The sequence below is a fragment of the Bos javanicus genome, chromosome 13, assembly GCF_032452875.1.
Source record: "Bos javanicus breed banteng chromosome 13, ARS-OSU_banteng_1.0, whole genome shotgun sequence".
NCBI classification, from domain to species: domain Eukaryota; kingdom Metazoa; phylum Chordata; class Mammalia; order Artiodactyla; family Bovidae; genus Bos; species Bos javanicus.
In genome coordinates, this window is record NC_083880.1 from 58,920,519 (window position 1) to 59,063,690 (window position 143,172).

The 143,172-nt window shown below is 49.5% G+C and overlaps 1 protein-coding gene across 1 annotated transcript; it reads left to right on the plus strand.

Annotated features, from left to right (window-relative positions):
- Positions 1-6,740: 6,740 nt before the first annotated feature.
- BMP7 (bone morphogenetic protein 7) lies at positions 6,741-93,598 on the plus strand. The gene is made up of 7 exons (XM_061437073.1): positions 6,741-7,657; positions 40,200-40,392; positions 64,223-64,371; positions 82,462-82,659; positions 87,814-87,890; positions 89,742-89,852; positions 91,566-93,598. Exons 1-7 carry the CDS (start codon positions 7,240-7,242, stop codon positions 91,713-91,715), a joined length of 1,296 nt encoding a protein of 431 aa, XP_061293057.1. The 5' UTR covers positions 6,741-7,239; the 3' UTR covers positions 91,716-93,598.
- Positions 93,599-143,172: the final 49,574 nt, after the last annotated feature.

Below are 143,172 nucleotides of genomic sequence, written 5' to 3' on the forward strand. Positions count from 1 at the left end.
GATGCCTCTGATTGGCTGACACTTGATCACATGCCAATGCTCTGGCTGCAAAGCAGGCTGGGACAGTGCATCTCGGGATGTTCAGCTCCTATTTGGGGGTGGGGGGAATGGAGGGCAGGGTCTGCTTCCCAAGATGGGAAATTTCCAAACCTAAGAAAGGGTTCAGATAGAGCTGGAAGGAGGGTGATGCTTAGAAGACCAATATTCTTGCTCCTAAAGAAAGAATTCTGGGTTTTGAAGTTTCTAGGTGATTTTTGACCCAGGGTGAGGGGGAGGGTGAATTTATCAGGAAAGCAGTTGGAGAGGGAGCTGAACTCTGCCTGGGAGTGAGGAAGTGGCAGGTCCTATCTTTTCTGCCTCTTCCTGGAACAGTGGATTAAAGGAATCTGCTTAGAAATGCCCTAGCCATGGTGCTCCTTTGGCTTGGGGTTAGGGGAAGGCTGCTTTAGTCCTCCCAAACAAGCAGAGCCTTTTATAAGGCCAGAGGCAAGCAGCCTTCCGAATTTGACTGGTAGAGGGGGTTTTCTTTGGTCTCACAATTCAAAAACAAATGCAAGTCTTTGCCAACAGATGCTCATCCAGAGTGGTCACATGCAAACCTGAATTCCCAGCTTATCTTTAAAATTAGAACTACCTGGTATAATTGGAATCAAATTCCCAGAAGGTATTAGCCATGGTTCACTCTGGTTCCCACCCCTCCCCTGTTGTATCTGGGTCTGGGGTTCCTTACTAGCTGTCATCATGTCTATGTTCATGGTCCCCTTTAGTGGAATTAAGGGGAAAGCTAGTTTGTAACTTCAGACATTCGGGGTCCTTGAACCAGCAGCATCGCACCCCTCTGGGTACTGGGTCAAAGTGCAGAATCTCAGGCCCCAGTGAGACCAGCTGTGTGGGAATCTGCATTTTGACAGCTCCCCAGGGATGTGTGCACAGTGGCAATGGAGAAGTGTCACTTTAGAATCAAGCAGAGGAGAAAAGATCTCCTCCCAGACCATTAAACCACTAGAAGGTGAGGAGCCTGGGCTGTGTAGATGGATGTGGTTTTGAGTGAGTTGAGTGACTTTGGGCAAGGCACTCTCAGAGTCCCGGTCTCCTTCCTGTAGTCTGAGAAGTAGAATATAACCCCTCTGTGTCAGAGGGTGACATGGGCTAAGGCAGTGCAGGGCTTAGCAGGTGCCCAGTGGAATAGAAAGCTCTGGACTAGTCGGAGCTCTTAGTCATGTCTGGGAGGGAGAAAGGGCTCCCTCTAAAGCTGAACTGAGACTAGTTAGTTCTCAAAACCCATTCAGATCGCCTCCCAATCAAGGAAGAAATCACAGTCAAGCTAGTGATAAAACCACATCTTGCCATTAGTTGTTTGGGAGACGCTGGAAATCTCACCTTGGGCATCAGCTTTTTCTGGAGGGGTATGTGTGTGTGTGTCTTTCTGATGTTCATGTTTTCCATTTGGAGCGGTGGCTACTGCCACATGTATTTAACACTGATAGAAACTGTTTAGTATCTTACTTCTCTGTTTAAAAAATTGCGCAGAGAAAGTCCCAGCGTGAGCAGGCATGTGTCTCCATCTCCAGCGCAATGAGAGCCGTGCATGGAAAGCAACATTGAATTACAGGTGTGCTAAAATCATTTCCTCTCTAACGTAGATCTCTTTGCACACAAGGATTTTAAAGCCCATGTATGAGGAGGCTTTGGCCCCCTATTCCCTACTGGGCTCTGAGGCCCAGGTCACCAGGCCTTGGCCAGGTGGGTGGACAGAGGGGGCGGCCCCAGGTTCCGTTGGCTGTTCTGGGGCCCCAGGGAGCCCCCAGGCCTGCTGTGCTTCCTCCAGGGCAGATGGTAGCAGAGTCCTGCCCTTGAGGATGAGGTCCCGACCTCCCACTGAATGTGTGTGTCAGCGGGATTCTTTTCTTCTTTTTATTGCTTTAGAGACATATGCTGACTTGGTCAAAATCACTTCTGCAAGATGTGACTGATGATGTATGAAATGAAAACTCCTTACCCAGAGCCGGGGGGCCGGTGAGCGAGTGTGTGGACACTCAGCCGGGGCTGGCCAGACACAATAACACCCCTCAGATTTCCAGGCCATCTTTCATCCCATGTGGAGCAGACCGGGGAGATCGGGTTACAGGCCCAGGAGCCCCGAGCTGGGTGCCCCGGCTTGGGGGAACCTCAACTGGGGGTGGGTGGCTGGGGGCTGTCTGCTGGGGAAATGAGATAGGCCCCAGGGAAGTTCCTGGGCCCTGGATGGCATGGGGGAAGCGGCTGGAGGACAATGAGAGGATTGGAATGCACGAATTACCCTTTCATCTCTGCTCCACTCTCCCCTTCTGCCCTGTTCTCTCGGCTGGTCCTCTCGGCTTGTTCTCACCCCTGCTCTGGATCCGCTCCTAGTCAGGATACATTTGCTTTCAGTGCTTCGCCAAAAAGCAGACCCTCCTGAAAAGTTGTGTTGTTATTTTTAAGCTTAGGAGGCTTTCCTGTTAACATAGTTTCCTTTTCATCCAGATGGTAACTAACATCTATCAAATGCTTTCTCTGTGCCCCAGCCACCTTGTGAAGTCAGCTACATGAATTGAATTAACTTCTGAATCCTCCCAGTAACCCTAGAAGACAGGCGGTCTTAGTTCTCCCCCCTTATATAGATGTGGGGACTAAGGCACAGAGATGGCAAATCCCTGGTATGGGGCTGCAAGTGGCAGGGTGGAGGTGTGAAACCAGACTGCCAGCTCCCCTACCCAAGACTTTCTCCAAACAATCCTGAAGCCTTTGCTGGTTGCCTCGGCTTTCAAACTGGCATCTCATGTACTCCTAGTCAGATATTCTTGTTTGCGTGGCGTGCATTCGTTCATTCATTGAGCAATCCAGCAGGCATTCACTGGGGGCCTGGTGCAGTCTTAAGGACTCCTTTAAGGGAGGAAGCAGGAAAGATAAAGAGCCACCTCCCACTACTCCCAGCATGGATCACTGGAAATAGATGGCTAAATAGGAGGTGGGGGGAATTCAGAGGAAATCTGGTCTTTTCTGGGTCTCAGGTATGAAAAGCATATTGTCTCTGTTTTGGATGAGAAGAGATGGCATCCAGAGCAAGGGCGGGGTGAGGGCTCTGAGAGATGTCACAGCCTGGTGCCTGCACACTCAGCCCTGGGTCCACCGTTACCCTTTAGGTAACGGTGATGCCTACTGCTGTTCATTCAACAGATACTTACTGAGCGCTTGCCGTGTGCCAGGCTCAGTGGGATTGTCGTTGTTGTTGTTCAGAAGCTAAGTCGTATGTGACTCTGTGACCCCATGGACTGCTGCACACCAGGATTCCCTGTCCTTCACTAACTCCTGGAGTTTGCTCAGATTGATGTCCATTGAATGGGTGACGCTATCTAACCATCTCTGCCTCCCTCTTCTCCTCCTGCCTTCAGTCTTTCCCAGCATCAGGGTTGTTTCCAATAAGTCGGCCCTTCGCATCAGGTGGCCAAAGAATCAGAGCTTTGGCTTCAGCATCAGTCCTTCCAATGAATATTCAGGACTGATTTCCTTTAGGATTGACTTGTTTGATCTCCTTGCAGTCCAAAAGACTCTCAGGAGTCTTCTCCAGCACCACAGTTCAAAAGCACCAATTCTTCGGTGCTCAGCCTTTTTTATGGTCAAACTCTCACATCCGTACATGACTACTGGAAAAACCATAGCTTTGACTAGATGGACTTTTGTCGACCCAGTGATGTCTCTGCTTTTTAATATGCTGTCTAGGTTTGTCATAGCTTTCAAGGGGCAAGCGTCTTTTAATTTAATGGTTGCAGTCACCGTCTGCAGAGATTTTGGAGTCCAAGAAAGCAAAATCTGTCACTGCTTCCACTTTCCCCCCATCTATTTGCCTTGCTTCAGGGCCTCAGGGCCTTTCCTTGGGGGACAGGGTAGATGCTGCCCAATCAGTTGTTTTCCGATTTAGACTCTTGGCACCAATACCTGGGGTCCCCACCCCTAGCCTCACTTGCTTGTTAGAATCCCTCACCCCAAAAAGATTTGTCAGCAGATTTAAAGCAGAGAGAGCTGCTGCAAAGGACTAGTATTTCAGCTTTTAGAAGAAAACAACCTCCTTTATCTCAGCTGGTATTGGAGGTGGCACAGCCGCTGCAGTGTCTTTGTCCCTGGAAGGCCAGCTCCAGGTTAAGCAGGGGGGACAGGCAGCCCTGGGGAGACAGAGACTGCTGGCCGCTCCTCTCTGCAGGATCTGTGCTGTGCTTCCTGCTCCTCCCGGGGAAAGCCCTCTCTTTCTCATCTTTCCAGGACTCAGGTCAAAGGCATCTCCCCTGGGAGATCCCCTTCCCACCTGCCTCCACCTCTCCCTACTTGTTCACTCCTGCCACTTATCACAGGCCACTGTGAGCTGGGCCGCACATGCTCCAAGTGGACACTGGACCAGCCAGTGTTGCTCCAACTGTATTGGCTGGTCCCTGTGTTGTTTCTCACCCTCCACTGTGCCCATCTAGGACACTCCCCCAGACCCTCCCACATGCCCTGTGGGAGCATGCTGTGTCCTGCCTGAGAGAATCCATGGCCGAGCACTGCTTCCTCTCCCACCCCCAAACCACATGTAAGGTTCCTGCTTTGTCTCCCCTGGCCTGGAAGGTGGTGGAGGCCACCGTGTGAGCTTGCTGTCTCCTGCCCCCACCAGCGCAGCACTGTGCTGGCACTGGGATGGGCCTCATAACTCACAGGGCCCAGCACGAAATGAAATCAGGGCCCCTTTGTTCATGTATCATGAAGAGCTGCAATATGGCAACGGGAGAGCTTTAAGCCAAGTGTGAGACCCTTCCTACCAGGTCACATGCCCATGAAGCCCACCCTGCCTGACTCCCAGGAAGTACTCAACAAACATTTGTTGAAAAAACAAGTCGATGGACAAAAGCAGGTGGAGGGGGTTTTCATAGCACCTTACTAACAGGACAGAGGCACAGCCCTGGGCCAGGGGGCCCAGGACCTATTCCATCTCGCAGCCTGGGGCCTGCGTAACAAGGCCAGGATGCCCCTTGAATGGCTAGGACCTGCAGCCTTGTGTTTCTCTTCTCCTTACCTGGACTCTGCCTTGCCTACCTCCACCCATGTGGCCCCTCACACTGCCATCTTGTCCAAAAGCCCCCAAAGGGGGCTGCATGGCAGAACCACCTCTCCTTCAGAAAACTCAGAAGATCAGGTTCCTTTTGATCAGCCCTGGAGCTTTCTGCCTCTCTGAAGTGAGGCTTAGCCAGACCCCTCCCCTCAAAGGAAACCATTGTCCCCAAACTTAGCCCTTTACCTTTCATCCCAGACTCCCTGTGGTCACCCTTCACCTAGCCCACCATCTGGGAACCACTGATTTGTGGGTTTGCCCTGGTCACTCAGATGGTAAAGAATCTAACTGCAATGCGGGAGACCCAGGTTCGATCCCTGGGTTGGGAAGATCCCCTGGAGAAGGGAATGGCTACCCACTCCAGTATTCTTGCCTGGAGAATCCCATGGACAGAGAAGCCTGGTGGGCTACAGTCCACGGGGTCACAAAGATTCCGACACAACTCAGAGACTGACACACTCTTTGGGGCAGGAAAGGAAGGAGGTGAGATTGAACTTGACCCATGGTGCTGCCATTCTGGGTCAAGTGTGATTTTGCTCCTGGTTTTACAGGTGAAGAAACTGAGGCTCCAAAGAGCAGTAGTTCACTCAAGGTCCCACCACAGTTCTGACTTGTGTGGGGTGCCAGTATGCCGTGCTCAGTGTGAGCTGGGCCCCAAGTGGGCAACTCAGTGTCATCTGTGGAATGAATGAATGAGGGGAGAGAAGAAAGAAGGCCAGGAGCATGTAACAAGGTCTATGGCTCAGAGGTGAACTGCATGCAAGGCCAGTGGGCCAGGCTATCTAGTCTCAGAGGTGGGGAGGAATTCTCTAGCCCACAAAATTTCAGTCACTCAACAATCATGACTGTGTAGCAACAGTGGCTTCCAGGCCCTGGATTCAAGGGCATCTGAGAGAGCACGGGCCTGGGCCCCCAGGAAGCTCCCTGGCTAGAGGGGAGACAGGACAATAAAAACAGGACAAATAACTCGAACAGTCATTCCAGACAGGGGAGGGAGGAGGAGTTAAAGAAAACAGGTGTGTGGGGATGAGGAGGGGAAGGAACCTTATCTGCGCTGGTCTGGGAGGAAGTGGCACCTGAGTGGCACCTGGAGATGGAGGGCTGGCCAGATGGCTGGGGTGGGGACAGAGACAAGTAAGGAAGAGAGTTCAGGCAGAAAGACTGGCAAGTACAAAGGCAAACCGGCAACAAGTTCAGGGAGGGATGTGCGTGTCTGGAGTAAATGGAAGGGGCAAGTAGGGTGAAGGGCTCGAGTGCCACCTCCTCCAGGAAGCCTTCCTTATCACCGAGCTTCCTCCGATCTCCTCCAGCTTGTTCCACCGCAGCGCGAATCCCACGGGTCCCGCTCAGGCCTCCTACCCTGTCCGGACAGCGAGTCCGGAGAAGGCAGGGCCGGCTCGTATTCCCCTCTCCGCATCCCCGCGGCGCCCAGCCGGGCGCTGGGCACCCAGCGCGCACTCAGTAAATATTTGTAGAGCGCACTAGAAGGAATGAATGAACCCATTGGGCGCCGCTGGGGGGAGGGCGGGGCCGAGGGCAGGTGGGAGGCCGCGGGCGCGGGAGGGGCCCTTGGAAGCCCGTCCTCCTCCCCCTCCTCCTCCTCCTCCCAGGCCCCAGCGCGTACCACTCTAAGGCTCCTGAGGCGGCCTCTCGTCGCGGGGCTGGGTGAGCGACCTGAGGCCCCTGCTCTGAGCGCCGGAGTTAGGAAGAGGGTGGGTCCCTGCCGCTCGAGAGCAAGAGCACGAGAGGAGCCAGAGGAAGGAGCGCCCGCTCGCCAGCCGCCTCGCCGCCTCCCCGGCACTCGCTCTCCCGGCTCCTGGGTTTGCTGGCTGCTCCTCCCACCCGCGCCCGCCTCCTCGCTCGCTCTCTCGCTCGCTCGAGCCGGCTTTCCAGCCCCGCGGTGCGCCCGGGCGAGTGCGGGGCGAGGGGCCCCGGGGCCAGCGCCGAGCCGGGGGCGGGGGTCCAGGCAGAGCGCAGCGGGTCGGGGAGGGGCCATGTCCGGCGCGGGCGCAGCGGGACCCATCTGCAGCAAGTGACCGAGCGGCGTGGACGGCCGCCTGCCCCCCTCTGCCACCTGGGGCGGCGCGGGGCCCCGGTGCCGGGTGCCCGGAGCCCGGGTCGCGCGTAGAGCCGGCGCGATGCACATGCGCTCGCTGCGCGCCGCGGCGCCGCACAGCTTCGTGGCGCTCTGGGCGCCGCTGTTCCTGCTGCGCTCCGCCCTGGCCGACTTCAGCCTGGACAACGAGGTGCACTCGAGCTTCATCCACCGGCGCCTCCGCAGTCAGGAGCGCCGAGAGATGCAGCGCGAGATCCTCTCCATCTTGGGCTTGCCCCATCGCCCGCGCCCCCACCTCCAGGGCAAGCACAACTCGGCGCCCATGTTCATGCTGGACCTGTACAATGCCATGGCGGTGGAGGAGGGCGGCGGGCCCGACGGCCAGGGCTTTTCCTACCCCTACAAGGCCGTCTTCAGTACCCAAGGCCCCCCTCTGGCCAGCCTGCAAGATAGCCACTTCCTCACCGACGCCGACATGGTCATGAGCTTCGTCAATCTCGGTGAGTGGAGGCGGGAGGGAGGGGGTGCGCCTCTGGGTCAGGAGTCGCTTTGGGACAGGGAGGGGGCCGCTTCTTAACATCCAGCCCGCCCATCTCTCCACTCTTGGTCGTTAGCAAAACTGCAGCGCTTGGCCAAGGGTCTCCCACCCCCCTGCCTTAGTGGACCCCTAGCCGCGCGCCCCGCAGGTAGGGCGAGCCGGGCTCAACTGGCCTGTGGGAGTTTGGGGGGAGTGAGGACCGGTCTGAAGCCCTCTCCGGGTTAAATCGGTGGCCGCACCTCTGGGGCAGGAGGCGCCGGGCGGGCCGCGGCTCAGTTCAAAGCGCGGGGCTCGGTCATGTGAGCTGTGCCCGGCCGGCTCGGCCCGCGCTACCTGGATTTAAAGGGCCCTGCTCCGCGAAGCTGCCTTCCCGCCCTTTCTGAGCCCCTCTCTGCTCTGCCCGTCCCTGGCATCTCGGGCGTTGCCTCCCATCCCGGCGCTGGCTAGCCCTACCTGTCTCCTCCCGGTGCGCCCGCCATAGCGTGCAGCGCGCCCCGGGCGCCGCGGGGGCCCCGTTCCTGACCGCTGGGCGCCCCCCTCGCTCTCAGCTCACCTGGCTGGAGCTGGGGAAGAAACATGGCCATTGCGAGCTTTCTATTTTAAATATTTAATGATAGGTCCCGGACCAGCAGAATCCGTTTTCAGCGTTTATCACGTGTGGCGCGCAAACCATGGCTTTCGGCTAATGGGTGGCAAGGGATCTCCCAGCAGACGCCACCGGGGTAGGCTAGGGGACCCGGCTTCTGACCAGAGCCCCGACGACCCCGGGGACCCCGAGGCTGGCGCTGCGGCGGGGGCGCGGTGCTCCCCTTCCATCTGTGCACGCACACTCACCAGGCTTGCTCAAACTAACCCCCGACTGTGCGCTGTAGGGCTGATGATCAAATATTTGGTTTCTGAGATAACACGCCCCGATAGCGCTGTTTCCTGAGCCGCTTTCATTCTACATGTGTAACTTGCTGCGAAAATACGTACGAAGTCAAGACAGCAAACTCACGCCCACCGGCGCTGTGTCAACAGGGAAATAATTGTCCTAAAGCCCCTCGCGGGGCACCCGGGGCGTGGATGGAGGGCGGCGGGAAGCGCGGATCAACCTTAGCGCTTCTTGCACCAGATAAGGTCCCTGGAGTTCCCCGGACGCCATTGTCTGTCCTTAATAATAGCCCCAAATCAAATAGTGAAACGAGTTTCAACGAGAGCAAGGGGTGGGAGGTTTAGATGCCAAAATGACTTCAAGAAAGTTTAAATTATACTAGGCAGCTTGTTAGAATGAGGCAACCCCATATGTCCTGATTTAGAACAATCTCCAAGATGTATGGGGTGGAAAAAAGCAAGGTGCAGATCAGTGAGGTTACATACATGTGGTATGTCATCCTTTCCCACTGGGAAAGACACCATGGACTGGAAATAGATTTCACTGGGGTTTGGGGTGGGGGGGGGTGGCAAGGCAGAACTGGGTTGGGGCCTTAGGGATTGGGAGTTAAGGCCAGATTTTTTCATTGTCTGCACTTCTGTCTGTGTGACTTTTTCCCCCCTCAACGTGTATTTGTGACCTATACCAGAAACTAAAGAAAAATCCCAAATACGTACATATAAATACATCAGTTAAAGCAGAGTTCTGCAGCCATCCTGAAGCCAGGGCTTAACCAGGGCCCTTTCTCAGGCTGGGGATTTATGGTATCTTTTCTGTTCTGTTGGGTACCAGCGACTCTCAGTGAAGGCAGCAGGTCCCGGTGGTGGCCTTCAGAGCCTGGCTGAGGTCATTCGAAAGGTATTTGTAAGCCCTGGCTTCTGTGGAGGGCTCTGCAAACCCAGAGCTTTGGAAAGGACCCTACGATTTACGGACCAGCAGCCTGGCCAGACCCGGGCTCCCGGCATGCCAAAAAAGGACCAGGTTGCCAACTGGGCACCTCTGGGAAACTTGGGGCAGGGTTGTTTGCTCCCCCATGGCAGTGGGGAGCAAGCTGGAACTTGTTTGGGAAGGCCACAGCTGGGTGGTTTTCCTTCTCTGGCTGTACACACACCTTTCAACCCGTTAGCCACATTTCTTTCATCTTGAAAGGACAAAGACCGGCTTGTCTGAGCCTCTTAATCAGTCGGGCTGGCTTTGGGCTTTGTGGGACAGTCCTGACTTTCTCAGGTCTTGCTTTCTGGAACATCACTCCAAATTAGATGGCAGAGTGGCTTTTAACAGAGTGCCCTGACCTTGTTTTCTTTCTTTCTCGGCCCCTAAAACTCGAGGTAATTAGTTGGGTGAAGACCTGGACCGTATTTGGGCAAGACGCTTCCTGTAGATGTTTCTATGGTTGCCCTTTAATTTCTGCTCCGCAGCGTATGGGAACTAACCTCCGATCTCTTCTGTTCTGTAGGGGTTCCGAGATTTTGCTCAGGAGGGGCTGGGGGTAGCAGTGGGGTTGGAGGGAGGCATGTAGGAGACTTGCCTGGAGGCTGAGAGAAAACACACGGTTTTTCCTTGGATTGCAGTTCATATTGACTTGTAACATACAAAGTTTTCTAAAGGAGTGTGTTTAGTCTCACACTTTACCTAAAAGTGAGAAAATGTCATTTATTCATATGCAGCTACCTCTTGTTATCATGCAGGGGACCCAAGGGGTCCGTTGGGGATTGTCGACAGAGACCTTGAAGGCAGACTGACCTCCACCACCCGATCCTTGCCCCAAAGCCCCCTCCTCCTTCCACCACCCTCTTCTCCATCACTACATACCCCTGCTGTCCTGCAGTGCTTGGGGGACTTCAGCCTGAATTCTGAAGGCTTTTGCAGACCTGGTACATTTCTTCTTCCCTCTGTCTGCAGCCAGACTGGTTTTTGTTCCTGCAAGTCATTCTCCTCAGAATTCAAGCTTTTTGCCAGGCTGGAGTGGGATCTAAACTAGAGAGGGAACTAGAGGAGGATTTATGACAAAACCAGGTGCTGAGAATGAGGACCTCAGACCGCACCTTGTGACAAAGACCAGCCTGTACAATAAAGCCCATGTAACGCTAGCTAAACTGCCAGGCGGAGACTCGCATCTTCCCAGCCTGGGCCTCTTAAGTTCAATGGCGAGATTTGTAAACTGGTTTGGATTAACAAGCCCCCAACTCCTCTGTGTAGACTTAATTTTGGAATTCAAAACAGGCTACCCGCTCTTAAATTGTCCCCAGGCAATGTGAGTTCTGCAAACCGAATCTGGCTATAGCTGCCCCCCACCCTCTTTCTTTGGAGAAATTCAGCAGCTCTTTCTGGAATCTTCTAAAGAAACCCGTGGCACTGGGGGTGTGTGGTACATGTCTGTCTCTGGTCCAGGTTATGAAGGAACAAAATTTGTTTCATCTTTGAAGTTAAGGTTAAAAAAAAAAAAAAAGGAAGTTGGAAACCTGTCCTTGTTGGGCTCAGGGTCTAGAAGTGGCTTTTGTTAATGTAGCCGAGGCACAGGGAGGAGGCACAGGGAGAAGGCCGTTCCGTTTTACTTTTATTTTATACCATCTGGTGATCCTTTTTGTTGACAAGTGTTTGGCATTAAGATCTCTCCTTTTGCCCCTTCAGAACAGGCCCTACCACTGTAGAGTATTAGAAAAAGATTCAGTTACAGTTTAAAAATTTCCTTCAGGGAGTGCTTGCCGAGGGAGCACGGGCTGCAGGCACTCGCAGCTGTAACCTGGCTTGTGTTAAAATTTGGAAAGGGCTGTCCCGCATTCCAGCGCTCAAGCGCCGGCCTTCACTGGTGAGCAGCCAGAGGTTAATATAGATGTCACCCAGCCTTCCCTCCTTCTCTCTTTCTTTCTCTCTTTTCTGCAGAGCGCCTTCGCTATAGGAGCGCACCAACAGCTGTGTTTTCAGTAACCCTTTCAACATCAGTTCTTTTAAACCTCATTTTCCTGCTTATATAAATCAAAGATCTTCTCCCCCACCCTCCTCCCAAGGATATATGTGACCCAGATTTGAACTTTTTGGATCGTCTTTGTAGTTCCCCTCTGGAATCAGAGCAGGTTAAGGCCAAGCCCTGGATGCCAGCTCGCGTGGCTGTTTGTGGGTTTGATTCCAGAGTGGTTGATTCCAGAGTTGTCACTCGGTTGCAGGGTGGCCCTTGAAGGGGGTGAGAGAGGAGACCTGGAGAAGCAGAGAGGGGTTCTCTGCGTGCACAGAGAGAGGAAACAGCTTCTGAGATGCAGCTCCTGTGAGCTCTGGGTCGGGGCCTTCCATCGCGTCGCTGCCTGTCAAGCCTCTGCCGAGATAAACACAGCTGGCCCGCGATCCCTTGACCACCGGCGTGCCTGCGATGTGAGCGAATATCACATGTCTGCTGAACTTGGAGAGAGTGATGACTTCATTCCAGGGAGAGCCTCATCTAAATTGATTGATCACCCGTATCGCTTTAATATCATCCCCCCCCCCATTGGGTAAGGTCATATTTGGCCCATTGCGAGAATCAGAGTGTCCTAACACTCTCCCCGTCTCCACCCTTCCCCAGCCTGCCCGCCCATTTAACCAGCTGCACATTTTGAATGGAGAGCCCTCTGGACCAGGCGGCTGACCCCGTTCATTTTTTGGTGACCACCTCTTCATACCTTGCTGGGGGCTGTCGGCATGGCTGGTTTGTGGCGGGGGATGCTGGAGTGCTTTGCTTTAATTCGCTCTGGCAGTGTCACCGGGGTTAGGGCACAGGCAGGGATGTGTGGGACCTGTCATGTTATTGTCAGAAGGAATGCGAGGATTAGCCTTTAAAACGTGGCGGTGGGAGAACACTGCAGCTGTGTACACTTATTATAGAAGATTTAAGTCCCACTGGTAAAATCAATATCTTGAATTGCTTGACCCTCTGCTTTTAATTAGTTTCAATCAAATGCGCCGGTGTCATTTTGCCTCCTCTCGCCTTCCTGGGGTGAGGAAATACCAATATTTACATAGAAACTGTTAATTTGTGGTGCAAAGGAGAATGCATTTAGCTTTGCACACCCAAATTGCTCCGACAATGTGAAGGATACCAGATCAGCATGGCGGTGAGCGGCGATGTCACCTGAGTGAGGCACCGCCACATTAGGGATGTTTGCTGCCTGGCTCCAGGATGTGCTCACAGGTGCCTGGACCCACAAGCGCAGTGTGTGAAGGTGCAAGTCTTTCAAGAAACTAGCCGAGGCTGACTCTGCAAGCCAGACCTGCCGCGATTCATCCCCGCCCCCGTCATCTAAAATCTTTTCTCTGCCTTCCTGGTTGTTTTGAGTCTGTTCTCCCAGCCTGCTGGGTCCTTTGTACCGGGCGGCTCAAGGCACAGTACTTTATTTATTCCAGAGCTTCAGAGGCTTTTCTTTCCAATTCCTGAAACAGTTTATAGAGGAAGGGGGGTGCTTTCGCTGCAAATGATCCCATGTACAACCACAGCTATTATGTGAACCATTCAGTATTAGTTGTGTGTTCAGCTGCAGTTGAGTTCTGGGTTTTGCAGCAAATGGCATTTGACAAATATTATTTGACAAAAAATGTGACTCGATATTTCTTAATGTGGAACAGATACTTCCCAGTTAACCTTCTGTGGGGAAAAGTTGCCCAAACCTGACGTGAAATGCAATGTGGATGAATACCAGGGCTGCCTCTGTGTTTTACCCCCCCCCCCAAAGTGGAGTGTTTATGATTTGGGGGGATATTAGCAGTGCATGAAGCTTGACACTTACTTATGTGAAACTCAGAGTAGCATGTGCGATGCTGTCCTTTCAACATTTGTGTCGGGAGGCATTGCTGGGAGCCGAGAAAAGCCTTAGCTGATCCGAGTGGAGTGGATTGAATTAATGACAACTCTGAGAGCACCAGTTTTAGGGTAATTGCTTTATTGTTTTGGAGCCAGGGTGCTTATAATCTGGTTCCTGTACAAACATGTTTAACGTGTGTTAATGCATTTGCAAACCAGAGCCTCTCAGCACAACCCTGCTTTTCATTAATTGATGTCGGTAGCATGGTACAGTATTTCAAAGAGCTGGCCAAGTATAAACTGTGTTTCCAATTTCCTTCCTTTCCTGTGTTTGGAATGCCAATGTTAATTTGTTCCCATGCAGGAGCAGGGGCTGCCAACTGCGGCTTTCTATAAAGGGCTTCACGGTGAAGGCTTCCAGCCCTCACTGATGCTTGGGGCTGCCTGGCCAAGTTTCCTGACACTTTGCAGCTAATTCTGGGTGATATATGGAGTGGGGGGTTGGGGGGCTTCACTGCCGTGTAGCGGAAGTTCCTGGTGACAGCAGAGGGTGTGACTTGGCGGCAGAGAACGGCAGGGCATCCACACTGATTCTCTTTAGACACGGCTTAAACCCCTGTGTCTGTTTCCACTATGGTTGCATTTTAGCTGTGTGACCTTGAGCAAGTTACTTAATGTCTCTGCGTTTGTTTCTTCATTTTAGAAAGCTGGATAGGCATCTCCTCCTCCACAGACCCTCATAAAGACAAAATCAAATCTCGTGTGGGTAGAGTCTGGTACACAGTAGGTGCACAATAAATGGTGAACCTTGTTTCTGTTTTGGTGGCCAGATCACCATTCACGTTGGTATAATAGTCCAAATTTCAGTTTTTAAGTACTTGATCTTAAAATACCAAGATTAAACCACCCATGTTGTTTTAGGGATATGAAGAAAATGGCCCTAAAGATGTACATCTTTGTGTACATCCATATACCCCTCACACATTCATTTTCTTCTTTAGAGATCAGTGAAATTTGAGCACACCAAACTTATCTGAGGATAGGTGGAGTCTAATGCTGGGGCTTCCCAGGCGGTTCAGTGGTAAAGAATCCAACTGCCAATGCAGGAGACCCTGGTTTGATCCCTGGGTTGGAAAGATCCCTGGGAGAAGGAAATGGCAACTCACTCCAGTATTCTTGCCTGTGAAATCCCATGGACAGAGGAACCTGGCGGGCTACAGTCCATGAGGTTACAAAGAGCCGGACACGACTGAGTGACTGAGCACACACGCAGAGCCTAATGCTGACTTGCTCTCGATTTTAGCATTGATGGCTATTTAAAAATTTTCTTCCTCGGGCACCTGAAACTTGAATGAGGGCTGCACAGGAACTGTCTGTACTGTCCTCGCAACGTTCCTGTAAATCGAAAATTATTCCAAAATAAAAACTTTTTTATTTCAAAAACTCACATTACTGACATATTTCTTCCCATCCCTTCCTGGAAAGCGGTCAAAGTACAAATTGTCTTTTCCTTAGAGGGAGTGACAAGCCCAGAGCATTCATTAACAGACCGGTACAACTTCCCCACTTTTTATGGGAGCAGGTGCAAGGCTGCCCCCCACCCCCGCCCCACTGCATTCCCCCAGCTAGGGTTGGGATAACAAATCCCTGAGTGGATTCAGTGTGTTTGGAAGCCTCTGGAGATCAGTGGACGGCAAGGGTCTCCAGGGCCTGAGATGCAGGGTGGGTTTTCTCACCCAAGTTTTCCCATAAATTCTCTTCAGGTCCTTTTACACCATTTGAAAACTCTTGACTTAGCGAGTATTAAGGTTCCCCACATCTTTGAGGTCACGTGTTATTCTTTCACTTCTTTACTTCCCCAGAGTAGCTTTCAAGTTTCAATCTTCTGTTGTCTGGCTTAATTAAATTTGGCTGTGAATAAAAACTTGCAGTGTTTCCAAAATTGCAGACTTGCACGTTTTTAAACATTGAAGTTAGGCCTGTACCATCTTGTAATGCCAGCCTCTCTCCTTCTTTCACATAGTTTGGAGGAAAAAAAGAACCCAAGCACTTAGCATGGCCATCCACCTAGAATGGTCCCTGCGCTCGTCTGCCCAGTGGTTTAACCACGCACTCAAAGGCAGGCAGGTTATTCTGTAGTTTCGATGACTTGTGTTCTGGCCTTCAATAAAGGAGTCTCCTCTTGGCTGCTTTCTCAGGCATTCTTCCTAGCCTACTCTTGCCCTGCCCTGCAGAATTCTTACGGCACAGAAAGCGTTCAGACATTGGCAGTTTGTGTGCATGAAAGACGTAGAGCTGTTCTAAGGCAGTGTCTTCTGAATGTGTGTGTTTTTTTTTTCATATTTATTTATTTGGCTGTGCTGGGTCTTAGGGCAGCATGTGGGATCTAATTCTCTGACCAGGGATCAAATCCAGGCCTCCTGCATTGCGAGTGCAGAGTCTTACCCACTGGACCACCAGGGAAGTCCCCCTGAGTGTTTTTTAATACTGAATCCCTACTAATAAATCTTTGAGTACTCACCCAAAGAAGAAATAGATCATATAATTACTCCTGTTTTAGGTTTGTACTTTATAAAACAAAGACTAAAAGAGAAATCTAAGTAGGAGGCACTAAAGATAAAAAAATACAAAATTCTGATGTTCACTAATACACATTTTAACTAATGCATCATTAGTAATTAGTGCAAAGATTGCAAGTTTAATTCATTAGCCAGACAAATGTAATTTTTGCTACCATTAAAATTTTCAACATGATGGAGTTTGGTCTTTCAAAACTTGCAGTTCAGCAGTTTGGAGGCAGCGAGCTAAAGGTCTGGTCCTAAATTTTGATTATTTTGATCCTTGGTCTAGTCAGCATCAAGAGTTCACAAAGAACCCCACGAATCTTGGTAGTTTGAAATCACAGGGCCTTGTTATTCTCTTGTTATGGGTGCGTTGTGGGTTGGCAGGGTGCTCTGCACTTCGGCCAGGAGGGAGGGTGCTCAGGACTCCAGGCTGATAGAGCTGCCACCCTCTTGAATGCCACCCTCTTGAATGTCACCAGTTACAGTACCAAAGGTAAAGACAGCATGGCTTGTCCATGGGCTTTTCCTCATTCCAGCTGGAAGCAACATGGGTGCTTCTGCCCACTTTTCATTGGTCAGAGCCTGTCACATGGCCAGACCTGACCCAAAGTGGCAGGAGATGACAGTCTCACCCCAAGCTTGGAAAGAGACAACTGGGAAATGGCACTCATGATGAGCACACTGTTGTAAGCGAAGGTGCTCTCACCAGATGAAATTATGGGAACGGAGCAGGTGAACTGTTGGCCGCCTTACTGTAATAAGGTCTGTATTTTTCAATCTCATCCACTTAGTTATGCAGAGATATTTTGAATCCCCATCTTCCCTGACGTTCATCAGTTCTTGAAACTTAGTTGAGAGTATGCTGTTTCCCGCCCTGTGTCCCACTGCATCCCTCTTGCCTACCCTAAATCCTTGCACCCCATTTTGGAGAACAGTGTTTCTGGAAGTGTCCCAATCACTGAAGTATTCACGTGGTTGGACAAGAATAACCGCTTCTCTCCCTTCCCTTGTAAAATGACTCGCCTCTTTAGGACCTGTCTTTCAGCAAAAGCACGCTTCAGCTGCCCTCGGGTTCACTAGCCAGAGAATCAAGGAGCCTGACGCTCATCTTGGCTCAAGAGGTTCTTGCCCTCCTGGCTGGTGTTTGTCCCGGCTATGCAGGTGACTGCCTTATCAAGAGGTCCAGCTTTTCCTTCAGAGGCACCTCCTTGTCCAGGCAGGGTCTCCAGGCAGGGTCTTGCAAAGCTGAATCTAGAAACTAAATGTCAGAGACTCCTTCATTATCTAAATGCATCGCTGAAATAAATCATAGTGATAACGTGGGAGGGTTGAGATCTTTCTGTAGCACTAATGGATTTATAACAGCCTCCCTTATCTGGTTCCACTCTCTCTGGTTCTGCATAACAAGTCGTATCATTCCCATTTTAAGGAGGAAGAGGCTAAAGGGCCCCGAATTTACAGAGCTAGGAAGTGGTGAGGTTGGCCTTTGAATCCAGCTCTTGCTGAATGTAAACCTATTCACGCTTTCCTCTGGGGGCCCAGTGGAGGTGTGTGAAGGGTGGAGATGGAGCACGAGGGCAGTGGTGATGAGACCACCAGAACAGCCTCTCAGCCCTTGACCTTGCCTTTGTGGCTCTGTGCTCTGAAGAGGAAGATAAAGATAAGCAACTCACACCTTCCCCTTCACTCTCCACCCTGCTGTGGAAACTCCCCTCTGTTCTGTCTCTGTGCATTAAGAATTATTGACAGGGTCCAGGGCCCTGAGTGCCTATGTACTGGGGTTCCTATGTACACCCCACACCCCACTGATGGGAAAATTCCAGAGGCAGCTAGGGACTGATATTTTAATAGCAATACCTCAAGACACTGTATGGAAAGGAGGAGTAGTTTTTACCACATGTATGGAAATAAATATTGCATACTGATTGTAATAACATCAAATCACCATCAGTCTAAATATCCATGAGTGGGGGACTGGAGAAATAAATTTGTGATAAATTTATTTATACGTGTGTAATGAAACAGAAGGGAAATGCAAGAACTTCTTTTTTTATGTATCAACTTAGACTCAAAACAGAGTGTCAAGAGAAAGAAGGCCAGTTGTATAGGAGGATGTTTAGGGTGTAAGCATTCCTCATGGTGTCACAATAGACACACACAAGATCACCAGATAATACCGTCTATCGTTGGGCGAATACATATTATGGAAACATGGCCACAGAACTCACACCAGCTGCCTTTAGGGAGGCAGGAAAGGGATGGGATTGGGGAGAAATTTCAAATAAACTTCAACTATTCTGGTTGTTTCCATTATTTTAATAATAAGACTGGACTCCCCCTGCCAAAAAAAAGAAAAGTAATATTGGACTTCCCTGGTGTCCAGTGGTTAAGAATCCACCTGCCAATGCAGGGGACATGGGTTCGATCCCAGGTCTGGGAAGATTCTACATGCTGCAGGGCAACTAAGCCCATGCTCCACAACTACTGAGCCAGCACTCCAGGGCCCACGTGCCATAACTACTGAGCCCACAAGCCACAACCATGCCTTCACACTGTAGAGTCTGTGCTCTGCAGCAGGAGAAGCTGCCACCATGAGAAGCCCATACACCTCAGCTAGAGAGTAACCCCTGCTCCCCACAACTAGAGAAAGACTGTGCCCAGCCACAAAGACCCAATGTGGCCAAAAATAAGTAAATGAATAATTTTTAGAAGCAAATTTTTTTTAATGTGTTTTAATAATAAGAAACCATTGGGAAGTGCAGTGTGGTATTCTGGGTTGGATCTTGGAACAGAACAAGGACAATAATGGAAAAACTGATGCAATCTGAAAAAAATTGGGAATCTAGTTAATAGTAATCCATCCATGTTAAATTCTTAGGTTTGACAAGTGTCCCACAGTTATGGAAGATGTGAATCTTGAGGGAAGCTGATTGAGTATACACGAGAACTTTATACTGTCTTTGCAAGTTTTCTATAAATCTAAAGTTTTTCTAAAACAAGAACTTTACGGGGGGCGGAGGGGGGGGGGAGGAAGCAACCGTGATATTGACTCCTGCTAATTCTTAGTTGTTTGAAGGCAGGAGGAGAAGGGGGCAACAGAGGATGAGATGGTTGGATGGCATCACAGACTCAGTGACATGAATTTGAGCAAACTCCGGGAGAAAGTGGAGTTTCGGGGAAGGACAGGGAAGCCTGGTGTGCTGCAGTCCATGGGGTTGCAAAGAGTTGGAGACAGCTTAGCGACTGAACAGCAAGTTTTTAGTTGTGGGTACCTAGATATTAGTTACGTTTTCCTCTGCATTCGGGGCTTCCTTGGTGGTTCAGACGGTAAAGAATCTGCCTGCAATACAGGAGACATGGGTTCGATCCATGGATCAGGAAAATCCCCTGGAGAAGGGGATACTGACAACCCACTCCAGTATTCTTGCCTGGATAATTCCATGGACAGAGGAGCTTGGCGGGCTACAGTCCATGGTTTCGCAGAGTCAGGCACAACTTAGTGACTAAACCAGCACCACCCTCTGCATTCTTCTCTGTGATTACATTTCTCCAAGCCCCAGTGAACCAGAAAGCTCTCCCACTGGATACAGAAAAGTCCTCGCTGGCAGCTCAGCCCTGAGGTGGCTCTTGGCGGTGTGGACCTGGGGAGCTGTCTTAGAGTGTGCTCAGGATATCACGCCCGGAAGACCAACAACTCATCAATCCACAGAGCCATTAACTCAACGGGGCCTCAGCCAGCAAATGAAAGCCCCACGTGGCAGTGTCCTGAGACCTCTAAAACTCTCTCTGCCTCCCTTCAAGAGATGCCCTGTGTAAAGCAGTCCTCTGTTTATAAGCAAGAAAGGGAGCGGGTGGGTGGGTCGTATCAGGTCTTTCAATTTTCTTCTTGGTCCTGAACTTTGTGAAATGCGCCCCCCGCGCTCCCCCCGCATCTTCCCTTCTCAGGTTCCTTTTTCTGACTGACTTGACCTAACATTTGACGAGGGAGAAGCCCTTAAAAATGGCAGTGGGGGCCTCAGAACCTTCCAGGGCTAGTAAATGTTTATAGGGTGGAGGCACTGGTTGGTCATTTCCTTTAGGAGGAAACAATAAATGAAGCTACTTGCCTTATACCTACTTACCCCTGAGCTCTTAATTGTCTTAATATACTGGTCGGGGGATGGGGAAAGGGGATCCAGAAATCTCTGGGTCTCATGTGCCTCAAACACCCTAGGAACTTGGAAGCAGCCTTTTCAGGTAGCTTTAGAGCTGAGTTTCCAGCCTCGGCACTGCTGATGTTTTCAGCTCACTCTTCTCTGTTGTGGGGGAGAGCGTCCTGTGTGCTGTAGTAGAATGTTGAGAAGCATCGCTGAGCCCTACACACGAGCTGCCAGAAGTTGTGACAAACAGCATGTTTCCAGACATCTATCAGAGGTGCCCTGCAGGGAATGGCCCCCGATTGAGAACCACTGGTTTAGGCTTGATGTCGTTGTTTCAGTCGCTAAGTCATGTCTGGCTCTTTTGCGACCCTCTGGACTGTAGCCCACCAGGCTCCTCTGTCCTTGGGATTTCCCAGGCAAGTATACTGGAGTGGGTTGCCATTTCCTCCTCCAGGAGATCTTCCTGACCCAGGGATCGAACCTTTGTCTCCTGCATTGGCAGGCAGATTCTTTACCACTGAACCAACCAGGGAAGCCCTGGTTAAGGGTACCTTTCCTCAAACTTGGAAATTGACTTGAGAACTTTTGCTTCAAACCCATCTGCCCATGGTGATGAGTTGGGGCAAGACTGATGGATCATTTTCCAGTTGAAAGGAAGACAGATTGCAATCAAAATGTGAGCCCTGTCCTGGGATCCCAGCTCTGCCTGGATTTGAAACACCCTGGAGACGAAAAGGAGGTCAGATCTCTAAAGTCTCCTGGGAGCCAAAATATTTTTACAGCACCTTCTGCCCAGTGATACTAAAAAATGATTGAACACACACTTAGAACTGGTCTCTTTGTTTCCTTCCCCAAACTTTGCTCTGGAGGAAACAGGGCAAAACTCTCTTGAAGCTTCCCTGGTGGCTCAGATGGGTAAGGAATCTGCCTTACCATCTGCCTTACCAGTACCAGAGACCTGGGTTCCATCCCTGGGTTGGGAAGATCCCCTGCAGGAGGGCATGGCAACCCACTTCAGTATTCTTGCCTGGAGAATCCCATGGACAGAGGAGCCTGACAGACTACAGTCCATGGGGTCGCAAAGAGTCAGACATGACTGAGTGACTTTCACTATTCACTACTCTCTCTTGTTTCCCTCCAGCAGGTAACTTGCCAGGGGCAAGGGGGTGCTGGAGCACAGAAGCAGCAGTTTCTATTTCTCAAGGCAGCTCAGAGCTGTAGTAAATAAAGCAGGGAAACCCGCTAATTTTTGTGCAGGCTGTGAGCAAAAATGACTTGCTCATTTTTTAAAAAAGAGTGGTAAAAGAAGAATATTCCATGATGTGGAAATGAGATGAAATTCAGGCTCCAGTATCTATAAAGCTTAATTGGGACTCTTTTTGTTTGTGTCTTGTCTGTGGCTGTTTTCATACTCCATCCACGGAGTTGACTGGTTGCTACAGAGATGGCACGGTCTCCAAAGCCTAGAATATTTTTTATCTGGCCCGTTATAGAAGTTTACTGACTCCTGCTTTAGAACATCAATAACGCTCTTCCTGGGGAAAGGTAAATAGTAAAAAAGGAAAAACCGAGTTTTATCTGCCTCCTTTGTTTTCTGTGGACATCCAGTGACGCACAGATACGCTTTCTCTTCCAGGATGTTGGAGGGGCTCCTCTGAGTTTGAACAAACTCTTAGTTAAACAGATTTGAGCACTTTCTGGCATCTCTCATGTGGGGTGTGCATGCATATATGCTTCAGTCGTGTCTGACTCTTTGCAACCCTATAGACTGTAGCTTGCCAGGCTCCTCTGTCCATGGGATTCTCCAGGCAATAATACTGGAGTGGGTTGCCATGCCCTCCCCCAGGGGAATCTTCCTGGCCGAGGAATTGAACTCATCTCTTACATCTCCTGCGCTGGCAGGCAGGTTCTTTACCACTAGCGCCACCTGGGAAGCCCCTCGTGTGGGGCAGGCATCATGAATTCCCATCAAGGAGATCAAGTAGACTGCACAGCTTTTCCTAAATTTACTTTATCCCAGCAGCCCCCTCCCCATCCTCTTTTTTTTTTTTTTTTTTAATCTCCTAAAACATCTCAGGTGGTAGCTAAGACTGGCTCTGGGGTCAGACATGAGTTAAATCCCACCTCTGCTACTTGTTAGCTCTGTGACCTTGGGCAGGTTACTAGACTCTAGGTCCCCATTTCCTCCTCTGAATTCGTGTTGGCGCCTGCCTCCTGGGCTGCTGGGAGGATCTGTCCCCTCCAAGGTTGGGGGGGCGGTGGCGGTGGACAGCTGAGCACAGTGCCCACAGGGCAGCAGGCGCCCCATATGTAACATTAGCAGCTGGTAGTGATGCTGTTACTTGCCCGGCCAAAACTTGGACCGCTCTGGAGCTGGCCGGCCCATGCAGGTCCTCCTGCTCCTCTGCCTGGCATGTGGGGCGGTGGGATGCACCGCTGCCTCCTTCTGAGGGTGGGAGCTGTGTAGATACATATCCCACCTGCTGAGCGCTGTGGGACCCAGGGTCAGGTGGTCCTCCCCTTGGCTGGATGCCCTGTGGTGAAGTGCAAAGCTGGTCTCTGTTGACTGAGCACGAGGCAAACCAGGAATCTGCCCTTCTTATTACAGATCCTGTTACACTAGAAAGTTGCTTCTTGCTGATGGTAATCTGTGTTTATCGATGCGGAGTTTGAAGGAAACACCCGATGGTCAGGACTAGCTGGATGGTAAGCCCTCCAGCTTACGACACAAACATGACTATGGACTGGCCTATTTTTAAAAATGAATAATAAGGCTTTTATAGTAAAATTATACCTTTTTTGCTGAACTCTGTCCATGTCGGACTTAGTGGCATTTCCTGTGTGTGTGTGCTAAGTTGCTTTAGTCGTGTCTGACTCTTTGTAACCCCATGGACTGTAGCCCGCCAGGCTCCTTTGTCCATGGAATTCTCCAGGCAGGAATACTGGAGTGGGTTCCCGTTTTCTCCTCCAGGGGATCTTCCCAACCCAGTGATCAAACCCACATCTCTTATGCGTCCTACACTGGCAGGCGAGTTCTTTACTACTAGCTCCACCTGGGAAGCCCAGCATTTCCTTGTCTCACCTCGTTTTTTGGGGTGATTGACATTTCTCCACCTGAAGTGAGGACCTACCCATATACCGGTCACTCATCAAATAGCACGATTTCCACATTTATTCTTATGTGTGAGGAAACCGGAGCTTGGGGGTGGCAAGTCACTTGCTCAGCTTTGGGGACAGCAGGTCTGCCTGGCTTGGAGTCCCAGGGAAATGTGTGTGACCTCATGCGATTGACTGAAGCACTCAGATGCTCCAGGCCCCAGCTTCTGTCTTAGTTGCCTTGGGCTCCCAGAACAGAACAGCGCTGCCTGGGGAGCTGAAGCATCACATTCTTATTTCTCACAGTTTTGGAGGTCCAAGATCAGGGTGCCTGCTTGGCTGGGTTCTCTTCTGTCTCTGGCTTGTAGACGGCTGCCCTCTGGCTGTATCCTCCCAAGACGGAGAGAGAGCTCAGGCCTCTTCCTTTTTCTATAAGGGCTGTTGTGAGGATCTGGGAAGAGAGCTGAGCACGGTGCCCACATGGCAGCAGGTGCCCCACACGTAACATTAGCGGCTGGTAGTGATGCCACTTGCCTGTCTTCCCAGCCCTTCATGACCTCGGCTAAACCTCATCATGTCCCAAAGACCCCACCTCCTAATACTCTTCTGTTGAAGGTTGGGGCTCCACATATGAATTTAGGGGGGCCCAGAGCTTCCTGTATGGTGCTAGTGGTAAAGAATCTTCCCGCCAATGCAGGAAATACAGGAGACCCAGGTTCAATCCCTGGGTTGGGAAGATCCTCTGGAGGAGGAAACAGCAACCCACTCCAGTATTCTTGCCTGGAAGATTCCATGGACAGAGGAGCCCTGGTGAGCTACATACAGTCCATGGGGTCACAAAGAGTTGGACACAACTGAACATGTATGCACGCAAGCCAATTTAGTTCATAGCAGTTTATCTCGTACATGGGTGGCTTAGGGCCCAGGGCAGCCAGGATTAAATGGGATGAAAGCAATGATCTCTCAGTAAATGGGGGCTGCTCCTGGGACTGCCTTTGGAGCCCAGACTGGCTGCAGAGTCTCTTCATGGTCCTTCTGTGATGGCCTGTTGTCCTGATTTGTCCTCATTGCGGATGCCTGTCAGTTCCTCTCCAGGTCCAACTTAGTCCTCACACTGAAGACTCTGCATTTTCCTAAGTGGGCTTCCCTGGTGGCTCTGTGATAAAGAATCCGCCTACCAGTGCAGGAGATGTGGGTTCAGTCCCTGGGTTGGGAAGATCCCCTGGAGGAGGAAATGGCAACCCACTCTAGTATTCTTGCTTGAAAACTCCCATGGACTTAGGAGCCTGGTGGGCTACAGTCCATGGATCCCAAAGAGTTGGACAGGACTGAGCGACTGAGTACATTCACCTAAGTAGTTTTACACTTGAAAAACTATATTTATATTATTTATTCATCTCCCATTATAGATTTTGACGAGGCCTAGATGTTTTGGAAGTGTGGTGCTGCATTTGCCCTTTTGTATGGGCTAGGCTAAAGGTAGTGGGTCAGACAGAAATTGGGCAGAGTGAAAATTACCCTTGGAATTCCTTAGGAAGATGCCACTTTGGAGACAGACACACTCTGTATGTTAAGTCCCTACTGCTGGATTTTCTTCCAGCGTTGGGATAGATTGTGCTTCTTCCATGACACATGCGATGACACAAGTAGCTTTAGTGTAGTGCCGTATTGTACCAACACACTTATTTGTAAACACTAGCACCACTCGCACCACTTTCATGAATAGGAAGTACTGCAAGATATATGCCTCCCAAACGCTACTCCTTGCTTCTGTGGACAGGAATGATGTCTCTTTTAGGACTTGTTCTAAGTCACAATACACCTGCCTAACAGTGGCTTCGGCTCCAAAAGCATATTAGTATCTCCCATAACAGCAAGTCTTCAGTGACATGATTCCAAGTTTGGGGTAGCAGCTCAGTGATATCATCCAGGAATCCATGAACTTTCCTCCTTGCCTTCACCATCCTCAGATACCTTATGGCTAACCTCACAGTTACAAGATGGCTGCTGCAGCCCCAGACATCACATCTTCATATACTCCCACATTCAAGGCAAGAGAAAGGGGAAGGGCCCAAAGAGCTCTCCTTGCTTGCCTGTCTCCTGGCTTTCCCTAGAAGGTGTCTCTTTAAGTCCCCTGGCCCAAACTGGTTCACAAGGCCTGATCTTGCTGCAAGGAAGGATGGAAAGGTATGAAAGTGGCTTCTGGCCCACACAGTAAGAGGGAAAGTGTGGGGATGGAAAGTGTGTTGGAAGTGGTCATTGGGTAACCACATTCAAATATTAATAATCTAAGTTGTTTGTCTCTCCCTCTTTGTTTTTTCTATGTGATGTATAGTTAGATTTACACAGGTTATTTGCACATGATTTGACTAAACTCTGCACTATGCCCAAAAAAATTAGAACCCTAAACTGGTTGCTTCCCAAGTGGCGCAGTGGTCAGAAATCTGCCTGCCAATGCAGGAGACTCAAGAGATAGGGATTCAGTCCCTGGGTCAGGAAGATCCCCTGGAGAAAGAAATGGCAGCCAGTCCAGTATTTTTGCCTCAAAAATTCCATGGACAGAGGAACCTGGCAGGCTACAGTCCAGAGGGTCGCAAAGAGTCAGACACAACTGCGCACATGCTCAATATATTGCTTCCATATTTAACAAATTAGTTGCAAAGTCTCCATATAATACTGTGCCACAGTGAATATATACAGAAAGTGGATTGCATGTTGGCATTAATTCAACCAGACCCTCTGTAGCCTCTGGAGAGACTTCAGTTTCTCTTTAAACTCAAACCTGTAAGTAGGTACACATCTTACCCTGATTTTGAAGACTCCGTGGGATTCTGGCCAACAGTCAGTTGTTTGCTGAAAACTACTTTATCACCATCTCCTTAGACTTGTAGCAAAGGTCTTAAAAGTGATCTGAGATGGTCAGCATCATGTCCCCTTGAAGGAAGCAGAGGCCAGGTAGGGTTTGGACTGAGTTCTGCTTGTGGGATAGGAGGCTCCTATCTCCCTCTGGGAAGAGGATGAGCAGATCAAGAGACTTAAGACACTTTAAGAATCTGTGTCATTGTTTATGAGCCGAGGGTAGAGAGCTGCTCGGACCCAAGGCCTGCCCATCCTGGTCGAAACCCTGTTTGTATCCTGAAAGCCTGTAAGAACTTTTTCCCATAAGTGGGTTCCGGGCACATGAGTTACTTCTGCTTGTTTCCAAGAGAGATGGACACGAGAGGCTTCTGGTTGGAAGAGATGATCAGGGGGAAAGGATGTAGAGGTATTTTCAGAAATTGTTTCTGGGCAGAGTGTGTGTTTGCTGTGAATAACATTATATGTAACAGAATTCTTTGGTTGCAGACAAAAAATGTATCTTCAAACTAGTTTAAGGAGAGTAAAAAGAAAATCAATGCATGCCTAAGACTTGGGATGACTGATGCTGAAGGTGAAGCACCAATACTTTGACAATCTGATGCAAAAAGCTGACTCACTAGAAAAGACCTTGATGCTGGAAAAGATTGAGGGCAGGACGAGAAGGGGGAGACAGAGGATGAGATGGTTGGATAACATCACTGAGGCAATGAACATGAGTTTGATCAAGCTCCAGGAGACAGTGAAGGACACGGCAACCCACTCCAGTCCCATGGGAAGCACACCAGGGAAGCCTGGTGTGCTGCAGTCCATGGGGCTGCAAAGAGTCAGACTTCATGGCTGAACAACAACAAGACTTTGGAAAGGACATAACAGCAACAGGTCCTTAGAGAGCCCAAGGGTTATTCACTCTATGTCTATCATCTCTGCCTCACTATATTCCTCTGGCACCCTGCCTATTGGGAGAAAGATGCCACCCACACCAACTTGTATTTATGGCTCTCTGGCTAGTCACATATTTGCCTTACCAGCTTCCCTAGTGGGTTGGAATGGCCATGAGATGCTGGTCTAACCAGTGAGATATAAGAGGAAATCTGCTGGGAGTAGAAAGGGGTGGGAGGTGGTTTTGAAAAATATTTTGCTTCCTGGTGAGTGACAGATAAACAAAGAGAACACTCTATCCTTTTCTTACCTTGAATGTGGTCCTGTGAAGATGGGATGTTTGGAGCCGTGGCAGCCGTCTTGTGACCCTTAGGAAACAAGCCTAAGGACTAAATGTCAACATGCAGACAATGGCAGGGCAAAAAGATAGAAGAAACTTGAGTTCCTGAGGACTCAATTGAGCTACTGCACCCAACTAAAGTTCCTGGTTAGGGACTCTTAGACAGCTTGAATTACATGTTCACTCATGAATCAGTTGGGTCTAGGAGGTAGACCATGCTACATAAATAAGGTTTCTGAGAGTTAGCCTTTGTGGCTAGACTGGGGAGTTGGAGGCCTGTATACTATCCAATTATTGCTAAGTTAGTCATAATAATAGTAATAATCTTAGTAGCTAACAGTTGTCAAGGGTGCTAAGCACCCGTTATCCTCTTGGCCTTTATTGCTTATTTAATTCCCATATGAGCCATTTCAGGTGGTCTCCCCTATGTTGGAGACTAGAAAACTGAGCACAGAGAAGCATCAGCTGGCCCAGAAAGTGTATTTGAATTTGGGAATCCAGTTACTTAATCTTGATCCCGAGCTGCACCTCAGGCTTCAAGGATGGGTTTAGAACAAGTGAATAAAGCTTTGCTGTCATAGGGTCATAGGTCAGGGCAGTAGATGCCACACAAGCTTTTCCCAATTGTTTACTTTAGGTAAAATCTTCCATTTCTTTGATTATTGATGCTTCTGAAACCAAGAAGTCTTAAAACTGATAAAGGTGGGGGCTTCCATGGTGGTCCAGTGGCTGAGACTCCATGCTTCCAATGCAGGGTTAGGAACCTAGATTCAATCCCTGGTCAGGAAACTAGATTCCACATGCTGGAACTAAGAGTTCAAATGCCGTAACTAAAGATTCTAAGCTGCAACTGAGACCTGGCATAGCCAAATAAAAAAAAAACAATAAAAATGTTAGTATCTTTTCCCCAAAGAGTTGGTATTAAATTAATCACACCTCCTAAAATAGGGGAACTATGGTGACAAATACTTCTTGAGTAGAACTGGAGATGGATATAGCCAGCTGATAGATATTATTAACAAAATTTTGTTGAAGTGTAACGTGTACAGAAGTGCACAAATCTAGAGGAGTTAGGAATTTTCACAAAGTGAGACACTTTCAGACACTCAGGTATCTGAGTACTAGTGCCCAGATGCAAGAAACAGAACGTGACTAGCTGCCAGGAGCCCTGTGGCACCCTCACTCACGGGCAGCTGGCTGTCCCATCCACTAATGCCATAGACCAGTTTTGCCTGTTTTAAATCTTTATCCATTTGATTGCACAGTAGTCAATCAGTCTTGTCTGACTTTTTGTGATCCCATAGACTGTAGCCCGCCAGGCTCCCGTGTCCATGGGACTGGAGTGGGTTGCCATTCCCTTCTCCGGGGGATCTTCCTGACCCAGGGATCGAACCCATATCTCCTGCATTGCAGGCAGATTCTTTACCCTCTGAGCCACCAGGGAAGCCCTTTCGTACTTCTTAAATCCTACTAATCATTTCCAATGAGTTGGAAAGATGACCCCTATTCAGACCTGATTCATGTAAACTGGACACTCACATTGGAAATCTGTTTGCAGTTACAGTCACCAGAGGACTTACACTGTAATTTCAGAACCATTGTTTGGTTTGATCTCTGATTCTCCCTCCCTTACCAGAAATAGTTTCAAGGGACAGCAATGCAGTTTTCAGGGTGTTTTGATAGTTCAGCTTGGGAAGGCAAGTTCAGTTTGTTAAAATGTGAGCATGAAATGAATGAGGGTCTTTTTTTTTTTTTTTAAGATTTTTTAAAAATGTGAACCATTTTTAAAGTCGTTATTGAATTTGTTACAATATCATTTCTGTTTTTTATGTTTTGGTTTTCTGGCCATGAGGCATGTGGGAGCTTAGCTCCCTAACCAGGGATTGAACCCATAATCCTTACACGGGAAGGTGAAGTCTTAACCACTGGATCACCAGGGAAGTCCTCTGAATGAGGGTTTTGGTTTGCTGGTTTCTGCCAGACTCCACCTGCCGGGCCCTGGACTGGCTTCTGCGCGTCTCTTGATTATCCTATTTGCAGAAATGGAAGCTGATGCCTCTGTAATGAGAGTTTTGCTCCAAGTATGTGGGGTTTTAGAGAAGACTCTTATTTTGAAAGGGAGATGGGCGCTCAGCATGAAGGAAACGCGGAACAATCTCTTCCTTAGCTGCACCTGCGCTGCTCGGGCCTAATGAGTTTAGGTTGATGGAACCCAGACCTCAGGAAGGATTATAAATTCTCATTTGATTTGATTTGCCTCTAAAATACCTTAAACCAGCTGTGCCTGCCCAGCTGACCCAGGAGTCTCTGCCTGCTTTGGGGGAAGGTCTGGGCAGGCACCCTCCTGTCCTGGGGGAGGGGGGCGCGGGCTCCCGTGGTGCCTCTCCCGCCCCAGCCACTCCTGGGGCCTGCTCTAGTCTGGCATGTGTCCCTGCTATGTCCCATGATTGCTGGCCTCTGTCTCCTCGAATTCTCACTACGGCCCCATAACTGGGGGCCTCTTTGTGTCCCCATCTTATCGAAGGGGAAGCTAAGCCTCACGAAGATGGGTTCGCAGGTCCCAAGTCACTGCTGGCAGAACCCAAGTCAACCCAAGCTGTCAGGCCCCATCTCAGCCCAAACTCTGCTGCTTCTCCAGCTGAGCAAGGCCGCGAGGGGCTTTTCTACCCCACTAAGGGAGCCCAGCTTCCCTGATGGCTTAGTGGTAAAGAGTCTGCCTGGCAGGGCAGGAGACGCAGGAGACACGGGTTCGATCCCTGGGTCGGAAAGATACCCTGGAGAAGGAAACAGTAACCCACTCCACTGTTCTTGTCTGGAAAATCGCATAGACAGAGGATTGGCAGCATGAGTGTCTCCTGAGAGCCTGTTAGAAATGCAGGTTCTTGGGCCCCACCCCAGATCTCCCATCTTAGAAAGACTGGGAGTCGGTCCAGTGGTCTGTGTTTTAACAAGCTCCCCGGCGATTCTGGAACACACTGAAGCTTGAGGATCCGTGGTCTGTTTTAATCCTATGCCAACCTAGTGAAGTCAGGGTTTGTCTCCTCATCCTCGCATTTGACAGACAAAGAGTAACTTGCCCAAGGGCCCCATGGGTGACGGAGCCTGAATTCAAACCCCATCCTGGCTCCATGTTCAAGCCTCATATGCCCTGTGCCCTCTCCCAGGTCTTACTCTAGAAATTAAAAGCTAGAAGACAGTTAACAAACAGGTCAACAGGCCAATCAATCACGAATGCAGAGCATTCCTAGGAAGGAGAATTCCTAGGAAGGAAATGAACAGGATGGGAGGGGAGGAGGTGTTCAGGGAGGGTAAATGGCCCACACAGTGGAGGGGAGGGGATCTTGGTGCCGTGTCCCTGCCCCCGCGCCCCTGAACTTGGTGGGTCTGATGATTATCCAGCCTCAAGTCACTCACCAAGGGACAAGCTCCCAGGTGGCCCTGTGACTGGGGCAGGCGTCATCGTGCCAGTTTTTATAGACAGAACTGAGAGCCTGGGACCCATCTGTGTGCACTCCAGGCCTCTCCCACAGCTCTGGAATTAAGTTCCCCTGTGCTGCTACTGCTGCTAAGTCACTTTAGTCATGTCTGACTCTGTGCGACCTCATAGATGGCAGCCCACCAGGCTCCCCTGTCCCTGGGATTCTCCAGGCAAGAACACTGGAGTGGGTTGCCATTTCCTTCTCCAATGCATGAAAATGAAGAGTGTGTCTATGGGATTCTCCAGGCAAGAATACTGGAGTGGGTTGCCATGCCCTTCTCCAGGGGATCTTCCTGACCCAGTAATGGAACCCTCATCTCTTTCATCTTCTGCATTGCAGGCGGATTCTTTACTGCTGAGCCACAGGGGAAGCCCAAGCTCTCCCTCAGTTCAGTTCAGTTCAGTCGCTTAGTCCTGTCCGACCCTTTGCGACCCCATCCATGCAATTTCTCACCCTGGGAACTTTCTGAGGAGCAACCTCTGGTGTATCTCTGAGAACATGTATTTGACCCTTATTAGCGATAAGCTCTATATCATCATGTCACCATCAGAAGCCAGCCCACTGATGCTGCAGAGCCATGCTGTCCAATTGAAAGTTCCACCATGGTTGAATTTTTCTGTAAGTTCCACCATCATTGAGCTTTTCTGTATCTGCTGTCCAGTATGGGTGCCCCTGGGCACATGGGGCTGTTTCAATTTAAACCAATTACTCTGAAAGAAATATAAACACTGCCACACCAGCCACATTGCAAGTGCCCAGTATATACATGTAGTTGGTGGCTACCATACTGGACAGTGAAGGTGTAAAATTAAAGTTTCGGTTGAACCACATATAGGTCAAAATCGATAGAAAGTTCCCAACTCTTTATGGTATAACCTAATAGAAGTGAAGATTTCCCTGGTGGCTCAGAGGGTAAAGACTGCCTGCAGTGGGGGAGACCTGGGTTCAGTCCCCTGGTTAGGAAGATCCCCTGGAGAAGGAAATGGCAACTCACTCCAGTATTCTTGCCTGGAGAATTCCATGGACAGAGGAGCCTGGCGGGCTACAGTCCATGGGGTTGCAAAGAGGTGGACATGACTGAGTGATTGACACATACATACACACAACAGAAGTGAAATGGGACTTCAGAACAATTAAATCCATTCCTTTATTACAGAGGGAAGAACTGAGGCCCACTGAGCCTGAGGTTCCACCTAGACAGATGAGAGCCCAGTTGGGACTGAAACCAAGATTTCATGAGGCTTATGTGTCTGTTAGCTCCAGGATTCTCAACTCTATCTGGTTGACAGTCGGGGCTGGACCATCCCCTGTAGTTCAGAGGATGTTTAGCAATGTCCCTGGCCACTACCTGTCCCTGGCCACTACCTACCAGATGCCAGTAGCACACACTCCCTAAATTGTTACAGGGGATGAGTAGGGGGAAGAATGCAGGCATTCATTGCCCAATAGCCCTCAAGGAGGGTAAGGGCAGGACAAAATTGCCCCAGGCTGAGAATCTCTAGTTTAGTCGAAATAGTAACTAGTTTCCATTCTTTCCCTTCATTTTCATTAGCCAAGGATGGAGAGGGAGTGGGGACCTAGAGATCCCTGGGGGTGGGTTCCCCCCTGGGGAGATGGGGTACTCATGGGGGAAGGCTGTCTGCCTTAGTTTATGGTAGAAAAGTTGATAGAAGCTTATAGCCCTTTTTTTTTCTGCAGCTCTAGCAGCGTCTGGGGCTTTTTAGGCAAACAACTGGCTTCAGCCCTAGAGATAATTAAACCCATCTTTTCTCCTTCTCCCCACCCCATCCCCTAAACCCTTTGGTCCATTCAATTCACAATGATAACATTGTTCGAGCAACACTGCACACATGTTGACACCGGAGTGTTTAATCTTGCGGTACAGTAATTCCCTGCCCCACCCCCACCCCACATCTGTGCAGCTGCCACGCTTATGACAAAAAGCCTGGCCGCCAGTGGGCTCGCCTCCGCGCCCCCCGTCCTGGGATGCAGCCCCCGACATCTAACAAGGAGGCAGTGTCTCTGAAGACCCTCTCGGAGCGCCCGGCGCTGGGGCTCCAGGTGGTCCTATTGGCAGCCAAAGCATTTGGTGGAAAGTTCGAGAGTTGAAGAGGCGGTTCAGGGGAGACAATGCTGCTTGTGTGCCCTCTGCCAGGCGGAGCCCACCCCCTGATTTGGGGGGCTGGGGAAGGATGATGGGGAGACGAGGAAATGCTACCCTACCTTCAAGCTGCCAGCCTCCCTTGGGGTGACTCTGGCACGAGCGAAATTTACAAAGAGGGACCTGAGCAGGATGCAGTCTTCACTCTGAATTTAGCTTTTAAGGAGATCACTGTTGTGATCATGTCATGTGTGTTGAGAGCTTGAAGTATACTTTAGGGAGGTCTTTTTTCTTAATTTTAATTTTTTGGTCATACTGTGCAGCATGAAGGATCTGAGTTCCCCAACCAAAGATCGAACCTGCGCCCCCTGCAATGGAAGCATGGATTCTTAACCACTGGACTGCCAGGGGAGTCCTAGGGGTGTGTTTTTTTTTTTTTATCGTCTCCCCGGCTAAGAGGTTGGCAGTGGTTCCTGGCATGAGGGAAGAGAGTGTGGCTGAGTGGCGAAGTATTCAGACCAGCTGTGTGGCTATAGACAAGCAACTTTACCACTCTGAGCCTCAGTGACCTCATCTGTAAAATGGACACAATGCATGTGCTTACTTCTATAAGAATTTGAGGAAATGTGTATGTGTAACATGTGATGTTGCATTCAGGCCAGTGGGAGGGCTTTGAGACTGGTGACCATCTACCTCCCATCATTAAGATGGCTACTATCAGAACAGATCATTAGAAAATAAGTGTTGGTGAGAGAACATGGAAAAATTAGGACACTTTCGTGCTGTTGGTGCCTGCGAGAGTGCTCAATCACTGAGTCATGTCCTACTCTGCGATGTGTAGACTGTAGCCCACTAGGCTGCTCCATCCATGGGATTCCTCAGGCAAGAATACTGGAGTGGGTTGCCATTTCCTCCTCTGGGGGGAATCTTCCTGACCCATGGATGGAACCGATGTCTCCTACATCTCCTGTGTTGCAGATGGTTTCTTTACTGCTGAGCCACGGGGGAAGCCCTGCATTTTTACCACAATTAAAAATAAAAATTAAAAAATGATGGCTCTTACCTAGGTTGGGGTTTGAGTGGGTGTCAGAGTTACAATCCAAGTGAGCTTTTATCAGTTTCTCTCCTCTAGCTCTCTCCTCTAGTCTCTCTCCTCTCTCTCAACAGGGCTCTCTCCCTCATATTGGGCAATCAAGAAGTTCTTGTAGAATGAGTACACTGGGGGGTAAGGAGACATTGAAATATTTTCGTGGCAGGGTTTATCATTTTAGACTTTTACACGATATTGCTTTTCACTATGTTTAGGACCGTCTCCTCTCTTCTTCTGTAAGGGCAGCAGAGTGTATTAACGCTCATGTTATTAAGAGAGCATTTTCCTGTAATGTCGTTGCTATGCCTGTTCACTTCTCTAGAACTCCCGATTTATGGTATGCCTCTGGCGGCTTTTTCAAGCTCCTTAATCTTGCCATGTAAATCTTGGAATGAATGAAGAGCCATCATCGAATTTCACATCCTTGAAGCTGCAGGGCCGTAGATCACTAGGTGACAGCAGCCTTGGTAACATCAGCTCCAGTGAATTCTGGCGTGTGCCAGAATCTTCCGAATGGATCATATCCCCCTAGGACAGGAAGGAGATGGGGTTGAAAGCTCCAGAGTGAAATCGGCTTGGCGGGTGGGGATACTGGGCCAGGGGATCCTCAGCAGTCAGGGGTCTTTGAAAACTCAGCTCTAGTTTCTGGTTATATTGTGGACTTTGGTTGGTTCTGCTGGTTCTCAGAGCCTCTTGAAAGGGATTCAAGGGTCTGCCCCTGGCCCATAACTGGAGCTGTGTGGTCCAGACTGAGCTCCTGAGCGAGGAAGACTTCTGATGCTGGACTTACAGTTTTTACTTGGAAAGTGTTCCTTTGCTTGTATAGTTCTGGGTCCCCTCTCATAGATTAGCAGCATCTTAGGGAACAGTGAAAGGATCGCATAGTCTGGAAAGTTAACTAAGCTTTTTCTAAAAACCATAAAGTTTTTGGAAGGAGCAGCTGGGCCATTAACATGATTACTACTGTTTATCAAGTTTTCCTAGCCCTGGCCAGGAGAGCTGCTCGAGGAGGGAGTGGAGGCAGCCTTGTATGGGCGGACCGTCCCCCCTCCCCGCTCCACGATGCAAATGTCTCTCGTGTGCAGCTGGCCACAGTCTTGCTCTTTTTGCCTTTTCTGCATGGCTGTCTTGACCATGACCATTGCCTGGTGTCTCTGAGCAGCTGATGACCAAATCCCGTGAATGGTCACCCTGCCCCTGTTATCTGAGTCTGGCCACAGGCTGGTTGTCTTATCTTGCCTGTCTCTAGTCTTGCTTCTTCCCCTGGACTGAGTTCTTCTCATAGCTGTGTTCTCCATTTCTCATGCCGCAGTGGTCCGAGGCCACTACATCTTTCTCTTGTGTGTGCCTTTCTCCCACAAAATGTGATCCATAAATGCAATTCAATAGTCCCCAGTTGAACTCTCAAAACTCCAGTCAACTTTCCCGCTTGGATTTCCTGCAGGTCACCTCGAGTTTAACCTGTCTGCCTCCACATGTGCTTTCTTCCTTCCTGCTTCATCTGTGGGGTTCTTCCTCCCGGTTACATCCACTGCTGGCATCACTGCACTCCAGGCAGTCCAGGCTAACACGCGGGGACCCTTCTCCATGCCCCTTTCTTCAAAATGCTTACCTTTGACCAATCTTTGATTTCTGTGCATTCCCAGCCCTGCTTCAAGGTGTTTACCCCATAGAACTGTGTTCACCAAAAAGCAAGAATGTCTATCATGGCCCCAGTTGTGATGGTCCCAAGGTGGAAACTACCCAGATGCCTATCGAAAAGTCAGCTGTGGCCTGTCCATTCAGTGACATCCAGTACAGCAGCTGAATGAGTGACTTGCTGCTCCACGTAGCCACAAAGAGGGTGGGGGGCACACATGGTTGATCGAAGGACGTGGACTCTGGTGGGGAAACCCCAAGTGGGAAAAGTGAGTCTGTGTTGTCGGGTGTTTGCATGGCGGTCACCTTTGGGGACAAGTGAGGGTCTGGTATTAGGGAGGGGCCCTGCAGGGGTGTCTTTGGCGCTAGTCATGAATGTGCTGTGTTGTGCTCTGGGGGCGTTTGTGTTGAGAAAATTCAAAGAACTTCATGAACACTTAGGGTCTGTGTGCTTTACTGCATGTATGCTATTTTAAAAAATTGTTGACTAAGACTAGCCAAGAATTACACGAAGATTAATATATTGAATCCAGTAGACTAATGGAGCCCTACTAGGCGTCAGGCTGTGCGGGACAGTGGAGGTTCAGGATCGAGACAGTCACTGCCCCTGGCCCCAGAGCTGGTCAGGGGGTCAGCTTGTACTTGTACATTATCCGCTCTGAAGAAAGCAGCTTTCACAGTGGATGGCCACCTGGACACCCCCACTGTTACCTGGACATGTTTCTTGCCCATCCATTTCCAGCTGTGTATATAATTGGTCAGGTTTTGCAGACAAGGAGATCCAACCAGTCCATTCTGAAGGAGATCAGCCCTGGGATTTCTTTGGAAGGAATGATGCTAAAGCTGAAACTCCAGTACTTTGGCCACCTCATGCGAAGAGTTGACTCATTGGAAAAGACTCTGATGCTGGGAGGGATTGGGGGCAGGAGGAGAAGGGGACGACAGAGGATGAGATGGCTGGATGGCATCACTGACTCGATGGACATGAGTCTGAGTGAACTTCGGGAGTTGGTGATGGACAGGGAGGCCTGGCGTGCTGCGATACATGGGGTCGCAAAGAGTCGGACACGACTGAGCGACTGATCTGATCTGATCTGCGGGTGGCTCAGATGGTAAAGAATCTGCCTGCAATGCAGGAGACCCTGGTTAGATCCCTGGGTCAGGAAGATCCTCTGGAGGAGAAAATGGCAACCCACTCCAGTATTCTTGCCTGGAGAATCCCATGGACAGAGGAGTCTGGAGGCTATAGCCCATGCGGTCGCGAAGAGTCGGGCATGACTGAGTGGCTAACGCTATACTATATATAATTGGGCTCGGTTGTTTTGCTCAGAACTGCCTTGGTTGCAAAGGACAGCCACCTGACTCTAATTAATTTACCAGAGTCTTATTGGAAGGATCTCCATGGGACTCACAAATTAGAAGGACTGAAACCTTGAACTTCAGGAAGTGTGGGGACCACTAGGCCAGGGGATTGAACCTGGAAGGCATACCCCTCAATTCTGAGCTCTGTCCTCCCCATCCAGAATCTTCTTTCTCACAGATCAGCTTTCTCTGTGAGGCAGTGTCAATGAGCGTCTGCCCAGGACATTGCATCCTTAGGGTTCAAGGCAGAGAAAACAAACAGGACTCTTTCCCACCAGGTACCAGTAAATAAAAGAAATCCTGTGTTTGGCCCAGTGAAGGGCTCATTCTCTCCCATCCCCCAACTCTGGAGAAGGGGGTCATGGGACAAGATGGCGGCTCCCTTGGGACCATGTGGCTTGATTGGAAGAACCATGAAGAGGCTCTCCAAGAGAAAGAGATGGTATGGATGTGGCACCTTCCGGTAACATCACAGTGAGCTGTGTCCCGGCACGAAATGATCCTCTAGGGAGCAGGAGAAATACTGTATCTTCTATATTTTTTCTCACACGTATAAGGACGTCTACACATTCTATCCCTTCTTCAGCAGATCTTCCTGACCCAGGAATCAAACCGGGGTTTCCTGCATTGCAGGCGGATTCTTTACCTACTGAGCTATGAGGGAAGCCCCATAAGGATGTATAGTATCTGTTTATCTTTGTGTATTATTATGTATTGATGATGCGTGGTGTGCTTGGTCGCTCAGTTGTGTCTGACTCTTTGTGACCCCAGGGACTGTAGCCTGCCAGGCTCCTCTGTCCATGGGATTCTTCAGGCAAGAGTACTGGAGCAGGTTGCCATTTTCTCCTCCAGGGGATCTTCCCGACCCAGGGATCAAACCCAGGTCTATTCTATTCTGAATACTTGCACTTAGGTACCCTGTAAATGTTGCTGCCCTCTGCAAGTCAGCAATGTGAACTGCATTTGTTTATCGTAATCCACGTGTGCAGAGGACACTAATTTAGCAAGGGGCACACTTGTATGTTTTGTGTGACTATAATGGGAGGATGCTGAGAGGAGGCACCCCAGATGCTGAGAGGTGGCACCCCAGGTACTAAGAGGAGGAACCCCAGGTGCTGAGAGGAGGCACCCCAGATGCTGAGAGGTGGCACCCGAGGTACTGAGAGGAGGAACCCCAGATGCTGAGAGGTGGCACCCCAGGTACTGAGAGGAGGAACCCCAGATGCTGAGAGGAGGAACCCCAGATGCTGAGAGGAGGAACCCCAGATGCTGAGAGGTGGCACCCCAGATACTGAGAGGAGGAACCCCAGATGCTGAGAGGAGGAACCCCAGATGCTGAGAGGTGACACCCCAGATGCTGAGAGGAGGCACCCCAGATGCTGAGAGGAGGCACCCCAGATGCTGAGAGGTGGCACCCCAGGTGCTGAGAGGAGGAACCCCAGACGTGGAGAGGAGGCAAGACACTCCTGACTGATGCTTGGGGATCAGGTTTGACCTGAATGTGGGGCAGAGGTCTTGGCTGACGTGGCAGAAGGTCAAGAGAGGAGACACCCAGCTGAGGGGCCTCCTGTTGTTCTACCCTTTATTGACACCCTCCAGCTCAGAATTTCCCCTCCCAGGGCCAATTTTGGGGTAATTATTTCAGGCTTTTATCAAAGAAGGACAGTAGAATTAATTGGCTTTGGGGACCGTCATGAGGCTGGTTACTGTCAGGATGGTTTTTCCATAATCCACTTTCTTTGGACTCATCTTTCTCAGGGATTTGGATCCTTTTAATCCTTTGAAAGTGAAAGTTTTATGTTCATGGGTGTGAGCTCTCTCAGTCAGTGGTGTTTTGGAATACAAGGGGCTGTGGGAGGAAAAAAACTGGATTCCTAGGTTCTGGGTCTCCTTAGGTAGCTTTTCTTAATGAACTCAGGGACATATCAACTCTGGACATTTATTTTAACTCAAGTCTTGGGTCATCAACTACAGTGATTTAACAACAGAGTGTAAAGACACAATTTTCTCCCTAAAAGTTTCTCCCTCCCTAATAGTTTAGTGGTGACTGTTAAACTGTCTTGATCCCTGAGGTTGAAATTGTGTAGATTTCACACTGTGGAGTGGTTTCTATATAAAATGGAAAGCTTGAGAAGGTAAGATTTGGGATTTGGTTTGAACTTTGAATTAGTCACTGCTCTTCTTTTAAGAAATGACTATTCTGACTTTGATACATCACCAGATTCTCTGGGTTTCAGGAAGAACAGAATAATGTCATGGTTCATGCCTCTCATTGTCTTAAAATAATTAATGAAAGAAATTCACTTAGAAAGTCATCCCAAGGATCCTAAAGAAGTTTAGTTGGACAATTTATTCAAAAGAAGTCTTATAACCCTGATATCTTAACTGTCTTAGCAGTTAAAATACGTTTTATTTTGCACATAAAAAAAGTTGTATATACACCTGCTGCAGCAAACCGTATTTGTGATTATATGTCTAAGTTTTCTTTCTTCATTGCCTGTGATTTAAGTGATTGTACCTGTGTTAATATCATGCTTATTCAAACATTTCTTTTCCATTTGATCTATTGTAATTTTTTTCAAATAATGCTATCGTAGCTGAACTATGTAAATACTTGCATGCACAGTTTATTTCTCTTATGTGATTGTTTCTCTTGAGAGGCTCTGTAACTATGACAAATGCAGTTATTTTCCATTTGGCTGGCTCTGCCCTAAACGCCACCTCCTGTGATCTTCCCTATGAGAAAAGGCCAGTGTTAACCCTGGAGGAAGGGGCACACACACTGGTCAAGTAACTTGGCTAAGACCTCAACTGGCACAACTTACTTAGTCTCAGGCCGCCTGGCTCCTGGGAGTATAAAGGTTAAGAGTGTGGGTTTCAGAGTTCAGCCACTCACCTAATTTGTGATCTTGGGCAAGTTACCTGGCCTCCTTGAGCCTCAGTTTCCTCATCTGTAAAATGGGGCTAGATCCTGCCTCCATGTTCTATCACGTGATGGCCAAGAGTGCTCAGTGTGAGACCCATCACAGAGCACACGATGGGCAAACATACATTTTTGTACTTCTGGGTTCCTTAGCTGTCTTCATTTGTAAACTGGGGGTCCACACCCCCACTCTCAGCTTGGCCTGGCCCGGAACAGGCAGTCATCACCAGGGGTTGCCAGTTATGGGCAGGTCTCTAGCAAGCATAGGCATGATGCTCGGACTCTGAGCTGGAGAGTGAAACCCAGTTACTAATGAGCTCTTGGTACCCATGTGTGTTTCCTTCCCTTCCCAGTGGAACATGACAAAGAGTTCTTCCACCCGCGCTACCACCACCGGGAGTTCCGGTTTGATCTCTCCAAGATCCCAGAAGGGGAGGCCGTGACTGCAGCTGAGTTCCGCATTTACAAGGACTACATCCGGGAACACTTCCACAATGAGACATTCCGGATCAGTGTCTACCAGGTGTTGCAAGAGCACCTGGGCAGGTGGGTACCATCCCGGGGCCTGGGCGGGGTCCTGAGCTCCTCCTGAGAGGAGGCAGCAGCAGAGGATGAGGCACGGTTTGTCGTGGCTACTTCCCATGTTATTGTTATTCAGTCACTCAGTCGTGTCTGACTCTTTGCGACTCCATGGCCTGCAGCACGTCAGGCTTCTCTGTCCTTTACTATCTCTTGGAGATTGCTCAGACTCATATCCGTTGAGTCCATGATGCCATCCAATCATCTTGTCCTCTCTTGCCCCCTTCTCCTCCTGCCCTTGATCTTTCCCACCATCAAGGTCTTTTCTAATGCTTCAGCTCTTCACATCAGGTGGCCAAAGTATTAGAGCTTCAGCATCAGTTCTTCCAAGGGATATTCAGGATTGATTTCCTTTTGGATTGACTGAGGGAGCACCAACCACATGCCAGGCTGTTTATCTTTTTTAGAGAAAGTGTATGGTGTAGGTTGGGCATCCCTGGTGGCTCAGTGGTAAAGAATCCACCTGCCAATGCAGGAGATGTGGGTTCAGTCCCTGGGTCAGGAAGATCCCCTGGAGAAGGAAATGGCAACCCACTCCCGTGTTCTTTCCTGGGAAATCCCATGGACAGAGGAGTCTGGTGGGCTAGAGTCCATGGGATTACAAAGAATCAGACACAACTTAGTGCCTAAACAACAACAATGGTATATGTCACCATTTCTTAAAACTATCACCATCAGCAGGTTGGGTTAGGAATAGGGACAGCCAGGGGAGCCTGCGGTTGTGTGGCCCCCTATGGATATTTATGGGTCGTCTGTCTGGGTCAGTGTGTCTTTAGGGGGATGAAGAAGAGGAAGAAGCATTTTTGACAGTCTGCCTATCTCCCACGCATCACTGAAACCCAACACGTGATGTAAGGCCACCAATGAAAGTGGCTGTTTGTAATGAAATGTTTAGGGGATAAAAATCCACAAATGAAAAATAAACAGGCAGAGAACTCTTAGCCTTCCAAGAATCTTGAGGTCAGGAACCGGAAGCTTCTGTTGAAAGACTTTAATTTCTTGAGACCTTTTAGTTTTGTTTCAAAGACCTCCAAGGGGTGAGAAGGTTAAGAGAATGAGCTGGAACATTTCCCTAACAGGGACATTCTGAAGTCCGGAGGTGGATGCGACCTAGGTCGTGCTACCCAGTGGCTGAGTGTTTGGACATCTTGGGATGTCAGACCTTCCCCTCCCTACCACTCATCGTAATTAATGGAAGGAAGACAGTGTGGGTGCCTCCTTTCTGCTGGACTGTCCTGGCCTCTTCAGTGGGAAAGGGAACCTGTTAGCACATTTGGCTTGGCAAGCCCTGTCACTTGGGGGGTCATCTTAAATACTAGAAAACCAAGTTTTTCTTGAGTGTTTCCAGTGTTTTGCCTTAGTTAACTGTCTCTGCCCGCAGTTTCTTGAGTTCTTTCAAATCAGCAAGTATATTTGTGCATTTAAATATTTTTACAAATGGTGTCTCATCATGCAGTGTCTCCTGCACCTACATCTGTTGCTAAACCTTGATGATCTTGACAGTGAACCTTGTCAATCCTTTCACATCACTACCCGGGGGTATCCTTGTTCTTCTCATCACCATGCATCTCCCATCGTGCGGGCTGTGCTGGAGGGTATTTAGCCAATTGTCTGTGTGCACACGCTGAGCTCTCAATTTTTATGAATTATAAACAGCATGGGCTGTGTGGCCAACACTTGTCTATCAGTTCTAGAAACAGAATTGTGGGGTCGAGGGCCCACACGTCAGTAACTCTGATAGATTTGGCTGAACAGTTCTCTTTGGAGGTTCTGTCAGTTTATACTCCCACCAGCCACATAGAGGAAGCCTGTGGCCCTTATGGGCTCCAGAACATGGTCTTATCAAACCGTTCTGATCTTTGTTACTCTGTCTGATGGGTGACAAATGGCAGCTCAGTGTGGACTATATCTGCATTTTAGGGTCCCCACTTGTCTGCACTTTCCTATACTGTCCCCCTGCTGGAGAGGATGACAGACCCTTCCGGCGGGGAGAGACTGTGGGTGTGGTTCTGGGCAGGCAGCGACAGCCTTGTCATTCACCTTGAAATCTTGCTGAAGGCCCTCAGAAGCCCCAGTTAACCCTGGAAGGCTGGACCCTGGCTCCCAGACCCAATTACAACAAGAAGCATTGAGTTCTTTCCCCAAGGGTGACATATGTCTGCTCTATGCTCTCACAAAGCTCCTGGGGCTCTTGAACAAGAGCATATGTTTGACTGTTTTTTTTTAGTGAAGGCTGATGTACTGGGGGCCAGGCAGGTACCCAGAGGCTATTGGTTAATGGCACTTGATCAGTCCACTTGTACAAACTTTGAGCCCAGCTCACGCTCTGGGCTTTCTGGCAGGCTCCCCAAACCTGCCTCAGAAACCTCCATCAAGAGGTTTAACCTCAGGAATGTGGCTGCCCCAACTGGGTTTGGCTGAGCAGGACTGAGATGGTTGATTGGTGTCGCCTGGGTGGCTCTTCCTCCAAGATCTCCAGGCAGGAATGTTCTCCCCCTCCCTGGCCGGGTCGTTGGGGTCAGCTGGGATGCTGCTGATGTGGGTGGAGCTTGTTTCAGGACTGGAGCGTCCTCAGGCACTGCCCCTGATGTGAGGAGCACCCCAACTAGCACCCCAAGCACCTGCGGGGCTTTCTCCCTCCCGTCCATGTGCTGGGAAGAGCAGCAGAGACTCAGTGATGGCAAGAGGGGGCTGGTGGGCACGAGCTTCCCCCACAGGACACAGAGGCCACTGCATTTGGAGAGATCCATGGGAGTCCAGCCATTCACTTATTCAACCACCTCTGTTAAACCACTGGGACAAACCAGCCCAGCTCATGGGGGCAGGGACCTTGTCTCAAAGCTGGGCAATTTTTTATTTTCAATTTTTTTTTTTGATGTGGGTGATTTTTTTTTTAAGTCTTTATTGAACTTGTTACAATATTGCTTCTGTTTTATGCTTTGTTTTGTTTTGGCTATGAGTCATGTGGGATCTTAACTCCCAGAGCAGGGACTGAACTGTCACCCTCTGCGTTGGAAGGCGAAGTCTTAGCCACTGGACCACCAGGGAAGTTCCCATGGGGCATTTTTAAATGCCCTCCCAAAGCGCCACACATGGGGTGGCTGGGAACAATAGAAATGTGCTCTCTCACAGAGCTGGGGGCCGGAAGTCTGAAATCCGGGTGGCAGCAGGGCTGTGCTCCCTCTAACATCTGCAGGAATGGATCCTTCCTTTCTCTTCCAGCTTCTGGAAGAGGCTGGCCCTTGACTGCATCCCTGGCTCTCAGCTGCACTGCTCTGGTCTCTGCCTCTGTTGTCACACGGCTGTGCGTGCTCTCTGCATGCCTCTCCTCCTCTGATAAAGAGACCAGTCATCTTGGCTTAGGGGCTGCCCTGCTCCAGCACGACTTCATTACTTACCTAATTACATTTGTAAAGACCCTAATTCCAAAGAAGGTCCCAATCAGAGGTCCCCGCGGTAGGACTGGAGTGTATGTTTGTAGGAGATGCAGTTCCATCCATAATAGGGTGAAGAAGATGGGCAATCAACAACTTAGCAATAAGTAGACCCACTGGCCTGATAAGGCGATTGGTGTTCCTAGACGGCTTGTTGAGCTGGGGATGTTTGAATGACTAGAAGGATCTGAAATGGGGTGAGGAGACGGTGTCTCAGGGAACTGTAGGGGCCACTGTCTTGAGGTAGAGACAAGCAAGCGTGGGTTGTTGGAAGGACACAAGGGAGGCAGTGATGCCAGGGTGGGGCGGGCCGCCAGGTCCTCGCTTAGATGAAACACCAGCCTCTGGCTTCCGCAGTGGTTGCCAGCAGCTCCTCGTCTTTCTGCCTGTGTCAGCCTGCGGTCTTCGTGGGCACCTGGTTCCGTCGTAGTTTGAAGTGGCCACCTCCTCACCCCTGCCTGAGATCCATGGGGTGAATCCAGAGGCCCAGGAAAGAGAGAAGGCCTGAGTCACTGTGGTTGGAAGAGGAATGGGCAGGACAGCTGTCAGTGGCTCTGTGGCCAGCGTGGCAGGTTGTCTTGATGAGCAGCTTAGCCATAGGCCATCTCTGGGGGTGCTCAGCCCAGCTCTGCGTTCCTGCCTCAGGGGCCTTTGGGCTTTGCTGGGAAACCGAGTTCCCCATCAACAGGCGTTTGAGCACCTGCTGTGTGTTGGGTAGTGGTGGATGTGACCGGACCCCAGTCCCTGCCCCTCGAGGAGGTGACATTCAGACAGAGGAGGTGACATAGGATGATACGGCAGGTGCAAAGCATAATGTAGAGCAGGGAGTGGACAGAGGCAGCCAGTGGGCAGGAGAGGCTACTTGCCTTAGACTTCCAAACTTCTTATCCATAGTACTTGAAAGAAAGAAGCAAGGCCCTCATTCTCCAAAAGTTAAAAGGTTAAACAATTTTTTCAAAAAATTATTCTTTTTTTCTGGGTGGGTTTTGTTTTTGAATCCAGAATCAAAACGATCCTATGACATAAATTCCTCAGCTAGGACAGTCCAGCTCTTTAAAGTGTAGATTTGGGGACTTCCCTGGCAGTCCAGTGGTTAAGACTGTGCTTCCACACAGTCTGTGCTTCCACACCCACTGTGCAGCGTGGGTTCCAGCCCTGATTGGGGAACTAAGATCCTGCATGCTGCAAGGCATGGCCAAACAAAGAAAAAAAAACAACCAGAGTATAGATTCAAATCCCGACACTCTGTACCAGTGTGGCCTTGGGAAGTAGTAACCCCTCAGAGGCTCAGCCTCCTCCTCTGTACAGTGGGGATAATAACTGAACCTACCTCCCAGGCTTGTGGTGAGGATAAAGGGAGTTGACAAATTTACTTTGAACATAGTAAGTGCTCAGTGAAGGTTTAGCAGATATTAGAAGCATCACCATGACTCTCAGCATCATCACCATCCTCACCACCATCACCATCCTCACCACCATCACCACTACCATCCTCACCTTCATCGCTGGGAATGCAGAGACCTGCTTCGGAAAATGAAGGACTCTGGGTTTTGGGGGTGGGACTGCCTTTACCATCTATGCTAAATCCCTTAATTCTGCAGTATCTGATGGGGATATAGGCCTGAGCTTGCTTGGAAGTGGAGCCCTAGTTTGCATTTCCCCAACCTGGGTCATGCATCCTCTTCAAGCTGAAGGCCTTTGGCTGATCTGACCCTGAGAGAAGCCCTGTTCCCACCCCCGCCGCCTCGCCGTGTAGCTGTCTGCTCCCTCTGCTAAGGGAGTTGTGGCCTCCCCGACACCGACCGCCCAGCTGTGCGGAGCTTGGAGCTGGGACATCTGGCGAGGCTCTGCCTGAGCTCCAGGAAAGCCCTCGGGGTGCTGGGGATTAGCCGGCTTTGGGTCGGCCTCAGCGTCTCTCCCCCTGTGGCAGCCACTTTCCACAGAGTCCTCTTGATCTCTTGGAATCCAGATTAAATTCCGATAATGAGCCGAGCTGGAGGCCTTCCATGGCCCTCGGGCTCAGCTTGCAGCTGGAGAAGCGTGTTGGGGCCGCCCTTGGCCTGCTGTGGGGGAAGTGGGGGCTGAGAAGCAGGTCTGGGGAAGGTGGCCTTGGCTTCAGTGGCCTTGCTGGGGAAGAGGTGTGGCGGGAGGTGCTAAGGGATTAGAGTCTTGCCCTCCTTTTCTGAACGCTGGACCAGGGGCTGGGCAGTGGGGCTCGGCTTTCAGGAGCTGGTGCCACTACTGTCCCTTTTGGCTCTAGCTTTGGTTCCAACTCAGGGTGAAGGTGTTGGTCCCGAAAGCTCATGGGTTTCATTTGTGGAACTTGGACATTTTCCAGCCTCCCCCTTCCCCTCCCCTCTCCTTGTGGGTCCACGCTTTGTCCCTGCAGATCTGCCCCACCTGTAGGAGATGCAGCTGGTCAGTGAGACACCCTGGTGGCAGCCGGCCAGCAGAACCCCCTCGTGGGGACTCCGTCACTGCCAAAGTCAAGATGAAGCTGGCAGCAGGATAAAAAATGTCCCTCTGTGTGTCTCAGGGACTTTGGCTGCCGGGAGGGTGACCTCAGAGGGACACGGTGAAAATGCAGGTTCCAAGTCAGATGGCTGGAGTACAGCCTGAGCTTCTGTGTGTCTGACAAGCTCCCGGGGAAGCGATGCACAGAACTGGGAGGGGAACTGCTGGGGGAGAGGACGTCCCACTATGGGGAGCAGGGGGCAGGGGGTGTTGTGGGCACAGCACTGCAGTCTCCATGCCCTGGGGCAGCCCTAGGGGAGTGGGTCATCAGACCCTTCGCAAGTCTGTCGTGTCAGGACTTGGTAATGAGACTGCTCGTTATCTTCTTATCTGACTTCAGTCACTGTGAGCAGTGGACAGAGGGACATGGTCGCGTTGCAGGGCACTTCACGTTCATTGAGGACCTTGGAGATGACCCTGCAGAGACTTGATATCCCCATTTCCCAGGTGTAGCGACTGGCTTAGAGAGGGGAGGTTATTTACCTGAGACCCCACAGTTCCAACAGGGCAGAGCTGGGACTCAGCCTCAGGTCTCTTGGATTCCAGGGCTTGAGTTCTTGGTCACAGCAGCACCTTGGAGGAAAGAGGCTCAAACAGGGTGACTCCCAGTTCCTGGCTGTGGTCCTGACCCTTGGCTGTTCATTAGAATCACCTGCATAACCAGGCCTCCCAGGCGGCTCAATGGTAAAGAATCCGCCTGCCAATGCAGGAGACGCAGGTTCAATCCCTGGGTGAGGAAGATCCCCTGGAGGAGGAAATGGCAACTCAATCCAGTATTTTTGCCTGGAAAATTCCATGAACAGAGGAGCCCTGTCCAAGGGGTCGCAAAGTATGTACATACTCAGTACACGACTGAGGTTTGGGGTACGGCTGGGCATCAGGATTTTTTAAACTCCCAGGTGATTCACTGTGTAGCCTAAACTGAGAACAGTTGTCTGAGCTCTCTCTTCTCCCTCCTCTGTGGGCCATCACACATGCCCAGGAGAGCAAGGGGGAGAGATTTCCTCTAGCCCAGGCCCCTGGACTCCTCTTGGCTCGGTCTCTCAGAGAAGACTGTCTCCTTCCCAGAGGACTGAGCCCGAGTGTGGACCAGGCCCTGACTGACTGACTGCTCCATGGCACAGGGGCAGGGGCAGGCTGAATGGAGAGGTCCTGCTGGGCGCTGCTTGTAGAGGTTTCCGGGAGCTCCTGAAGTATTCTTGCTCCCACAGAGGGCCTACGTGCCTGGTTCTGCGTCTCCTGGCTTTCACCTCGCACCACAGTACCTCCGCCCCAGGGTGTGAGCTCTGGTTTTGAGCTGTTTTCTTGGGAGTTGCTGGTTCAGCTTCCCAGAGGGCAAAGAGGGAGCACTGGCTGTCCAGGCATGGCTGAAATGTCCTAGAAAGTCAGGGGACAGCAGCCTGGTCCAGGGCACCCAGGCACTCCTGGCCACCTTCCTCTAGGGCCTCCTCCGAATCCCAGCTCAGAGCAGCTTCAGCAGGACTCAGGGGCCCTTGGGGTCTACTCACGTGCCCAGAGGGATTGCACTGGAAAAAAAACCTGCATCCAGCAGTTCCCCCACTGAGTGGAACAAGCTGTGTCGGGCTCAAGCTGTGCTGGTCAAGTCGCAGCTGGCCTGCCTTGCTCTGCAGCCCGGGACCACTTGTCTGTTGGCCCCCTGTCCTGTGGACCAGGGCCAGTGTGGGCCTTGGTGCCTTTTAAAGCCTTTGTGCCTTCCATTTCCTTTTGTAACTCATCCCCAAACTGGCTTTACAGGGCAAGACACAAGTCAGTGGTGGCAAATTCTCTGCGTCGAGTGCTTCCAAGTTGCCCTCTCTAAGTCTTCACGACATCCTCAGGATGTCTTATTTTCCCATTTTGTGGATGGGGTCACTGGGGCACAGAGAGGTCAGATGACCTTCCCGAGGCCACACACTAAAGGTGGAATTCAAAACCAGGCATCAAGTAAAATTTCAAATGCTGGGTCCACCCCCGTCCCCCAACCCCCTCCACCCCCCTCAGAATTCTGATGTAACAAGTCTGAGTATGCCCAGAGTGGACTTGTTCCTTGTTCTTTCCTGCTTCTTTGAGGATCTGAGGGACCTTGTGGGAGTCCTATCATCCATTCAGTGCGGGTGGAGACTCCTGCCCTGCCTCCTCTCCCAGGACAATGCTTTACTGGTGTCGGATTCCCCAGAGTGAGCAGGTGGCAGCTGAGACACCTTTCTGGGAGAGAAGATTCTAAATAGAGATGCTGAGGAGACTTTATAAGGAGTTGCTTCTCTGCCCTGTTCCTGTCACTGCATGGATTGAATGCTTAATGAATGCAAAGGTCAAGGTGATCAAGTGTCCCATGAGGCAGCCCCTTGCAGACCCACCTCATAGAAAGGGCCACTTCTTTACATCTTGTTCGTTTGGCTGATGTCTTCCGAATTCGCAATGTAATCTGCACGCTCCGGTTTGGGTAACACCTCTGCGAACTGAGGGAAGAGGTGTCTGTCTTTGCCCGACGGTGACGATGACAAAGCTGACTGCTCAGGGCACGCAGTGTGCTGTCACTGTCCTTCCCAAGCCCCCGAGGGGGGTACCACCATTCACCCCATTTTGCAGGCAAGGGAACTGAGGCACAGTAGCGGGTTAGGGGTTAAGGAAAGGACGTTTGTATCTGTCCCCGATCATATCTGTTTTTCCTCCTTGGCTGGTGGATACACACATCCCTTTCTCTTCATGGCAATCCTAGGAATTGGGTAATGGGAGGGAAACATTTTCTGCACAAGGGAACTGAGGTTGAGAAGACAGAAGAGCTGCCCTGCTTGTCTCAGAAATGCTGTGTGGACAGTCAGTAAAGACCAAGGGCTTGGGATCCACATGGACTCAAGTGGCTCGTGAGCCCCCATGAGCCTCATCAGCGAAGATCTGAGTGGGAGTGTGGAGACCATCATGGTGACCCAGAAGCAGAGCCAGGGACGAACTCTCCATGAGGACAGGCGTCTGGTGCGCTTTGCTCACTGTTCCATCTTGTGTGCCTGGAACCTGGCATACAGTAGGTGCTCAGCGAGACACATAAGCATGAATGGAGCTAGAGGGATCTAGCCTCCTAGCCGTGGGCTTCCTGAATGGACTGACGGTAGCAGCGTCTTTCACGAGGAGTCTTAGCACCAGACGTAGCGGCTGGCACAAGGCTATGTGAAACAGGTACCTGCTGGTGCCCCTCTCTCACTTCCCGAGCATCCAGCCTTGGGCCCGTCCATCCTCGCAAACCTTCCAATGTGTTCTCTCTTCCAGAACTGAAACCCGAGAACACCTCTCTTGCAATCTTTCTTCAGCATCTGAGCCCAATTTCCAAAAAGTGAAAATTGCCCATAATTATAATACTTTTCGATCCCAGGGAAGTTTCCCTCTGATGATTATAATTATATTATTTTGAGTTTGTGTGCCAGTGGGTACCCAAGGGTGGGTTGGTTCTTGTTTGCAAGTAGGGGACATGTCAGCCTGTATGCCCTGGCCCCGGGTTCCCTATGCTGGAATGAATTTTGGAAGAATGGGCTTCAGTATTGGGGACTGGCTGTATAACTTGATCCCGGTGCTTTAATTCCAAAAGCACTTCATACTTGGACCTCTGCTCGTCCATAGGAGTCTGTTTTTCCAAATGTATTAACATCTGTGTTTCATATCAGGGCCTGTAATTGCTTTAGCCTTTTTGGCAGGAGACAGAGAGAATTAATATTTTTCAATTTGGTCATGAGCAGTCATCTGTAGCTGGGAAGAAAAGTGCCTGTTCAGATGTGAACTCAGTAAGGATGGGAAATGCAGGCTCACCAGGAAGGGGATGTTTTAAAGGAGTCAACCATGACTAAGGAAGCCCTTGGTTATTTCAAGTTCAGGGTGGAAGTTGGCACTTGGGTAAATGCTCAGCATGCTTCCAAACATTGGCTCCTCCTTTGTCTTCCAATTGCCAGCCTGCAACAGCACCATTTTCTTCTTTTCCCTCGATAGTGCCCAGGTCTTTGGGCATTTGGGGGCAATTGGAGGAGTGGATCTTCCCTGGTGGTCCAGTGGTTAAGACTTTGCCCTCCACTGCAGGGGTATGGTTCGATCCCTGGTCAGGGAGCTAAGATCCCCCATATGTACGCATGTGTGCTAAGTTGCTTCAGTCATGTGTGACTCTTTGTGACCCGGGGGACTGTAGCCTGACAGGCTCCTTTGTCCTGAATTTCCCAGTCAAGAATACTGGAGTGGGTTGCCATGTCCTCCTTCAGGGGATCTTCCCCATCCAAGGACTGATCCTGTGTCTTCTTGTCTCTCCTGCACTGGCAGATGGATTCTTTACCATTGAGCCACCTGGGAAGCCCAATGACATTCATGAGTTTGGTGCATTTGCTATATTTAAGGAACCAATGTTGACGCATTATTATTATGAACTGAAGTCAATAATTGACCCAGGTTTTCTTGTTTTTTTCTCAGTGTCCTTCTTCCGCTCTACGACATCACATGACATTTGGTCGTCACGTCTCCTTGGGCACCTCTTGCCTGTGGGTTTCTTATACCTTGCTTTTTCCTGGTGACAATGACAATCAACCAGCTTTAGACAGAGCACTTAGTGATAATCCTCTGCTACTGTTGCTCATCTGTCTCAACCTGACCTCAGCCAACTCGACACCCGCATCCTCCAAATCTGCACGCAGGTAGTCAAGATTGCCAGGTCCTCAGCCTGTGGCCTCTGGGGCCTTCGACCATTGCACCCCTGGTGCCTGACACACATCCTGTAGTTCCTCTTCTTGAGTGAAAACTAGATGGTGAGAGCCTTTAAGGGGGTAGGACTTTAAATTTTGGGGGCTCTTCCTCAGAGCCTAGTTAGGGACTTTTAAAGATGACACTTGGGTCCGAAAGCAGATGTCTCATTTCCCCTTAATGCTGTGGGTGAGGGATTTGGGCTCAACCTTTGGCTCCAGGGTTGGGTCCACAGGCCAGGGGAATAGGGGTGCGGGGTGGTTTGTGAGTCAGGTTTTCAGGTGGGACAAGCATTCGAAGGAACAGCTCCCAGAGAAGCCAGTCCTTGTTGAAGGAAGAAGAATGGAGTGTCTCCTTGGAGAGCGTCTTCCAGCAGAGCCCCTGGAGAACGTCTCCCAGCGTTACACATGCAGGGTGGGCTTCCCTCACAGCTCAGCTGGTAAAGAATCTACCTGCCATGCAGGAGACCCCGGTGCAATTCCTGGGTTGGGAAAATCTCCTGGAGAAGGGAAAGGCTACCTACTCCAGTATTCTTGGGCTTCCCCTTGTAGCTCAGCTGGTAAAGAATCTGTCTGCAATGTGGGAGACCTGGGTTCGATCCCTGGGTTGGGAAGATACCCTGGAGAAGGGAAAGGCTACCCACTGCAGTATTCTGGCCTGGAGAATTTCATGGACTGTACAGTCCATGGGGTCACAAAGAGTCGGACATGACTGAGTGACTTTCACACGTGCAGGGCTCGCGGCACATTCCTCCTTCTTCCTAGGAGAAGAATCCATGAGGTCTGTAGTCTTGATTCCTGTAAGAGGGACCACCCACCAGCTTCCCCTTCATCCCTGGGTCTTCTCTCCAAGGTCCCACGCCCACAGGCGCCCCCTATAGATCATCACGGGGATGGAGTCCCTGGCTGCCCAGGATGGGCACTCCTGCTGTGTTGACCTCGCCAGCTGTGACCTGGGACAAGGCCTCCTCCCTGTGATGGCTGGCTGGAGCCGCAGTGTAGATGCTTCTGCTTGGCACCGCCCTCTCCTGCCCCGGGGCTTTCTCTGACCCCCGGATGCAGGCAACCCACTGCAGAGTCAAGCCCCCGGAGCATCCTTCCATCGCAGGTGGGCAACGGCAAGTGGATGTTGACTCCAGCCTCCTCATGCCCCAGGAAGTACCACGCAGAGCTGTGTTCAGACAGCGTCCGGGGGCGCCTGGCAGATGTGAGCCCCAGATGCCCACAGCTTCATGTTTTGACCTCTTTCCATCCCTGCCTTACTTCCCACCCCCTTCCTGGTGGTTCCTGGGGTCACTTCTCAGACAAACCACTTGCATTCAAGCCTTTGACTCAGGATCTTCTCCTGAAAGAAAGAAAGTGAAGTCACTCAGTCGTGTCTGACTCTTTGTGACCCCACAGATTATAGCCTACCAGGCTCCTCTGTCCATGGGATTTTCCAGACAAGCATACTGGAGTGGGTTGCCATTTCCTTCTCCAGGGGATCTTCCTGACCAGGGATCGAACCCGGATCTCCACCATTGCAGGCAGACACTTTACCGTTTATCTTCTCCTAGGGGAGGGACAAAATATAACAGAGGACAAGTGTGCCCACCTGGTAGGGCTGGCAGGGGTACAGTGGCATAAGGCACATGTGATGCCTGGCACAGGGGTGTGTCCTCAGCCTGCCCGCTCCCTGTCACCTCTCAGCACCCCTCCCTGCTCTGCATCGCGATCTGGTCTTTGTTTTTGAAAACCTGGACTGTGGTCCTCACAACACTTGCTCTGTCTGCAAACTCCATTGCTGAGTTCATTTCCTTTTTCCCAGCTTCACTTAACTTTTTTTGCGTCTGGGTTTGGAATCTTAAAACAGCCTGTGGTTCTTTTTTTGGGGGGGGAAAAAATAGGTAGGAAAGATGACCCAACATGAGTGTGTTTGTTTATTCCTTGAGTGTGTGCGTGAAGGAGGCTGAATTTACCTTGTGCTATTTCGGGCTGGAGCTGGAGGCTGGAGGAAATGGAGCAACTGGGGAAAGTCTCGAAAGATGAGTCTCCCATGCTCGGCGTCTCGCCCACCCGCCCCCGGTTGCCAGACGCAGGCAGCTGCCTGGCGCGTGGGATTTCCCGTCTCAGAGCTCCACAACATGCCCCACAAGGCCTGGTTGTTCTGGGAGCACCCAGGGGCCTTTATGTCTCACCTCTGAGCTCTGAAATACCCAGCATGGCTCACTTCTCAGTGTTTGGTTTCTGTAGGGACCATACCCAGGGTGAACAGAATTCCAGACCACCAGTTTTCTGGGAATTCTGTGGCCCAAACCCTGGAATCTTAAGTAAGCAGGAACAAGAGTTGGGTCCCAAAGTAAACTGGAGGTTGACTTTCTTTCTAGTCGAGGTCCCCTGCCTGTCTATGTCCTCTGGGTTTCTCCTGACAACATGCAGATCAAGGAGCTAACCTTGACCGAGGGCTGAGGACACAGAAGTGGAGGAGGTGAAGCCTAGGCGGCCAGGCAGCCTCCAACTGGGATGGGCTGGGGGTGATTTGGCCACCCTGTGACTACCCAGGCAGGCCCTGTGCAAGGTGGGGGATGTGGAGGTGCCTGGGCACGGACCAGCCTGTGTTACCAGGCAGCCTGGTGCCCCTGAGCTGGAAGAAGACTCCCAGTGGGTATGGAGTGGATGGTGGCCCGAGGCCCAGGGAGGTGGAAGTAAATCCGTCTCTGGAGGCACCTGTGTGGGTGTGCGCTCAGTTGCTCAGTCGTGTCTGACTCTTTGCGACCCCACAGACTGTAGCCCACCAGGCTCCTCTGTCCATGGAATTTCCGACACAAGAATACTGGAGTGAGTTGCCATTTCCTCCTTCAGGGGATCTTCCCGACCCAGGAATCAAACCCATGCCTCCTTCACTGCAGGCAGATTCTTTACCGCTTTGCCACCAGAGAAGCCCAGAGGCACTTGAATCGTTAGAAAGAACACTCACTCTTCCTTTTTTTGAGTAACATAAAACTACAGAAAGTGACACCAGAAAACCTCCTTGCCTGAAACGAAACTCCAGTTAGCAGCACCTTCATTCAAAGCTCTTTGAAACCTACTGTGTGCTGTGTTGGTTGCTAGATCCTGGGACTCCAACAGAGGTAAGCAAAGCAGGACTGGTTCCTGCCACCGAGGAGCTTACAGTGTGTTGGGGTGAGAGGAAAACCTGAGAACCATACAAGCACATTTCAGCTCCAACCTGAGTGCCGCAAAGGAGAGGCCGTGAGGCTGGAAGAGGGTGCGCCCATCAGGCAGGGGCTTCCCTGGGGGGTTGCAGGGTGTCCAGGTGTGACAGGGGGAAAAAGGACAGGGAACAGTGTTCCAGGCAGTGGGAACAGCATGGACCATGGCCTGGAGTGGGCGGAATCTGGCCCAGATGAAAGCTTGAAAGGAGGCTGGGGTGGCTGGAGCCCTGGGGGGCAGACAGAAGAACAGTGGGGTGGCAAGAGGTGTTGGAGAGGGAGGGGGACCAGACCCCCCCAGAGCCTATAGGAAGGGTGATAAAATGCCCCCCTGTGCCCACCTGGAGTTAACAGTGCCTCCTTTTTCTCCCCAGTGTTTCCCAGTTTGGACCAGCAGTTACAGCCTCTCCTTTTTTTATGAAACACTGGGGAATTTGGCTTTCTTATTCTAAGAGCTAATAAAGGGCTTAGAGCAGGGCGGTGATCTGTTCAGAATGGAGGTTCTGAAGGCCCAGCAGGGCTGCTGGGGAGGGAAGCAGGGAGGGGCCAGAAGGGTGGAAAGAAGATGCTGAGCTTCCTCTAGGTGGCTGCTCTCCCTCCACCTGTGAAAGGGACAACAGGACTTGCCTCTTAGGTATCATGGGGTTCAATGGGCCATTTCCATGCCAGGCCTGTTCTAAGACTGCTGCCTCTCAGAGGGGTAGAACGATGTGGTTGTGAGTGAGCCCTGCTGTATCCTGGAGCCTTGAGCCTTCAGCTCCATGCAGGCATCTCAACTGAACTCAGTTAATGCATCCTTAGAATAGTGCTCATTGCTATCTCCACTTTACAAACAGAAGAGCCTTCCCAAGATCACTCTGCTGTGATTTGATTTCAACTTTCCTAGGACCCAAAGCCTTACTTCACAATTCTACATCCCTGACCTCCTCAGAGTATGATCTACCCTGGGGAGAATCTTGAGCTCCACTTAGACCTCCTGGCTGTTTTCTCCAGCTGGTAGCTGCATCCCATTTTTAGTTCCAGTCCTCATCGCTCTCCACTGCCGGCCCCCATGATCTGCATGTGTACATAAGTTCAGAGCCTCTGTAATCACTCTTCATGGCCAGAGGAGACAGTGCTTTGCAGCAGGATCTCTCAGTTCAGTCACTCAGTCATGTCCAACTCTTTGCCACCCCATGGACTGTAGTGTGCCAGGCTTCCCTGTCCATCACCAAATCCCAGAGCTTTTTCAAACTCATGTTCATTGAGTTGATGATGCCATCCAACCATCTCATCCTCTGTCATCCCCTTCTCCTCCCACCTTCAATCTTTCCCAGCATCAGGGTCTTTTCCAATGACTCAGTTCTTCCCATCAGGTCGCCAAAGTATTGGAGTTTCAGCTTCAGCATCAGTCCTTCCAATGAATGTTCAGGACTGGTTTCCTTTAGGATGGACTGGTTTGATCTCCTTGCAGTCCAAGGGACTCTCAAGAGTCTCCTCCAACACCACAGTTCAAAACCATCAATTCTTCAGTGCTCAGCTTTCTTTATAGTCCAAAGAACTATATATAGTTTCTTTATAGTCCAAAGAACTATATATAGTTTCTTTATAGTCCAGGATCTCTCAGAACCTCTCAAGAGCTGATGTGCATCGTGAAATCTCTTAGTGCCTTCTGGTGCTTGTTCTTGGTGCTTTCTGGTCTTATTTGAATACAGAACTTTGTGGTCTTCAACCTGTTCATTTTCCTCTCTTAATACTTTATTTGTAGGAGACTGTTTCTGAGAGTTTGGCAAACTGCAACCCTTCCTCTTGCACACGGGGCAACGGAGACCCAGACCTTAATGGCTGCTGATCTGTGTCCTGACTTTGATAACATAGGCCTCTTGGGCTCTGGGAAGGAGTGTCCTTGACCCTCCTGTGAATGCCCTGGTAGGTGGATGGGGAAGGGAAGAGAGGAGGGAGACAGAGACAGATAGACAGACAGTCCTGGGGGTGGCGAAGCTGTGGGCTGGTGACTCGTGCTCTGGCTGTGGGAGGATATTGTGCTTTAGTGTGTGTATTTTTCCACCTTTCTCCCCCAAATGACTTAATTTTAGGCTTCCTGGATAGGCGCAGCCTTAAGAAAAAAAAATGTTTAAAAAAAGCCTTAGACCTCCCTGACTTCATCTTCCCGTCCTGGGGTCACCAGGGACTGTCTGGGTGACTTGGAAGAGAGATGGGGCATTCCCTGAAGCCCAGTGGGGTGCTGGGATCTGGGCTGGGTCCTCCCCTGCCCAGAGGGGCACTCCCAGGACCGAGAGCCTCAGGGCAGCCACGCCCCACTTCCTCTGTGGGCTCCTTTGATCTCCTTCCGCGCTTCCCTGCAGGGCTGATGTTTGCCGGCAGACTCCAGGTGCATGGTGGCGGGGCTGCTGCCTTCCCAGCCTGACTCATCCTTAGCAGCGCCATCGCCTGCTCCCCCTCCGTGACATCGAATTAGTCTGGGAAAGCTCTGGCCTCTCCATCGCTTACTGCCTTCTGAGGAGTGTTCACGAGGCCCAGAAACCATTTACAACATGTAGGGTTTTAAAAGTAAAATGTCCAGCCCTGCAGTTTCCCAAAGAGCCATAGGGTGAGGGTGAGGGTCAGAGCAGGGCTGAGGGAGAGTCTGTGTGCTGTGCTTAGTGCTCAGCCATGTCTGACTCTTTGTGAACCCTATGGACTGTAGCCTGCCAGGCTCCTCTGTCCTTGGGGTTCTCCAGACAAGAATACTGGAGTGGGGATCTTCCCAACCCAAGGATCAAAGCTGAGTTTCCTGCATCGGCAGGTGGATTCTTTACCACTGAGCCACCTGGGAAGCCCTATGGAGAGTCTACCCAAAGCCAATTATTTCCATTCCCTGCTTAAAACTTGCCAGCCGCCCAGCTCTCCCAGCATCGGAACCTTCCCGTGGCTGGAGGCTGCCCTGCAGGTTCGTGCCACCACCCGCCCCTGTGCTCACCGAGCTCCCACAGCCCCTCCACGGTTGCCTCTCTCATGAGATTTTGCACATTCTGTTCCCTCTGTTGGAACACGCTTCCTTCCCTGAGCTTCATCAGCCCTGCTCACCTTTCTGGCCTCCCTCAGGAGACACTTTTCAAGGAATGACCTCCTTGGACAGCCTCACCCCTCGAATCTGATGCTTTCCTTTGTCTTGCTCACCCTGAGGGTCCTTCCTCAGGGTTTACTTGTCCTCAGGTGAGATGCACTCACAGCCCCTGGACCATAGCTCTCGCTCCTCCCTGCAGAGCCCAGGGGCCAGAGGAATCCTCAGGCTTCCCATCCTGCCAGTTTCAGGCTTGTGTTCCCAGGAGCTAAGTGTGTGCAAAGTGTTAATGATTTCTCCGAGGCCCTGGGTGGAGTGGTTGGCATCTTGCATCCTGCGTGGGGCTCTACTGCTCCAGGAATGGGTCGTGGGCAAAGGCCCTCCTTGAGATCACAGTCTCTAAATAGTCTCTAAGGAACCACAGGGCAGGAAAAAAAAAAAAAAGGCAGGGAAGGGGCGGAAAGAAAAGGACTTTCCACCTTCCCACGCTGGAGATTTTAAAATATCCACTTTTCTGTCATAGTAGGACTTTCCAGAGGGAGGTGGGTTGAGATGCTGGAAACTGGGTCAGGTGACGGCATGGGCTTCCTCCTGCTTCCCGCTGTGGGTTAGATTTCAGGTACTCTCCTGGGTGTCCCTGGGAGGGGGAGCCTGCAAGCCCCAGCAGTACTCTGACCCCAGTGAAAAGTGAGTGTTAGGTATGCAGTTGTTTCAGACTCTTTACCACCCCAGGGACCATAGCCCACGAGGCTCCTCTGTCCATGGAATTCTCCAGGCAAGAATACTGGAGTGGATTGCCATTCTCTTCTCCAGGGGATCTTCCTGACCCGGGAATCGAACTCAGATCTCCTGTATGACAGTCAGACTCTTTGCCATCTGAGCCACCAGGGAAGCCCACTCTGTCCCCAGGCCGGCGGTTAAATATTGACAGCCCTTCCCGCCACAGAGTTGGGATCACTGGTGGTTTGTGTCTCACACAGAGCAAGGATTTGGGGGAGCCTGGGTTTCGGGAGGGGAGAAATCTGCTTTTGGGGTCTTCTGGTGTTTCTTTCATTGGTAGGTTAAATTAGTTCACCAGCCCGGCTGCCCCTATGAGCCTGGAGGAGTGGGCAGAACTGTCCCCACACCAAAGAGGAGGTGAAGCCAGGCCAGCCACCGTGCCGGGGTTTGCTCCACTGGCCCAGTAAAACATGGAAATACGCAAACTCGTACTGTCTCACTTCTTTGAGAAACAGATGGTGCTTGGTGACTTGAGCCAACGTTGATGTGTGTGTAGCGGAGAGAAACACCCTTCAGAAGGAACTGTTGCTGCAGCTCCGGAGTATTTGTGTTTAGGTTCCCCACGTGTAGGTGTGCCAGCTTAGAAAAAGTTGTTAGCATCGTGACACTGTGCTCTATATTTTGAACTTAGGTTGGCTTTATTCACTTTTTAAAATATGGCTTCACTGAGATATAATTCATATACCATCATCCAGTCAACCTTGTAAAACATATTATTCATTAGTTTTTAGTATATTCAGAGTTGTGCTGTTTAAGGGGCTTCCCTGGTGGTTCAGTAGTAAAGAATTCGCCTGCCAATGCAGGAGACACAGGTGATGCTAGTTCGATCCCTGGGTCAGGAAGATTCCCTGGAGTAGGAAATGGCAACCCACTCCAGTGTTCTTGCCTGGAGAATTCTTGGACAGAGGAACCTGGGGGGCTACAGCCCATGAGGTTGCAAAGAGCTGGACAGGACTTAGTGACTAAACAACAACAGCAGTGGCTAATGATGTTGACCCTCTGTCTGTGTGTTCCCTGGCCATTTGTGTATCTTTAAAGAAATGTCTATTCAAATTGGCCTTCTCCACCTTTGGAATCATGCTAGCTTTACAATATAGCTTCTCAATTTGCCTCTTGTGTTTTCTTGACCAGTTTTTATAAGAAGCAATTTTCTCTTAATAATTTGGTGAATTTGGTAAAAATACAGTATCAAAGCATCTGGGTGTGGATTGGGGAAGGTGTTTTACTCCTATCTCAATTCACTAGTACATATTTAGTAACTTGACTCAAATTTTCTATTTCTTTTTTCTTAACCAATGTTAGCATATTGTATTTTCCCAGAAATTTGCAAATTACACATCCTGTTTATGACACCTTCTTACTTAATACCATATATCCCCGTTGTCAACAAGTACATGCTTTGATGGAGCTGTGAAGCAGTGGGGTGTGCTCTCTGTTTTCACTCGTCTGTCCCTCTCAGTAGATTAAGGTTAGTTGTCATTTTTCTGTTCTGAAAGTGTGACTGTTGTTTGGGTTCTATCTCTGTGGTGAACAAGCCACCCACAACGCGGTGGCTAGAACAACAATGTTTAATTGCTCAGGAATTTGGGCAGGGCTCAGCCGGGCAGTTTTTCTACTATTGGTAGCGTCTGTTGTAGTCCCCAGTGAAGCTGGGAGCTCGGCTGGGGCCGGAACACCCTAGATGCACCTCCCATGAGGGCTGATTTGGTTTCTGTCTCTTTCTCCCCTCATAGACCCTCCTCCTCCACAGCTGCTGCCCTGTTCCCCTTCCGTGCCTTCTCTGCAGTAGAGGAGTCAGGGTTGCCAGTCCAGTGGGCAGCAGAGCAGATCCAAGAAGCCTGTTGCATTCTTGCCCTGGACATGGCAAGGCCTCCTTCCCACTGGTCCGCAGCGAGTCAGATGGTCACTGCAGATGTGAGAGGTGCGAGCAGACTTCCTGATTTATGAGAGCGCTGCTTGTGGGGAGGGGGAGGAGGAATTGTTGATGTCATGTTTGCAGACAATGCATGACTGTGAACATCCTGATACACTTTGATGAATGTTGGTGTCAAAGGTGATCGTTGTTTGAGTGGACATGTGGTCTATTGTTCTGGGGATCTTAGGAAATCACATAAGGACTGGGACCAGGATAAAGTCCCCATCCTAGAATTTCTTGCTGTCTAGCAGGGACTGTGCACCAACACTGGCATGACTTGGAGTAACTATAGAAATGCTCCAAGAGCCTTGGGAGTTTATCCTTAGAGTAGTCTTCCCTCAGCTCCCTCACCTGCTGCAGGAGAGGACATTCTAGCCATTTTACAGAGAAGGAAACTGAGGCTCTGCAATCAGCTGGCTTGCCCTACTTGCTTCCTTCCTTCCCTGCTGCCTGGACTTCATCCCACGCGCCTTCTCTAATATTTTCTCTGCTCCCCACAATGTTGTGACAATAACATGCATCGTGCAGGACTGAACACGCTTCTGATCTCTTGCCCCTTGGTGAGAGGGTGCGTTAAGGAGGTGACGGGGCTCAAGTGCCCAAGTCCTCCGGTCACACTTCCAGCACTGTGTCCTGGTTCTCTCACTTTCAAGGTTTATCAATGTGGACTTTTGTCCTCCCCTCTCTAAACCTCACTCTGCTGCTGCTGCTAAGTCACTTCAGTGTGTCTGACTCTGTGCGACCCCACAGACGGAAGCCCACCAGGCTTCCCTGTCCCTGGGATTCTCCAGGCAAGAACACTGGAGTGGGCTGCCATTTCCTGCTCCAATGCATGAAAGTGAAAAGTGAAAGGGAAGTTGCTCAGTCATGTCCGACTCTTAGCGACCCCATGGACTGCAGCCTACCAGACTCCTCTGTCCATGGGATTTTCCAGGCAAGAGTACTGGAGTGGGGTGCCGTTACCTTCTCCGAAACCTCACTCTACTTGTGTATAAAATGGGAACAGTAACCTGATTGTTGGAGATCAGGGAGCTGGTACACAGAAAGCACCTAGATTCTCAGCAGTGGCAAAGGGGAGAGAGGGCATTTAGGTTCCCTGAAGCCCAGGTGGCATTAGTGGCAAAGAATCTGCCAGTTGAGGAGCTGTGAAAGACATGGATTCAGCCCTTGTGTTGGGAAGATCTCTTGGAGAAGGGCATGGCAACCCACTCCAGTATTCTTGCTTGGAGAATTCCATGGACAGAGGAGCCTGATGGGCTACCATCTACAGGGTCGCAAAGTGTCGGACATGACTGAAGTGACTTGGCACACACAGGGTCCCCACCCTGACGTGTCCAGCTTCTGCTGTCACCTGGGCTGAGTCAGGAAGGTTGGTGTGTTCGTGGTGAATACACATGTCATAAAGGGCTTGTTTGTTCCTCCTGGTGTAAGAACCATTGATTTCTAATGAGATGCTCCAGGTGGTGTCAAGAAATTCGCACTTTCCCAGCCGTCTGTCTGGACATGGCTGCTGAGTAATTTCCCGCCTGTCCCGTTCATGGGACCAACCTGGGGCTGAGCCCTACGTCTTAAAGCGGAGCCTGTGTGAGCATCCCACTCCCCCACCTCGACAGGGCTGTCCTGTCCCAATGCCTTCCATGAAGGCTTGGCTCTTCTCAGCAAGGCTGGAACACACTGCGAACCAGGACTCAGGGGAGGGAGACTGCGCTCGCATGCACGTTGATTCACAATGAGTCAACGCTCGCCTGTAACATCTGGCCCTCGGTGTCCCGGCTGTAATAAGAGAATGTTTAGTATCGTTTGGCAAAGCGTTCTCTCTCCAAAGGCCTGATTCTGTTCCCTGAGTTACTATTCATTGTTTTACTGTCCATCAGGGCCTATCCGGATATCTGGTCACATTTTCCTGCAAATAACAATTTTCTGGCAGAGTCGCCACCCAGGTTGATGACTTCTGTGCTGCAGTGTGGCGGTTTCCTGCTGGGGCCCTGGGAGCCTGAGCGAGTGAGGGGATTGTTTCGGAGTGTGTTTCTTCTCTCATCTGTTAATTGTTGAGAGCAGCAAACTGGTTCGTTGACAGTCTTGGTAACTCTCCATAGCTAGGAAAGCCATCAAGGCAAATTGGAGATGGAGAGAGTGGAAATTCTCATTTGGGATCTGTGTGAACATCCTTCTCCAAGTCAGTTTTTTGAAGCTACATCTGAAAGGGCCCCGGGAAAAAAGAGAAGTAAATGGGTCACGGAAGATTGTCTCCTTATCTTAATTCAGTTTGGCCGTGAAAGTTGAACAGCATCCTCAAAATGTTCTGTGGCTCTAAAAGGTCTTGCTTGCTCCTCTGATCTCTCTGTATTACAGAGGCAGTGAGTGTCCTACAGTCACAAGAGACTGTGGTTTGGTTGGCTAAGAGACAAGGCACCGTCTTGTATTGTGGCTCCGCTTGTTGTCCATAAGCTCAGAAGTCTTATCTCAATCACATGCATGGTGGTGGTGGTTCAGTTGCTCAGTCATGTCTGACTCTTTGCGACCCCGTGGATGGTAGCCTGCCAGGCTCCTGTGTCCATGGCATTTCCCAGGCAAGAATACTGGAGTGGGTTGCCATTTCATTCTCCGGGGAATCTTCCTGACCCAGGGATTGAACCTGGGTCTCCTCCATTGCAGGCAGATTCTTTACGGACTGAGCCATGTAATTTCCCAGGAAAATTAGATTCCCCCCAGCATGAAAAAGATTGTCAATACCTTGGAGCAGGAACTGGTTGGATGTTGTTCATCACTGTACCCACTGCCTGGTACAGTATAGGAGCTCAAATATACTAACTGGCTGTCAAAGGACTCAAAATTTTTGTTTCGAATTCTTATAATTAAAAGTTCCAAAAGAGGCATTATGATATCTTATATACTAGAATTGTGAGAAGGCAATGGCAACCCACTCCAATACTCTTGCCTGGAGAATCCCATGGATGGAGGAGCCTGGTAGGCTGCAATCCATGGGGTCGCTAGGAGTCGGGCACGACTGAGCGACTTCGCTTTCACTTTTCACTTTCATGCATTGGAGAAGGAAATGGCAACCCACTCCAGTGTTCTTGCCTGGAGAATCCCAGGGATGGGGGAGTCTGGTGGGCTGCCGTCTACAGGGTCACACAGAGTCGGACACGACTGAAGTGACTTAGCAGCAGCAGCATATACTAGAATTCTACTATCTAGGAGTGTAAAAATCCATTCATCCATCCATCCATCTTTCTTCCATTCATCCATCATTCACCATCCATCCATCCATCCATCCATCCATCTTCCATACATCCATCCATCCATCCATCTTCATCCATTCACCCTCCATCCTTACAAGGTTATTTGTGGTTTTAACCATTTTCTACTACAAATCTGAGAAAGAGAATTAAAGTACTCCCTCTACTAATGATGTTTGCTGGGGGTCCACTTCCTAATGCTTGGTGGCCTCATGAAGAAATTATATAGTGTGGAAATAAGGAGCATCTCTGCACTGGTGCTCAGATGCCAGGCTGAAGCCCCAGTCTAGCATCTTCCTGGCTAAGTGACCTTGGGCAAGTCATGGTTTTATCGTGGATCCATCAGAGATGGTAATACCCCCACCATTTAGTGTTGTAAGAACTGAATGAGACAATGTGTGTAGAGCTCTTGGGACAGTGCCTGGCAAGTGGTGAATAAGTGAACAAGGGTGAACTTCTGTTCCCTGAGACTTCTAGCCTCATGGAGATGGTGGGATTCCTGCCTTCCTGTGCTCTGTCCCACTAGTATCCCCTCAACATTGTTGTTGTTGTTCATTCAGTCAGTCGTGTCTGACTCTCTGCAACCCCATGGACTGCAGCACACCAGGCTTCCCTGTCTTTCACCATCTCCCGGAGCTTGCTCAAACCCATGTCCATTGAGTCAGTGATGCCATCCAACCATCTCATCCTTTGTCACCCCCAACAAATCTGAAGGGCACGTCTGTCTCGTAGCAGCTCCTTGTCTCCTGTGTGTATCTCTTTACCCCCGTTCTGCACTCTGTCTCCCATCAGGGGTCTCCATGGCTGGATCTTGGTCTGATGAACGCACTTTGTCGGGGTTCGGGCTGGCAGACCTCCTGCCAGCTCCCCCACTCACAAAGTTCTGCCATGCACCAATGGCTGACTGGCTGACGGGGGTGACCGAGCCACGACCTGCTGACCTGGAGCCTGTGTCTCTCTCCTCTCTTGCAGGGAGTCCGACCTGTTCCTGCTCGACAGCCGCACCCTCTGGGCCTCAGAGGAGGGCTGGCTCGTTTTTGATATCACAGCCACCAGCAACCACTGGGTGGTCAACCCGCGGCACAACCTGGGCCTGCAGTTGTCGGTGGAGACTCTGGACGGTAAGTTCCCAGCCAGCACCCCAGCTCATGCTGATGCAGCCCGCAACTGTAGACCCTGGGGGGAGCTCAACTCATGTCTATTAGGACCAGGCTTCCTCTGCTCGCTTCCCCATCAGCACTTCCTGTCGAGCATTCTAATCCAAATGAAAGCAGTCTCTACCCCTTTTTCATATGGCATTTATACTGTTGACCAGAGCTGGGTTGGGTAAGGCCTCATTGCTCCAAGTGTGGTTCCAAAGCAGCACAGGTGGCCCCCGCCGTTAGAAATGCAGACTCTCTGGCCCATCCCAGGCCTGCCCTATCTGAACCTGCACTTCAGCTGAGCCCCTAGTGATGCTCGCACATGCAACATCTGAGCCGTGCTGACGCAGGCCCCTCAAACTCAGGACACAGGACATCCTGGGGTGTCTTGGGCTTTGTAGGATGTTTCATGGTTTCCCTGGCCTCTCCCCACTTGAAGCCAATCGCCTCTCCCACTTGTGACACCAAAAATGTCTCTAGACATTGTCAGATGTCCGCTGCAGGGCAAAATCACCCCAGTGAAGGACATTGCACTGGTGTGAGGCATGAACCCCCTTCCAAGAGACTGAATGTAGTGTCGACTCCCGAATACTTGGAGAAGCTACTGTTTGTCACCGCCCCCCCCCCAGCATCTCTTCCACATGCCACGGCCATGTTTTCTGAGAAGGGCAGACAAGAAGGCAAGTGGAGCAGTAGGGTGGGCCTGGCTGTGCCAGTTTCTCCTTCCGCAAAGTCTATTTCTTATGAAGTGGGGGTGGTTTTAGGATGTGCAACATCTTTCTTATACCAGTTTTTAAAAATTTATATTTTAGCGTGTTATGTTGTGTTAGTAACTCAGCTGTGTCCAACTCTTTTGTGACCCCCATGGACTGTAGCCCACCAGGCTCCTCTGTCCATGGGATTCTCCAGGCAAGAATGCTGGAGTGGGTTGCCATTTCCTTCTCCAGAGGATCTTCCCAACCCAGGAATCGAACCTGGGTCTCCTGCATTGCAGGCGGATTCTTTACTGTCTGAGACACTAGGGAAGCCCATATTGTAGTATAGGTATTAACAATACATGTTCTAGGCTCCAAATTTAAGTTCCAGATGTGTGCAACACTGAATAGTTTCCCTCTGACGTCCTTCCTCCAGCTGCTGCGTTCCACGCCCCAGAGGCAGCTACGTCTGAGTTATTGGGTACTTCCCTTGTGACTCAGCTGCAATGCGGGAGACCTGGGTTCGATCCCTGGGTTGGGAAGATCCCCTGGAGAAGGGAAAGGCTACCCACTCCAGTATTCTGGCCTGGAGAATTCCGTGGACTGTATAGTCCATGGGGTCGCAAGGAGTTGGACACGACTGAGTTACTTTCTCTTCAAGGATGCCTTCTGGGCATCTAAGCTATTAAATGTATAGAGTCTGCTTTTTCCTCCCCCCACAAATACTGGCATAGTCTACACAGTGTCCTTCACCTTGCTTTTTTCACCTGACAATGTATCTCGGAGGCTGGTCTTTTTCCGCCGTTAAAGTGCTTCCCGTTCTGTAAAGGCTCTTGTGTGTATGTGTGCATGTGGAGTGAATGCAGCCCTACTGCTCTCTCACTGTGTGACTGGACAATTTCCCTCATATCCCAGAGCCTCCGTTCCTCATCTCCAACACTCAGGTAATGAGAGGGCCTGGGCCATTGGGTTGTTCTGAGGTTGAGTGAGTTAATACAGAAGACTTTAAAAAATCATGTCCGGTACTAGTTTGCATTCCCACCAACAGTGTAAGAGGGTTCCCTTTTCTCCACACCCTCTCCAGCATTTACTGCTTGTAGACTTTTGGATCGCAGCCATTCTGACTGGCATGAAATGGTACCTCATTGTGGTTTTGATTTGCATTTCTCTGATAATGAGTGATGTTGAGCATCTTTTCATGTGTTTGTTAGCCATCTGTATGTCTTCTTTGGAGAAATGTATATTTAGTTCTTTGGCCCATTTTTTGTTTGGGTCATTTATTTTTCTGGAATTGAGCTGCAGGAGTTGCTTGTACATTTTTGAGATTAGTTGTTTGTCAGTTGCTTCATTTGCTATTATTTTCTCCCATTCTGAAGGCTGTCTTTTCACCTTGCTTATAGTTTCCTTTGTTGTGCAGAAGCTTTTAATTTTAATTAGGTCCCATGCAAACTAGTACAGCCACTATGGAGAACAGTGTAGAGATTCCTTAAAAAACTGGAAATAGAACTGCCTTATGACCCAGAAATCCCACTGCTGGGCATACATACCAAGGAAACCAGAATTGAAAGAGACACGTGTAGCCCAATGTTCATCGCAGCACTGTTTATAATAGCCAGGACATGGAAGCAACCTAGATGTCCATCAGCAGATGAATGGATAAGAAAGCAGTGGTACATATACACAATGGAGTATTACTCAGCCATTAAAAAGAAAACATTTGAATCAGTTCTAATGAGGTGGATGAAACTGGAGCCTATTATACAGAGTGAAGTAAGCCAGAAAGAAAAACACCAATACAATATAATAACGCTGATATATGGAATTTAGAAAGATGGTAATGATAACCTTGTATGTGAGACAGGAAAAGAGACACAGATGTATAGAACAGTCTTTTGGACTCTGTGGGAGAGGGAGAGGGTGGGGAGATTTGGGAGAATGGCATTGAAACATGTATAATATCATATATGAAACAAATCACCAGTCCAGGTTTGATGCACGATACTGGACGCTTGGGGCTGGTGCACTGGGACGACCCAGAGGGATGTACGGGGAGGGAGGAGGGAGGAGGGTTCAGGATGGGGAACACATGTACATCCGTGGCAGATTCATGTTGATGTATGGCAAAACCAATACAATATTGTAAAGTAATTAACCTCCAATTAAAATAAATAAATTTATATTAAAAAAAAGAAAATACCAGAAAAAATAAAAAAATAAAAATCATATCCTGAGGCACACAGGAATCCCCTGGGCTTCTTGTGAACATGCAGATTCTGATTCAGTAGGTCTGGGGCAAAGAGGAGGCTGTGGTCCAAACACCCCCCCAAATGATGCAGAAGCTGCTGGTCCCCAGACTGTGCTTTGAGTAGCAAGGGCTGAGAAGAGGAGTCGGCTCGTAATACACATGTCCTAGAAGTTGTTACTACCACCAAAAGCGACTCATCCAGTCCCCCGTGATGAATGTCTAGAGTTTCCCGACTTTCACTCTTACCAACACGGCTGCAGTGCATACGTCCCTGGACCCTTGAGTGAGTGTGACTCTAGGCACAGTTCCCAAAAGTGACATTGTCTGTTTGTAGTTTTGATCAGTATTGTCAGTTTGCCCTCCTGAGAGGTCATTCCATTTGTACGAGGGCACCGGTGCCCCTTCTTTGTTGGAAGGAAGATGCTCAGTCGTTCAGTCGTATCCAACTCTGTGTGGCCCCATGGACTGTAGCCTGCCAGGCTCCTCTGCCCTTGGAATTTTCCAGGCAAGAATACTGGTGTGGTGTTTCCTCCTCCAGGGGATCTTCCTGACCCAGGGATCAAACATGCATCTCCAGCAGTGGCAGGCGTATTCTTCATCAGCTTTCAAACTTACCTGTCTTGGCTAATCCGATAGATGACACGTGGGATCTCATAGTTTTGCTTTGCTTTTCTCTCCTCTGAGCGAGGCTGAGCCCTTCCTCTGAATTTGCCATTTCCTCCTTGTCTGTCTCCTCTGTCCATTGCTTGCAGAGGGTGTTGGGCTTTTTCTGCTTTACATTTTAGGGACATTTGGTCCTTTGTGATCGAGCTGTAAATATTGTTCCAGTTTTTAGTTTTTCTTTTACTGTGGTTAATGCTGGGTTTTGCCAAGTAGATTTAGACAGCATAGATACATTTTATAATTTTTTCTCCAGAATTATCTGTCTATGGCCACATGCTATATGAGAATGGTCACAGAGTTTAGGGCCACATTTGTCTTCTTTCCAGTCTAGTCTTCTTCCTACTGACGGTTTCCCCAAGCTTCCCTCCCACCCCAAACTTTCCTTCCCCTTTCCGTGCCCCTAACACTTTATAGTGGAGTCCTAGAAGGTACTGTAGTTTCCTGTTGTTCTATACCTGATTTTCAAGCTATGCATGGTGGACCAAATTCAGCCTCCAAGCTGTTTTGGGGTGCCTGTGAGCTAAGAATAGTTTTCAAATTTTTAAATGGCTGAGAAAAATTTTTAAAAGACTATTTTGTGACATAAAATTATATGGGATCTACATTTTGGTGTCCATAAATAAAGTTTTCGTATTCCACAGTCATACTAACTGGTTTATGCCATCACCCGAGCCTGCTTTTGTGCTGTAACAACAGAGTTGAGTAGTTGTGACAGTGACGCTATGGCCCAGAAATCTGGAAATATTATTTGCAGACATGCTGTTTATAGAAGGAGTTTGCCACTACCAGAATTTCTCAAACTGTGTTCTGTGAGGAATCATGATCAGTTATGTGCAAGAAAGGCTAGGCTGGATGAACTAAGCAGGTTTCACTGCAGGACTTATCAGAGCCTTTATTTTGCCAATGTCCATTGTGAATCTCCTGATAGGGTCAACAGCGTAGCCGAATTCCAAACTTATTTGGCAATAGGTTCATTCAGCTCTTCTTTGTTCTTAAAAGTCCCTGTGGAACATATTGGGTATGGGGCACAAATGAGGCTGAGGGAGACTTGATTGCTTTCTTCAGAGTGACCTTTTCCCTGAACTTGTGGATATGGGTTTGACCTGCTAACTTGACCTCAGTGGGTCTGGTGCTCCTCTGTCCTGCCTACCCTTCTGGCTCAGGATGGCTTAGGTTTGGTTTTTCTCTTAAGTGACACTCAACCCAGTGTCAAGCCTGCCAACCCCTTTCTCCCCTACACCCAGGGTCTTTGTCCCCCACCTTTTGCTGAGGCTTGGCATTTATTGAGGTGTCGTAGCCTGATGGTTAGAGCCTGGGCTCAGGAGCTGGCTAACTCCCCAGGTTTGAGTCCCAGCTCTGCTGTTTCTAGCCACATGACCCAGGGTGAGTCACTTAATGTCCCTCATCTGGAAAATGGGGTTAATAATAGCTTCCACCTCTCAGGGTGGTTGTGAAGGATTAGATGAGCTCATGCCAGTGAAAAGCTTAATTGCTTAACATGTGGTAGCTGCTAAGCACAAAGTAAGTGCTTTCTGCCATTGTCTCCTATAATCCTCACCATTACCACTTGGGTGGATGCTATTATTAACATCTCCATGGGACAGGCGAGGGAACTGAGGCCCCTGAGGGGTGTTGAGTCTCTATATTCCATCAGCTGCCTCCATGCAGGAGGAGTATAGCCTAGTGGCCGCAGGATGCTGTCTAGAGTTAGGGTAAGGGTCCGATGCTGCGCCCCTGACTTGGTGCCTCATCTCCTCCCCTCCTAATGGGGCCCTGGGGCCGGGCATGGATGCTGCCGCCCTGGGACCTGACTTGTCCAGGTGCTGTGCACGCTGAGGCAGCAAGTTTGGTCTGGTTGCCCGAGTCAGGGAAGGCCCACCCACCCACACCATCTGGGAGGGGCAGAATATTCAGTGGGCAGCTGGGCATGTGAGTTTTTGGACCTTTGACGGGGGAATGAGGTACGAAGCGAGAGGGCCCAGCATTTCTGAGACCACAGGCTCCTGGCTGGGAAACGTTTCCTCCACGGGGTTCCTTCTGCATCAGAATCCTCAGGGTGGCAGGCACATTGAACATACAGATTCCCAGGCTCCACCTCCAGACCCTCTGATGGCGAGTCCCCGAAGATGGGCCCAGGAATCTGCCTTTTCTCACAAGCTCCTCAGTAACTTGGAATCTGGCCCAGTGATAAGATTCTGGTGAAGTCATGCCCCGTGTTTTGGGGTACGCTGTTTATAAGATGGTGCTCAGGCTGGCCACATCTAAACGTGAGTTCCAACCTTTTCATGTTGGATGCCTACACAGGTGAAAGATCAGCGGGGCCTGCTGGGGAGTCCATGAATGCTGGGGTGATGCCATGTGATGGGCAGATTAGTGGGCAGATACTGTGTGCCAGCCCTGCATGGCCTGTGGAAACAGCCTGGTCCCTGCCCTGGGACCACTAGCTGTAATATGAACTCAGTGAGGGTCGCTGCCTTGGACAGCACCTGGAGGGGACGAGTTCCAGGGCGTGGCACCCGTGCCCAACTCCCAGTGCCCCATCTGGGAGGAGAGGGGATGGGGCCCTGGGCTAGGCGTGCAGCGTCTTACGGTGAGCTCACTTTCATCCTTGTGAAGTACAGGGGTTACAGACCTCCTTTCCTGATGTTTGGTGCGAGGTGAGGTGAGCCCGGGTCTCCAAATGCCGCCTGAGACCACCCAGGAAGCGTGTATCTGTTTCCTCTTCCTCCAGCTGCAGCCCTCCTGTCGGAGAGTGTGCACAGCTGGGGCCTCCGCCAGCCAGCAAGCCCCTGTGGGAGAAGCCCATAAACCCCTCGGGCACCTGGGGCTCATCAGGAACCAAGTGGGGAGCCTCATCTCGTCTCCGAGGATGGGATGCTGCAGGAAGGAGGGCTGGTGTCTGCTGTCCCTCCTTGCACAGACGAGGACAGGAAGCCCCTCCCCCGCCCCAGCCACAAAGGCTGGGCAGGTCCCCCACCCTCCAGGGGTGGTGAGAGAGGGGAGAAGAGGCCCCCTGAGCAGAGGAGACCCTGACACTAGTGTGGAGGGCCTGCCAGCTGGCAAGGGGGCTATCCAGGAGGTGCTGCTGAGAGCTGAACCCTCACAGCCTGCCTGGACCAGGGAGTCTCATGCAGGAACAGAGGGGGTTTAGGCCTGCGGCTACTACATTCACTCCAGGGCCCAGGAGCCTGGTGCTCCACAGGGAGGCCTCATGTGATTTTGGGATTCAGTCCAACCTCCTGATGCCATCCATCCATGTCCCTTGTTCCTTGGGCATGATTATGGCTAGGAGGAAGAAAAGAGTGAATTCATGTAAAATGCTGAGCCCTGGGCCAGCACCCTGTCCGCGGAGTGACATCACCAGCAGCCACACCTGGGGGCAGTGTGTCATTAACAAGCTCCTGCTGGGTGCACAGCCGGCCATCCAGACAGAACCCAGGACCCTAAAGCGTCTTGGTTTCTGCCTGGCTGTTCTCTCCAAATCCCCTTTCCTGAGAAGAGAGTTTGAAAAAAGACTCAGAAGACAGTGGGTTTCCCACAGGACTAACTAGAGGAGCCAGTGTCACTGAAGTGGCCAGGGGTCCTCCCTCCATGCAAAAATATTAAAAATTATGTTTATAACCATCTGGGTATAACGATGAATATAATCCTAGCTGGATTAAAAATGAAAACATTGTGTCCAGCCCTAAAAACCCCATGTTTTGTGTTCTGATTTTAAGAGACATTAGGATGTTTTCCTGGGCCCCTAAAAATACCGTGGGCCTGACCACAGGGCCTGATGGTCAAGTCAGCCCGGGGCCTGCATGCCAGCCTGGGAGTGATGATGAACCCTCTGAGCCCCAGCACCTGGTGGTCAGAACCAGCTTCCTACCATCAAGGGCCTTTTGGCCTACGTTGAAAGCACATTTATTCACTCAACAAACATCTGTGTAGAGCTCTGATGGGCCAGGGGGCTATTGCAGACTCTGCTCCAGCTTGAACAAGACAAGGCTTCTCCCATCCTGAGGACAGCTCGGGGGGGTTCCTGCACATGGCATTCCTGATACTGCCTCCCATCGCCAAGCAATGGCGAAGTGAATACTGATTTGGGCTGGAGACTTTTACATCTTTGCAGACACAGAAGCACCTACTTTTTTGTTCCCAAGACATCTGTTCCAACCTCTTGTCCTAACTTACAGGATCCTCCTTCTTTCCCTTGTCTGCTTAAGAAATCACTGATGGCTCGGGAGGGCAGCACTGTTCGGCCCTGGCTCCCTGACCCAAGAATATAATCTGAGGGTCTCAGTTCCCCTCTCATACTCTCTCGTAGGGGACCTCCAGCTTCCTGACTGCCCCAGAGCTCCAAGAACAGAAGGGCCCCTTCTTCTCCCACCCACCCACCTCTGCCTTCTGGAGGCAGACTCGGGCTCGTGCTGGACTTCTATGTACATAGAGGGCCTCGGGTTTCTCTCCAGGGCCGCAAGAGTACATATCCCTATTCTTGATCATCCCAGATGGGATCAAATGGGATTGCGAGGCACTTAAAGGATTGAGGGCATATGCTGTGCAAGTGTGGCGCCGGCCGCAGCAGCTGGGGACAGCCCCAGGAGTGAGCCAATCGCCCACGGAGGCCGAGGAGACTAAGCCCCGTCAAGCTGAGGTTGGCGAGCAGTCCACCCGAGGCACAGCTGGCTCCCAGGTGCCTTTGTCCTTGCGATTGCTTCACATCCTGTTTGTTCAGAAGCCAGAGCGAGAGAACCAAGGAAGAGGCCTTGATGACTGAGAGGCGGGGGTGGGTCCTTCCAGGGCTGGTGGACAATGGCAGCTGGGGTGGCCTTGGGAAATTGGGGTAAGGAGATGTCACAAACATTAACTGTGTTCTCACTGGTCACTTAGGCCTTGGTCCATCAAGAGGAGTGGCTGGAATTAATGTGTTTTGCACAATGAAGGAGGAGCATTCTTAATGCTCTGGGACTCTGAAGGGCACCCAATAGCTGTAGGCCTGGAAAACAAAGAAGCCACAAGAAAACCAAAATGCCACTACTCTCTGCAGTTGAGCTGTGCTCCCTCCTCTCCTGGGAGGCCCATCTTGTGCTTCTTGTCTGCTCCTGGGCTCTTCTGGGCTGGGCGTGCCATTTCTGCTCAGGCCACTGGGACCTGCCAGCCATGGCCTGATGCACTGGCTCATCCCTGGTCCTCAAATCACTTCCCAGAGTCCAACATCCACACCCTTGCCCACCTGGCCCGCCTCTTGTAAGGATCTCCCCTTTGAGCCTCCATGGATCCCTCCAACTTCTGGAGGCCCCAGAAGTGGTCTGTGTCCGTGCCTGGGCAACCTCTCCTTTCTGCTTTTCCAGCCACTTGCGCTCGGCAAAGGCTCAGTGGTCAAGTTTGTAGCCTCCAGTCATCTTTCTCCATCTGTAAATGGAATAGCTAGTAGTCAGTGAGCTTCCCTGTTGGCTCAGACAGTAAAGAATCAGCCTGCAATGCGGGAGACCCAGGTTCAATCCCTGGATTGGTAAGATCCCCTGGTATGGCAACCCACTCCAGTATTCTTGCCTGGAGAATCCCCATGGACAGAGGAGCCTGGCAGGCTACGGTCCATGAGATTGAAAAGAGTCGGACACAACTGAGCGACTGAGCACAGCGCATGGCACAGTAGTCAGTAGTCCTGCCTGAGGAGCCGTACACAGAATGGGCTCCACACGGTGCCTGGCATGAAGCACATACTCAATAATCTGCTGTGAACCAGCAATGGGTAGAGCCCACTCTTCCAGGAACCCTTTCCTTGGCAGATAATAGACAGTAAAGGCATCTTATCTCATGGGGATATTTTATGGTTTTCTTTACAAGTCTAGAATTATATGGATCTGGGTCATTTAGTCCAGAGATCAGCAAACTCTTTCTGTAAAGTGCCAGATGATAAATGTTTTGGTTTTGTGGGTCAGACACTCTCTGTGAGGTTCCTCAACTTGGTCTTTAGAGTGGCAGTAAATATATGCACTAAAGCAGATGGTAAATGTGTGCATGGATGTGCAAGGCTTTGTTCCAACAAAACTGTATTTGCAAAAAGATGCAGAGGGCTGGATTTGGCCCATGGACTTTAGTTGGCCATCCCTGGTTAGTGTTAGCAGTGGACCCAGCCCTGCCAGGGAAGCAGAGCCGCTCTGTAGCCTCCCTGGCCTCTCCAGATGGCAGGCGGGATGATACCAGCCCTGATGGACTCTGAGAGTGTGCAAAGAGTGTGGGGAATGGGCAACACGAAGGATTGCACCTCTGCTTCACATCACAGAAATGAAAATGTAGGTCCACACAAAACCTGTCCGGAAACATCTCATGACGCTTGTGCTCGCCCACGCTGGAAACAGCCTACGTGTCCTTCAGCTGCTGATGCGTCACCAGGCTTCGTGCATCCACACTATGGACCGTGAAGCTCATGGCACCGTGAGAGCATCTCAGAGACACGTGGGTTGAAATAAGCTGACACAGAAACTAGGCGTGCCTGTGTATGAAATGTCTAGAAAGTGCAAACCTGTAAGGATGCAAAAAGGTCAGTCATCGCTAGAGTCTGGGAGTCGGGGAAGGGAGTGACGAGAAAGCAGGCTTTCTCCTCCTTGGCACTGTTGGCATTTTCTGTGTGCTTTTTGGGGTGGGGATATCCTCTGTGCTGTTGGATGTTTAGCAGCATCTCTGGCCTCCACCCACTCCATGCCAGCAGCATCCTTTGCCCCAAGTTGTAAGAACTGCCACTGTCCCCTGGACGGGGCAGGCTCAACCCTGGTTGGACGCCCTGAGATTAAGTAGCACAAGGGGATTCTTTGGGGTGTGGGCAGTGCCCTGTATCCTGATAGAAGTGATGCTGAGATGAACCCATACACACATTAAAACAGATCTGTTTACCAAAAGAAGGTCGATTTTTGTTGTTCAGTCACTCAGTCACGTCCGACTCTTTGCAACCCCATGGACTGTAGTACATCAGCCTTCCCTGTCCTTTAGCATCTCCCAGCATTTGCTCAAACTCATGTCCATTGAGTAGGTGATGCCATCCAACTATCTCACCCTCTGTTGCCCCCTTCTCCTCCTGCCCTCAACCTTTCCCAGCATCAGGGTCTTTTCCAGTGAGTTGGCTCTTCACATCAGGTGGCCAAAATGTTGGAGCCTATACATTAATTTGAAAACAAAAATTTAAGGAAGGTCAAAAGGGAGAAACAGAATACCCCATAGACAGGCAAGCCATGAATTCTTCTAAGGATGAAGAAATCAGCAATTGGCAGAGTTGTTACCTACCTGTTGGGTGGGTGGGAGGCCTCCCCACTGTGGTTGTTATAGTCTGTGGCGGGGTCAGTCACCATCACATGCCGGGAAAGGCTTTTTATCTTGACTAAAGGAGCATGTCTTGGCAGATAAAACACAGATGGTTGTTCAATGTGAATGGCCTGGTTTAATGTGAATTTCAGATAAACAGCAAATCACTGCATAATATAAGTATGTCCCATGTATTGCAAACATTATTCATTTATCTGAAATTCAAATTTAACTGAGCATCTTGTACTTTTATTTGCAAAATGTGATAACCCCCATCCTTGGGCAAATCTTCAGGTTTTTTTTTTTTTTTTTAAACCTATTAACTCTTGTCTAAGGCTTCCTGGGTGGCTCAGTAGTAAAGAATTCACCTGTCGATGCAACAAACATAGATTTGATCCCTGGGTCGGAAAGATCCTCTGGAGGAGGAAGTGGCAACCCAGTCCAGTATTCTTGCCTGAAAAATCCCATGGGCAGAAGAGCCTGGCAGGCTACAGTCTCTGGGGTCCAAAGAGTTGGGCACCCCTGTGTGACTGAGCACGAGCACTAACACTTGTCTAGAATATAAATCCTTTTCATCTTTCCCAAAGATACAGACCTATGTTAAAATCAGATGTGTCTCTTTTGCCTAGATGAATGTCACCCAACTCAATCCCTCTGCCTAATACGTTTGGCTTGGCTCTCTATTCAGTGTGGTTTGCCCTGGACATTTAGAGACAAATAAAACAAATCTTTGCAAGTGCTAAGTGAAGCCCATATATTGTAACATCATAAAATGAAAAGGAATTCCTCTCCCAGCCAACCCACGCGTCCTCTCCCCCAATATAACCTTTCTCTGCCCTTTGTGGGGATATTAAAACAAAAATAAACTTTATGTATGTACATATCCACGTATGTTGGTATATGCTTTAACTTTCTTTGCTCCCTTGTGGAATCACACCGTATCATGTTCTGCCTGTCACTTGGCAGCCCTTCCTTCTGTCGGCCTCATGAGAGCCTAGACCTGTCTTGTTCCTGTCGGAACACCCCTCCACCCCCAGGCACAGAGCCGTGCTGGGCTCAGGACATGTGGGCGCCAGGGATATTTGTAAATAGATGAATGGATTGTTTAGGTGGCTGGTTGGCACTCCATGCTGTGCCCCCTCATCCAATTGTCCTGCTTTAACAAAGCATCACATCGTCTCTGAGTTTCACATCAAAAAACTTGACCACAGTGACTTCCCTCTGGCATGTCTGTGTTGCCTGACTTACTTTTGGGAGGGTATACATAACTGCTGGCTCTCAACCTGGGACATTTTGCCTCCCAGGGTTCATGTGGCCAGATCTGCAAACATGTCGGGGATGCATTTTGGGAACAGCCAAGTATGCTGCTAACACAGCCTACAATGCCCACAACAGTGCCCCAGAGAACCATCAGCCCAAATGCCCAGTGCTGGATAGAGAGGCGGCTGTATTTGTGATCACCTTCTTTGTGAACTTGCTTTTTTCCCCCAAAGTATGATTCCAACTTTATCAAATATGTGCATGGGTAAGAAGAGAAAAGACTAGAAGGAAAAGCTCAAACTATTTACGGAATTACGGACTTAGCAAACTTTGCGGTATGAATTTTGGAAAAATCCGATTAACTGGACTAGGGTTTTTTCACACACTGTAAAATGCAGTAAAAAGGTAAAATTTTCAACATGTAAATGCTGGGTGGGCTCAGTACGACGTGCTTAAGTATGACACCACCACAGGTGGCATACTGGTCAGGATCTAGCTGCCTGCACAGACAGGCAGTCTGAGGGCTGGTGACCAGTCCTGCCTCTGATCTCTCCTGCCTGTGGGCCAGAGTTTTGGTGAAACGTGCTTTGGGTCCCGTCTGAGAGCTCTAGCCTGTGTGGGAACAGTGGGTGCAGAGGACCATCCCTGCCCTGAGTTGTTGATTATTTGTAGGAGGACAATGTGTGTTCAGGGCTCAGAGAGGCTGCCCTGAGCACTATGGGGGTCCAGGGGAGGGCATGGTGGATGGGGGCTTGTTTCTGGACCCCCACTTGGCTTCCCCTCTCCCCACTCTATCTGCTCCCCACACACCAGCCCCAGTGGGCCTCTTGCCACAGAACTCTGGCCCTGCCACATCCTCTGGGGCTGCTAACACAGCCTACACCTAGAACATGATCCCAAGCCCCCACTGAGACCTCATGTGACTCACCACTGACCAGTGCCCGCTCGTCCCTGAGCGCATCTCCCTCTCTGCTTAGCTTGTGGGGGCTGCCACCTTGCTTGGTGCTATGCCCAGCATCAGCACGGCACAGTGCCTGGCACACAGTGGAGGCTCCATGAATCGTTGTTGATTGAACCACTAAATGAATAAGCACGTTGTTTGTTCAAACCTGGGACGGAAGGGGACAAGGCAAAGGAATTTGCAGATGCAGGACCCCTCAGCAGCCACAAGAGATGAGATCAACATGCATTTCATTGACAAGGAAAGATGTCCACAGTACGTTGCCCCCAAACCAGTTTTTTTGTGAAACAGCAAGGACAGCATATCACTAGGTAGTGTTTTCATAACCTCCCACCCTAACAGGAAGAAAAGCTATGACAAACCTGGACAGCATATTAAGAAGCAGAGACACCACTTTGACGACAAAGATCCATATAGTCAAATGTTCCGTTTTTCTAGTAATCATGTCCCAGTATGAGAGTTGGACCATAAAGAAGGCTGAGTGCTGAAGAATTGATGCTTTTGAACCACAGTGCTGGAGAAGACTCTTGAGAGTCACTTAAACAAGAAAGAGATCAAAACAGTCACTCCTAAAGGAAATCAACCCTGAATATTCATTGGAAAGCCAGATACTGAAGCTCCAATACTTTGGCTACCTGAGGTAAAGAGCTGACTCATTGGAAAAGACCCTGATGCTGGGAAAGATTGAAGGCAAAACCAGAAGGGCATGACAGAGAATAAGATGGTTAGGCAGCATCACTGACTCAGTAGATGTGAATCTGAGCAAACTCCAAAAGATAGTGAAGGACAGGGGAGTCTGGCATGCTGCAGACCATGGGGTCACAAAGAGTCAGACATTGACTTACCGACTGAACAACAACAACCCCAAGAGGAAGCCAGGGGATGGACCCAGTTCGGAGTCCTTCATTCCTCATTCTTCCCAATTGCCAGGGTCACATAGTTGATGTTTCAAGGAACACCAGGGAGAAGACGAGTCTGGGAGAGAGCTGTCTCCTCCCCCACCCCTGGGTGGCTCTTTGAGGTGTGGCCCTGAGTGAAGGGGGCCTCTAAGCTCACGTCAGCCTCCACCCTGTGTTAGGGAACCTTGACCTCTTTTTAGCTCACAGGGCAGCTCAGGAGGGAGACTGGGGTATTTGCAGCTCTGGGACATGCTGATGTCACAGCTGAGAACTTGACCTTTGGCTCCAACGGAACAGGGTTCAAATCCTGGCTCCACCACTGACCTGTCGCAAGGCCTTCATAGTGTAACCTTTCTTCTCTTTATAAAGTGACATCATGATATCTGTTCTGTGGGACCATGTAGAGGGTTGGATGGACTGAGTGCTCCATCCGCTGTTGGCATGGAAGGCATTTATGTGTTCATTTAATAAATGGTCATTAAATCCATGAGTGCCAGGCACTGTGATAGACATCCTTATACTATTTATTAACAAAAACTGTCTCCCAGCATTCAGTGGATGGATCATTCCTACCCCTGTTTTTTTTTTATTTATGAATTAATTTATGTATTATTTATTTTTGACCAGCTGCATGCAGGCTTTCTCTAGTTGTGGCAGGTGGGGGCTACTGTTCGTTTTGGTGCTGGGGCTTCTCACTGCAGTGGCTTTTCTTGTTGCAGAGCACGGGCTATACAGCAAGGTGGCTTCGGTAGTTGTGACGTGGGCTTAGTTGCTCTGAGGGGTGTGAGATATTCCCGAACCAAGGATCAAACCAGTTTCCCCTGCATTGGCAGGCGGGTTCTTTACCACTTTTTTTTTTTTTCTTTTTTGTACTTTAAAAAACTAACGTATAACTCACAAAACGTGGAATTCACCATCTAGTGGTTTTTAGTACACTCGCCTTCTCGTACAGTCATCCGCTGTCTGGTGGTCTTCCCCAGAAGTGACTTCCTGTCCATTAGCACTCACCCCATGCCCTTCCTTCCCCAGGCTCCTGGAAACCATAAATTTACTTTCTGTTTCTATGGATTTACCTATTCTGGACATTTCATATGAATGAAACCATACAATATGTGATGTTTAGTGACTGGTTTCTTTCATGTAGCATAACGTTTTCAAAGTTCATCCATGCTGTAACATGGATCCGTACTTCTTCTTTTTTTTTTTTTTTATGGAGAATAATATTCCTTTGTATGGATACACCACATTTTATTTATCCATTCATTAGCTAATGGACATTTGGGTTGTTTCCACATTCTGGCTGTTATGAATAATGCTGCTGTGAACCCTTGTGAACCTATGTCTTTAGTTCTCTTGGGTGTATACTTAGGGGTGGAATTGCTGGGTTGTATGAGAACTCTGTGTATAACTTTTTGAGGAACTGCCAAACTGTTTTTCAAAATACCTGCAACATTTTTATAACCCCAACAGCAGCATAGGAAGGTTCTACTCTCTCCACATCCTCACCAATATTCGTTTTTTGTCTGCCTTTATTTTAGCCATCTTAGTGGGAGCAAAGTGACATTTCACTGTAGTTTTCCATACTCCTGCTTTTGAAGCTGAATGTCTTTTGTGGTGACACAGCTTTTACCTTTTAAGCCTTAATCTTTTCTCATATTTGGTGACAGAAGGGGAATAATCCATAGCCACCCTCAGTGCCTGTGCTCCACCAGGCCCAAGATAACTTGCTACCCCATTCTCTAGTTCCCAAGCCTCTAAGTGAAGGGGGTAAGAAAAACCCTAAGATGGCAACTCGGACTAAACAAAGAGGTTTATTCATTTGGGTGATTGGGGCAAGAATCTGGCCAGCTTTAGAACTGGTTTGATCCAGTGATATACGAGAAATCACGTGTCTGTTGTTCTGTCTGCTCTTCCTTCCACCAGCGCAGCCCCATTTGATGATGCAGTCCACCTATGGTGGCCAGATGGTGGCTGTTTCTGGGCTCTCCTTCCTCCCTCAATGCTGTCCAGGGAAAGAGAAGGTTGCTCTGAACCCTACACTTGGAAACTTCCATTCATTGGCTCAATTGGGTCACTTGAACCAATCACTATAGTTGGAGGGTTGGTTGCTGAGTATTAGAATACAGGCCCCGCCCGCTATGGCCGGGCTGGAGTCAGTTTAAGGCACAGCTGCCTAAATAAAAATTGAGTTGAGTAGCAAGAAATGGGGTGCGGGGGAGAGGGCATGGATGAGACAATTGGCATTGCCCCTGTTTCACAGATGAGGAAATAGAGGCCCCAGCATGCAGCTTCCTCATGGGCTGGTCACCAGCAGATGTAGGTTTCAGCCACCTGGAGACCCTCTTCCCTCTGTCTTCCTATTTCTCAGCTGAGGCTGTGGGACCCTGGACCTGGCTGTACTGCCAGTGGCCAAAGCGAGCCAGACACCCTCCCTCAGAGGTGCAGTGACTGCATTTAGTGGATCTGAAACAGCATCAGGTTTTCAGGGAGGCATTTTTATTTTGCCCTAACAGCCTTCCAGGGGGAGGAGGGTGGTGCACAGTTCCTAGGGGCTCGACTTTAATGGTTTCTTTTATAGAATCATTCAAATTATAGATGAGTGAACTCGAGGAAACCCTGCTAAAGAATGCAGGAAAGCTGGCGTTAAGAGGGACTAAGGTGAAGTAGTGGTGGGTGGGGGAGCTGTTTTGAACATTTGCTGTAATACAGCTAAAGCAAATGCCCCTGATGCTGAGCTGGTCCTTGGGCATCTGGGTTTGTGGACATCTGGCCTGTCTGGAGAGCTCCAGGGAAAGTTGATTCCAGAGTGACTGGGCCCAGTGCCTTCGCTGGCCTCCAACCCCTTTCACCAAACGTGCAGGGACCATATCTGTCATGATTAAGCAGCCTGCCCTGGTTTCAAATTCAGCTCCCTCACTTCCAAGCTCGTTGTCCTTGGGCAAGTTTTCAGCCTCTCTGAGCTGTTTTGTCTTCTTGCTTTATCTTCCTTTGGAATACTTATCACCACTGGGCATGGTAGTGGTTATTGACCAGGGGAAACTTCTGCAGAAATTAACACTTGTGACTGGCAATTTGTTATGTAAGTGAATACTGAGATGTCTCTGATCAGTTAACATTGGAGTAACAACACGTTTTAATACATCTCAATAATGAGTTAAGTATGTATTGACCAATGCTTCATTGTTGCTGCGGCTGGTAGCCTGTTCTTAGCCTCCATCACATCGGACCCACCCTCAGAGCACAGAACACCCTGACTGCCTCAGCCGCCTTCTCACCCAGTATCCGGGGTTGCCAATTCTCTTGGCATCCCTCTTCCTCTTGTTCTGGCTTCCTTCAGATCCTTTGCCAGCGAGCAGTGCTTGTGCACAGCCTCTGTTGCATTCCCCAGACCTCTCAGATGGAAACAGGGCCCCTGGGCTCAGCCCTCACGTCACTTGTCTGATCTCCTGGACCACTGTCCTGAGCTAGCATCTAATCTAATGAGCACTTCCAGTGTGCAGAGGTCTGCTGGGAGCATCTGTGTGTAGAATGTCAGAGGCTGAATGTGAACCCAGGAAGGTAGGCCCAGGGCCAGAGCCTGTCCTGCCTCCAAGGCTGTCTCTCCTGCTGGTGAAGTTGATTCCAGATGTGGCTGGGCCCAGGTGAAGAGGGATGGGGAGTCAGACTAGGACTCAGAGGTTCCACTGCCTGCCCACCTCCCCCTCCCTCTTCCCTTGGGCGTCAGGTGGGGGTTTCAGTTGGGAGCCGCTGAGTCACACTGTGTCACACCCCTCCTGGCTCCGTTTGTCTCCGCGCACACATCACCACGGGCTCCCTGCCCTGCATGATTCCTGCCTGCCTTCCCCACCAGTGTGTACGCCCAGAGGCCAGGGAGTTCTCTCTGTGACTCCCACTGTGTTCCAAGTTCCTAGGACAACCTGGTGTAGAGTCAGAGCTGAGGCCATGCTGGTGATGGAGGAGTGGCAAGTACACGGATGGACATTGTGAGGTTCGCTAACGTGACATCTGTTCAGCCCTTCCCACTAACCACCTGTTCTGTGCATTTGACTGCTTCCCGTATAGGACAGAGCATCAACCCCAAGTTGGCGGGCCTGATCGGGCGGCAGGGGCCCCAGAACAAGCAGCCCTTCATGGTGGCCTTCTTCAAGGCCACCGAAGTCCACCTCCGCAGCACCCGCTCCACGGGGGGCAAGCAGCGCAGCCAGAATCGCTCCAAGACGCCCAAGAACCAGGAAGCCCTGCGGGTGGCCAACGTCGCAGGTACACCGGGGTGGGGGGTTTACTCCACGGACCCCCAGGAGCCCACAGGGAGCCCCCTGCAGGACTCCAGCCGGGGGTGGCTCAACATCCATGCATGTGCTCCACAGATGGTTCTGGAACCCATGCAGCAGGAAGCACCACCCACAGAATCCCTTCCTGCCCAGAGCTCACCAATCTTCATTGTGTAAATTGTCTTATAAATTCATTTCGAAATGCAAGTAGCGGAACATGAGTATCACAGGATGCCAAATCATGTGAAATTTCTAAACAAACAAAACAAGAGCTACAAATAAATAAAGGAGAACTATGAAAACATACATAGAGGGAAGACTTCACCCCATTGTCCTGAGGAAGGCAGGGAGAAAAAGTGAAGGGCAGTTGCTGTATCTTTCATTTTATTTCTTCAAGTGAAATGCATTTGAAACTCATGGCAAACTTTAACACTTGTTGAACATGGGTGGTAAGATTTTCTTGTAGAGCCTTCCCAGCTCTGGGTTCATCATGAGCTGGAAAAGGCCTGGGGTTGGTGGGAGGAAGTGTGGAAAGGAGCGTGGGGGTGTTTAGAAGGGTGAGGGGGTGTGGCAGAGCAGCCCCCACTCTCAGATCCACATATATTGTCAATAGCTTCTTCTGCCTTACCTGGAAGGTCATTTCCAGAATTTTGAAATTGCTGTTCATTTTCCTTTTCAGGGAAAAGCAAAAATACAGTTACTGTGATTGGTGATGTTTTTTAAGAGCAGGGCGCCCTGCCAGATGGACTCCAGTGAGTCTGTGTGGTTCCAGAGTTTGTGTGCAGAGATTTTGTAAGAATTCTTTTCTGGCAGGTGCATCCACTCTTTTTTAGGCTGCTCAAGTGAAATCTGATCCCCCAAATTAAAAAAGCAACAAAATCTCTTCATTTGTATTTTAAGCATGCTCTATGCCGGTTTCTCGGGGGTTGGGGTTCAACAGCGAAAGCCCAGCCATGGCCCACAGTTCATGCAAGGTGGGCAGAAGGGGGCTGTCACTCACAGGCACGCTGATCACAGCCCTGGGAGCCAGGAGATGGTGATGAGGGACCCTTTAGGGGATGGTTCACAGGAGACTTCTTCAGGGGCAAGCTGGTGCCCCCAAGGTGAGGCTGGGTGGGCTGGAGACCAGCACTCCAGACAGTGGGACGCACAAGTGGAGGGAGTTTTCATGGCAGCTTTGGCGGGCAGTGGAGGGCAGGCCACGTGGCTGGGACAGGGAGGGTGCGGCTGGGGAGTGAGCAGAGTCAAGTGTCCTCTTGGGAGCCACATCGTGAGTTTGAATTTCATCCAAAGCAAATTTGGAGGCCTTTGCAGGGTTTCAAGCTGTGATGTGGGGTGGGGTTGATAAGCAGCTCATTCTGGCTGCTCTGAGAATGGTGGGGAGCAGGGTGGGGCGCTTGGGGAGGGTCAGCGTAGGGAGACTTGTTAGAGGCTTTTCCATGTCAGGCAGGCAGGAAGTGCTGGCAAATGTCAGCCGTGCAAAATCTCCCATGTCTCAGAGGTCTGTCAGGTGTAATGGTCTGACCAATGCAATGAAAGGGGAGGGACTGCCCTCAAAGTCTTAGAATTGCACACCCAGCTTCCCCACCACATCCTTACCAAACCGCCATCGTCTCCACTTACATAACCCCAAGGACGGGGCGCTCACTACCGCACATGACAGCTCTTCTACCTTGGCTAGGATCTGCTTTCTTGCTCTAGATTTCTACTTCCTGGTCCTGTTTGAAGTTCACTTAAATCCTGCCTGGAAGTTTAATTAAAAAAAAAAAAATACCAAAGCCTGGGCCCCACCACAGTCTTAAAAAACCAGAATCTCGGAGGGTGTGTTTGCCTGCACATTCCCATTGAAAGTGCTTTACCTCCTCCCATAACAGCTTCCCAGATGGTACAGTGGTGAGGAATCTGCCTGCCAATGCAGGAGACATGGGTTCAATCCCTGGGTCAGGAAGATCCCCTGGAGGAGGAAATGACAACCCCTTCCAGTATTCTTGCCTGGAAAATTCCCATGGACAGAGGAGCATGGTGGGCTTGCGTCCATGGGATCACAAAGAGTCAGACACAACTGAGCGCCTGAGCACACACACACCTCCCGTGATGGGCTAAGAATCCTGCTGCAGGGGCACACGAGTAGAAGCCTCTCTCCCGTGGGAGCCCTGTGTGTGCTGGGGGGACTGGACATGTTCTGCCGACATGCCTTGCCCCCCAAAGGCCTTCAACTGCTCTTCAGACTGTGTGGTTTGGGGTGAGAAGCTGGGATCCTCACTTCCCTTCCACTTCCTTCTCCCACCCCCATTTGGACCCAACTCCTCTGGTCATTAGCCATCTTCACCAGATGACCCGTGGGGGTGGGAGCTGAGTCCAGGCAGCTGCTCAGGCGGGGCTTGTGGAGGTGGATGAAGCAGCTCCTGCGTGCCTGCCCGCTTCGGCTGGGGGCGGGTGGGGCAGGGCAGGAGGGCAGGCCAGCTGGGAGTCACTTTTTGAGCATCTCTTCTTCCTTTTCCTTGTCTTTCTGTTAAGAAGAGGTCAGAGTGAAATAGTTCTGACCACTTCCTCCCAGAGCAGCTGTGTTCCAGGGGAGGCTGGAAGAGCCAGGTGTCTGAGGTCCCTGAGGGCAGAGTCAGGGCCCAGCCCATACTGGCGTGCCCACAGCTAGCTTCAGGAGCTGCTCTTGGCCTTGGCCTGTGGGGCCTTGGGCTTCAACATTAAGCCAAATATCATTGCCTTGTTTTCAGGGTTGGGGAAACTGCACTGAGGCCCCTACTCGTAATTGATTAGACATTGCTAATCAATTAAGGCACTTTCTTCTCAGTGAGCCTGCACATACCTTCAGGTTCTTCTTTACTCAGGGCACCAAACAGCCAGCAATGTTAGTTCTCAACACACAGCTTCTTTGCCACACCCCTGGCCCAGGCTAAAGTGCTCAGACCTTTGTCTTGTTCAGGCTCCTTCACACAGCATCACAGCTGAGGTTGCTCCTGTCTCTCCCATCTCCCTTCCGCCTGTCTACAGGGAAGGAGGGGAAGAAGCCTTGTGGAGTTGCTGCCTGGGGTTACAGGCGTGGTCACAGCGATGGAGGCTTTCCTGGACTTCCGCTGTGTCTGTGCCTTCCAGATGGCACAGTGTGAATGGTCCAGGAGGTTGCTCGGTTCCCCTCTGAGGGGTCCCTTGGCCTTGATCTTTGCATATGAATGACCACCGGGCCCTCAGCAGCCCTGCTACCCTCATAGCTGGCGTTCTCGCTCTCTTTCAGCCCTCAGGTTAGGTCCTGAGGTGAGGAAGAGGGGCCCAGGACTCCCATTCCTGCTCCATCCTCCCTAACCTCCCTCACCCCCAGCAGTGGAGCTCAGTGCAGACCTTTCCCCTCCTCGCTGCCAACCGCCGACCCCAGCATCGCCGCCTCATTCCCATCCTTCTGCCCACCACCACTCCTGTCCTGGTTATTGCTGACTTCTAACCCTCCTCTCCATCCCACCCTGTCCTTATCCTGGAATCTCCTACCTGGCCCACCATCTCACTTCCTTTGGTTCTTACACAAGCACCACTTCCTCTGAAGGCTCTTGGTTAGACAGCACAGAGCCCCCAGCACATTGTTCCTGTCCTCCTCTCCTCCCTTAGTTCCTCCTCGATGCTCGTCTAGATGGAACGTAATTCGTGTTTACTCATTTGGTCATCGTCTGCCTCCCTTGCTGGAAGATAAGCCCCTCGATGCTTCATTCACACTTGTAGCTCCAGTGCCCAAACCAGTATCTGCAAACCCATAGATGCTCTGTAACAGTTTGTGGGAATGAACAAACGAATGAATGAATGAATGAATGACATACTGGGCACCAAGGTAATGAGGGCCTGAGACACCCAAAGCCCGGTGCTCCCTGCCGCCCTCATTGGGATCATCTCACTGGTTCTGAGTGTTTCCTAGGGGCCAGGATCCCTCCCTCCTAGAAACTTATAGGCCATTCTGTCATAATCAATTGTCATTTCCTCACTGGTTTGTACATTTTTGAAAATGTCTTCTCTCAACCCTAGATATAAAGATGTGTGTAAAATTAGGAATGTTCACAAAAGCCAATAGAAAGCCCGTGGGAAATTTTAGATGGAAGAGAGAGAGATTGTGGTTAAGAAAAAAAAAAAATGAATCCCTCTTGCTCCTGGGTACAGGGAAGATTGTGCAGTGGCAGCAGAGTATGTGTTTGTGTCAGAGAGAAAGGGAGACAGAGAAAGAGATAGACACAAGGAGAGAGACAGAGAAACAGATATTCCTGCATGTTTACAAGCGCTCAGTTACAAACCCCAAATTCCTACCAACTCTACATACTTCTGGAAAACCCCAGTGCATAATTTTCGTTCCGCAGAGGAACCTCAGTGTTGTGTTTTTCTGAAAGGTCAATGGGACTTGACTTTTTGCCCTCTCGTGTCTTCTCGGTGGTGGGAGCTTTGTCCCAGGCCCTGTCTGTGCCTTCTCCTGCCTCCCTCCATGGGGCTGAGCATCTCGAGGCGTGAGCCTGAGTGGAAGCAGCACACCCCCCTACCCCACCCCCATTCAGGCATGACGGGATGCAGATGGACATGGATTCCCACATGGAATCTGGGCAGACATCAGCAACCAAACCAGAGAAAACAGCGTGCACAGGAGGATCCAGGGATAGCTGTGAACTAAGACTGTGTGAGAGATGGGGGCTTTGGTACCACCCCTATGGAGGCCATTTTCAGGGGGCAGAAATGAGTTTTGAGGCTACAGATGCCTGAATGACCTTTGTGTCCAGCTCCCAAAGTTTGCTTGGGGTCACGCCACTGCCTTAGACTGCTGCTGCTGCTAAGTCGCTTCAGTAGTGTCCGACTCTGTGCGACCCCATAGACAGCAGCCCATCAGGTTCCCCTGTCCCTGGGATTCTCCAGGCAAGAACACTGGAGTGGGTTGCCATTTCCTTCTCCAATGCATGAAAGTGAAAAGTGAAAGTGAAGTCACTCAGTCATGTCTGACTCTTAGTAACCCCATGGACCGCAGCCTACCAGGCTCCTCCGTCTGTGAGATTTTCCAGGCAAGAGTACTGGAGTGGGGTGCCATTGCCTTGGACTGAGGAAGCATTAATGCGTGTGTTTCCTCTTCCTCCCCATGGTACTTCACCTCTGCTCCCCATCACTGCAGAAAACAGCAGCAGCGACCAGAGGCAGGCATGTAAGAAGCATGAGCTATACGTCAGCTTCCGGGACCTGGGCTGGCAGGTAAGGGGGAGGGTGGCTGGGTCTGCCCCGGTGTTGGGAACCTCTGGTATGGGCTTCCCTGTGCTCCCCACCATGGCGGTGGGACTGGGTCCCCTATGTGCAGTGAGCCGTGGTTCTCATCTCTTGAGATTCCAGCTGTTTAATCGTTAAGTCGTGTCCAACTCTTTTGAACCCCATGGAATTGTAGCCCTTCAGGCTCCTCTGTCCATGGGATTTCCCATGCAAGAATACTGGAGTGGGTTGCCATTTCCTCCTCCAGGGGATCTTCCTGACCAGGGATCGAACCTATGTCTCCTGCATTGACAGGTTGATTCTTTACCACTGAGCCACCTGGGAAGCCTCATGTTCTAACTAGAGGCTGCAGGGATGCCTCATGAAACCCAGGAGCAGAAACCTGGTTTCTGCTAGAGACTCAGGCTAGAACCAGAAGCCCAAACACTGTGGACTGTGAACCTCATTCTCCACGTGAACCCCATTGGCACCCTGCACTGGCTGCTTCCCTCAGATATGGACAAGTCCATGTGCTGGAATCCAGCCACCTGGAGGGCGGGCCCCCACCCTCTGTGGTGTCTGTCTGCCTTCTGCCCCTCCTTCCCCCATCTGTGCTTCAGATTCCCAGGGAAGGGGCTGATTGGCCCAGCTTAGGCTAGGTGCTTGTTCCTGAACCAATCAGGTATTGTAGGGCTGGGATCATGTCCTAGGACCATGGCTGGCCCCCTCTGGAACCATTTAGCTGAAGCAGGGCAAAGGGCAAGGGATGAATCCTAGAAAAACAGTATCTCAACTGTTGATGAGTTTCTATGACCTCCTGGGCCTTTTCTAGGCATTGGAGATGCAGCTTTGGGCATAGTAAGGTGCCTGCCTTCATGAAGCCCAAATATCCCTGGAAAGGGTGTTGTCATGAAATTACCAGGGCCATTGGTTTTGTTGTTCTCCCCTCACAGAGCTTGTATTTCCATGGGAGGGTCCAGATTCTTCCCAGAGGATAGTATGGTGTTCCCAGATACGCCCTCAGGGGTCTTGTGCACACAGACAGCTTGGAGCCCTCCTGGGATTCTGTCCTCACTCTTAGGATACCATCCACAGTCTAAGGGGTTGCTCACGTCCTAGTGTGGAATGGAGCCCCCAGGTGCACTGAGTCCCTGAGGGGTGTAGTCATTGCTAGAGCGCCATTTCTGTGCTGACCTGACCACAAAGCATCCTTTGTTGAGTCACACAGTGTATCAGGCACTGTGCTTCGTGAAGCGAGGTCTGAAGGCTTTGTTAACAGACGGCCCATGCTACCACATAGCAGGGGTAAGACTGATACCCTCGGTCACCTCTGTCTGTGCCACCTTCCAGTGAAGAGCCAGTGTCCATTCTGGGCTCAGCCCAGCCCCCTGGTTTTTCCCTCATTTTTACTGTCTGTTGGGACAAGGGCTTCACAGCTGGCTCAATGGGTAGGTAAAGAATCTGCCTGCAGTGCAGGAGATGCAGGAGCCGCGGGTTCGATCCCCAGGTTGGGAAGGTCCCCTGGAGGAGGGCATGGAAACCTACTCCAGTATTCTTGTCTGGAGAGTCCCACAGACAGAGGAGCCTGTAGGGCTACAGTCCATAGTGTCTCAGAGTCTGAAGCGATTGAGCACTCACGCACTAGACCAAGAAAGGCTGCCTCCTGTTTCTTCTGCCTCTGCAGGAGCCCCAGCCGCCCAGAAGGAGGGGGGCTATGCCTTTGACCTCTGGGAGCTTCGGAATCTGGCCCACAGGAGGAGGGTTTCGGCCTGGAGGGTGGGACCCTGCCATTCCTACTTTGTTCTGACCACGCCCCTCACCTGACCATGCCTCCTCATGCTCTCTGATCTCTCCCCGCAGGACTGGATCATCGCACCCGAAGGCTATGCCGCCTACTACTGTGAGGGGGAGTGCGCCTTCCCTCTGAATTCCTACATGAACGCCACCAACCATGCCATCGTGCAGACGCTGGTGAGTGTGGCCTGCGTGCCGTCCGGGGTATGGCCCGCCGCTGCAGCAGGGCCACCAGATCCGGCCTCATGTCCCTCCAAGCTGGGGCCACAGCAGGTCTCTAACATGTTATGAGTTTCTGGAGCCCTGGGCCCTATTGCTTTCCTGGGCCCTTCCTCCATAAAAAGTATGTTTAACAGTATATAAGTATAATCATTGTGTATGATCTTCAACCCTGAAGTGCATTTATTTCTCCTAGTTTTAAAAGCAGCTAGAATAGTTCCTAAAAGTATCATAAATAAACAACACTGTGCCTAAGGGCAGTTGTCCTGGCCTTGCCTCAGTCTGGGTTGTTCCTGGTAGTCAGCATCCACCTCTTTAGGCTTCCCCCACCCCCTGCTCCACAATGTCTGGGCTTCCTACAGGTGAGGCAGCCTTGAGAGTTGGTCCCCTCCTAGAGTTCACATCTTTGCCTCCTAGCCTTGATTTCATGGCTCAGCCATTCAAGGGTGTTTATTGAGGCAGAATCATCTAATATAGCCTAGACTTGGACCATCCGATATGGTACCCACTTTTATATGTGGCTCTTGAATACTTGAATGTGGCCAATCTCAACTGAGATGTTTTGCAACTATAAAATACACACTGAGTTTTGAAGCCTTAGTATAAAAAAATATAAAATATCTCATTCATGACTTATGTTAAGTATATATTCAAGTGATAATAGCTTTGAAATGCAGGGTTAAATTATTTAAATTTATTTCACCTGTTTCTTTTTCATTTTGTAGCGTATAGCTACTAGAACATTTTAAATTACACTTGTGATTTGCATTTGTTTTTCTTGGACAGGACAGGCCTGGTCCAGAGGCCAGCAATCTTTTTCTGAAAACAGCCAGATAGTAAATATTTTTAACTTTAAGAGTCATAAGTTTCTGTTGCAGCTATTCACCTCTTCTGTTATAATGCAGAAGCAGCCACAAACGCTGTGTGATGAATGGGTGTGGCTGTGTGCCAACAAAACTTTATTTATAAAAACATGTGGCAGAGCAGGGTTTGACCTGCAGGCCGACCCTTGTCTGGCCCAGGGGTTCTCAACTTGGGGCAGTTTTGCCTCCCAGGGAATATTTGACAATGTCTGGCTTCCTCGGTGGCTCAGCGGTAAATAATCCACCTGCAACGCAAGAGCTGCGGAAGACATGGGTTTGATCCTTGGGTCAGGAAGATCCCCTGCAGGAGGGCACAGCAACCCACTCCAGTATTCATGCCTGGAGAATCCCATGGACAGAAGAGCCTGGTGGACTACAGTCCAAGGGTCGCAAAGAGTCAGAGGCGACTGAAGCGACTTGACATGCACGTCCAGAGACATTTTTAGTTGTCACAGTTGAGGGGTGGGGGTGGAGTGCCTCTGACTTCTAGAAGTGGAGCCCAGGGATGCTGTCAAACATCCTGGAATGTCGAAGAGGACAGCCTCATGAGGGAGAATGACCCGGCCCCCAGTATCTTCCTAGCTGTATGCCATGTGACCCTGTATGCTCTGGTTCTCTCATCTGTAAATCCAGGATAACCCTGGAACTGAGTTAGTTAGCCATCAAGTGCTTAGAACTGGGAGTGCCCAGTGAGTGTCACCAGTGGGGATTCTGTCCAAGCAGTACCTGTTCCGTACAGGAATATGGAGGCCAGGGAGGAGTGACTCTCCAGGTCTCACCACCACCACCGTTTTCGGGTGTGTTTCAGGTGCACTTCATCAACCCGGAAACGGTGCCCAAGCCTTGCTGTGCTCCGACTCAGCTCAATGCCATCTCTGTGCTCTACTTCGATGACAGCTCCAACGTCATCCTGAAGAAATACAGAAACATGGTTGTCCGGGCTTGTGGCTGCCACTAGCTCTTCCCGGAAGTCACACGCTTTCGAGTCACGTTTTTCTGGATCCTGGGTCTCTCACCGTCCAGCACCTCCCACCTCTTGGGCGAGGAGCCAGCAGACCACCTGCATTTTGTGAGGCCTTCCCATTCCCTCTCCCCAACTATAATGCTGTAGGAGTGTTAAGGAATTTGAGAGGCAAATGGCTTTTGATCCGATTTTCATCAGCATCCTACGGACAAGATCCTACAAGCTGCTGCAGGCAAAACCTAACAGGAAAAATATATATATATCAAGAAAAATTGCTGGGCCCCGATCACTGGCTGTGAAGTCTCAGCCGTGCACCAACTCGTTCCCAGGGGTAATTACGACACCCTTCAGCCCGGCCACCAGCAGTGGGAGGAAGGGGGTGTGGCCAGGGGTGGGCATGCTCTTGTTTGTGTGAGAGGAAGATGAATGCAGAAGTCCCTGTAATAAATGTCACAATAAAACGAATGAATGAAAATGGTTAGGATGGTACAGATATATTTTCCTAAACAATTTATCCCCATTTCTTGGTTTACTCTGATTTCATAAACAGAAGCTGTAGCTGGCAGAGGGAGTGGAGGCCCCCTTTCTGTGCCATTCCAGTTTCATTCTGAGGCTTGCCCAGGCCCACTGTTTATGTAGGCTCACCCCAATGCCAAGATTTGTCCAGTGAAGGAGAGGGAAAATTTATCCTTGGAGTTGGGAGTGTGTTGACCTTGAAGGATAAATAGGTTCCATCGTTCAGCCAGGTGCCTGGTGGCAAAAATTAAGATAAGTGTGTGAAGTACTGGCAGACACTTGGAATTGGTTTTCCAACTCTCCCCCCAGTAGGAAGTCAGTGAGAGGTGGCAGTTGGAGGAGAAAAGCAGTCAGGACAAAACTTGCAGCTCAATCCTGAGTTAGGGCCACCATAGCTCTATTTTAAGAAGCACACTAGCTCTTAACGGGTGGATGGGCAGGAGGGTCATCCATCCCCCAAGCAGACTCCTCTATTGGCCGTTGATAGCAGCATCCTAGAGTCTGGGCTCTGATGAGGGCCTCTGTAGTCACCGATTTTCATTCGCAGACCCCTACGGGAGGACCCTGCAAAAGAATCAGCCCCTGGAAGCAAGGGAAAGGTGACACAGTGGGAGGTCTGCTGGGAGCAGGATGTGCAGATATGCGTCTCAAATGGAAGGCTGAGGAAGGTGTCTTGAGAGTGTCCTGACTGGAAGGTACCGTTTCTGACATGGCCCTCGGCACATGCCTCCCTCACCTTAGCCAGAAGGTCCCCAGCCTCCAGCTGCACCATGGGCCCTGGAGACCACCAGGCTGTCTGTGAACAAAAAACAGGGTTATCCAGGTGACGCCTGCAGCCCCTTGGATCTGGTCTAGTGAAGAACTGTCTCTCCATGTTGATTAAGTTAGTTCCTGGAAACACGGGGCCCTGTTTTAATTTTCTTTTATTTTTTCTTCTTCAGTAGCTTGGGCTGCAGCCTTCACTCTGCCTGGTCAATGGGGAAGAGTCGCTGTTTTTGTTACATTTTGTTTTGTCTGTTGACAGATCTGGGGATTTGGCGAGATTCCCTCTTGCTGCAAGCTTTCACACCACGTACACCCCTAGCATCATTTGTACACTGAAACCTGTAAATAGCTGTTACAAAACAAAGAAATTATTTATGTCATCTGAAGCTCATTTTAGACCCTCTCCAATCCCTTGTTCAGGACAACAAGCTTGCTTTCCTCCAACCTGTTTATTTTCTTATTTAAGACTATTTATTAAATGGTCAGACTGATGTACCTTCAGCCATTGCATAGAGCAGTCCTCAGAGAAAATTCTGTATATAGACAAAATAAAAAGGGTTTTGACTTTGCAATAAAAGGAGACATTTGGTTCTGGTTTTGGGCCTGTGTATGTCTGTGTTGTTTTTTCTCTCGATGCCTGGATATTGGAGTTCTCTTGGTCTGCTGAGAACTCTTTGCCTTAGCCTCCACCATTAACACGCTGTTTATCATCCAGGCCTGGGGGAGAAAGGGACGCTCATCAGTATTCGGTACAGCTGTGCGGGGCTCCGGGCAGGAGAGATGGAACCAAACAACAAATGTGAATTTGGTAGGCTTGACTACAAAGATCCTTGATTGAATTACAGTGCAGCTGTCAGCAGCTGTTTCAAAGAGGCAGGGGGTAAATTAGCTGTGTTTACTGCTAACATAGTTGAAAGATTTAGTCATCCCAATAAAACAGAGGCAAAGAAAGAAAAAGAAATAGTAATGGGGGTGGGGGAGTGTACACCCAAAACTTTAAAGCGGCGCAGGCCCCAGAGCCCAGCACTGTCCAGTGCAAATTATTTCAGCGGTTTGGGGGCTGCTGTTGGCTCCCGGCTTGAGCCATGGATGGCCCCCAGCGGGCCTGGCGAAGGCAGCCAGGGGCCTGCTGAGCACGCAGCAGCCCGCAGCCATGCGGTGTGGAGCAGCTGCTCGGGTCCCTTTCCGCTTTGAAGTGCATGCTGAGGTCACCTGATGGATGTTAGAATCTGGGCCCATTCCCTGGCCCGGCTGCCTGCTCTTTCCCTGTTGCCTCAAATGAAGCAGCCGCTCCTAACAAGTTCCAGCCCCTGGTTTCCAAACCTTCTTGTCATTGTCCCGATGCGTGATCCAGCTTTTGTTCTGCTTCCAGGCTGGAGACCAGAGCCGCACACCAGAGGGCCAGATGCGGCCTGCAGACGTGTCTTATTCCTCCTGCGTGCATGGTGTTTATACATTTTTAAAAAGTGAATTCGTTGCCAGCACGTTTTTGAAAATCAGAAGGCTGGGGTGAAAAAAAATCTCAAATTCTGGCTTCTGAGCAGTTGGCAGATCTGGCCTTTCCCAGGCCCTGTTCTTGCGTGGCGGCTCCGGCTGGAGCCCAAGCGCAGTATAGCCGCAGTCTTCACTGCTCCCTGTTGTCTAGCTCAGGAAGGTGCAAACATCAGCTGCTGTTTTTAAAAGTGTAGGTTATCTGTTGATGTGTGCCCATGTCTCTATTAAGAGTAGGAAAGTAAAAGCTGGACTGAGGGCTTCTCTGATGGTCCAGTGGTTAAGAATCCGCCTGCCAATGCTGAGGACATCGATTTGATCCCCGGTCCAAGAAGATTCCATATGTCATGGGGCAACTAAGCCCGTGCCCCACAACCCAGGAACTGCAACTACTGAGACTTTGGGCCACAACTACTGAAGCCCATGCACCCTGGAGCCCCTGCTTTGCAAATGAAGCCACCTCAGTGAGAAGCCCTTGCACTGCAACTGGAGAGTAGCTGTCACTTGCTGCAACTAGAGAAAGCCCATGCAGCAAGTAAGACTCAGTGGAGCCAAAATTAAATAAATAAGTAATTTTTTAAAAAGCTGGACTGAATGAGCCACACTTCACGGGGAAGAGGACAAGCCTTTGCTCCTCTCTGGCTCACTTTCCCCATAGACTGCCAGTTGGATCCCTACAGGCAGGTGTGTCTGGCTGAAGTGCCGCAGGTGACATCATCTTTGGCCTGCACCTTACTCCCTCCTGGTTCCCACCTCTCTTGCTCTTTGTCACCTTGAAGCCTCATCTCCTCGTGCCACTCACTGAGCACCTGTGTCAGGGACCATGGCTACCACCACTTGGCGTGATGTTGTCAGTGTCCATTCTAAGAGGGCACAAAGAGGTGAAGGTGTTTACTCAACGTCACCAGATAATAATTGCTTGGACCCAACACCTAGGCTCGACCCTATGTTTATCTTACAGCCTCCTAGGTCTGTTTGTGAAATGTGGGGAAGCCTGGCCCCCAGCCCTAACTCTCCAAATGACCTTCCCCAGTTCCCTGCATCTGTCCCTGAATGCACACTGAGTTCCTGGACCACAAGCTCAGGTTTTGGGTCTCCTTTCCACTTCCAAGTGGCTTGAGGGACTTCATCTGTGAATATGATGATGAACCTTTAGCTTCCCTGCTGGCTGGGCCCAATAGCCCCACCTGCTATACAGTATAGCTTACCTGACCTGATTTCTGCTTTGTTACCTGATGATGACAACGTGTGGACCTCGCTGGGAGGCTGGGAGGGTTAGCAGTGGTTATGGGGCCATGTGCTCAGAAAATTCTCACTTGTACATGTTGAGTCCTTCCCTCTGTTCATGTCTTTTGGAGAAGTTGAATGTATCCGTTTCCCAAGGCTGCCATCACAAAGGATGATAGAGATGTGTCCTCACCGTTGTGAAATGTGTCCTCACTGTTCTGAAAGGTTGTAAGTGTCAGCCAGGTGTCAGCAGGGCTGCACTCCCTGAGATGCTTCAGGGAAGGCACCTGCTGTGTTTCTTGCCACTTCGGTGGCTGCTGACATCCTTGGCTCGTGGCTGCACCTCTCCAGTCTCTGCCACTGTCTTCACATGGCTTCTCCAAGTTTCTGCGTCCTTCCTTCCTCTGTGTGTCTCTTAGAAGGACACTTGTCACTGGGTTTAGGATTCACCCACATAATCCAGGATGATCTCACCTTGAGATCCTTAGTTACGTCTGCAAAGACCTTTCTTCCAAGTCAGGTCGCATTCCAATATCCTAGGGATTGGGATACGGATGTGTCTTTTGAGGGGACCACCATTCAGCCCTCATCATGAAACTGCCTGTCCCTCTCCTGAGACCTTGACCTGCTTTCCTGCTGCAGAATTTGGGCATCCTGGCCGACCTCCGTGGTCTTCACTGTGCCCCCAGCTGCCGTGAGTGCTGCTATGCGAGCCCTGCAGCTCCTTCCTTGCCCCACGACTGGAAGGGGGTTGTCGGAGCCCAGCCCAGCTTCCCCCACCCATTCCAAGTCTTCACCCAGGCATGCTGGACCCAGATGCAGCACAGGGGAAAGGCTGGTCAGCTGTGGAGTGGAGGGAAGACTATAAACAAAAATGGCCACACCACAGTTCCCTTTGCAGGCACAAAGGTGTCTCTGAGGGCAGCACAGGCATCCTTTTTGGCCAGAAGCCTTCATTCGCTCACTCACTAGTTCCTTGTGTGTCCTCTGGAGTTACAGGAGCAAAGCACAGCCTCTGCTTAGGGAAGCATGTGTCCTCCGGGGCCACAGGAAACCAATAGTGTCTGGCACCACAGCGTGGCCACCTGGGCTTCTTCCTCCAAACAAAATAACACAGGTTTTCCATTATGACTGTGTTGGTATCAAGATGAATATAAATCAGGCTGCATCATATTTTTATCTTCTCCTTAAAAAATATTAAAGTATTTTTTGTAGGCACCTAAGAGTACTGTGGGTAGCGAGCATAGTGTCTGGTGTGCCTCCCATTCAGTGGTAATAATGAGCAGCGGCTTCCTCGTTGCTCAGTGGTAAAGAGTCCGCCTGCAATGCAGGAGATGCATGTTCGATCCCTGAGTCGGGAAGATCCCCTGGAGAAGGAAATGGCAAACCACTGCAGTATTCTTGCCTGGGAAATCCTATGGACAGAGGAGCCTGGAGGGCTACAGTCCCTGGGGTCACAAAGAGTCAGACAGGACTCAGCAACTAAAAACAACAATGATGAGCAAGGGAAGGGAGGGTGGTGTCGGCGGCCAGGCTCTCAGAAAGGGTGGTCAGGGAAAGGCGATGGGGTCACCAGGGGAAAGAGCATTTTTGCCTGAAGAATTAGCGTGTGCAAATGTCCTGAGGAAGGACTTGTTTGCCAGGCTAGAGGAACAGCCAGGAAGCCAGAGCAGAGTGAGTCAGGCAGCAATGAAGGCAGCAAGATAAAGGCTTTGAAAGCCGCAAACGGGCCTTGCGACAGGGTCATGGAACATGCTGAGAGCAAGAGAGGACGCGATAGGAAGACCAGGACAGGGGCTTGGATGAAGCAATACGGGAGGGCTTCCAAGAGAAAGTGGCATTTTAATCTTTCCTGCCCCAGGTGAGCCTCTTCTGCTCCTCATATGCAGAGGTGGAAGTGGGGTGAGCACTCAGACCTCTCTATCTTACTTTTGAGATGGAAGTAGCATCTGGTCAAGGTGACACACAGAGGCAGCTGAGAACAGGCTCTCTCACCACCCCTGGGAGAAGACCTTGGCTGCCTTCTTACCAATGTTTATTTGAGAAGGGGTGAATTCTCATTACACAGAGGGCATGTGTTCTGGGCAGAGGGGCCTGGAGTCAGCACCAGCTCAAAGTCCAGCTCCCTTATTTAATCAGCTGCAGGGTCTTCCCCCTCAGGCAACCTCCCCTGCCCTCTCCCAGGACCCAGGCCTTCTCGGAGCCCCAGGTTGGAGGCCATCCATCTTTTCCAGGGATGTTCACAGTGACCTCTTCCAGACACGGTGTCCTCTGCCTGTGGATCGGGTCCTCCTGGCTCACGTCCCTCCAGGATTCTGGCACCGGCCTCTCTTGGGCTTAGATTTGAGGAAATAAAAATAGAAGGGGAAAAACACAGAGCTCTCCAAAGTCTCTGGAGTCATGACAGCTGTTTGGACAGAGGCGAAGTGCACCTGGGCCAGGCGGGCACTGCCTTATTCCCTGGCGCTGGGTCCTTCCAACCCGCCCCATCTTGGCCACGGCTCTCTGGTGGCAGAGGAGGTAGCCGAGTGGAGCCAGGTCTCAAGCCCCTCACTCCATGGAATGCAGGCCCGGGGCTGGTCCTGCCTCAGGGCTGCGAGAATGGCAGCGTGGCCACAGTCATGTCCTAGCAGCGGTGGCCAGTGCTGTAAGACTGTATCAGCTGCCCCCAGGGAGGGCATGTGGCCTGGGTGGCAGCCCGGGGCTCTGAGTGCTTCCATGTTGCTCAGGGTCCCCAGGCTTCCGTAGCTGGCCCCATGTCCAGTGGACAGAACGAGAACTTAGGAGTACTGCCCAGGGTCTGATTCACCCTCTGCCACTGTCATTGTTCAACGAAGACGTTTGGGACATCTGTGCATCTGTTGACAACTCTCTCCAGCCCTCCTCCTCCCCTCTTCCAGGGACCCTGTGGTTACGTTGGGGCTCACCCACACAACCTAGGAAATCTCCCCATCTCAACATCCTCTATCCTTTGCAAGGAGGGACATAATAAAAGATAAATATTTGGATTTGGTCTCTGGTTCCTGGCACACAGCTTGTAAGAGGCTTGGAATTTCCTGAGTGATGGGAAGAATAGGAAGTTTAGGTTTTTCATAACTGGCTCCTTTCAGCCCTACCTGAGTTTATGCAAATGAGCTAGTTAGACTGAGCAGAGGAAAGGACCCTGTGATTGGGGGGTTGGAACTCTCAGCCCCGGCCCTGACCTGGAGGAGGGGCTGGAGAGCTTTCAGGTGAGTGAGTGCATGGGGGTGCTGGAAAGGTGGCAACTCAGGAGGCCTGGGGGCCGCGTGCTCCTTCCCCGCCATCTCCTTGTCCTGAGCATCTCTTTCCCATGGTTGACCCTGAGCTGTATCCTTTATAATAAACTGGTAATAGTAAGTAAAGCACCTTGCTGAGTTCTGTAGCCCAGCGGTCCCGAAACTTTTTGGCGCTAGGGGCCAGCTTTGTGGAAGACAGGTTTTCCATGGACTGAGGTGTGTTATGGTTTCAGGATGATTCAACCACCTTACATTTATTGTGACTTTACTTCTAATCTAATGCTGCCACTGACCTGACAGGAGGTACCAGTCTGTGGGCCGGAGACTGGGGACCCCTGCAAAAGCTATTCCAGCAAATTATTGAACCCAAAGAGGGGCTGTGGGAACCCCTGATTTATAGAAGTGCAGGTGACAACCTGGGGTTTCCCATTGGTGCCTGAATCTTTAAACTCTGGGGTCTGTGCTCTCTCTGGGGAGATAGTGTTGGAATTGAATTGAATTGTTGATATCCAGAGATTTGGACAATAAAGAAGCCTGAGCGCTGAAGAATTGATGCTTTTGAATTGTGGTGCTGGAGAAGACTCGAGAGACAATTGGACAGCAAGAAGATCAAATCAGTCAATCCTAAAGGAAATCAACCCTGAATATTCATTGGAAGGACTGATGCTGAAACTGAAGCTCCAATACTTTGGCCACCTGATGCGAAGAGCCAGCTCATTGGAAAAGACGGATGCTGGGAAAGATTGAGGGCAGGAGGAGAGGGAGATAATAGAGGATGAGATGGTTGGATGGCATCACTGGCTCAATGGACATGAGTTTGAGCAAACTCCGGGAGATGCTGAAGGACAGGGAAGCCTGGCATGCTGCAGTCCATGGGGTCACAAAAAGTTGGACACGACAGTGACTGAACAACAAGAGATTTGGAGAACTGGTTGATGTGGAGAGAAACCGCTCCAGCCCTCCATACATTTGGTGTCAGAAGTATTGTGAGGGAAAGTAGTTGATACAAACCAACATATGTCACACCTTCTATAAGGTGATACATTTGCGTCTTCCAGGGCTTAGGGCCTGGCCATCTTTGGGGGGGTATCATCAGCCTCCTGTAACCCCTGCTAACTGCCCCTCCCCTCACACACTCCACTCCAGTTGCCCCACACCACTTGCCAGTCTCCGCATGCCAAGTGTGCACTCCCGCCTCGGGGTCTTTGCACTGGCTGTGCCTGCTCCCCACCACCCCCGACCCCACCCCGCCACCCAGCCATGAAAGCTGTTCCTCCAGACAGCTGCAGGCGGTTGCCTAAGCTCCTTCAGGTCTTTGTCCCAAATCAGCTTGCCTGCTAGCCTCCTCTGATGCCTGTGGGTGACTTACAGTCTCTGCCCTGGCCCTCCCTGTCTTTTTTCCTGCTTGCTTTCTCTCTGTAAAGCTCATCACCACCTGACGAACTGAATGCTTCCCTTATTTATGTGGCTGTTGTCCATCTTGGTCTCTAGGTTGCTGCGGTGTCCTCCATGCCCAACCCAAGGTTTGACACACAGCAGAGCTTCCTTGACGTGGTTTGGTGAATAAATGTCTTTAATGTTGTTAACAGGCTGCGAATCAGGAGACTTGGGTTCTGTTCCTGGTAGGAGAGGGCTTTAACCCTAGCCCCTGGGGCCTGGCAGTTCAGATCAAGATTAGATTGGGGGCTGTCTGTCAGCTCCACCTGATCGTCCTCTTTGGCATTTGGGTCACAATTTGGGATCATCCGTGAGATGTTTTCTCAGGAGTGCCCAGGAGCATGTGTTAATGGAGCATTGAAAGTGACCCTCTGATTTTCAAGTTTCTTCCTCTCTTCCTGCTCTGGGAAAGGAAGGGACTGGGGGAGATTAAGAAGGATGACTCTGACCTCAGATCCGTCTTCTTCCAAACTCACGTCATTATTTAATGCCATGAGCTGACTAACAGACTAAATAATTTCCAAGAAAAGCCTGTGCCTGTGTGTGGGGTGGGAGTGAGGGACAGTGGGGGGTGAAGGTGGGGTTGAGATGTTGTCACAACTTGCTCAGAGGCCCATGTCCTTGTCCTTGATGCTTGCGTGTGCATGTCCAACTTATTGAAGTTATAGAAATGCTGAATAAAAATGGTTTGGATAGCTAAAGCCAACAGAGAAACTACATATCTGAGCTCTGACCCTTCTAACTGAATCCAGATCTGATCAACTTTAGGATGTTTTAGCAGAAATCATCTTAGGCCTTTTGTCCAGCCCTGAGTTTGGAAGCAATGACTTTGCCCCTCCACCTGGCAACCCACTTGGCCTGTGGGTAGGGGGTGGGGCCATCCAGGGGCAGATGGAGAGTTGCTCTAAGCAAATGTCTTTCCCAAGTGTCTTTGGGTAGAATGACTTTCCAGCTCAGCGGAGCCTCTCCAGCCCTTCAAACAAGCACTGGTCTTTGTTCCATTCTTGTTCTGCGTGTTAATGAAGGCAAGGATGACAGATGACCCGGGCCTCCATCCCAGCCTGTCCTTCTGAGTGGTCCCTAAAATAATACCATTAGTGGGGCCAAGCGGAGGCTCCTTATCTTGAGGGGCCTGGTGATAACCCTGAGTGGGGCTTCTCAGATGCCCAGGGCCGAGACAGGGTAGCAGCCGTGACCTTGATGGGGTCTTTGCTTCCTGGGGGCCCAGTGACATTCCAGGGGTATAAATAGTCTGGCGGGCTGGAGGCCTGCGTGTGCAGGCATGACATTGGCAGAGTCTGTCGTGCCTGGTCTGTGACACCCACAGAGAGTCACGTGTGTACAGAGACCTGCCACAGCTCCTGCCCAGATATCCTCAACCAGACAGGGCCTGTGAGTGCCAGGGACACAGGATGGACTCACCTAGGTGGCATTTCTTCCCAGCCTTTGCTCAGCTGTGACCTCCCGTCCCTACTATTGGTTATGGGGTGCTCACCATCAATGTCATTCATTAAGCCTTTCTCTGGCTGCCTACGACTCATCCTCAGAATGCTCCTTTGGTTAACAGTGATTATTCCTGATCCCAGATTTGAAAATAAAGAACTGCATACGGGCAAAGGTAAAACATCACCCACCTATTCCATGCTCTCTTCTCCCTGGATATAAACACTGCACACACTTCCGTACCTCTGTTCTGTGGACAGATGCCTGACCAGTTTTTCAACATCCAGCCCTTACAAGGACTGCTTCAGCTTCAGCTCTGCCTCTGCACCAGACACTGTTCTGGAAACAGAGCACAGAGCAGGAGGAAGACAGACAGCCTCCTCTTCTCCCGTGCTCAACAGGCGAGGAGGCAAAGCAGAGACAACACAATCAACCAATGGAAACAGACAAGCGAGTGACAACCCACCAGCCAGAGAAAGCACCCCCCAGAGAGATAATGACGGGGTCCACAGAGAATTCATGGGGCTGTGATGGTGACATTTCAGTTGAGATGGGATAATTGGGGGGGGGGTCACTCTCAGCCTGGTCCCCACAACCCTTGGACAAGGGGAACATGATCAAGATTACGCTCATGTAGTTATTTTCAGTTTTCTACTGAAGTATGATAGCTATGCAGGATAGTCACAATATGAACCAAAAGTGAGTCTCTGCACCCGAAATCAATCAAGCCATAGGATCATGATCCTTAGAGGTGCCCTTCACATCATCACCCCACCTCGCAGAGTAATCATTGCCTGAAACGCTCACTCCATGGGTTGGTTTTGCCAGTTTTGGAAAGTTATTCAAACAAAATAGTATAATACTTGTTCCACAACACTGGCCTCTTTTTCTCAACATTATGACCCATCTTGCTGTGCTTAGTAGCAGTTTGTTTCATTTTCGTGGCTATATAATATTGAATTGTGTGACCAGCCATCCTGCTGTTGATGGGAATTTGGTAGTTTCCAGTTTCTGTTTAATTAGAAAATGCTGCTGTGAACGCTCTTAACTCTGGTGGGTCTCCCACTAGGAACAGACTAGCAGAGCTGGGTCACAGGATCTGTGAATCCTCTGCTCTGGCTGATTCTGCCAGGTGACTGAAGCTACGTTCTCCCCACCAATGGGTAAGAATCCCATTTTTTGGACACTCTCACCAATATTTGATATATCTTTTTTTCCTTTTACGTATGCTGATGAGCTATTCTATTGAATTTTGAATTTGGTATTTTGAATTAATTTTGAATGGATTTAAAATTAATTTGAACTAATATTTAATTCAAAATTAATTTTAATTAATTTTTTGAGAGGGATTCACAATCACACAAAAGTATCTAATGTCCTGCTCACTGACTGCTCTAAAGGAGCAAATGCAATCGTTCAGGCTAGAGTTCACTTTGCTCAGTGGGTCCCATCCATCCCATTGGGAAGCCTGGCGGGTCTGTTGTGAACACTGGTTCCACCAGGACAGCTGTGGGAAGGAGAGTGATGTATTTATTGACTTAGGATTTATAGATGGACTGCTTCCCAAAAAAAGGTTTGCTGGGAAGCTTAACAAAAAACTTACATGCACGAAAAATAGGAAGATTTAAAATAAAATTGGAGTAAGAGGGTTTTTTTTAATATTAAAAAAAAAGGTAGTGACATTAACAGAGGCAGACACCCGGCATGGGCTGACACAAACGTTTGAGGGGCCGCCTTGTGGGATCTGAGAGATGTCGACCCCAAGGAGGGCAGGGCAGAGAGACAGAAAACCTGGGCTCTTGCAGGGGTGACCAACCGGCCCAGCGTGCCTGGGAGAGACAGCTTTCCCTGGAGTGTGGATACTTCTGGGCTAAAACTACAAACGTCCCAAATTGGGTTGCATAGCCATCCTAGCCTTTGGTGACGTCACTTGAGCTGCGGAATCCAGCTGTGCTTGAAAGTAGACCACCCCGCCACCACCCCCTATTTTGCAGATGTATACAAAATCAATTCCTTTTCTTCCTTTTCTTATCCACAGAAAACTCTCCTTTTATTACTTATTAAATTTAGCTTCTGTTAGTGCAGAGGTAAATAAAGAGCTAAACTATAATACCAGATTTATAATAAAGATCAGCTGTGACCTACCCACCTCTTCAGCACTGGCTCTTACCTGCAGTGCGGATACAGATGAATTGAATACTCATCACGTTGAATTTTATTGTTATGGGGACATGGGCACCTTAAATCTGGACATTAGTGCCTTCTAGAAGAAACTACTCTTTCTTTTCACTCTTTCAGCTCTTTATTCTCATATATGAAAGTGTCAGTCACTCAGTCGTGTCTGACTCTTTGCGACCCCATGGACTGTAGCCCGTCAAGGCTCCTCTGCCCATGGAATTCTCAGGCAAGAAAACTGGAGTGGGTTGCTGTTCCCTTCTCCAGGGGATCTTCCCAACCCAGAGATCAAACCCAGGTCTCCTACATTACAAGCAGATTCTTTACCATCTGAGTCATATCTTTATTTAAAACTTATTTTTACCTTTTTAACACAGTTTATGGACGGAGCAAAGAAAAATGTATGTTCAGTTCCCTGGGTTCACCAGGAATAGGGTGACAAAATCATTCTGCTTTGGCCAGGACTTTCTTGGTTTTAAAACTGGAAGTCCTACATCCCAAGAAATCCCTGAATCCTGGAAAAACTGTCTTTCTCCAGCTGCAGCTTTGAAGTCTTATTCACCCTGTCAATTGTCTGAATTCACCTAAGTTTGATGTTCCCTGAACGGCCACTGAAAGTGCTCTGGCTTGTCCAGACGGTGGTCTTCACGGCCTCAGAGGATGACGCAGACTGAATCACTCATATCACAGACAGTCACAAGTGTCTGGAGAAGTCCCTGTATTTCTGGAAACCCCAAAGATAAACGGCAGGCATGACTATCATTACTGAAATTGCTGGCTGTGGCGGAGACGTGCAGGTCCAGTGGCCTCCCGGAGGCTCAGCCCCCGCCTGCACAACCTCTGTAATTACGAGAGAGCATTTTAAATTGTTCCAGTCCAAACAAGACCTGGAAATGCAGAGAGCAGGCTGGTCATTAGGGCTGGAGAGGAACAGTCTCCATGGAAGAGCTTGGAAGGGCTTACTCACAACCTAGCAGAGCTGGAAGTGATGTTCTCACTGTCTCTAGGGCAACAGCCTGTGTAAGACAGAAGGGGAGTCAGCAGGTCTTCATCTGCTCCCCAGTCTCATCCCTGGGCACTGACACAGGGAAGGTGCCTTTTTGTCTGGTCACTACTACTCTGTAAGTTGCTTCTTCCCTGGTGGCTCAGCAATAAAGAATCCACCTGCCATGCAGGAGACGCAGGAGATGTGGGTTCAATCCCTGGGTGGGGAAGATCCCCTGGAGAGGGGCATGGCAACCCACTCCAGTATTCTTGCCTGGAGAGTTCCATGGACAGAAGAGCTTGGCAGGCTACAGGGTCATAAGGAGTCCGACATGACTGAAGTGACTGACCACACACGTCCGCACCCTCTACTCTACCAACTACATATGCATCTGGATAAACTAGCATTTAAAATTAAAAAGTAAATATTTGTATGAGTTGAGCTTAGCTTTAGAGTACGTTAACTCCCATGAAGAGCAAGGAAAGTGCAACACCAGGCAGTCGGTAGAGGGCAGGCAGAAGGGTGACTGGTGGGGAGCATGGACCAAAACGTGTGCCTTGATGGTGGATACGCCTCCGATTAAGTCCCACCGCCACCCACTTATTGGCCGTGTTATCTGGCTTCCCCGAGCCTCAGTTTCCTTATCTGCAAAATGGATATAATTATTAGCATCTATCTCATAGAGCTGGAGTGAAAATTAAAAAGAAAAATAAATATCATGCACTTAGCACATTGGAGTATGGAACATCATAAGTACATGATGACTGGTGTTATTATTGCTGTTATTACAGTTATCAGGCTTATCATTCTTCGAGGACCCACCTGCTCAAGGTGGAAATTATCCCCGCCCTGGTGTAGACTGCCACCACCTGAGACAGGAGGTACAGGAAAGAGCAGGTCTTTAGCCAACCTTCAGCCAAGTGAGACCACAGTTAATTGGAATCCTGGTTCCCCCAGCACTGACACGTTGACATCCAGTAACAAATGAGGACCAACAAGGACTTGCCCCACAGGTCCTGTGGGAGGGAAGAGGCTGGCCAGTGTGGAGGCATGTCTACCTGCCTCCATCCCCTCAAGGTGATGCTCCAGGCTTTGTAACAGCACAGGTGCTATAAGATGGTCCAATCAGGCTTCCTGGGTCCTGACCACAGAGGAGAACCAGACCAGAGTATCACAGCAAGATTCCAACATCAAGGGGACATGGAGAAAATTTCTATTTGAGCTTTTTTTTTTCACCCAGTGTCCTTCTCCGAGAAGCACTGTGGCACATCCCTGCATTCCTTCATTTGTCTAACAGACAGCATGCTGGACTCCCAGTCTCAAAGGAACCAAAAGAGCCGACAGTCTTCTGGGGGAGGCTCACAAGTCCAAGGTTATCACATCACCATCTGAGAGAGGAACCCCTTAGTTCTTGTTGAAGTAAGGGAGAGATCAATGGGGGATTGAGAGAAAGAAAGAATGAATGAATGAATGAGCTAAAATGCTGGTTGTCGGTGGGGTAAGTGCAGGTTTGGTGGAAGCCCACAGGGCTTTAGTGCCAGAACTGTCACAACTGCCAAGACTTCCCAAGCCAGGTCAGTCCCTCCCTCTCCCCTTCCTGTGCCTCCTGCTTTGCCAGTTCCTCTGCTTCTATCTATTCTTCCATTTCTATTTCACAGAAGCCCCGGAATAGGCTGAGCACTTTATAGAGCAGGAAAGAAGAAGGAAAACATTGAGCAAGCGAAATTTAAAAATCTTCCTTAGTGGTGGTGGTTCTGGGGTGCTTAGGTAAAAGAAGGAGCATTCAAACATTTACTGATTTGTGTCTCTGTCATAAATACCTGCAAAATATTTTGAGGCATTGCTTAATGTCCCTTTTGCCTTTTCTTCCTGCCTGGAATGTGGGTGTGATGTCTGGAGGTACAGCAGCCATTTTGTAGCTATGAAAGTAGCTACAAACATACTGATGAGAGGAGAAATGGGAAAAGATAGGAAGAGAATCCGAGGGTCAGAGATGGACACACACAAAAACTGAGCGAAGAGAGAGGGGTAAGAGGGAGAAAGAGAGAGGACGAGAAGAGATGCCCCCAACTGAGTCTCCGCAACATAATTGAATGTTGACTCCTCTGGGGAGCCCTGTATCTGGGCACCAGTCTCCTCAGCCAGCAGTCATCTGCAGCCTGAACCAAGGCAAGAAAGCTGTGCACCTCCTGATAAGGTCAGCAAGCTGTCCCTGCCCTGGGGAGAGTTTGGAGGGTCCGTATCACGTGTCCCACCAGACTCCTGATGACCAGTTTCTGCTGCAGATCACAGAATGAAGTCTGCAGCAGGAAGGATTCCTCCTAGTTGGTGTATTTATTCAGGGCTTCTCCCTGGAGGACTTGGCAGCAGATGTGTTTTCCTAAAGATGAAGAATAAACAGGGAGAATCCAGCAGGGGAGTGGCGCAGGTCTGGCACTCAGGCAGCCAGGACTGTGTGTGTGCATGTGAATGTGAGTGTGTGAGCACATGCATGTGAGTGCTGTGCTGTGATCATCATCATAACAGCCACTGTCCAGCACTTTGGAATTTAAAAAGCACCTTTTAAGTATAATTAAATATTTCCTGGAGTAGGAAATGGCAAACCACTCCACCATTCTTGCCTGGAGAATCCCATGGACAGAGGACCATGACGGGCTACAGTCCATGGGGTCGCAAAGAGTCGGACACGACTGAGTCACTAATGCTTTTAAACATAACATCCATACAACTCACCCACTTAAAGCACACAAGTCAATATTTTGAGTATATTCACAGAGTTTTGCAATCATCACCACAATCCTAGCAATTTGTTGAGCTATGGTTTGCGCCCAGGCCCTCTGGATCCACAGCCTGTGATCCTAACCCCTGCAGGACATGCTCCCTCGGGCTCCTTTACTGGCAATGGTGACCCCCTGACCAAGAAGCCTGAGTTCTCAGTGCCATCTTGGACCTGCCAACATCACTGCTGCTCACGCCTCTGGTCCAGGCTCCATGCCTGCAGATGGAGGTGGCTCTGTGGGGCTTGGGTTTTTATCAGCGTGCTGTACACTTCCTCAGCCCCCACCCACTCTGGCCTGGGCTCCCACCACTTTGATGTGGTTCCTGTTTCCCGTCCTGCATCTGCCCTGCACATGGAGGGCCAGGCATCAGAGCCTACCCCCTACTCCCATCCCAACCCATATCCCCTTGGCTACTTCTCCAAAGCTGTTCACAATCCCAGCATCTTCCAGATTCTGTCCTCCCGCCTGGGGCTCTGCATTTGAAGAGGCTTGGGAGTCAGGGCTTGCAGGCAGCATCTGGGGAGACACAGGAAATCCTGGCACCTGCCTGCTCTTGAAGAAGAATTGAGCTGGTCTTCACTTTGGTTGCAGCCAAAAGTTGCAAGTCGGCAAAGAGCCATTTGAATGTGCCTCTTGCACTTCCCCCAGCCCAACGTCTACAGGGACAGCATTCACCCAGTGGGACAGCCAGCACCACACTCAGGCTGTGTGTTGCTAAATATTTTGAAAAACATTTAAAAGTGGAGGTGGTGTGCTGGTGCAGGGCATGAGTCTCTAGGGACAATACAGGGCCACGCCATGCACCCACAGACCCCAGCCACCAGCCACAGGCCGTGGTGGAGGAGTTAGAGCTCTGTGGCCATCGACCAGGGAGCGCCTCCATGTGGCTGCCTTCTGGGTGTGGGTGCCTGGGTTTGACTCCAATTCCTACTCTCAGGGCTGTGTGGCCATAGCTGGTGACAGAACCCCAAGTCTTCAATTTTGCATCTAAATCTGCTCATGGGTAGTACTCTCCTCTCAGGGGTGCTTGAAAGATTAAGCTAAACAGTATATTCTGTTAGCACTCAGCATAGAGTCAGCACTCAAAAACCATAGTATTACGTACCAATTTAAAATAAACAGGGGTATCTGTGCTGATGTGTGACGTCCTTTTTTGTTGTGGTTTTAGATTTGTTTTGTTTTGATGTGGGCCACTTTTTAGTCTTTATTCAATTTGTTACAAGACTACTTCTGCTTTATATATATATATATACACATATATATTTGCCATGAGGCATGTGAGATCTTAGCTCCCTGACCAGGAATTGAAATGATGAAAGTACCTACTCACAGGTTTGCTGTGAATCAAGTGCAATGATGAATATAAAGGCAGAGAGTAAATAATAAATAAACCTCCCTGGCTTTACAGTCAGAAAGAGCTGGATTGGCTCCCAGACCAGCCAATTCCCTACACCAAGTCAGCCCACCTGTCCGAACCTCAGTTTCCTTATCTAAAAAAATGTGAATGATGGAGAAGGACATGGCAACCCACTCCAGCATTCTTGCCTGGAAAATCCCACAGACAGAGCAGCTTGGTAGGCTATAGTCCGAGGGATGGTGAAGAGTCAGACACGACTTATCAACTAAACAAGAGCATGCTGTCTATTCAAAGGTAAACCATATTCAAAGGTAGTATATTATGATTACTTTGTCTTTTCCAGTGTATCTTGTTTTTCCTGGACTGAAATGATTTTTCAGTGTTTTATGTTGGTTGAATTTTCTATATACATAACAGTAATTCGAATCCAAACACTTATTTATTTAAGTCTCTTTCCAAAATCTTCAGGGACATTGGGTGTTTTGTTAAGCTTGTCTTCTTGAAGAAATTACTCCTGAAGACTTCTCTGACAAGGTGGGTTCAGTGTTCTCTTGGCCTGGGTCCCCTGTGTCCTCAGGATTCTTTCTGATTCTGTCTTGTATTGAATCTTCTGAATCTTGGACCCCATGTATGTATTTATTTGATTCAAACGTTCTCTACCTCATTTTGGGGAGAGGACATTCTCCAGTAGTTTTCAAACAGGCATTTGGGAGAAGAAAAGAAAAAAGTGAGAGAGAAGATAGCATCTTATCTGAGAATGAACATAAATCAGACGGCACTGCACGACCCAGTGCCTGATGCTATTGGTTCAGGGCCACTGTCACTGGCCATCAGTCCTCAGCTTCCTGGGATGGCTCAGCTGAGGCCCACAGAGTCCCCATCACTCGGGTTCCTGGGATGGCACAGCCCAGGGCCATCGAGGCTCAACCTTCCCTCCCCGGGTTAAAATGATTAAAGCTGAGCGCCACTCTGTTAGGGTATCATGCCATCACTGTGTTTACTTATGTTAAGAATAACCTTAAAGGGTTAAAGCATATGGGCCATTAATTGTGTGGACTTTTAAAAATATATACTTGCTTTTAAAAATCATTTGTCATGCCACAAAGAGAAAAGATTACTTTTATAATGAAATAAAATTAAACCAAAAGGATATAAAAGTTAACAGAAATAAATGAGCATTTGTGTCATTTGATCTGTGTGCAATTTCTTCCAAGCCTCCTTTATGACAGGCAGGGGAGCCCAGTGGCTATGGCCTCATGGCCTGCATTCAAATCCCAACCCTAATGCTTACTACTGAGTGATCTTGGGCAAGTTTACACCATGAAATTTTCCATTTGTCAAGTGAACTTAAGACTTTATCTAGCATGGTATTAGCACAGGACCCAGAAATTTCACTCCTAAATTTCATACCCAAGAGAATTGAAAGCAGGTGTTCAAACAAAAACTTGTACATGAGTATTCATAGAAGCATTATTCACAAGAGCCAAAAAGGGGAAACTACCCAAACATTCATCAACTGATGAATGGATGAACAAAATGTGCTATATCCATACTGCTGCTGCGAAGTCGCTTCAGTTGTGTCCAACTCTGTGCAACCCCATAGATGGCAGCCCACCAGGCTCCCCCGTCCCTGGGATTCCCCAGGCAATAACACTGGAGGGGGTTGCCATTTCCTTCTCCAATGCATGAAAGTGAAAAGTGAAAGTTAAGTCGCTCAGTCGTGTCCGACCCTCAGTGACCCCATGGACCGCAGGCTTCCAGTCTCCTCCATCCATGGGATTTTCCAGGCAAGAGTACTGGAGTGGGGTGCCATTGCCTACTGCACTATATCCATACCATGGAATATTATTCAGCGATGAGAATGAGTGAAGCATTGACACCTGCTACAACGTGGATGAATTTTGGAGCCAAGATGCCAATTGAAAGAACCTAGACACAAAAAGTCACATATTGTATGACTCCATTTATAGAAATTGTCCAAAACTGGCAAATCCACACAGGCAGAAAGCAGACTAGTGGTTGTCAAGCCTGGGGGATGGGGAATAAGGAATGACTTCTTTATGAGTATGAGGTCTCTTTTTGGAGAGATGAAGATGTCTGGCCTTAGACAGTGGTGATGGCTGCACAAAATTGTGAATGCATGAAAAGCCACTGAACTGCATACTTTAAAATGGTTAAAGTTCTGAATTTTGTTAAGTGAACTCTACCCAATAAAAAACAAAAATGAACAATATTTACCCCCAAAGAGCTGGGACTGGGATGAAATAGCAGCCAGGAAGCATTTGCATAGTGCCTGGAATAGAACCAGAACTAGATGAACTTAGCTCCCTGGAAGGAAATGATAAGACTTGCACAGTTCCAGAATCTTCTACTCTCACCATCCAGCCTGAATATCCCACTCAAGCAAACTGATGATCTGTCCTGGGTCTGGGAAGCTGAACAAAACCCTCTCCATGAACCACTCCCATTCCATTTACATGGCACCTGAGGACCCAAAGGAATGAAGGCCAAACAGGGCAACTGCTGACTCATAGGAAAACACCCTGATATTGGGAAAGATTGAAGGCAGGAGGAGAAGGGGGCAACAGAGGACAAGATGATTGGATGGCATCACCAAATCAATGCATATGAGTTTGAGCAAGCTCCAGGAGATGGTGAAGGACAGGGAAGCCTGGTGAGCTGCAGTCCAAGGGGTCACAATAAGTTGGACACAACTTAAGGACTGAACAACAGCAACTACAATAGAAGGGAATAACTTGGAATAGCAGTGCGTCCTCCTTCATGAAGACCAACTCAGGAAAAACAGAAGTCTTCTGTGTGGCACTTCCCCCCATCTAATAATGAACATTTTAAAAGTACATCCCATAGAAAATACTTACTCTAACATGCTAGGCTATATGTTCAATACTGTTTTGAACAACAGCATAGTCACGCCAGTTTGGCAACCAGAATGACTGAGGTCAAATCCTGCCTCTGAGGCAGAGGCTATGGAGACTCAGGCAAGTGGCTTGACCTCTCTGTGCCTCAGAGTCCTCTTCTATCCCTACCTGATTGGATGGTGGTGATGATTACATGCAAAGTCCTCAGGCCCATGTCTGGTATGACATGAAGACTCTATAAACATTTGCTCTTATTAGTCATATTATTATATGAGAGCTATTCATGAGAAAACAGTCCCCATGTTTTGGCCAACAAAATGTTAACTTCTGGGTAATCGTTAGTAATGCAATAGAGAGATGAATTTCCAGTCCTTCAGTCTGAGATTTGATTTCACGAAATAAGATGGGTCTTCATTAGGACCTAGAGTGTTTCTTAGCCTGAACATGACTGACATTTGGAGTGACTCCTTCCTTGCCGTGGGGGCTGAGTTGGGCCTGGGAGGATGGTAAACATCACTTTGGCCTCCATCCACCACATCCTCACCCCCATCTGTGACCCCAAAACGTCTCCAGACATTGTCACGTCCCCTGGGAGCTAAGTCACCCTTGGTTGAGAGTCACTGCTATTGAAGGCAAAATAAGAACACAGTGGTATTTATCACATTTTATCATGTTTTTCTCTGCTTCTAGAGAAGCCTTCAGATCAGATCAGATCAGTCTCTCAGTCGTGTCCGACTCTTTGCTACCCCATGAATTGCAGCACGCCAGGCCTCTCTGTCCATCACCAACTCCCGGAGTTCACTGAGACTCACGTCCATCGAGTCAGTGATGCCATCCAGCCATCTCATCCTCTGTCGTCCCCTTCTCCTCCTGCCCCCAATCCCTCCCAGCATCAGAGTCTTTTCCAATGAGTCAACTCTTCGCATGAGGTGGCCAAAGTACTGGAGTTTCAGCTTCAGCATCATTCCTTCCAAAGAAATCCCAGGGCTGATCTCCTTCCGAATGGACTGGTTGGATCTCCTTGCAGTCCAAGGGACTCCCAAGAGTCTTCTCCAACACCACAGTTCAAAAGCATCAATTCTTCAGCACTCAGCCTTCTTCACAGTCCAACTCTCACATCCATACATGACCACAGGAAAAACCATAGCCTTGACTAGAGGGACCTTTGTTGGCAAAGTAATGTCTCTGCTTTTGAATATGCTATCTAGGTTGGTCATAACTTTCCTTCCAAGGAGTAAGCGTCTTTTAATTTCATGGCTGCAGTCACCATCTTGAGAAATGCTATATTGGGGTGAGTTTGCAAAAATCACATGTTATAACAGGTGACTTCTTAGCCCAGTAGAGGCTTAACCCTTGAACCAAGGGTTAAAAAATAATCTATCATCTGGTCCCTGGCATGTGACCAGATATATGACTTGAGATATGTATTTATCACCTGTTTTGTCACCTATCACCTGGAGACAATAGCACATGTCAAGTGTGTTCTCTAGATTTGCAACCATCTGCTGAGCAAGAGTTCCCCAGGCTCAGTCACTCCATGATTTTTACTTGTACCCATAAAATAACCAAATTATTATTCGGCATTTTATATAAATCAACTGTAACCCTGCTTTCTTTTTCCTCACTTAAATACCCACTTTAGCCTTGACTTTAGCAATTCCAGGGCATCCCAGGTGGCGCTAGTGGTAAAGAACCCACCTGCCAATGCATGAGACTCAGGTTTGATCCCTGAGTTAGGAAGATCCCCTGGAAGAGGGCATGGCGATCCACTTCATTATTCTTGCCTGAAGAATCCCATGGACAGAGGAGCCTGGTGGGCTACAGTGCATATGGTCGCACAGAGTCGGACACAACTGAAGTGACTTAACACACACACATAAGCAATTTTAAGTCATGTGTTTGATGTGCTTGTTATATTTTCTCCAATACAATTAAAAGTAAACACAAAAAATCTGAAAGGTCTGTGCCCTACCTAAAATGTTCTCACCAGCAGGGGTGTTCAGAACAGCGTTCGTTGAATATGGATATAAACTTGAACAGGTGAAAATTCTTTGCAATATAAAGGTCTTATTTTTAATGGAAAATAGAACTTAATTCAAACCGATATTTGATGAAAAAACTAACTTGGAACATTGAAATGAGACCAGTTGCTTTCTTTGCTGCTCGGTGGCCATTCCTTGCTCCCACTAGGGGATGGATCTCTGATGGGGTGTCTGTCTAGGACCTCAGTGATTTCCCTTCCCTGGCCTTCACACCCCAGGAGCTGTCCAATGGACAAGAAACTCAGTCCATGCAGAGGAGCTGAGCCAGCTTTGAAGCCCTCTCTGATGGTCCCTGATCCTCTCCAGAAAACCTCTCATTTGTCTGGGCAGTCACAGCAAATTGATGAATCTGAGAAATTAAAGGGTCTCCGTGCAAGGTCTGTCGTGGTCAGAGGGAGAAAGGAGCTCAAGAAGCAGGCTTGCTTGTGCAGGAAGTCAACTCTGTGTGTACTGAGCCTCTCCTGTGTGAGCCTTCACCCCCATGCTATGGGATTTTTCTAAACATTTTCTAAATCCTAACCTCTAACTCCCTAGAAGCACTGAATGCTGTTGCAAAAAAAAAAAAAAACCAAAACAGTTATTTGGAGCGTCCCTGCTAGTGACCTGAACCTGCTCTCCTGATTCCACTGCCCGCCCTGTCTCCAACCAGGGTCAAAGAACTTTTTAAATGAAAATCAAATCTCATTATGCTCCCATTGAAATTCTTCTAGTGGAGCCCCCACTACACTTGATACAGTAGCCAGGCTCTTGGTGTCCAGAGCCTTCCACATTACTGTCCCTGCTTCTCCAGCATCTTCTCCCTCCACTCTGCTCCCTTCCTTGCTTCCAGCACCTTCCAGCATCTTGCTGTAGCTTGAACATCCCCAAGCCCTGTCCTGCCTCAGGGCCTTTGCACGGGCTTCAGTAGCAGATGGAACATTCTGCCCCTGAGTGTTTGCCTGGCTATTCCACCTACACGCATTAAGGGCTCAACTCCAGCATCACCTCCTCAGTCCCTGACCACCAATCTTGGTCCTTTTAGGGCATATCTCATTTCGTTTGTTCTCTGATTAGTATCATCATGACCTAGAGGGTTTTTTAAAATTAATTTTTATTGGAGTATAGTTGATTTGTATTGTGTTAGTTTCTGCAGTACAGCAAAATTAGTGACACATAAACATATATATATATAAATATATATCTCCACTCTCTTTTAGATTCTATTCTCATATAGGTCATTACAGAGCACTGAGTAGAGTTCCTATTGTACAATAGGTTCTTACTAGTTATCTGTTTCATATATGGGCTTCTCTGGTGGCTCAGTGGTAAAGAGCCTGCCTGTTAATACAGGAGACATGGGTTCAGTCCCTGGGTCAGGAAGATCCTCTGGAGAAGGAAATGGCAATCTATTCCAATATTCTTGCCTGTGAAATTCTATGGACAGAGGAGCCTTGAGGGCTACAGTCCATGGGGTTGCAAAGAGTCAGACATGACTCAGCGACTAAAACAAACAAGCACATATATGTCAATCCCAATCTCCCAATTTATCTCTCCTGCCCCTAGAAGTTTTAAAATTATTATTATTTCTAAATCTTCTTATTTCTCTACCTATTAAAATAGATTTGCTCAGAATGTAAGATCCACAAAGGTAGGAACCTGGTTCTGTTCCCCACTAGAATGCGCATGCCCAGCCCAGGCTCTCTGAGTATTTTCAGAATGAACGAATGAAGTCCATTTTGCAGATGAAGAAACTGATCCCCGACTCTTCCCAAAGCTCTGAAGGAGTTTGTTCTGCATGGCCTGGGGGCCCCCCTTTCCCAGGCGGTCCCTGGGATCTTCCACTGGAAGATTCCTGTCCCCTCATCAGACCAGCTCCCGCACCCTCAGTCTGTCTCTGATTACTGGCTGCTGCCACCCACCCGCAGACTAACAAACGTGGAACAGCTGTGCCGCAGGAAATCGCCTCCAACTCAACCCTGATGCAGCAGGAATGTCTTTACTTAACGTAAATAGGCTTTTAACATTCATTTTATTCTCTTTGTGCAAAATACCTATCATTAATTCTGACTTGTGAGATCAAACGGTTAACAACGTGTTGATCCTAGCTTACTTTCAAGTGATGTATTGTATCATTTCAGAGAGTTATGGGAGGCTGATACTTTCTTTGACAAACACACCCCAGTGCATGAGAGGGGGCGAACCAGCATCCCATCCCTGGGAAGGAAGCAATTAACAGCTCCACTCCACGGGTTCCAAGCACTATTGCGTCATGCCGCCACGTTTTATCGAACACTGGCTTTTTCTTTTGCATTCTGTTTTTTTTTTTTTCCCAACCAAAGGAAACGAGCTTCTCTAATCCATCACCCCGAGCAGCATCAGAGGTAGAGTGGAAAATAAAACGACTTCTTTGAGCATCACGGAGGCTATTTTCCTCCCTCCATGTTGCCTGGCATGGCCCTACAGGGCTCTTTCGTGATGGACTTTTCTTTCTTCCTTCCAAGGAGGACCTAGTGGCTCTTTAGCTCTTTGAACCCCAAATGCCAATAGGTCCAAGACAAGAACCCGTATCCAATGTCTCCAGAGTCCAAACAAGTATATAAGTCAGTGACGTTGTCTGGGTATAGGACACTAGGGAGCGGTGGGGACTGGGTAAGCTGCAGAACCCATGCCCAGCCCGAAGGGGCTGCCACTACTCAGAGACACATAAGAGCTATTTTTCAAGAGCCCCTAGAAATCTGGATGTGCATGTATATGTGTGTGAAAACTTAAAACTACCACACAAGCCAAACAAAACGAGAGGGCCAGTGGCCATTGGTTTACAAGTCCTGCTCTCTAACCAAGCTTCTTAGCGGGGAGCATGTTTGCTCTCCAGATAAAGTCAGCAGTGAAGGATTTGGAAAAGCCCCTGAAGAAATGAGGCACGTCCTCTGGGAAAGTTAATTTTATTAAAATTTTGCTTCAGGGGACATTTCTGGAATTACTGATAGACCATTAAAAACATTGTTTTTATGCAAAAACAGACTGAGAAATGTTATAGATGCTGCTAAGTCACTTCAGTTGTGTCCGACTCTGTGTGACCCCATGAACGGCAGCCCACCAGGCTCCCCTGTCCTTGGGATTCTCCAGGCAAGAACACTATAGAGAAGAATACAAAAAAACAACTCACTAAAAATCAGACTTCAGAGCTTCCCTGGTGGCTCAGTGGTAAAGAATCTGCCTGCCAATGCAGGAGACAATGGGTTCGATTCCTGGTCCTGGAAGATCCCACATGCCAAGGAGCACCTAAGCCTGTGTGCTACGACTAACTGAGCACAACTACTGTGCTCTAGAGCCCAGGAACTGTAACTACTGAGCCCATGCACTACAACTACTGAAGCCCTCACGCCCTAGAGCCTGTGCTCGGCAACAAGATAAGCCACTGCAGTGAGAAGCCCCCCATCACAGCTAGAGAGCCGCCCTCACTCACTGCAATTAGAAAAAGTCTGAGCACAGCAACGAAGACCCAGCACAGCTAAAAATAAATGAATAAAATTCTTCTGTAAAAAACTCAGATTTCAAAGCAATTTTGCTTTTGCAGCAGGTGGATACGGAAAGACCTTCCAAGTCCCCAGCTTACATGCTATTTTCTTCTACCAGTGAACTACTGAAGTTGCTCAGTCATGTCCAACTCTTTGCGACCCCATGGACTGTAGCCTACCAGACTCTTCCATCCATGGAATTTTCCAGGCAAGAGTACTGGAGTGGGTTGCCATTTTCTTCTCCACCCAAGAACATTTTGATGGCAGCACTGAGAAACTCAGGAGACTTGATTTGCTCATCTGACAACTGGGTATAATAATTGATCTTGCCTTTTGGAGTCATTTGAGGAATCAATGATAAAGTGTATGAAGTTTCTGGCCTCTCAACCTGTCATCCTACCTTCTAGCTGTCCCTCTAGTGTGGCCAAGTCTCTGCATTGTTCCCACATCAGCCACAGAACATGAGGAAAGTGGGAGACAGTACTCAGAACTTGTCTTGAATTCAATCTTCTGTCTCCATGAGATTTTTGTGAATTTTAAATGGCCCCAGAACACACAGGGGCCTGATCTGCATCTCATGATCTTTGCAGCTGGTTTTCTGTATTCCTGGACATTCTCTCCTATTTCCCACCCCTGCAGTTTTCTCTTTCTCTTGGCTGTAGATCCATGTATTAGACACAACTCCCTCAGTTACTCCCAGTGCATGGCGTGGGCTGACACACAGTAGGAACTCATCGAAATCTGGTGGAAAATAAAGCGTACCAAATGAGTTTCCGAATCAGGCCATCTGCTTTCGTGAAAATCATTTCTGGCAGAATTTTGATGAGATTCAAGTATGTTGAGTGATTTACAGAGCTGTTAAACATACACTCAGTCCATCTTGATCTTTTTTTTTTTTTTTTTTGCTTAAGGGTGGGGGTGGAGAAGTGACATCCTTCAGGGAAAATAAGTCTTGGAGCTGGAATTTGCAACCTGGGGCCTGCCAGGGCCCAGAAAATGGCCACCACTGTAACACGAACCCAGACTGTCAATGTGAGTATGATAGTTTTAACGTTCCCCAAATCTTGCAAAACGTGTGTCCAATTAACCACTACTGAAGGGCCTTATTTATAAAATAATACTTTTGTGGTCAGGTTGCACTTTTTCCATTCATTTCTGGTACACGGGCTCGAGTTGCAGATTCTGCCTATGATTAATAGACACAAACATCGGATTTCTGCTGGCCTCCGCAGCGCTGGGTGGGGTCTGGCCAGAGCAGCTTTCCGTGTGGAACTCAAGAAAGAGACTTCTCCTCTTCTTTTGGCCTCTCCTGCAGAACCTGGGGCCGAGGGAGGATCAAAGAAGTGCTGAACGGGAGGGGATGTGAACTGTAAGAGGAAAAGTCATTTTTCTTGGATAGGAGTGGGGTCCCACTGCCGTGCGATCCAGGCAGGCCCCTGACACATCCCGTCGGCTAATTGGAGGGGGAAGTCTGCAGAATTTTGTGGTATGTGGGAAATAGCTCCCTGGCCCGCTCAAGGGTTTGGTTTCCTTTCATAAAGCCAGTTTTATTCCTGTTAATGCTGTGTGCACTGTTGAATTACTTTAATGGAAGCAAAGTTCAGTTGGTGAGGATTTAGAATTTGGAGCTGGCAAGATAGTCTGGGACAGTTTGGTTCAGGGGTGGACAAGCTTTTTCTGCAAAGTACCAGATAATAAGCATTTCCAGCTTTGCAGGCCAGCCCATCTTGCATTTACTCAACCTGCTTTTGCAGCCCTGGAAAATATGTAAATAAATGGATAATGCTGTTCCAATAAAACTTTATTTACAAAAGCGGGTGATAGGGTGGAGTTGGCCCACAAGCCCTAGTTTGCCAAGCCTGGTTTAGCCCAACAGGAACTGAGATGCACAAATTGAAGCAAGCTGACCTCTTCACCCAGGGACTAAGTAAATTCTCTATCAGTCAGTTCATTTCAGTTGCTCAGTAGTGTCCAACTCTTTGCGATCCCATGGACTGCAGCACACCGGGCTTCCCTGTCTATCACCAACTCCCAGAGCTTGCTCAAACTCATGTCCATTGAGTTGGTGATGCCGTCCAACCATCTCATTCATCCTCTGGCATCCCCTTCTCCTCCTGTCTTCAATCTTTCCCAGCATCAGGATATTTTCTAATGATTCAGTTCTCTGTATCAGGTGGCCAAAGTATTGGAGCTTCAGCTTTAGCATCAGTCCTTCCAATTAATATTCAGGGTTGATTTCCTTTAGGATTGACTGGTTGGATCTCCTTGCAGTCCAAGGGACTCTCAAGAGTATTCTCCAACACCACAGTTCAAAAACATCAATTCTTCGGCACTCAGCTTTCTTTATAGTTCAACTCTCACATCCATACATGACTACTGGAAAAACCATAGCTTTGACTAGATGGACCTTTGTTGGCAAAATAATGTCTCTGCTTTTTAATATGCTGTCTAGGTTGTTATAGCTTTTCTCCCAAGGAGCAAGTATCTTTTAATTTCATGGCTGCAATCACCATCTGCAGTGATTTTGGAGCCCCTCTCTGTCTATAATGAATGTGAATTTGAGTCTACTGTCTATGATGTGCAAGGATGATAACTCTGGTTGAAGTTAATTTCTCTTTTAAGCCCCGTGTTCCAGGGAGCAGAAACCTAACTTGAGGGGTTTGGGCTCCTCCTTTCCCTGGAGCAGAGCTGAGGGGGCCCATCTAGCCCCAAGTGAGTGAGTAGGATCTGATCCTGCTTGTCCTGGGCACTTGCTGAGCCTGCCCCCTTCCCCTCCGCCCTGGGCTCCGCTCTCAATGGCCACACCTGTGCAGTCTGCATCTTGAGAGCAAAGCCTCTCCAGGGTCCTGGGTCCCTGGGCCACATCAGCAGAGCAGCCCGAGGGCCCACAGCAAGCTTTCTTTGGATGCTGTGGGGTTTGGAGCTAAAGGAACTCTGTGAAGCTCCCATGCACACCAAACAGAGGTTGCTGAGGCAGCTTCCCCTTGTGTGTCTCAGGATGCCAGGAGCTGGCTGTTCCCTGAATCCTCTTCTACAAATGATTGGCATAGGTTTTTCTGTGTTCTCAGATCCTCAAAGTAAAAGGAGGTTCTATCACTCACCTCTACCTAATATTGGGAGTCCTAGGGAAGGGGAGGGGACAGCCCTCTGTGTTAGTCAGCTATTGGTGCAACAATGCTGTGTAACACACAATCCCTAAACTCAGTGGGTTGCAGCACAAAGATGGGTTGAATATAGCTCAGCTGACCTTGGCTGGGCTCTGTTGGGGTCTGCTTCAGTCTGGGGGTCTGCTGGGCTGGGTTGCAGATCTCAAACTGGGCTCACTCAGCTCCATGTATGTTTGCTCTGAGGCTCAAACTGAAGGGGCAGCAGCTGATCCTGAGGTTAGTCTTCTCCAGGTGGGTCACTGGAGCGTAAGTGCTAGCCAAACCTGCACACACTTTGGAGGCCACTGCTTGTGTCACACCCACAAATGTTCATTGGCCAAAGCAAATTCCATGGCCAGGTCCATGGTCAACCAAGTCAGGAGGGATACTCTGCCCCTAGAGTGCAGGAGAGAGGAGTGATTGATGCTGAGTGATACTCCAAATGATCGCAACCATCACTCATATCGGTTAGAAATGTTTTTATCAGCAAAGAATAGAACACACCTCAATGTAGCTTAAATAAAAGATTTAGTAACCCCATCAGTTGTGTGGAGATAGAAGCTTCCAAGATTGGTTTGATTCCTTTTCTTCAGCAACAGCCTCAGCCTGGCCTCCATCTGGCCTGCAATCCCCATGCTTGGTGTTGTCTCATGGTGGCAAAATGGCTGCGAGCTTCCAAGTCAAGCATCCTAGCATGATGGCATTCTGAGCAGGAGAACAAGGCAAGCTCTTTTCCCGTGCACCTTGCTTTTATCAGGAAGTTTCACCTTTGCTCTCAGTTCCAAGCAGCCCTGACTCCCCTGCCCCCTGAGGCCCTTTGTCGCAGGTTTACAGTTACAAAGTCTGTGAGTAAAGAACCATTTGAGATGAGAGAGGAGACCAGGAATTGTATCAGCATTTGTTTGTGATAGAGCATTGTGGATGCCAACATCCCAGAGATGCCAATGCCCCAGAACCGGTGAGGGTGGTATGCTCCATGACAAGCTTACAAATGTTAAGACAGAGGATTATGCTGGCTTCTCTGGGAGGCTCACTCTAATCCCATGAGCCCTTAAAAGCAGAGAACTTTCTCTGGCCAGAGTCAGAGGTGTGGCAGGTAGGAAGCCAAAGATTTGAAGCAAGAAAGGAACTTGACCCGCTGCTGCTGGAGGGGCCACCTAGAAAGCACAAGAAGGAACATGAGCAGCCTTGAGGAGAAAACCCCTGCCCCCTACTGTCAGCCACGTAGGAGTGGGGACTGCAGCCTGACAGCCACCAGGAGCTGAATCTGGGCAACAACCTGATGAGCCAGAAGCAGATTCTCCCCTGGAGCCTCTAGGACAACGCTCAGCACCACCCAGCTGACGCCTGGATTTAGGCCTTTGAGACCTGAGTGGAGGACCAGCGCCTGCCTGACACCTGACCTGCTGAAGAACAGCAGCTTATCAGCAGGAACTGATGTTGTCACCATTCAGTTGGTGTGAATTTGTTTGGGGAACAATAGAGAAAATACACAGATGGCATTTCTCTGTCCCACGTCCAGGGCGGCCAAGCAGACTGTCCAGGTGTGACCCTCGGCCTCCATGAGGAGGACACAGCACACTCTCTCTAGGGAGTAGCCCTTGTCCAGCAACTCTATCTACTCCATGGCCCAGCATTTTATAGGATGTGATCTCTGCCCCCTAACTTGGAACTGCCTGGGATGACAGTGTTGTGCTCCTTCCTGGGCCCACCACACACCTGTCAGTCTGACTCTCAGGGTGGGGCCAGGTGCCAGCCTCCAGCTCCCCAGACTCTAGTTGAGCCCTGAGTTGGGTGGTGTTGGCAGGGTCTCCATTCCAGCTGAGCCAGATCCCCTTGGGGCAAGGCCCCTCAGCAGACAGGCATGTACCCCTCTCTGTCCCTATGCCAGGGGACCCCACAACTTTCAACTGCAAACCCTACTTTCTCCAGCTGCTGGGCTTGGCCCAGCAAGTGACTGACCTGGGAGTTTATCCTAGCATAGATTAGGTGGGGAGACAGAAGTGAGCAGGGTCCTGCGGTGGGCACGTGGAGGTCCATCCTGCTGGGCCCCCACCTCAGGAGAGTGTCAGACATGCCTTAGGGTTATCTGGAGAAAAAGACCAGTTGCTTATCCACCTATCCCTGTCTATCATTGCCTGAGAATCGCTCCCAGAGGTCACCTGGCACATCTGAGGAGTACCTGCAGGTGCTGCATCGGGACATGTTGGGTTCACGTGCTCAGGAGGCATGACGGCCAAGAGTATGTAGGTGAGGCCATGGCAGCAGTTGCCATAGTCACCATTCACCTCTCCATCACCTCCCTTTGGACAGAAAACAGATGTCCTTCCAGGTAAATGAGTATTGCTATTGTTAAGTCACTTCAGTCATGTCCGACTCTCTGTGACCCCATAGACAGCAGCCCACCAGGCTCCCCCGTCCCTGGGATTCTCCAGGCAAGAACATTGGAGTGGGTTGCCATTTCCTTCTCCAATGCATGAAAGTGAAAAGTGAAAGTGAAGTCGCTCAGTCGTGTCTGACTCTTAGCGACCCCATGGACTGCAGCCTATCAGGCTCCCCCATCCATGGGATTTTCCAGGCAAGAGTACTGGAGTGGGGTGCCATTGCCTTCTCCGAAATGAATATAGTTAACATCATTTTCATGACTGCAGAGTATTGCCTCAGAAAGTCTGCAATCCCATGCTATTTAACATTTGACTGACTCCATTTTCTCTCTGTGATAAAGAGATTTGCAATAATAGCTTTTTTGGAGGGCCACGCCTTACAGACTTCTGAAAATTACTCATCAGTTCAAAAAGCAACGTTCTCTCTCTACCCAACCCCACACATGTGGGTGAGGGTGCAGGCACACCCCCTGCCCTGCTTCTTCTGGCTCCCGACTGAATCCTGATGAGAAGCAGTGAAGCTGCTGCAGGTGGGAGCGGACACCTCTGCTCCAGCAAAAGTGGCAGGTGAACACTCACGAGGCTGCAGGAGCTCCAGGCAGGGGGGCAGCACGTCTACAAGAAGCTCAAGTAGATTTCCCAAAGCACAACGTCATGCATTTTTTTTTTTCTGGTGGGAGTAAAATGGACACCATAAAACTCACCCATAAAACTCAGGTCTTGGAAGACCTGTGACCCTTGGAGGATGAGCAAAAGAGTGTTTGAGGGAAGTGCAGACATCTTTGGAGTCACAGGCTTGTAGGACCCTTGTTCTTTGAATCAAGAGGCCTTTGACACGATGGGGGTATGGGAGACGTTGGGGGTGTGAAGCTGACTCTCTTTTACATGTATGCAAAAACATATTCTGTATGTGCTCCATCTCGAACCTTCCTGTGCAAAGTACTGGTCTGGTTGTCCCTCTCTCTTCCTGCCCTCCCTCTTTCTACCCCTCTGCACAGCTCAGAGGAGCTGGCTCCCCATATTGCTCCAGAAGATTAGTAGACTGAGCTCCCCAGAAGTTCATCTGCATGAGCTCTTGTTACCAATGGGCGCCTAGCAGGCTGAGCCTGCCTTCCTTCCATTAGTCTTGAACTTCTGTGATGTCAGATTCACTGGTGATCCTGGGCATCCCAAGTCCAGGGTAGAAGGAGTTCTGTTGGCACTTTTATTCATTCAATCCACAGATTATTGTGTTTTTTAATATTTTATTTATTTGTTTGTTCACACTGGGTCTTAGTTGCAGCATGTGGGATCTAGTTCCCTGACCAGGAATTGAACCCAGGCCCCCTGCATTGGAAGCATGGAGTCTTAGCCACTGAACCACCAGGGAAGTCCCACAGACTATTACTGATGGAGTATCTGCTGTGTGCTGACCTCTGGCAAGCTGGGGGCTCAGAGTGAAGCAGAGACAAACTCTGAATCGCAGTGGTGACTCCCCAGAAGATGAGACAGAGAGCCAACAGAATAAGCAAATAGGCAAAGAAGGAAATTTGCAGGGTGGTAAGGGCCATGCAGCAGGCAAATAGAGCATTGAGGGAAGGAGTAACCAGGAGGGGGATGGTCAGTTGGGGAAGGAAGCTTCCTTTGAGGAGCTGGGGAAACCACAGCCCTTCAGGTGCTGGGCGCATTCAGCATATCTGAGGACGGAGAAGACCAGTAAGGCTGTAAGATTTTGGGTGAAAAGAAAAACGACATGAGGCCAAACAGTGGGCAAAAGACAGGTAGATGGGAAGTCTTGAACTACAGGTGAGGCACCTATGGAAATGGGAAACCTAGGGACTTTCCTGGCAGTCCAGTGGACCATAAAGAAGTCTGAGCACCAAAGAATTGATGCCTTTGAACTGTGGTGCTGGAGAAGACTCTTGAGAGTCGCTTGGACTGCAAGGAGATCAAACTGGTCAATCCTAAAGGAAATCACCCCTGAATATTCATTGGAAGGACTGGTGCTGAAGCTGAAGCTCCAATCAGCCACCTGATTCAAACAGCCAACTCACTGAAAAAGACCCTGATGCTTGGGAAAGATTGAAAGCTAAAGGAGAAGAGAGCAGCAGAGGGTGAGACGGTTAGACAGCATCACAAACTTACTGGACATGAATCTGAGCAAACTCCAGGAGATAGTGAGGGACAGGGAAGCCTGGCGTGCTGCAGTCCATGCCTACAAAGAGTCAGACATGACTTAGCAACTGAACAGTAACAACAACCAGTGGTTAAGACTTCACCTTCCAAGGCAGGAGTGGGTCGAGCCCCAGGGACTGGAGCCCTGTTTGGGGAGCTAAGATCCCATATGCCTTGAGCCAAAATACCAAAACATAACACAGAATCAATATTTTAACAAATTCAATAAAGACAAAAAATGTGCTGTGTGCTATGCTTAGTCACTCAGTCATGTCTGACTCTTTGTGATCTCATGGACTGTAGCCCACCAGGCTCCTCTGTCCATGGAATTCTCCAGGCAAGAATACTGGAGTGGGTAGTCATTCCCTTCTCCAGGGGATCTTCCCAACCCAGGGATCAAACCCAAGTCTCTCGCATGGTAGGCAAATTCTTTACCATCTGAGCCAACAGGGAAGCCCAACATACTGGGCAGCCTATCCCTTCTCCAGGGGAACCTCCAGACCCAAGAATCGAACTGGGGTCTCCTGCATTGCAGGTGGATTCTTTACCAGTTGAGCTACCTGGGAAGCCCAAAGCCTAAAAGTGGTCCACATCAAAAAATAAATAAATAAAATAAAATAAAGAATATGGGAAGCCTAGGCCTCCCATAGGATGCCTGCCCTCATCCTCTCTCTCGGATGGTGCGTGGCTGGCTGAAGCCCCAGGGATCATGGAAGCCCAGGATAAGAAAGTCCTGATCATGACTTGGATTGAGAGATGAGCAAGAAGTAAACTTTTCCTGTGTGTGTATTTTCAATAGCTACTATTGCAAACTACCCAAAATTCAAGGGCCCCAAACAGCACAAATGTATTATTTTCCTGGAGATCATAAGTTTGAATATCGTGGTGTTGGTTGCCTCCTGGAGGCTCTAGAGAAGAATCTGCTGTCTTTCCAGCTTCTAGAGATGCCTACATTCATGGCTCTTGCCTCCACCTGCAAAGCCAGGGATGTGGCATCTTCAAATCTCTCTCATTTCTTTCCAAGTCACATCTTCTTGATTCTGACCCACATGCCTCCCTCTTATAAGGAAATCCACCCAGATAATCCAGGCTAATCCCCATCTCAAGGTCCTTAATCACATCTGTAAGATTCCTTTTGCTGTGTATTATTACTCACAGGTTCTAGAAATTAGGACATGGTGATCTTTGAGGGGCCTTCATTTAGCCTGCCACCCCGAGTTAAGCCACTGAGGACTGGGGATAATTTGTTACAGCATTGCACAGGGGTTACTCTTACTATTGCCCTAGGGGGTAAGGTTGACTACCAGTACTGAACATCTCCATCGTCTAATTATGCCATGTTCAGACCTGAACACAAATCAAAGAAAAGTGAAATCAACTTTCTTGGAAGGACAGAGATTCCTCTTTCAATAGTTTTATTTATTGATAATGTTTGGCTGTAGTGGGTCTTTGTTGCTATGTGGGCTTTCCTCTCACTGTAGTGAGTGGGAGCTACTTTCCAGTTGCTGTGAATGGGCTTCTCGTTGCCGTGGCTTCTCTGTTTGCAGAGCACGGGCTCTAGGGCACCCAGGCTTTAGTAGCTGTGGCACGTTGGCTCGGTAGTTGCAGTTCTCGGGCTCTAGAGCACAGACTCAATAGTTGTGGTGCATGAGCTTCATTGCTCGAAGGCATGTGGGATCTTCACTGCTGCTGCTGCTGCTAAGTCGCTTCAGTCGTGTCCAACTCTGTGCGACCCCATGGACTGCAGCCCACCAGGCTCCTCCGTCCATGGGATTTTCCAGGCAAGATTACTGGAGTGGGGTGCCATTGCCTTCTCTGGGGATCTTCCCTGACCAGGAATCAAATCCCTTGTCTCCTGCATTGGCAGGCAGATTCTTTACCCCTGAGCCACCAGGGAAGCCCCAGAGATTCTTCTTTGAGTGGAATAAGGATGTCCACTAGGAGTTGCTCTGTAGAAAATTCCAGTTGCCAACATCTGATGCTAATGGTAAAAGGAGATAAGACTAAAATTCAGGGGAAATGACCACCTATTCCTACTCAGTTACCAAAAGGCTCAGAGCAATTTACTTTTCCTCAAAGAGCCTCATTTACATCCTCTATAAAATAAAGGGCTTCCCCAGGTTCAGAGTCAGAATTCTAACACAGCACTCAGGCTTCCTCCGGACCATAACCAATCAATCGCAGCAGAGCACGCCATCTCATTTAATTCAGTTCAGCTGGAACACTTGCTCAGTGCAGCGCTCCAGGCAGCCACTGCCATCGAAGGGGTAAGCCCACAAGATGAGACCCAGCTGAATTCGAAGGCCTAGACAGCCTTGGAGCTCTATTTTATTTTTTGCGTTCTATGAAGCTCTGATTATACGAACAATCTAATTTTAGCAGGATAGAGTGCAACCACGCTGTGAAATCTCAGAACGTTTCTTCCAACGATTACAGTGACTCAGCCTCTAGACCCACCTAAAGAAAGCCCCAGGCATCTTTACCTGGGAGGCAGCCCTCCCAGCCTCTTGTAGCCCAGCTTCTTAATTACACGTTTCAATTTTCCCTTCCTCTTGTTTGGGGTAGGGAAAGGGCTATTCGCTTTAGAACCATGGAATACAAATAATATTTCTTTTGGAGAAGTGTCTCATTCCCAAGGCCATTTTTCTGGGTTCCAGGAGTTCACGGACATCACAGGGTGTTGTTCAGCTGTATTTCTTAAACCCACAGAGCCCACTGAATATTCATTCACACCCATGGGCTCACACTTGTGTTCTCACTTATTTCAAGCCTTCCCGCTCCTCCCTCACAGCCACTTTACCTATTTATACATTCGTTTCTCTCTTTTTTTGAGATTTGTTTTTTTTGTAGACCATTTTTAAAGTCTTTATTGAATTTGTTACAATATTGCTTCTGTTTTATGGTTTTGTTTTTTGGCCACGAGCCACGTGGGATCTTAGCTCCCCAGGATCGAATCTGTACCACCTGCACTGGAATCAAAAGTCTCAACCACTGGACCACCAGAGAAGTCTCTCATTTCTTCTTTTTAATAATCCCAGTTAAACAGACTCCTGGGACACGGAATGAGCTTCTATTCCCTGGTAGGACTACTGATCTCTGAAAACTGGTCTTTTCTCTTTCATCTCTACATGTGTGTCATATAAACATTTTTTGCCCAAGTTTTTCTGCACTTGCTATAATCATTGATTGTTTTATGAAGTGCTGATATTTGAATGTCTGATTTGTTTAAATGTTATATTTTTAAAAAACAGGATCTGACAATCATCAAATCCTACTTACCTAACTGGTATTTAAGAAGTTAATAAATCAAATTACATGATAGTGGTTATTACAGACAGAGGCACTGGGGGCAGGCTGTCAGCTGAGTGACCTTCAGTTCAGTTCAGTCACTCAGTCATGTCCAACTCTGCGACCCCATGAATCGCAGCATGCCAGGCCTCCCTGTCCATCACCAATTCCTGGAGTTCACCCAAATTCATGTGTATCGAGTTGGTGATGCCATCCAGCCATCTCATCCTCTGTCGTCCCCTTCTCCTCCTGCCCCCAATCCCTCCCAGCATCAGGGTCTTTTCCAATGAGTCAACTCTTCGCATCATATGGCCAAAGTATTGGAGTTTCAGCCTCAGCATCAGTCCTTCCAATGAACACCCAGGACTGGTCTCCTTTAGGATGGACTGGTTGGATCTCCTTGCAGTCCAAGGGACTCTCAAGAGTCTTCTCCAACACCACAGTTCAAAAGCATCAATTCTTCGGGACTCAGCTTTCTTCACTGTCCAACTCTCACATCCATACATGACCACAGGAAAAACCACAGCCTTGACTAGATGGACCTTTGTTGGCAGAGTAATATATCTGCTTTTGAATATGCTATCTAGGTTGGTCATAACTTTCCTCCCAAGGAGTAAGCGTCTTTTAATTTCATGGCTGCAGTCACCATCTGCAGTGATTTTGGAGCCCAAAAAGATAAAGTCTGACACTGTTTCCACTGTTTCCCCATCTATTTCCCATGAAGTGATGGGACCGGATGCCATGATCTTCGTTTTCTGAATGTTGAGCTTTAAGCCAACTTTTTCACTCTCCTCTTTCACTTTCATCAAGAGGCTTTTTAGTTCCTCTTCACTTTTTGCCATAAGGGTGATGTCATCTGCATTTCTGAGGTTATTGATATTTCTCCTGGCAATCTGGATTCCAGCTTGTGCTTCTTCCAGCCCAGCGTTTCTCATGATGTACTCTGCATAGAAGTTAAATAAGCAGGGTGACAATATACAGCCTTGACGTACTCCTTTTCCTATTTGGAACCAGTCTGTTGTTCCATGTCGAGTTCTAACTGTTGTTTCCTGACCTGCATATAGGTTTCTCAAGAGGCAGGTCAGGTGGTCTGGTATTCCCATCTCTTTCAGAATTTCCCACAGTTTATTGTGGTCCACACAGTCAAAGGCTTTGGCATAGTCAATAAAGCAGAAATAGATGTTTTTCTGGAACCCTCTTGCTTTTTCGATGATCCAGCGGATGTGGGCAATTTGATCTCTGGTTCCTCTGCCTTTTCTAAAATCAGCTTGAACATCTGGAAGTTCGTGGTTCGCGTATTGCTGAAGCCTGGTTTGGAGAATTTTGAGCATCACTTTACTAGCGTGTGAGATGAGTGCAATTGTGCAGTAGTTTGAGCATTCTTTGGCATTGCCTTTCTTTGGGATTGGAATGAAAACTGACCTTTTCCAGTCCTGTGGCCACTGCTGAGTTTTCCAAATTTGCTGGCGTATTGAGTGCAGCACTTTCACAGCATCGTCTTTCAGGATTTGAAATAGCTCAACTGGAATTCCATCACCTCCACTAGCTTTGTTTGTAGTGATGCTTTCTAAGGCCCACTTGACTTCACATTCCAGGATGTCTGGCTCTAGGTGAGTGATCACACCATCGTGATGATCTTGGTCGTGAAGATCTTTTTGTACAGTTCTTCTGTGAGCTGCCGTCTATGGGGTCGCACAGAGTCGGACACGACTGAAGCGACTTAGCAGCAGCAGTAGCAGTCTGTGTATTCTTGCCACCTCTTCTTAATATCTTCTGCTTCTGTTAAGTCCATACCGTTTCTGTCCTTTACTTTGCCCATCTTTGCATGAAATGTTTCCTTGGTATCTCTAATTTTCTTGAAGAGATCTCTAGTCTTTCCAATTCTATTGTTTTTCTCTATTTCTTTGCATTGATCACTGAGGAAGGCTTTCTTATTTCTCCTTGCTATTCTTTGGAACTCTGCATTCAAATGGAAATATCTTTCCTTTTCTCCTTTGCTTTTTGCTTCCCTTCTATTCACAGCTATTTGTAAGGCTTCCTCAGATAGCCATTTTGCTTTTTTTGCATTTTTTTTCCATGGAGATGGTCTTGATCCCTGCCTTCTGTACAATGTCATGAACCTCCATCCATCAGATGTCCATCAGATAGGCACTCTGTCTATCAGATCTAGTCTCTTAAATCTATTTCTCACTTCCACTGTATAATCATAAGGGATTTGATTTAGGTCATACCTGAATGGTCTAGTGGTTTTCCCTACTTTCTTCAATTTAAGTCTGAATTTGACAATACGGAGTTCATGATCTGAGCCACAGTCAGCTCCTGATCTTGTTTTTGCTGATTGTATAGAGCTTCTCCATCTTTGGCTGCAAAGAATATAATCAATCTGATTTCGGTGTTGACCATCTGGTGATGTCCATGTGTAGAGTCTTCTCTTGTGTTGTTGGAAGAGGGTGTTTGCTGTGACCAGTGCACTCTCTTGGCAAAACTCTATTAGCCTTTGCCCTGCTCCATTCAGTATTCCAAGGCCAAATTTGCCTGTTACTCCAGGTGTTTCTTGACTTCCTACTTTTGCATTCCAGTCCCCTATAATGAAAAGAACATCTTTTTTGGGTGTTAGTTCTAAAAGGTCTTGTAGGTCTTCATAGAACCATTCAACTTCAGCTTCTTCAGTGTTACTGGATGGGGCATAGGCTTGGGTCACCATGATATTGAATGGTTTGCCTTGGAAACGAACAGAGATCATTCTGTCGTTTTTGAGACTGCATCCAAGTACTGCATTTCAGACTCTTTTGTTGACCATGATGGCTACTCCATTTCTTCTGAGGGATTCCTGCCCACAGTAGTAGATATAATGGTCATCTGAGTTAAATTCACCCATTCCCGTCCATTTCAGTTTGCTGATTCCTAGAATGTCGACGTTCACTCTTGCTATCTCTTGTTTGACCACTTCCAGTTTGCCTTGATTCATGGACCTAACATTCCAGGTTCCTATGCAATATTGCTCTTTACAGCATTGAACCTTGCTTCTATTACCAGTCACATCCACAACTGGGTATTGTTTTTGCTTTGGCTCCATCCCTTCATTCTTTCTGGAGTTATTTCTCCACTCATCTCCTGTAGCATATTGGGCACCTACCGACCTGGGGAGTTCCTCTTTCAGTATCCTATCATTTTGCCTTTTCATACTGTTCATGGGGTTCTCAGGAAAGAATACTGAAGTGGTTTGCCATTCCCTTCTCCAATGGACCACATTCTGTTAGACCTCTCCACCATGACCTGTCCATCTTGGGTGGCCCCACGGGCATGGCTTTGTTTCATTGAGTTAGACAAGGCTGTGGTCTGTGTGATCAGATTGGCTAGTTTTCTGTGATTATGGTTTCCGTGTGTCCGCCCTCTGATGCCCTCTCGCAACACCTCCCGTCTCACTTGGGTTTCTCTTACCTCGGGCGTGGGGTATCTCTTCACAGCTGCTCCAGCAAAGCGCAGCCGCTGCTCCTTACCTTGGATGAGGTCGCCCCCTCCTGACCTTGAATGTGGAGTAGCTCGTCTCGGCCACTGACCCCTGGGTAAGTTATTTAATCTACCTGAGCCTCAATTTCATCCAAAAATGAGAATAATAATAGTATCTATTTTTCACAAAATCTGCTAATTATCTCTCACTATGCTTCTCCCTTTCTCCCTTAGCAAGAAAAACCCTGATTATTACCTGGTCCTACAACCAGCTGGAATAAACACTATCTATTGCAGCTTTTCTTACACCAAAGTCACATGACTGAATTAGGCTAAAAGGGACACAAACTGATATGTTGTGCAACTTCCAGAAAGTGTGCTTAGGGAGGGAGCGTGCCCTTCTTTATTGCTTCTTCCTCCTTGCTGGCTGGAATTTTACGTAATGGCTGGATCACCAGCAGCCCTCCTGGACCATCGGGGTGATCTTAGAAATGGAGGTCACACATGGTAGAACAAGAAGGAAGGAGTGAGGAGTCTACCAATCCCAGCTTTGCCTTGCTTACTTCTGAATTTTTAAATTTTCTTGAAACCACTGATAGTTTGAATTTTCTCTCACTTATATTGGACTTGACCCTAAATGGATACATTTACCTCAAAAGCTTATTGTGGAGATTAAACAGATTAAGAGTTGGGTGAACAGCTTTAAACGCTTAGTACATGGTCTGGGACAAAGTTAGTATTCAATATACAGTAGTTACTGTTCTCATTATTCTTTCAAGGAAAAGTAGGGTCACATGCGAGTGCTACATCTCTCACAAGAGAATTCCAAGCTGATTTGCATGTCGGATATGAGTGTGCATTGCTCTGAATGTGCCATCATCCCTGACCCATGCGGACCTAGATCCCCATATTCTATACTTCATGATCCTACTAGATTTGCCAGATAAAATAAAGAATTCTCAGATTTGAACTTTAGATCAACAACAAATAATGTTACAGTGTGAATATGTTCCAAATGTCACATGTTGTTGTTGTTCAGTCCCTAAGTCACACGAGACATATTTGTACTAAAACATTATTCCCTGTTAATCTAAAATTCACATTTAACTGGGATTCTTGCATTTTTATTTACTAAATCTGACAACCCTAGAACCCACCTCATCTCGGTAGCTGGTTGTGTTCAGTCGCTCAGTCGTGTCCGACTCTTTGCACCCCCATGGACTGCAGCACACCAGGCTTCCCTGTCCTTCACCATCTCCCAGAGCTTGCTCAAACTCATGTCCGTTCAGTTGGTGATGCCATCCAACCATCTCATCCTCTGTCATCCCCTTCTCCTCCTGCCTTTAATCTTTCCCAGAATCAGGGTCTTTTCTAACAAGTCAGCTCTTAGCATCAGGTGGCCAAAGTATTAGAGCTTCAGCTTCAGCATCAGTCCTTCCAATGAATATTCAGGGTTGATTTCCTTTAAGATTGACTGGTTTGATGTCCTTGCAGCCCAAGGGACTTTCAGGGGTCTTCTCCAACACGACAGTTTAAAAGCTGGAGTAAGGATGGTTACAGATCAGGATCCTGATCCTGTGCGGGAAGTGTGCTGGGAGAGTTTTGGGGATGAACATGTATCTGGGAGATGTTGGGTTGTGATGCAGCCACAACAAAGTCCCCACTGGCCGCCCAGGGAGCTCTGGAGTTGGATGCCCTGTAGAATGGTCACGGACATGGACAATGGGTTTGGACATTTATTCTTTGTCTTTGGCCAGTCATTGGATGCAGGTGACTACAGAAGGGGCCTGACCTTGAGGGTTGTGGCTGTCAGGGGCTGAAAGTGGTTCCTGGAGAAGGGATCAGCCAAGAATTATCAGTCATCGGCACCCCAACAACCCTAAGAGGAAACTCTCAGTGGCACACACTGGTATTCCCTACAGGCTTAGACAATGATCTCAGCAGAGGCTGTTGGTGGCCTGGCCACCAGGATCCTGGTGTCCCTCTGCCTGAGACAGCTATGCCCATCAGGGACACACAGAACTGTTGGTGATGACCAAGCAAGCAGATCATTTCAGGGAGTTGAAAAAAGAAGCCTTCAAAAGAGGAGGAGTCTGTGACCAACTCACAGTGGTGACCCCTTAGGAGAGGGATATGACAAGCCCATTTCTAAGTGCGAACTCCTGTAACCAGGACCCTAGAGTCATCTGGAATCCTGAAGAAGCTTCTCAGGCTGTATGCCAGCTCTTACAACAGTTTTCTCCCTTTCTCACTGCAAGAGTATCCTGAAAACAGATCCCTATCATCTCGAGTGACCTCTGTACGCTAAAAGGACTCAGCATTGTAACCCTAACAACTGGGCCCCCCTGATGGCCCCGTCTCAGAACAGAGTCTCATATGAGGAAGCACAGTCCAGGGACCAAAAGTTATTTAAAAGGAATTGACATTCATCGGCATCTAAAAAAGAACATAAAAAAGGGTCCAGGTTACAACCCACAGCCTCATTTCTCAGATTCTCACGTCTTCGCTCCCAACCTCCCAGCCCCTTCTGCTGCTCTAGAGCCAGCCTCTCACCTGCATCCAGACATGTCAAACCCTTGCTGTGCTTAGTCGCTCAGTTGTGTCTGACTCTTTGCGACCCCATGGGCTATAGCCTGCCAGGCTCCTCTTCCGTGGAAATTCTCCAGGCAAGAATACTGGAGTGATTTGCCATTTCCTCCTCCAGGGTATCTTTCCAACCCAGGGATCGAACCAGGTCTCCCACAATGCAGATGAATTCTTTACCATCTGTGTCAAATGCTTGCATCTCCCCACTCTTTCTCTTTGGTGGCTCTTCATTATGTGGATTGATGGCTTTTCTGGGTAAGTGATAGCCACTTTGGTCCCAGGTTTTGATCCCTTCACTTGCCCCATTCTTCAAATTTTCATTCCCAAACATCTGGCAAATACATCATTTTGAATTAATTTGGGGATGTCAGGATGCAGCAGAAACACTTCCACATCATAAATCTTACTCTCACCACAAAGATGATTAAAAAAAAAAAAATCCTACCATTTATTGAGCAAATACTATGTGTCAGGCCATTTAGTCCTCTTGCAAAACCCTGATGTGTAGAGAATATCTGTATTGAAGTCCAGGTGTACTGAACCCTAAAGTCCACCCCACTCTATGCCTCTCTAAGAAACAAACAAACAAACAAAACAAAAAAAGCAAAGCCTGGGATGACAAGTTTGCAGGCGATTCTTCTGCAGCGCCTGTTAAGGCTTTAATGTACCCCATTTTTCTCTCTCTCTTTAGCTACATAGCACCACAAAACCCCAAACAAACAACACAACAAAAACTAAAAACAAACCAAAAAAACCTCCCAAATGCCAGCCACATTCCGGCATCCCTTTGAAAGGAGAAGCTGTTGCTGTTTTAAGGTAGCTTTCAGTAGACCTCTATAGTACATGGGAAACAATCATTTCAGGAACAAGTTCTGATGGAATCATTTTCCTGTTGATAGACATACGGGATGGTCTGGTGGTGAATATTTTAGCTCTTTGTCTCCGTCACTGTTTTTGTCTCCTGCTTAGCAGGAGACATTTTTTAAAGGCTGAAATTACAGGCACCTTTGCTGGGAAGCAGGATTCCTGGGCAGGTGATAGGCAGTGGAATAATCTCTGAATCTCAGGGGAAAAAAAAGCAGTTCTTTTCTTAGGAATGTTCCCAGTTCTGCACTGAGAGGGCCTCTAGGTATGATATGGCCTCTTGTTTGTTATTCTGGGGCAGGTAGGGTCCTGTGAGATAAGCAGATCCTGGCCTACAGAGATGGTAACCGGCGACCCATGTGCTCCCACCTGCAACACAGCAGCCCGTGGGGCCTCCAGAAAAGTAGGCTCCACCACTGACAGAAGCACCCGGGGTGAATGGGGAGCTCCTGGCCGGACAGACCAAGAGTGAATTCCTGACTTCCTTGGAATGTGGGGCTCCAAGCAGCAAGGGGGGAGTTATGGAAAAGGAGGCTGGCGTTTCCTTCTAGGGTATGCCATGTGTGTCTGACTCATGGTGGAGCTTGTCCAGGATGGTTAAGAGGTGTGCACGAGGGAATTCCCTAGTGGTCCAGTGGTTAGGACTCAGAGCTGTCACTGCTGAGGACCTGGGACCAATACCTGGTTGGGGAACTAAGATCCTACCACAAGCTTTGCAGCATAGCCACCAAAAAAAAAAAATGTGTGTGTGTGTGAGTTTCTATGAGAACATAAATTTTTCTCATTTTGAATATAAATACACATCTCTAATAAAAACAGACATGGGATTTCCTGGATTCCTCCCGTCCAGGTGATACCCAGGGTCTGTGCCCATCTCTGGGCCTTGGCTGCAGTGGATGTCGGGTTCTGCGGTTTAACTGTCAGCCCCTCCCACTGCTTATCCTCTCCCATCTCAGCCTTCCCCCTTCCCACCCTGTCACCCCCCCCCCGCAACTCCCAGCTCCAACCCCCACCCCAAAGTTCTGAAGGGCTCTCCCCAGCTTGGGTCCCAGTAATCTTTCACCTGAAGCCCCAGTGGCACTCAGAACCCTAACCTTCCATGTACTTGGAGTTCCCATCAGAAGCCCCTGGGACTCTAAAGGCTCCCCCTGAGGCTGCAACCCGAGCCTCCCCCAGGGCAGGTGCTCAGCAAACACAGCCATCTCTGCTGGCCACCCTGTGTCCACCTCCTTTCCTTTAGTTTCCAAACGAACTGCCCTCCCTGGTCCCCCATAACTCAGGGTGAAAGACGTGTGTGTGTGGGAACCTTTCACTCCCAGATGGTGATGGAACCCAGCTGGACAGGAGGCAAAGACCGTGGGCTCCGTGCATCCTCTGTGCTCACAGCTGTGCCTGGCTGCATCCTCAGCCCCCTCCTCCAGGCCAGATCACATCTACACGTAACCACAGGTGCTGAGCGTGCAAGGAAGCGAAGCAGGGAGCTGGCAGTGTAAGGGCAGAGGTCAGTGTGTTTCAGCCCTTGGAGAGCTCCTATTTCCACGCAGCAAAGGGAGGAGGCCTGGGAGGGAGCCATTAACCTAGGAGACTTGGAATTTAACTTTCAGGGCTGCCAGCGCCTGCCATTCCACTTCACACGTGGGATGATCCCTTCCCAGGCAGGGATGAGTGTTCAGCTTCCTGGAGCCCCCTCGTCAGGCAGGGAGCGGCTCCTGGCTGGGAATGAAGGGGTCAGACATGCCAAACCTTCCTGGCCAGGAGCAAAGTGAAAGTGTTAGTTGCTCAGTCGTGTCTGACTGTCTGTGACCCAGTGGACTGTAGCTTTCCAGGCTTCTCTGTCCATGGAGTTCTCCAAGCAAGAATACTGGAATGGGTAGCCATTCCCTTCTCCAACTCAAGGATTGAACCTGAGTCTCCTATGTTGCAAGTGGATTCTTTACCCTGTGAGCCACCAGGGAAGCAAGCATCTGGGTAAATTTTAGAATCAACTTGTGCCCTTCCACTGGCCTTTGGCTTTCAGCAGGCCCAGCAGAGCACACATGGTAAAGAAAGCTCTGAAATAACGGGACTGGCACACAAAGATAACAGAAAAAATACCATGCAGTGTGACGGGGCTCAGGATAGACCCAAACTGAAAATACCAGAGATGTTCATAAGAAGGGACATTTTTTTAAAAGTAGCACAGTCACAAAAGAGAATACCAGCTAATTCTTGGAAACCAGTGATGTGCCTGATCAGACAATATGGCATTCTTGTCTCTGCTGACCAACATAGCTGAATATTGGTGACGTCATGCAGTTCAAACATTGGCCTGTGTTTATATAGTGGTCAACCATAATATAAGTGAAAATGCAGGTGCTTAAACGATAAGCAAATAAGATCAAGTAGCTTGTGGCTCCCTGTCTAAGACATATCTTGGACCCCCATCTCCGCATCCCCAGCATCCACCTGGTCCTGGGCACCATCCTGTCTCTCCTAGACGACCCCAGCTGTCTCCCCTCCCCTCTTCCCGCTGCCAGCCTTGCCAGGTGGACTTCTAAACACACAGACATGTCCCCATCCAAGCCCTGCCCAAACCCTTGAGGACTCTTCTTTGCCCTAAGATAATGTCCAGGGCACAGCCTGAGCAAGTCCACCATTGGCCGCCCTGTCTTTAGCTGCTTGTCCTTCCCCAAGGATGCTGTGTTCTGCTTTGCCTCCAGGACTTTTCACACACTGTCCCTGTGTGAGGAGAACAGACCAGACTAGGTAATAACCTTTTCTTGAGCGTTTACCACATGCCAAGTGCAATTCTGATCCTCGTAATGGCTCCATCATCTCTGTTATGAATTTCAGAAAACGGAGGATCGGAATGGCTCCTGAGTGTAGGTGACGGGAACCCAGGCAACCCGGTTACAGAACCTTCGCTCCCAGCCACCCCACAACCCATGACTCTCTACGACTGCACCTTCAGCTCCGAGAGTGGAGCCAGGCAAACTGCAGAACCACGCCCTGGAAAGAGTTCTCATCAGCACCTCCTGGGCATTGGGAGGGGTGTGAGGCCCTTGGCCTCAGGCAGGGCAGGATGGGGCGTGGGGATCTGGCCCTGAGTCTGACTCTGCTATTTCCTGGCTGAGGTCCTGGAGCCAATGACCTAGCTGCATTGGGCTTCAGTTTCCCTTTCTGTAAAATGGGAGTTAAAGACAGTACCTCACTCCTGCGGCTGAGGTGGGGGAAAGAGGGATGATGCAGATAGAATACTGAATGCCTGGCTCACATCAAGTCAAGTCTCAGCAAACTGTAGCTCTTTTTAAATATCAAGTAGTAACATATATATGTGGAATCTAGAAAAATGGTGTAGTGTGTTAGTCGTTCAGTCCAGCTCTTTGCGACCCCATGGAATATAGCCCGCCAGGCTCCTCTGTCCATGGAATCCTCCAGGCAAGAATACTGGAGGCGATTACCATTCCCTTCTCCAGGAGATCTTCCCGACCCAGGGATCGAACCCAGGTCTCCCACATGGCACACAGATTCTTTACTGTTTGAGCTACCAGAAAAGTGGTACAGATGATCTTATTTGCAAAGCAGAAACAGAGACACAAGGGTAGAGAACAAATATATGAGTACCAAGGGGAAAGATGGGGGTGGTGGTGGGAGGAATTGGGAGACTGGAATTGACACATATACACTATTGATACTATATGTAAAACAGATAACTAATGAGAACACGGGCCTCCCCGCTGGCTCAGTGGTAAAAAAAAATCTGCCTGCAATGGTGGAGATGCAGATGTGGGTTTGATCCTTGGGTTGGGAAGATCCCCTGGAGGAGGAAATGGCAACCCACTCCAGTATTCTTGCCTGGAAAATCCCATGGACAAAGGAGCCTAACAGGCTACAGTCCATTAGGTTGCAGACAGTCAGGCACAACTGAACACACACACACAATGAGAAGGTACTGTAGAGCACAGGGAACTCGACTCATTGCTCTGTGGCGACCTGAATGGGAAGGAGGCCAGAAGGGAGGGGATATATATTAGATACACACACACACACACACACACACACGTATAACCGATTCACTTTGCTGTACAGCAAAAACTAATGCAACATTGTAAAGTAACTATATTCCAATAAAAATTAATTTTAAAAAATTGTAGCTGCTCTTGCTGCTTCTATTGTTGTATTATCATCACCATAATGACCTGTGCATGGAAGATGAAATGGGGGGGTCAAAGGAAAGCTGTCTCCAGGAGCCATCTTGCTTCTTCTGGTCCCAGGGTCCCAAAAGTGGAAGCTCCCATTTTCTGAAGATTTTTTTCTAAATCGGGAGCAGAACTCATTTGCAGGAGCTGAGTAGCTTCGACCCCTGCAGCCCACTCCCGACAAGGAACCTTGTCTAAGCAAGTGCTCAGTACCCAGACACGTGCTCACAGACTCCAGAGCCCAGGCAGGGTTCCTGCCCTGCTAGACCCCACTTCCTCATCCACGCAACAGCGAGGGGTGGTGACCATGAGCTGAGAGGACGAGGTGAAGTTCCAGTCTGCTGACCGGCCCCGGTGGGTGGGTGGTCGCTGGGTGCTGTCTGTACCCTGAGACTGGGCCCCACCCTCTAGCCGGGTGGCCCCGGGCACAGCTCGTGGCCTCTCTTGGCCGTTCTCGTTGCTGATAGAGGGGGTGAGTCCTCTTTTCCAGGGCGTGTCTCCCCAGCCTCTCAGCATCAGAATGGAATGAGAACACGGCTTTCTCATCGCTCAGGCTGGGCGTGGGCTTCTTCCCTGCGCCTTCCAGCTTCCCGAGGTGTGCCTGAGCCCACGAGAACAATTAGGTCTAATATTTATTGAGCGCTTCTCCAGGCCTCTTCTTCCTCTTCACAGCAGCCCTGGCAGTGGGTGGCCTTAACCCCTTCCTGACAATGACCCCTGTGCACACAGAGAGGTTAAGCCATCTGCTCACATGGCGGAGCTGGTGAGAGGCCAGCAGGGCACCCACGTGACTGAGACCCACCCAGAAACAGGCATACTATGAGTACTAATGGGAGTGGTTCTGAGTCCCCCGGCCTCTCCAAGCCCTCCACAGGCCTGCCAGATGTCACCTCGGGCTCCCCAGCTCTCCACATCTCTATATTCACTTCCCCAAACTGCCGCCCCGCAGCTGCCCCCCTCCCCAGCTCTGTAGGGACTGGGAGGGGGCACTGAGATCACGGGGAGGGGCTGCCCCACAGCCAGAGGCCTCACCCCAAAGCAGCTCTGGGGACCTTGCCAGCCCTTTGTCAGCCTCACACACTCATTAAGCCGGGTTGAACCAAAGGTCAGGGTTTACTGCACATCCAGAAAGATCCCCGTTGCTCAGTCCAGCCCAGACACCAGCCCTGTGAAAGGGCTCTGGGCTCTCCCCACCATTTCCACAGAAGTTTTTACGACTCGGTGGCTGGAAAAATCAGAGCCAGCCCGAGAGATGCTCTTGGCTCCCTGTGAGCCGGCAGCAAACTGGCCCAGTGGCCGGGAACCTCCAGGGTTCCTGTGGCTCTTTCCTTGGCTGCAGAGAGTCAAGTTTGCCCAGCAAAGGAATGAGAGAGGATGCAGCAGAAGGCAGGGGCAGGGAGACCTCGCCAGAGGAAGGATTTCCCAGAGTGATCGGACCTGGAGCATGAGTGATGTGTGTTGGAGGTTCTCCTGCAGACAGAGGTGCAGACAGAAATAGAAGTCCCAGGGTAGGTTCTCAAATTCCTCCTCCTCACAGTAGATTTTTTAAGTGGCCCCATTCCCCACCACTCCCTTTAGCCTCACCCTTTGCTGTGACTGGGTGGCACCTCCCACTAACAGGTGGGGTCTGTCCTGCCTCCTGGAATCTGGGCTGGCCTGTGACTAGCTTTGGACAAGTCTTATGCATGTGGTACCAGCCCTAGGCCATGGGAGGCCTTGCACACTTCCACTCTGGCTCTTGGATGCCTGCCTCTGCTGGATATAAGCTGGAGCTGGCCACCTGGAGAATGAGAAATGGGGAGGGGTGGGCGGGTACCTGGCACCCTTCTCACACCAGACACACACCTAGGGAAAGAATGGGGGGAGCTTGAGTCTGGATGATATAGTCAGAGCCCTGGATCAAGCTATATGTATATCAGTATACTTCCTAACACCCCGATTAGCCAGGAAAATATCTCCCTTGTCCTTCCCTAACCCAGTGTGAGCAGGGTTTTCTGTCATCGGCCCAGAAAGGCCAAGATACTCACATGAGGTCACACAGCAAATCATGTCTGAGTCAGGACTGGACATGAAGATGCAGAGTCCCAGTTTAGGATTTCTTCCTCTTCCTTGTAGTGAAGAGGGTCAGCTGGCCTTGTTCCCACCCCAAGCATACTTTACGTGAATGTCCATGAACTTGAGAAGCAAAAGGAGGCAGGGTCAGGGTTTCAAAGCAATTAGGCTGGATTCTTACGAGGCTGTGCAAAGCGGTCTGGTCCAGGTGGACCTTGGAGTCCCACACTAGGGAATTCTGGATCTGAGAGCCTCTGATTGGGGCTGAAAACGCAAACAACAGACTTGTGGTTACCTCCTGGGTCCGTGTCTTATCGCTCATGATACCTATGCTCCATAAACCTCTGTCCTCACTTTTAAACTGGTCATAGCAATATACCAATGTCATTCACTGAGTCATCTGACTAACATGTATTGATCAGCTACTATATGCCTGGCACTCTGCTGAGCAGGGGTCAGAATGTGCAAGAGGGCAGAACCCCTGCCTGGTGCTTATAGCCTGGGGGTCTCTCAGGGTTGATGCGAAGGTCAAATGAAGACCACATACAACCAAGGGAGTTTGTGCAGGGTGGAGGGGTGTGGAACTCTGCATCTCAATTATGGGGGCTGTTACATTATCGTGTTTGTCAAAAGTACATTTACTAATAAAATAAAACTCTACATTTACTACACATAAATTCTAGCTCAGTAAATAAAGATATGAAGTTTCATTAAAAAAAAAACACAAACAAAAAATGGAGAACATCTTTCCCTCCCACTATAGGAGTTAGGTTTGTTTTGCAAGTGAAGGAGAAAAGCTTTACATACAATGAAAGATGGACTCATTAAATAAAAAATTCAAAACAGAGTCAGCCAGGTGGATATTTGGGGAAACAAAATCCCCAGTGGAGTGAGCAGCTGTGCAAAGGCCCTGGGGCAGCAACGTGCTCACTGTGTTCCAAGCACAGCAGTGGCTGGGTGGAGCAGAGCGCTGGGAGGTGGATCAGAGGTGCAGCAGAAAAGTCGAGTCATGAGGACACTGGCCCAAGAATAGGACATTGGAGTTTATTCTGAGCCAGATGGGAGCCAAGCCTTGAGGTGTGAGGGTGCCATGACCAGGCAGCCCCTTCACCCCGGCAGGCTCCGTTCACAGAGCGGAAAGCGCAGGGTGGTGTGTTATAAGCAGCCGTGAACACCAGGCCAGGGATTGTTTGTGAACAGAAGCTTTTAGCCCCGTGTCGGAATCACCCACACTTCCCTCCCACCTGCAGAGTTTTCCACCTTGAGGAAACAACACCAGGGCCGTTATTTGAAAGATTTGCTTTCCTTTTTCTCTAACAACATAAAACGCTGACAAGTGAGAAGGACCCACCTATGTCCAGACCCACCCATCTGTATCTCAACTGGGATCACCTGCCGTGAAACTGGAGACCAGAGACAGGGCCCCACATCAGACGGACGTCTTGGAGCCTTGGCATGATACACGGCCATATTTGCCAACAAGTTAAAGAAAAAAAAA

Excerpts from the sequence above, each read along its gene's own strand:
- BMP7 (XM_061437073.1), top strand. The coding sequence starts at position 7,240 with ATGCACATGCGCTCGCTGCGCGCCGCGGCGCCGCACAGCTTCGTGGCG. Across the intron at positions 40,393-64,222 it reads TTGCAAGAGCACCTGGGCAG|GGAGTCCGACCTGTTCCTGC; the intron begins GTGGGTACCATC and ends CCTCTCTTGCAG. Across the intron at positions 87,891-89,741 it reads TCCGGGACCTGGGCTGGCAG|GACTGGATCATCGCACCCGA; the intron begins GTAAGGGGGAGG and ends CTCTCCCCGCAG.